General features: G+C 45.8%; 2 protein-coding genes across 2 annotated transcripts; one reads left to right on the plus strand and one right to left on the minus strand.

Moving 5' to 3' along the window:
- The first annotated feature begins 4,300 nt into the window (after window positions 1–4,300).
- Window positions 4,301–67,641, plus strand: LOC142258227 (cholesterol 24-hydroxylase-like). The gene is made up of 15 exons (XM_075330737.1): window positions 4,301–4,554; window positions 7,563–7,640; window positions 21,477–21,558; window positions 23,286–23,356; window positions 23,875–23,961; window positions 25,591–25,729; window positions 26,263–26,373; window positions 30,028–30,184; window positions 30,410–30,472; window positions 30,629–30,701; window positions 57,451–57,535; window positions 57,760–57,870; window positions 58,305–58,393; window positions 61,155–61,224; window positions 65,933–67,641. The coding sequence occupies exons 1-15, from the start codon at window positions 4,418–4,420 to the stop codon at window positions 66,092–66,094; spliced, it is 1,515 nt and encodes a 504-aa protein (XP_075186852.1). The 5' UTR covers window positions 4,301–4,417; the 3' UTR covers window positions 66,095–67,641.
- Window positions 67,642–107,072: 39,431 nt separating this feature from the next.
- Window positions 107,073–129,067, minus strand: LOC142258374 (cholesterol 24-hydroxylase-like). The gene is made up of 15 exons (XM_075330956.1): window positions 128,829–129,067; window positions 125,949–126,026; window positions 125,533–125,614; window positions 122,029–122,099; window positions 119,690–119,776; window positions 117,900–118,038; window positions 117,474–117,584; window positions 116,127–116,283; window positions 115,386–115,448; window positions 114,949–115,021; window positions 112,459–112,543; window positions 112,087–112,197; window positions 109,753–109,841; window positions 108,919–108,985; window positions 107,073–108,804 (listed from the first exon to the last, which is right to left on the minus strand). The coding sequence occupies exons 1-15, from the start codon at window positions 128,963–128,965 to the stop codon at window positions 108,646–108,648; spliced, it is 1,509 nt and encodes a 502-aa protein (XP_075187071.1). The 5' UTR covers window positions 128,966–129,067; the 3' UTR covers window positions 107,073–108,645.
- Between the last annotated feature and the right edge of the window lie 15,112 nt (window positions 129,068–144,179).

A 144,179-nucleotide genomic window follows, 5' to 3' on the forward strand; every position in this document is an offset into this window, starting at 1 on the left:
GAAGTGAGTAAAAACCCTGAAAGACATTCTGCCTGTGTGGAGTTATTCTGCGCCTTGTGGTACTACAAACTTACACAGGGCCCTGGGGCTTGCCTCACTCTCAGGAGGCTATTCCAACTAACTGCACACACCATCAGCCCCAGGCGACCCTCAACCTGCAGTGGCGGTCCCTACTGGCCGCAATACTGAGAGTGGCGTCACGACTACAAAGAAGATCTCCTACCTGTGACCAGATCCAGCTACGTGGAGTCCCTGAAGGTATGCACCGATACAACACCTGTGGGGCTTCACATCTGGCGTCACGAACAGGATAAGGACTAGACCTGTTTAGACAGGTGACCATGTGCCTGGGCGGTCCGCTTGAAAAATTAGAAGCGCCGCCATATTGCCACCATGAAAAGCGCGCTGAAAAACAACAGCAGCCCGCGCTGGAAGAAGTTACCGCCCACGAAGAGGTGTGGCTACCCAGAGATCCCCTGCAGAGTTCTGAGCTTGCCAGCAAAGAGAGTGGAAGCGTCCGGAGACGGCGGAGCAGAAGAGAAGCCAGCAGCTTGCTAGAGAAAATGGCGTCTGAGTGCAGAGACCCAGAGCCAGGCTCCGCTGCCTGGTGGTGTCGGGAGCTCGCCGAGTTCTGTGATCAACTAGAAGCCAGGGTCGGAAGGCTGATCAGAGAGGGACGCGAGGAGTTTCTATGGATGACCGCGGCGGTTCGGGCCTACGAGGAGAGAGCCGCGCACCGAGTGCCAGATCGGGCGGTGACAACTCAGACCCCGATGCTGCCAACGGAGGGTGAGTCGAGTGATGCCCCGGCTAGCGCCAGTGCCCCGACCCCTGCTGCCACGCCCGCGGTCCCTGGAGAGGCGCCCGGCGCGGCGACGCTGAACCAGGCCGCAGCCACGCCAGGTGCGGCCCGCCAAGCCCAGGCCGCCGCAGTGATGCCCTGCTCGGCCCGTCAAGCCCCGGCCGCCGCAGCGATGCCCTGCCCGGCCCGCCAAGCCCCGAACGCTGCAGCGACGCCCGGCCCAGCCTGCACAGAGCCCCCTGCAACAACGACACTGATCCAGGCCGCCGCCATGCCAGGCGCGGCCCGCCAAGACCAGGCCGCCGCCATGCCAGGCGCGGCCCGCCAAGACCAGGCCGCCGCCATGCCAGGCGCGGCCCGCCAAGACCAGGCCGCCGCCATGCCAGGCGCGGCCCGCCAAGACAAGGCTGACGTACCATTTACCCCGGCCTGCAAGGCCAGAGAAGACAAGGCTCCCCAGGTTCAGGAAGTCCCTGCTGGGCAATCCCTGGTAGGTGAGGACTCCGCATACTGGCAGCTGAAAGCCGACCTGGAAGCTAAGTTCCCACGGGAGATGGTGGAGCGGTACATGCTCCCTCCGCACACCCCAAAGAGTATCCCGACAACTCCTGCAGCAACCACGGCAAAGAGTTCCCCACCTGGGCCGGCAAAACGAAGTCCATCCCCAGCACTGCTACCCAAGGAGTGCCAGGAAGAACTAAGGGGGGGAGGAGGCCAGGAGGTTGAGAGGCTGACTCCAGAGCCATACCCAGAGCCCGAGATGCTGCCTTATTCTCGCTGGGATGAGGAAGACCCGATACCCTCGGCTGAGGAAGAACTGCCCAAAAGCCTTACCTGGGAGTTTGTGAGCTGCACCCTACAGAATCCAGCCCGTAAGACACACCGCAACAGAACGCAACTATCCCCTGCACCGTCATCCCCAGAGCAGAGAGAAGTCACCGCCAGAGACCTGCAAGAAAAACGAGCCCTGAGAAGGTCCAAAGCCCAGGCCAGAGGACCCCTTTTCAGAGGAGTAGTGGAGGATTTCAATCTGAGAAGTGGATATGGATTCATTGTAGCCCCTGGTATCAAAGAAGGGATATTTGTCAACAGAAGAGATGTGAGAGCTCATCTGCCTAGAGGACACCCTGGCAGAAATCTAAAGATGGGAGATTCAGTCCAGTTTACTATGCATCAAGGCGAAAGAGGATTGTATGCCCTGGACGTAACACAAAGTCCTAAAGAAAGAGAAGGAAGACAAAGCAGAGAAAAAGAACCTACGGATGAAACGACCACAGACGACGACAAAGAGCAGGAAAGCAACAGGTGCCACCGCCATACAGGCTCAAGCCCTGGTAAAGAGGAGTAAAGTAAAGAAAGAAGTTACCAGTTGAAGTTTTGAAAAGTTTTGGTTTGCAACGTTCTCAAGTTCAAGTAATGTGCCCACAAAAACTATTGTGAGAAAAACCATAAACCTTAAGGCTATGAACTGGCTATAGCCACAAACTCTCGCAGTGTAAATAGTTACACCAGAGGGCACCACCGCCACCAGAGTCAGCCTGTTTAGGGGCTTGGCTCGTCTGCAACCAGGAGGAGCCCGTCCGTATATAGGGCCTTGGCTCACCTGCAACCAGAGAGCACGCCTGTTTATGGGGCCTTGGCTCACCACCACAAAGAGGGTACCTGGTCAGCACCAACTGTGGAGGCCGCCTCTGCATCCTGCCAGAAGAGGCTGAAGGCGCGGATCCACCAGGCCAGGTATACCCTGAAACCACCAGCCCATGTAAGCCGCCTCTACATCCTGCCAGAAGTGGCTGAAGCCGCGGCCAACGTGAAAGGGTTTTGGGTGGGTTAACGGACTTGTGGGTGGAGGGTGGTGATGTATGGTACCTGGTGCTTTTAAAAAGTTTTAACATGTTTTAATGTTTTATGCATTTTAAAATGTTGTCTTGCAGCCCGAGGACGTGCTGGTGATAACTAAGGGGGAATGTGGCGCCCCTGACCTGGTCAGGCACCACTGAGTACTGCACCCATGCTGGGGACAGTACAATACAGGTAATCCAGAAGGCTGACCGGGGTGTGGAACACAGGCGCATAGTGACCAGGTCTCACACATGTACCTTTGAGAGGACCCCTGGGGATCCCAGGAGGGGGCAAAGCCTATACCTCCACTGGAATAGTGGCAGGGGGTCAAAAGCCTCCATCTCCTCTCAAGGGGTGTGGTGGAGAGTCTGGTTGCTAGGTGGCGTAGGCAAGAACAGGAGAGGAGGAGCAGTGAGTCAGTTAGAAGGAGAACTCCAGAGGGCTCAGTGAGGAGCAGACCTGTGGGGTTGATGCTGTCTAACAGCGCCCGCGCAGTGGCTACTGACGGGGGAGAACGGTCAACTAGGAGTGCTACCTGAAAGCCAGCTTCAGCTAGAGAGAAAGCACGGAGTGGGAAGTAAGGAGACTGCTAGAGAGCACCAGGCCCAACCGGGCGGCAGATCCCGAAGCGAAGATAGATCCAGCTTTCTTCTGCTAAACCTGCCGGTGTGGGGCTCTCAAAGCCCACACCACAACACCACAAAAGCCGCAGCCACGTAACCGCAGTGAGGGCCCATAGGTCACAGGAGGCAAGCAGCTGGAGTGGCCTGGTCCGGGGAACAAGCAAACGGCAAACAAAAGGGGGAGAGAGGCTGCAGCATCTTCCCTGGGTGACCCCCATAGGGACTCAAAGTCGGGGTCACCCCAAACCACCAAGGGCTAAGGAAGGCGAGTCAGTAGTCACCCTCATAAAGTCAGCCTGAAGGATACCTGGTTCCCATCTGGTTCATCCCAGCTACGCCCGGGTTACTCACCCTACCACCTGAAGTGAGTAAAAACCCTGAAAGACATTCTGCCTGTGTGGAGTTATTCTGCGCCTTGTGGTACTACAAACTTACACAGGGCCCTGGGGCTTGCCTCACTCTCAGGAGGCTATTCCAACTAACTGCACACACCATCAGCCCCAGGCGACCCTCAACCTGCAGTGGCGGTCCCTACTGGCCGCAATACTGAGAGTGGCGTCACGACTACAAAGAAGATCTCCTACCTGTGACCAGATCCAGCTACGTGGAGTCCCTGAAGGTATGCACCGATACAACACCTGTGGGGCTTCACAAAAACATAAAAGCATATAAAAGGTAAATATTCACTTAGCTCTCCGATGTGGTCTGGGCAAGTGTTCGAAAATTCCAGACATTTTTTACCCTTTTTTTCTGATTTTAGCTTACGACTTCACTGAAAACCAGTGAAAATTTCTAGAATCTTGGTTGGAACTGATACTGTCAGCTCCTCCTTATCTGGGAAGAACAGCCTTGAACATTCTTCAGGTATCAGCTACATAAAGTTTAACCCCTTACATACTCTACAGACGTATTGTTTCCATTGTACATGCTCTTGTCAGAAGCTTAGCAGTGCCCCTAGGATCCCCTTCCGGCACCCAGCTCTTCCATAAACTCTGTTCCTGTATTCATAATACCCCCTTATCCTTCTGGGGGAGGGGTTGTCTTGCTGATAGTTTGCAACCTAGCCATATATAATAGACAACCTCTGTCCTCTTCTGATGCTCAGCGGAGAACAAGTTGCAGCACAACAGAGCAGAACGTTGGGCAGAACATGGGAGCTTTGCTTCTCCTTAGTGGGGCTCTTCTTCTGCTCCTTATAGTAGTTTTTGTAGCATTCCTTCTGTTCTGCGGATACATATACTACACCCACTTGAAGTATGACCACATCCCTGGACCTCCCAGAGAAAGGTAAGTTGTACAACTTTATTGTTATTATTATTATTATTTATTATTATAGCGCCATTTATTCCATGGCGCTTTATAGCATACATTGTGTTTTAATTAGGAATCGAAATATGTCCTGTCGATACAATTGCAGGACTCGTTACAGAAGACATTGCTAATATGTTGGGAAAAGTTTGTTTTATTTTGTAAAAGACCTGAGTCATGAATTATTAAATTATGGACTTTGCTGTGCCTCTCATGCAGATTTTACCCTCTACGATGAATTTCACGTAAAGAATTGATCATTCTAGGCAGGCGTTTTCTGCAATGTAAAAGTACCTATAAAAAAAGTACCTATAACTGTTATCTGCAACGTAAAAGTACCTATAAAAAAGTACCTATAACTGTTTTCTGCAACGTAAAAGTAACTATAAAAAAGTACCTATAACTGGCCAAACTAATAAAGGGCCCTCCTCAAAAATTAGAAAAACCTACAAAACAATAGGAGTGTAACAGCCAAGTAAAATATAAATATTTATTGGAAGAAAATAAATAAATAACAAATAAAAGAATATCAAATAGAACACGGTATATTCATAATGTCATCAAGCACGTAGATCGCAGTTATTTATATTGTGGATCTTCAAAAGAGAAAATGCTGAAAAAAACCCACAATAATTAATTGTAGTGAAAAGACACCAAGTGACTAACTGCAAAAATGCAGCCTATGGTAGTAGAGAATACAGTATAAATAATAAGGAAAAGTGGTCAGGGGGCCAAATCGAAACACAGTCTCAGGAAAGTTCCTGCAAAAGTGCAAAACATGATAGACTGCAAATATGATATTGATAGAAATATGTAAAAAGAGCAAGTGTTAGGGAGATAAAACATGCTAAGGGCAGCAGTAAACACAATTATGCAAAGAATAGCATAAAGGGCATGAGCTATGTGGAAATAGCCAAGAAGTAGTAGAAAATAGTTTTGGTTTTTTTTGTTAAAATCTCATCTTTACTGAACAAAAATATAAATGTTTTTGCTTCCATTTTTCGTTAGCTGAACGCTATGGACACACAAGGCATTTTTTCTCTCAAATATTGTACAGAAATTTGTCTACATCTGTGTTAGTGATCGCTTCTTCTCTGCGGAAATAATCCATCCACCTCACAGGTGTGGTATATAAAGATGCTGATTAGACAGCATGATTATTGCACAGGTGTGCCTTAGGCTGGCTACAATAAAAGGCCACTCTAAAATGTGCAGTTTTACAGTAATGGGAGGGTCACAAAAGCAGTCAGTATCTGGTGTGACTACCATTTGCAAAAACTGGGATTTCATCCATGAAGAGAAGAACACCACTCCAACGTGCCAGACGCCATTGAATGTGAGCCTTTGCCCACTCAAAAGTGTTATGACAACGAACTGCAGTCAGGTGGAGACCCCCGATGAGGATGACGAGCAGCAGATGAGCTTCCCGGAGACGGTTTCTGACAGCTTGTGCAGAATTTCTTTGGTTATGTTTGGTTTGGTTAGGTTATGCCAGCTGTCCGAGTAGCCGGTCTCAGACAATCTTGGAGGTGAAGATACTGGATGATGAGGTCATGGGCTGGTGCAGTTACACGTGGTCTGCGTTTGTGAGGCCGGTTGGATGTTCTGCCAAATTCTCTGACACGCCTTTGGAGACAGTTTATCGTAGATAATCGAACATTAAATTCACAGGCAACAGCTCTGGTGGACATTCCTGCAGTCACCATGCCGATTGTACGCTCCCTCAAAATGTACGACATCTGTACCATTGTGCTGTGCGATAAACTGAAAATTTTAGAGTGGCCTTTTATTGTGGCCAGCCTAAAGGCCCCGTCACACTAAGCAACATCGCTAGCAACATCGCTGCTAACGAACAACTTTTGTGACGTTGCTAGCGATGTTGCTGTGTGTGACATCCAGCAACAACCTGGCCCCTGCTGTGAGGTCGTTGGTTGTTGCTGAATGTCCTGGGCCATTTTTTAGTTGTTGCTGTCCTGCTGTGAAGCACAGATCGCTGTGTGTGACAGCGAGACAGCAACAACTAAATGTGCAGGGAGCAGGAGCTGGCTTCTGCGGAGGCTGGTAACCACGGTAAACATCGGGTAACCAAGAAGCCCTGTCCTTGGTTACCCGATATTTACCTTTGTTACCAGCCTCCGCCGCTCTCACTGTCAGTGCCGGCTCCTGCTCTGTGCACATGTAGCTGCAGGACACATCGGGTTAATTAACCCGATGTGTGCTGTAGCTAGGAGAGCAGGGAGCCAGCGCTAAGCATTGTGCGCTGCTCCCTGCTCTCTGCACATTTAGCTGCAGTACACATCGGGTAATTAACCCGATGTGTGCTGTAACTAGGAGAGCAAGGAGCCAGCGCTCAGTGTGCGCTGCTCCCTGTTCTCTGCACGTGTAGCTCCGTGCGCTGGTAACCAAGCTAAATATCGGGTTGGTTACCCGATATTTACCTTAGTTACCAAGCGCAGCATCTTCCACGTGGCGCTGGGGGCTGGTCACTGGTTGCTGGTGAGCTCACCAGCAACTCGTGTAGCCACGCTCCAGCGATCCCTGCCAGGTCAGGTTGCTGGTGGGATCGCTGGAGCGTCGCAGTGTGACATCTCACCAGCAACCTCCTAGCAACTTACCAGCGATCCCTATCGTTGTTGGGATCGCTGGTAAGTTGCTTAGTGTGACTGGACCTTAAGGCGCACCTGTGTAATAATCATGCTGCCTTATCAGCATCTTGATAGACCGTGTCAATATCTCATGTCTATTTATAGATGCTCAGTGTCGATAAAGGCAATTACTGGGTAGTTTTCTCTCTCTCTCACTCTCTCTCTCTCTCGTCCTGGATTCCGCCCCTGGCAGGTTTCCGGATCGGATCTCGTACTTCAGAGCCAACCCGACAATGATCCACCGGACCCGGATTATAAGCGATCCGCTCAACTCTAATAGTGATATGTCATATTTTACCTGTATTGATATAATATAAATATTTTGTTATATTTGATTTGCAGTTTCTTCATGGGACACGCACCCACATTAATAAAGATGATGAATAATAATGAGATCATTTATGACCCCTTCTTTGAGTGGTATGTATTTTATTGCCAAATTTTTATTCTATGTATCAAATAATTAGCTGAATTAGGATTACCCTTTTGTCAATGACCTTGGTATTGATGAGCCTTTAAAGTTCTCTCTCGTCCCTCCGTTTTCTATCCTACCCTGTCCTGTCCTGTACTAAAAATTACATTGTGTACCCTACTCCCCAAGGAAAGTTTTCATTCACTTATGGAAAACCAATTCCAATTTTTCATGTGAAACTCTTTTTATCTTCATCTCATATCGATCTCTTCTCCAGAACGCAACCCCTTATATAAGACAATGTTAGTCCAAAGTGGTATTAATAATCCTACAGGGCAGGGTGGACAATTTATTTTCCCAAGGGGCCACATGAGAGACTGACTATTTTGGAGTGCCTATCCAAGAGGTGGGAATTAATTTTGCTCAACATTAATATATTAGTTACAGTTAGGTCCAGAAATATTTGGACAGTGACACAAGTTTTGTTATTTTAGCTGTTTACAAAAACATGTTCAGAAATACAATTATATATATAATATGGGCTGAAAGTGCACACTCCCAGCTGCAATATGAGAGTTTTCACATCCAAATCGGAGAAAGGGTTTAGGAATCATAGCTCTGTAATGCATAGCCTCCTCTTTTTCAAGGGACCAAAAGTAATTGGACAAGGGACTCTAAGGGCTGCAATTAACTCTGAAGGCGTCTCCCTCGTTAACCTGTAATCAATGAAGTAGTTAAAAGGTCTGGGGTTGATTACAGGTGTGTGGTTTTGCATTTGGAAGCTGTTGCTGTGACCAGACAACATGCGGTCTAAGGAACTCTCAATTGAGGTGAAGCAGAACATCCTGAGGCTGAAAAAAAAGAAAAAATCCATCAGAGAGATAGCAGACATGCTTGGAGTAGCAAAATCAACAGTCGGGTACATTCTGAGAAAAAAGGAATTGACTGGTGAGCTTGGGAACTCAAAAAGGCCTGGGCGTCCACGGATGACAACAGTGGTGAATGATCGCCGCATACTTTCTTTGGTGAAGAAGAACCCGTTCACAACATCAACTGAAGTCCAGAACACTCTCAGTGAAGTAGGTGTATCTGTCTCTATGTCAACAGTAAAGAGAAGACTCCATCAAAGTAAATACAAAGGGTTCACATCTAGATGCAAACCATTCATCAATTCCAAAAATAGACAGGCCAGAGTTAAATTTGCTGAAAAACACCTGATGAAGCCAGCTCAGTTCTGGAAAAGTATTCTATGGACAGATGAGACCAAGATCAACCTGTACCAGAATGATGGGAAGAAAAAAGTTTGGAGAAGAAAGGGAACGGCACATGATCCAAGGCACACCACATCCTCTGTAAAACATGGTGGAGGCAACGTGATGGCATGGGCATGCATGGCTTTCAATGGCACTGGGTCACTTGTGTTTATTGATGACATAACAGCAGACAAGAGTAGCCGGATGAATTCTGAAGTGTACCGGGATATACTTTCAGCCCAGATTCAGCCAAATGCCGCAAAATTGATCGGACGGCGCTTCATAGTACAGATGGACAATGACCCCAAGCATACAGCCAAAACTACCCAGGAGTTCATGAGTGCAAAAAAGTGGAACATTCTGCAATGGCCAAGTCAATCACCATATCCTAACCCAATTGAGCATGCATTTCACTTGCTCAAATCCAGACTTAAGACGGAAAGACCCACAAACAAGCAAGACCTGAAGGCTGCGGCTGTAAAGGCCTGGCAAAGCATTAAGAAGGAGGAAACCCAGCGTTTGGTGATGTCCATGGGTTCCAGACTTAAGGCAGTGATTGCCTCCAAAGGATTCGCAACAAAATATTGAAAATAACAAATTTTTTTTTGGGTTTGGTTTATTTGTCCAATTACTTTTGACCTCCTAAAATGTGGAGTGTTTGTAAAGAAATGTGTACAATTCCTACAATTTCTATCAGATATTTTTGTTCAAACCTTCAAATTAAACGTTACAATCTGCACTTGAATTCTGTTGTAGAGGTTTCATTTCAAATCCAATGTGATGGCATGCAGAGCCCAACTCGCGAAAATTGTGTCACTGTCCAAATATTTCTGGACCTAACTGTATATTTTTATTTTATATTAATTGGGTCCACTACTCAGATAACCCTTTCTCAGAGTATTCCCCCCCCCCTTTCCCAATAAACTAACGTTTACACTCGTCGCTGTTGCTGTTCCAGTGGTGTCAGCATTCGTACTCCCGGGGTTCATGTCAAGTTGTTATGTCTTGCGACCACTGCATCCAATCAGCGCCGGCTTCACTCTCCCCCTCTTCAGACAAATCGAACATCAAGACGAAGACCTGGGCCACCGGGGGACTACTGCGATCCTCGCATAACACTCGGCTTACGCTGGCAGCACAGCGGGAGCCGAGTGTCATGCGAGTGTCACTGCGACTGAGGTCCGATCATGCGATCGGACCACAGCTGCAGGGGGTGGGCTGGCACTGAGGAGGGGCGGGCTGGCTCTGACGAGGGGAGGGATTTTTCTTCCTCTCTCCTCTGTTGCCGGCTATGGCCATTCTCGCCCTGCACTCATGGTACTCCGGTGTACTGCGAGTGCAGAGCGATATTTCTCTCGCCCCATAGACTTGAATGGGTGCGAGAGAAACAAGGATCACATTCCACTTGCAGCATGCTGCGATTGTTTTCTTAGTCCAATTAGGGCTGAGAAAATAATCGCTCATGGGTGCTGACACACAGGCTAAAATTGCTCCGAGTGGAATGCGATGTTTTATCGCATTCCACTCGCTCCGATTTTCATGCGTCTTAGGCCGAAGTCAGAGCTGCGGCTAGCCGCTAACTTACTCTTGACGTTTGATGTGTCCGAAGGTGGAGAGTGAGGCCCTTTAAAATTTATTGTATAACTTAATATTGAGTAGCACTGTTGACAACCCCCTATATATTGTATGAGCCCACACACAGCCCACTATACACAGTATGAGTACACAGAGCCCCCGATATACAACATGAGCCACCTTTATACAGCATGAACCACCATACAGACCCCTACATGCAGTATATTCCCCCTATGTACATTATGAACCCACCCACAACCCCTCTTTAGACAGCTTGAGTCCCACACAGGACTATGCATACAGTATGTGCCCCCTATATACATTATGAATCCATCCAAAACCCTTCTTTGTACAGCATGAGCCTCACACACTGCTCAGTAGCTTCCGTAGACACAGTATGAGCCCCCACACAATCTCCCTATATATAGTATGAAACTGCAAATAGTCTCATTATACACAGTATGAACCCTCACATAGTCCCAATATATAACATGAGCCCCCAACTAGCCTCCTATGTACAGTATGAGCTTTCACATAGCCCCCATATACAGTATGAGCCCCCATATAGCCTCGTATATACAGCATGACCCCCCACATAGCCCCTAATATACAGTATAAGTTCCCATAGAGCTCCCTATAGACAGTGTGAACCCCCATAGTCACCTATATATAGTATGAACCTCCAAATCGTCTTCACATAACCGCCTATATACAGAATGAGCCTTCACATAGCTCCCTATATACAGTGTGAGCCCCCACATTGCCTCATATATACAGTATGATCCCTCACATAACCTCCTATATACAGTATGAGCACCCACATAGCTCCTTATATAAAGGCAAACATCTCACACTCAAAGTAAAAAAAACACCACATACTTACCTCATTGCCTTTCCCCCGGCGCTCTGCCCTGGTCTCCAGTGCACCAACTCTCCGCACAGCACATGCGATGATGTGACGTCATCACTTTCTGCTGTCTCAGTCACACACGCTGATTGGTGGAAGGAAGAGCCAACGATCCGTCCTGCACCAGTGTATGTATTTGTAACTGCATCCTGAGGGTGTAGATATCGGCGATATCGGGCAGCGGGTGAGGAATGGCTTTCAGCGTTGGTTTTCAACCAGAGGACTGGATGTGGTCTGTGGATCGCACTTTGCCCATGTCTGCTGTATGGCAATTGCCAGCAAAGTAGAATGTCTTTAACTCATTAACAAATTATTAGCAAACAAAAAAAAAAGAAAGAAATGCCAGACAATAATGCAAAAAAAATTCTTTATTAAATTATAAATAAAAAAAACCCAATAATAACTGATAAAAAGTGTTATTGGTGTTGTGATCCTTTTTTATTTATAATTTAATAAAGGATATTTTCTTATATTTTGTCTGGCATTTGTTTCTCCTGTTTCTGCAAGTAGGTATCAAGTTAGAAGAAAAGCCCTTTAACTGCACAGAGAAAAAAAGTATGTCTTTAGGGTAACTAAAGATCAGAGCGGTCCAATAGAGGATCCCCCGATGGACCTGAGCTCCTACAAAATATTTGGCCACAAAGGTCCCCTATTCGGAGGTGACTTTGGAGCCAATCACTTGCCAACAGGATCTTTTTCCTTAAACCTTAAGCCAAGTTTATATACTTAAGCCTGCTTTACACGTTGCAATTGCATGTGCGATCTCGTATGGGATGTGACACGCCCAGGTCGCATATGCGATCTAATGAGATCGCACGTAGGTCGTTTATTTGCTGTCACACGTGCGTTAGTAGTCTTTTTTAAAATTGATCAATATTGTGTGCGATCTTTTCGATCATGTGTTCTGTGACGTATGCATTGTGCACCCTTTTTTTTTGTTTTATATTACAACCTTGATTTGACACAATTACGTTATTTTTTTGTTTAATAAAATTAACCAGAACTATGTGCGTTGTTTTCTTGACTATTAAAGGCTTGCAATGCAAGATTAATCTTCCATCCCACTACAAAACTATCGCACGTGCGTTAATATTTATTTATTTATTTTTCTTGTTGATTTGTCATTCTTGTTTTTCTAACTTGCAAGGTAATGGCTTGATTTTAATAATGTTTAGGATTCATGGCAGTGTTTCAAGGCATTGCCGGAAGCCATTTATGGCCCTGTGCACACTTGGAAAACGGAATGTTGTTAAGAAAATTCCGCAGGGTGTGAAAGATTACCGCACCCGCGGTAAAAAAAACGCGGCAAACCGCACCCAAAAAGTGCATGCGGTTTTGCCGCGTGCGGGTTGGTACATGTGCTTTAATGCATTCAATGCAATAAAGCACATAGAAAAAAAAAAAAAAAAGGTAATTTCCTTCTGAGATAGATAAATAGATAAATAGACAAAGAATAGATAGATAGATCGATATAGATAGAAGAATAGATAGAAGGATAGATACAAGAATAGATAAATAGATATAGATAGAATAGATAGATAGATAGATAGATAGAGTCCCTGCTGTGAGCACACGCTGCATTTCTCCCGAGCGGTAATGTGAGTTCACATTGCCGGCCGTGGGAAATGCCCTGTGATTACCTCTGCAGGCTCAATGCGAGGCTGCATTCATTCAGCGCTGTGTGTCACTCGCTTCTGGATGCAACCATAGCAAGACGTGGATTACCCCGGAGCTGTGGATTACCCCGGAGCTGTAGATTACGCCGGAGCAGTGTTTCGGGGGTGTTAATAAACGGGTGAAAGAGGAGGCTTTTTTGTGTTTTTTTTAAAATAAAGGATTTTTCGGTGTGTGTTTATTCACTTTACTTACGGGTTGATCATGTCAGCTGTCACATAGACGCTGCCATGATCAAGCCCGGACTTAGTGGCGGCGATGCGCCGCCATTAACTCCTTATATTACCTGGATAGCCACCGCATCACGGCATCTGGAAGAGCCGGGGACACTCCGGGACCGCCGCATAATGCATGCGACTGTCCCAGGACAGCTGCGCCTGATATTCTCGGCTGCAGCAGGGGGGGGACATTAACCCTGTCCCTCGTCCTCCCCAGCCTGAGATTACCGGCACGCCGCTGTGTGCTTACCTCGGCTGGAAGGTAAAAATACGGCGGAGCACACGTGTTTTTTTTTCTATATGTTCGTTTGTTTTGTACGTGTATTCTATATGTCTGTGTGTGAGTGTGATGTGTGTGTGTTCTTTATGTCTGTGTCTGTGAAAAGTTGTATTTGCAAAATCGTTTGATGGGTGTCACACGTTACAATTGACTAATATCCTACAACAAAACGTTCAATGCTAGAGAAAGAAACGATGTGTATGCGATCAACGTATTTGCGTTCAATCTTGATCGCACGTAGGTGTCACACGCAAATACGTCACGAACGATGCCGGATGTGCGTCACTTACAACTTGACCCCGACGACGGATTGTATGATTTATTGCAACGTGTAAATCAGACATTATATAGTCCAAGTGACTGAGTCTTCATGCACACAAAGGCTGCAATGCACTTACATAATTAGATTAACTGTGCCATGACACTGACGACTTGCAAGCCGTAGGTCTGCAGGACGGAGAGTGGTGGGGCAAGGAGCTTATGTATATTTCCCTGTGTGCCGCCCCACTCAGATCTGCTCAGATCTGGGATGGTCGTGGCTCGAGGGGTCCGGACCCGGGTTCGGCAAAACACTCTGATCCGTGAAAGGGGATATTTACAGGGGAGAAGTTCGTGATGCCACCTGCGGGTTGCGGTAATGGGAGTACCGCTGCTGCTGGAAGGAGTACCGGGGCAGATGGTGTGGAGCAGCAAGGTGTCAGTCCCTCTGTAGGTAGTTAAGGCCCAGGCCTCTGGGGTTTTGGTGGATTTGGGAAGGCAGGAGCAGGGATCAGGGAGGTCACTGTGGTAGTCATGGTGTTGGATGAGGTTTATAAAGTAGACGCACAGACTGCAGGTAAACCAAAGTCTCTGTGTACCACTGTCAATGCGGGGAGCCCATCCAGGTATCCGCTCCCACCGGCGTCACTTGGTAATCCGGAGCCTGGCTCCGTGCACAATTTGTGGTCTGTTGTGGCCCCTTGGCTTGAAGCTGTTAGGGCCCCGCTCAATATGTGTAGTGTAGCTGTGCTCTTGATGGCTGGCACTTGGGTTTCAGTGGGTTGCTTTGTTTGGAAAACCCTATCCCCCGCGTTGTGCTGATGCCTTCAATCTCTGAGCTCTTAGGGAAGTTCTCTCCCTCCCAGGTTAATTATCAGGATGTTGAATCGGTTCCTTACCTAGGGTCCTGTGCCCCGCCGTGCTCGGTACCGGTCCGGTTATTGGACTTTCTGGTGCTGACAGTCTGCCAAGACTACGTCCGTTACAGCCCTGTCCAACGTCCCTGCAACCGGTTCCCGACTCTTCTGGTCCCGGACCATCGTCTGCGACCCAACCTCGGTCTAGCTCCCCGGGAGCTACCACTCCGGCTCCTCACTCTTTGAGGGCCCTCACTTCACTCACTGTCCATCCCTCCCACCAGTCTGCCTGACCCCTAGGTGGGTGGCCCTATTCCAGCTAGACCAACCCACTGGTGTGTCTGACATGCATGGTGTGAGGTGTGGTTGGGATTTGGAGGTGAACCTGGAACCATAGGGGGTAGGCCCTGCACCCTAGGTAAAGGATGCAGTTCCCTGTAGCACCCTGATATATTCAGGGGCGCTACACCTGCACCACCACAATATCCAATTGTATCGACAACATATTATAGCCAATATAGATTAAAATGGCTCTTGCCAGAGATCCAGGGCACCTGTAACACCTGCCTGGAAGGACAGACTTCAGACTGGCTGTCACAGACAGGCTAGAGGAAAGCCGCTCACAAAGCAGGACCCCAAGAAAGCTGAAACCCTTTAACCTCTATACAGGGATTTGGAATTACACAGGGCCCTGGATATCACTACCTGTGGAAGGCTGCAGTCCAATGAGAGTAGTAGTCAGGTAGGGTCAAACCAGGAAATGCAAAACAGGGACAAAATCAGGCAGGCAAGGACATAATCAGAAAACAAGGCAGAGGTCAAATCCGGATCGGGTAGCGAGGTACAAAAATGGTAGGCAGGAGGGTAGTCAGAGAACAGGCAGGGGTCAAAACACAGGAATCAATATACAGAGCAGGAACCAGAAAGCAGGAATTCTGAACTATCTATGGCAGTAAGCATGAGACAGGAGGGGGAATTAGAAGGGTGTGGTGTCTTCCCATTGGCTGTAGCTGAATGGTGGTAACTTTAGCTGGAAGACACTCACCACCTACAGTCAGCCAGTGGTACTGCAGGTGCCAGGGAAACCCAGCTTAGTGGATGAGCAGAGCCTGCACCCACCAGAGCCACTGGTACCAGCTCCTGTCCTATCACCAGCACAATCCACAGCGGAAACACGGCACCACTTCGTGATCGAAGCAGAAGTCACAGGAGCAGACTCCGGTGGGGACGTGACAGCACCAAGACAGAGGTTTGAGACATGCACTGGAGTAACCCAAGGGGAAAGAGAGGCAGGGAATTAGTCCTTAACCTCTGAACTAATACAAGATGTTCTGCACATTGATAATATGTTATTGGATATCACTAGAGTAACTGCACACAGCAAATATTGATAATGTTGTCAGCAAGGTCACAGCCATTATCAACCTATATGTGAGATAGTATCTAGGTTAGGGTTAAATTTCAAGGATGTCAGAAAAGTGACTTGGAGAACTGAACCCTGCCCTGGCCGCTCCCGTGCTCTGAAATATGGAATGAGGTTAAATGATAAATACTGTGAAATCCTATGGGATTACCCCCAAAATATAAAATTCTGAAGAAAAAAGTTCTAGAACAAAAACAAAAATAAGCCTAAAAAAATAAACACTTGTTATGATTTATTCATTATCCTGCAAAACTATTGGTCATTGGTCATGGTTTGGTAAGGTTTGGGCACATGTGAGTTAAGCCAACCATACACTTTAGGTAGCTGTTGGTTAAATACTCTTTCTCTAATTATTTCCTACCAATCCCCCATATACAGTATATCTGCTTAGGGTTTGAGCCCAGTTTGCATGTGTTCTGAAAGGGGAAAGTCCACCGCCTAACACTTCTTATCTTGCTGCTTATCTACCCTGAGAACAAAATGATAGGTCATGTTTAAATCCAACAGCCCCATCCTTTTTCTCCCTGGACATTTGCTGTCAGGAAAAAGTTGGGAACCCCATAAACCTTAGATGGTTGGTCAATTATGTTAATAGTGCTAGGATCAGATGACATTCACTTAAAATTTATGTCTGCCTAATGTTTGGCCGCCTTCTGTTAGATTGGAGTGAATCAGAGCCTCAATTTACACCTACACACACTGGTTTAGGATCCATCTCGGATGCTGCCTATCTTGGCTCCCAATGACTGAAGGGACAGTTTTAAATGTAGAAGAAAGGGTTAAAAACCCGCGCTGCTGTGAAGAATCCAAAAGACTTGTAAAATTGACCAGTGATTTATTCAACGCATTTTCGAGAGCGTAGTCTGCATCAAAACGATGTACATCTGTGATTTTCCTGGTGACGGTGACTACACTCTCCGAAACGCGTTGAATAAATCACTGGTCAACTTTACAAGTCTTTTGGATTCTTCACGCCAGCGCAGGTTTGAACCCTTTCTTCTATATTTACAACTGATCCTCCACGAGGGCTGCAGCAGCCGTGTTCTACATACTCAATACTGGTTGTGAGTGATCACAACTCCCCAAGGTGAACAGTTCCACGCTATTACCTCAATTCTGTAATAGGATAAGATCCTATCTGCACCATTGTTTTTTTCCAGCACATCACACTACTTTAATGACTGAAGGAAAATACCTATTTGTGGGCATCTGTCTAGGTCCTTCTCCTAATTAATGAGCAAAATAAAAGTAATGCTTGATTTTTTTGCTTTTTTTATGGTCCCTTCCTAAAGCCGACCTTGTAAGTTATCTCAGGCATCAAACTACCACACTGGGAAACAAAGGACAGGATATTTTGAAATTGAACATGCCAGTATCACGCTAGGTACAATGAAGTACCAAGCGAACTGTGAAAGGGAAGGGAAACCCTGTGTCTAGGGCAGTGGCAGAAGGTGACTCCTGACCAAGCCTACCACTGGCCCTGGCTTCTCTCACCACCCTAAATAGGTTTCACACCTGTCCCTGGCTGACCCTGATCTGGGCCCTAGGTAAGGAACGGATGGGATGAGAACTTAGTCAACCCCACTTGCCACTAAAGGACACACAGGGATAACAAATGGGGAAAGTGAATTAACAACTTATCTCCAGATGACTCAGGGAGAGAAACTGGAACAACAAAGTTTCTCCAGATGAATACAAGCCGACTGCTTGCACTGAAGACTTGTTAAGGGTATTAGACCTATCACAAGCACAAAGTAAGGAGGAATGAGGGTATTTAAAAACACAAAGTAAAGTGCTGAAGATTAACAGTTGAAAAGGTGAGGAAATCCGCAGGGTTCTAAAGAGAAAGGGATAAACCCCAAGCAGGAAAAAGGGAAAGTCAGAGAGCAGCTTGTGTAGCCAAATGCTGCGACCTTCTACAGTAAGACACCACCGGACTGTCTGTCATGCGTGACATACCCGTGACAGCCAGATCCTTGTTACAATTAATGTCTGAATTGTTGTGCTTCCAAAATACATACAAGGTCTTGAAATCATCTTGAAATCATAACGTTCATGTAAGTTTAATTAATGTTATATGTAAGAAAACTTTAAAGGGACTGCAAATTGGGAAAGGTTCTCACTTTTTGCAATCCCAACTGGTGGATGTAGCTGTAGTTCTAAGAGGCTGAGGCTGGGTGGGTGATACACCCTCAGGAGGCATTGACTACTTAAGTGCTCTGTTACGCCCAGAGCCCTTAACACCAAATTTGCATATGCAATTGTCGCGGGCGGGGATGACGCCGCCGCTCCTGCGGTCTCGCTAACGCTCGGGTCCGGCGCTGCTGCGGTTGCTGCTGCTGCTCGGTGGATCGAGCGGTGGGCCAGATCCGGGGACTCGAGCAGCGCTCCTCGCCCGTGACTGAAAGGGGGTGGTTTATTTGGGGATTTAGTCCATGGCGCCACCCACGGTTTGTGGTGAAGATAGGCACCACCGCTGCTGGGGACAGGGATCCCGGGAGCGATGGTAAGGAGCAGCTGGGATGTTGTTTTCCCCCTCCGTGGGTAGGGGTCGGTGGTCCCGGGGCCCGATGATGTGACGTGGAGGCAGGATTGGTGAGGTGCAGGGTTGCAGGGACAGCGCGGCGCGGTGCTGGATGGCACGGGTGTGCTCACTCAGCAAGAGATGCACAAAGTCCTCGGTAAACCAAACGGATGGATGGACGGGTCCCGCAGCCGGCTGCAGTGTCCCTCCCCAGACAGGTGATGGCGGCTGTCTTTCCCTGCACCTTGATGTACTTTGTTGACTACTATGGATCCCCAACGGTAGTCCGCTCCCCGGTGTATGGGTGCTGGAGGAGCCCGTTTGCCCGCAGGCGTTGGCCCTTGGGTCTCTAGCCTTAGGCGGTAGCTGTATACCCTCACGGTGCAGACGGTTGCCTTCAATCGGGTCTTTGGCTGTTAGGAAACCCCTGTGGTTCCTGTCACACTCGGATTTGACTGTTTACGGCGACTCCAAGCCTGGTCGGGGTCCAATGGCCCTGCCTGTGTGTGCTGGCTTCACTTCGCTCCCCGGTAGGTACCGGCGGGCCAACGCCCGACCCCGGTCCTACGGTTCCGCGTTGCTTCACCAATCCTGCAGACGGCCACCACCGTCTGCCAACCTTGCTGTTGGTGCCTAGGCCACAAACCCAGACACCCCAGTGTTTACTCCTCACGCTTCAACCTCCTCAACTGAACTGTCTCTTTTCCCGCCTCCAGGCCTTTGAACTCCTCGGTGGGTGGAGCCAACCGCTTGGCTCCGCCCCACCTGGTGTGGACATCAGACCCTGGAGGGAGGCAACAAGGGTTTTGTGTTTGGCTGGTGTCCCTGTCTAGTGGGGATGGGGTGTTTGTGTGTTATCTGTGACGACCTGGCTAGGCCAGGGCGCCACACATTAATTTCTGAAGAATCCAACAACAGATAAGAACATATGAAAGTGTTGATGGAATTAGCTTTCAAAGTCTTGAATGTCCATATATGCAGTTTTGGGGTCATGAGGGTCGTGATGTTACTAACAGAATCATTTGAAGGACTGGCCATCAGTTTTGATGCCCTGTAAAATTCCTATAAGAACATTGTAATGTTTATGGTCCCAAATCCACACATGATGCATTTTTACATTTTATTGTTAGATTTATATACAGTTTAAACCAGACGTTTCCCTTTGCTCTCTATAAAGACACATCTGCAGGTTTTTCCCTCCGCTCTCTATACAGACACATCTGAAAGTTTTTCCCTCCGCTCTCTATACAGACACATCTGAAAGTTTTTCCCTCCGCTCTCTATAAAGATACATCTGCAAGTTTTTCTCACTATCTGACATGAAATCAGAATAAACCTTTCTTGTCTTAGGTCATTTAGGAACCAAAATTATTTATATTTGCCAAATGCCAGAAAAATGAGAGATAGAGAATGGTTTAAGGCATTTTTATTACTTTCTGCGAACTCAAAAGTTTCCCTCTATGTCATTAGTATTTGGTAGCATTGCCCTTACACTGTGTGACTTGGGTGAAACATTTTGGATCTCCTTCCACAAGCTTCTCACCATAGTTGGTAGGTGTTTGTGTCCATTCCTCCTGACACAACTGGTGTAACTGAGCCATGTTTGTAGGTCTCCTTGCTTGCAGCGGCCTTTTCAGCTTTGCCCATAAATTTTCAATAGGATTGAGATCAGGGCTTTGTCATGGCCGCTCCAAAACACTCACTTTGTTATCCTTAAGCCACTTTGTAACCAGTTTGGCAGTAGCTTTAGGTCATTGTCCATTTGGAAGACCCATTTCCGCCAAAGCTTTAAGTTCCTGGCTGATGTCTTGAGATGTTGCTTCAGTTTGGCCACATAATCTTCTTTCCTCATGATACCATCTATTTGGTGAAGTGCACCAGTCCCTCCTGCAGCAAAACAACCCCACAACATGATGCTGCCACCCCCTTTTTTCACAGTTGGGATGGTGTTCTTAGGTTTCAAAGCTTCTCCCTTTTGACTCCAAATGTAACAATGGTCATTATGGCTAAACAGTTCAATTTTAGTTTCGTCAGACCACAGAACATGTCTCCAAAAACTAAGGTCTTTGTTCCTGTGTGCATCTGCAAAGATTAATCTGGCTTTTTTATGTTTCTTTTGGAGTAATGGCTTCTTCCTGGCAGAGTGGCCTTTCAGCCCATATTGATACAGTACTCGTTTTACTGTGGATAATGACACAATCTTACCAGCTTCCGCCAGCATCTTCACAGGGTCTTTTGTTTTTGTTCTTGGGATGATATGCACATGTCTGACCAAAGCACGTTCATCTCTGGTACACAGAACCCGCCTCCTTCCTGAGTGGTATGATGTTTGTACTTGTATATAACTGTTTGTACAGATGAACGAGTTACCTTCAGGTACCTGGAAAGTGCACCCAAGGATGAGCAGACTTGGGCAAGTCCACAATTCTCTTCCTGAGATCTTGACTGATTTATTTTGACTTTCCCATGATGCTACAGAAATACGCAGTGTGTGTTTCAGGTGTGCATTAAAATACATCCACAGGTGTGTCTCTAATTAACTCAGATGCTAGCATTAAACCTATCAGAAGCTTCCAAAGACATGACATTATCATATTGTATAAAGGCATAGTACTCTTAGTGTATGTAAAGTTTTGACTTTGCAGAAAGTAATAAAAATGTCTTACAACATTCTCTCTCTCTCATTATTCTGGTATTTGGTAAATAGAAATAATTTTGTTTCCTAATTGACTTAAAACAGGAAAGGTTTATTCTGATTTAATGTCAGATAGCGAGAAAAACGTGTATGTATCTTTTTTGATAGTGTACGTAAACTTCTGTTTTCAACTGTACATCTACATAAATATACAAGCTTTTTTTAAACTTATTTTTTTAGGATTGAGAAGTATGGTCCAATAATACGCCTTAATGGGATGCACAAGGTGATGGTCTGGGTTATAAGCCCTGAAGGTGTTAAGGTAAGTGACCATTTTTACCTATGCAATAATGTTATACACTGTATGGACCCAATTTTTGTGCCCCCTCTACATCCCACCTTCAGGAACTTTTCTGATCTCCCATTCTTCATCCCTACACATTAATATAGAGTCAGACCCCCTGCAGATATAACATCTTTCACTTTTTTGAAGACCTTTTACAAGATTTTGGAGTTGTCTGTGGGAATTTTTGCCCCTTCATCCAAAGGAGAATTTGTGAGGTTTTAGTGCATCCCAACGGTGCTGGATGAGGTTGAAATCAAGTTCTTCCCCCTCAAACTCCCCCTCCATATCTTTATGGACCTTTTGCCATGAGCACAGTCATGGGGAACAAAAAAGGGCTTTACCCAAACTGTTCTTACAAAGGGGAAATGTCACAGGGTGGCAGGGGATAACAGGGAACAGGGGCCCTAGCTGTCCCTGATAGGAGAGATGTGTCTGATGGTGGCAATATCTGCGCTGTCTTCCTACCCCTGCTCCTGACGAGCCTTGATATTGGACCCCCTCCCTCCCTATCCCAGGGAGAGCCAGGACAGGAACATCTTAACACCAACAGTGATAAACAAACAGGGGAAACCACCTTCTGTCACAGAGCATGGACACAGTTATCAGACAAGTTATAAGGAGGAAAACTAAAGCAGAGAGGGATAACTAGACGACAGGAGGTAATCCACAGCACACCAAGCAACACACAGTAAATCACCAAACTGGAAAATAACTACAAGCGGACCTGTTTAGCAAAAAGCTATAGTCGACACAGGAAGACCAATTCCACCATCTTAAAAAGGTGGGCAGTACCTGTGATAGGTCTCACGTAACATGTGATCCAAAAGGTAACCAGCAGGCTAGCAGAAATTAACTATTGCTATTCCGATCACTAATGAGCACATAGCTGGTTGATGCCTGAGCCTGCTTGTGCCACTCACCAGAGAAAGTATAGTGAGGAGTGTTAGAGTCTGTTGTCTTAACAGGGTCTGAAGCCGCCATGACAGTGCAAATTTAGAGCAAAACACTGTGTGACAGGAAAGCTACAATTATATAAAATGTCTTGTGCTGAAGTGTTAGGATTTTCTTTCACTGAAACTAAGAGGCCGACATCTGATAACAGCCAGGAGCATTATGCTCCTCCACTAAACTGTACAGTGGGCACAATGCAGTCGGGGGTAATGTTCTCATGGCATTAACCAAAAGTCAAGGGTGGTTTTACACAACTCCATCCGACACTCAGCATTGTGTTTGGTGATGTAAGGCTGCATGCTGATGATCGGCCATGAAGCTTACGTTAAGGGCACAGTTTTTGTGGTAATGTCAGTGACCACAGAGGTTTTTGTAGATCTGCATTTATCAAGTCAACAGTGTGTTGGTGACTTTTATCAACTATGCGTCTCAACTTTAGACTCAGATCAGCTGACCTTCTAATGTTCTGCCTCCTATTTGGGCGACAGCCTTTAAAAGTCTATGGCCAGGTTTATGTTTTATACATTTTTTTAACCAAACCTAGCTTTAGATATGGCCTGTGTAAGTGCGTGAAACGAGATGACGATTGCCACCATTAATAACTAAAGGCAACCTAGTGTCCTGAAAACGGCAACTTTTCGAACCCAATTTTGTAAATTAAAACCTTTTCTTTCCTCTCTTGTGAAGCTCTGATGGTACTTATTAGTTGTCTTTTCCATTGTATCCTCATGCTCGATGTATATTTTTTATAGGAATTCTTATTGTCACCAAAATATACCAAAGATGATTTTTATGAGCGTCTGCATTTCATGTTCGGATCGAGGTAACAATTGGTATTTCATAACTATAGAAACATTTAGAATTTTGATTGCTAAAGTTTGTCAAATGGAGGTCATAATGTTGTCCTTAGACCTTGGCTCGAAAAGACCCCACTGTCACATAAGAAGTGCTGTAAGAACCCTAAACAGCCCATCAGGTGGTCTCAGTGAAGATTGGACCGAGGAGGCTCAACTAGATCTCTGGTCACTGAACTGTTATATAAATTCTCACTGTGCAGTCTATGGTGATCCATTGTTGCCCATTTTATGAAAAGTTCTTAGTAGTGCATTGGCCATTTCTGTCCCTGGTGACCCCTTGTGGAAGATTTGGGCCTTATTGGAATAGTCAAGTCCGCTATAATCCTGTGGTCAAGTGCAGAGCCCTCCTTGATTCAGTACTGTTCATTCCTTAATATCCTGAAGGCTAAAGTCCAATTTCTTGTTATGTCATGGTTGACATCCAATCTCAATTTTATTTTTCACATTTTTTTACTTACTCTACTCTGGCATTTAAAACTTTTAGATTTATGGGAAGAGGTTTACTGACAGACACGGATTATAGCCACTGGCACAAACAGAGGAGACTTATGGATCCAGCATTCAGCAAAAGGTAAGTACAGTTGAGGCAGTATTTTGTTTTGGGGGGGTTGGTATGACCTAAAACCAAGTCTTAAGGTCTCCATATACATTAAACTAAAGGCAGCTGAACCTTATGATATTGACTGTGTAGAGCTCCCGGGTGCGAGCTGGGAGTGGACTCACTGTGCCATAGCACACAGAAAACCTAAAAGGGTTTCACTACGGAAACACACCTGGATTTCCCCAGAGCCTCTAATGGTGAAGGTGTTGCATTACAGGTGTGAGACTGGGTGCCACTCAGGAAGACTTATGCTGTGACAGCTGGCCCCAGGGGTACGGACACTGACAATCTCCGATGGTAGAGGCGGCAGCAGCAGCTGGTGACGTAAGATCAGGTGGTGTGAATATTTGCAGCAGCGGCAGCGGAATGGATGGTTGTGGCAGCAGCAGCTGGTATGGATAGTTGCGGCAGCAACGGAGTCATCATGCACTGGATTAAAGACAACTTTAAGTGATACAGCACAATGACAGCAGCAACAGAACTAAGGGATCTGAGAACTAGCAATGTTTGGAACACATCACCCAGGCACCTCCCTTATGGGGAAGGTGCCTTAAATACCTGATGCTTCTTAGCCATGCTGAGAGGCACTAGTACCAGCCCTTTTAAAAAAGGGAGGTGTCCACGCGTGCACCCTACGGGCATTTGCAGTAGCCCTGTGCAGCGTGCACAGGCCACGGCAGACAGCAGTATGGACCGTGGATGGAGCACATACTGCAGGGTGTCTTGGAAGATGAGAGTGCTGGCATTCCAGGAGGGAAATGGGGGCAGGACAGTGCAAAGATGGCGTTACAGACTGGTTCAGTAACAGTCTAATGTGTATGGGGAGCCCCCAGCTCTTCCCCAACAGAGAAATCGGTTGGGTGTTAAATTACAACATGCCTAATTCTTCCTCCCCGATGTCATTTGTCAGGGAAAGTTATAAGCACATTAAATGGTTGCTCAATCCAAACGAAATGGATGGGTTTGGCCAACATTCATCCAAAGTGTATGGAGACCTTAAAAGGGATTTTCTGTTTCTTTCAACAGTGGGAAAGCATCCTTAGAAAAGAAAAAGGTTGACATATTTTCTCCCAGAATCCAGACCCTTGTAGTTGCTACTAGACTGGAAGACAGGATGTAATAACCACCAGCCACTGATTGGCAGCAGAGTTAGGTCACTGGTGATCAGGACATAATTTCTTCCTGTCCAGTGGAGATCGTAGGATCAGCAGTGGTACAGTAGAGATGGATTTTGTCATCTTTAGATTCCAAAAAAAAGCATAAAGGTGATGTGATACCCACAAGTTACCAGACTGCCAAAGCCACGGCTTGGCTGCAGAGTAAGGTCGGGATGACATTGCTTCCAGATTCTGGCGGTAAATGTGGCGTCTTTTTTTTCACTAAGGATGTTTTCCCACTGTTACGCTGTTAAAAAGACCAGAAAACCCTTTAAATTTCCAACCAGTAGTGATATAATCATAACTGTGTCTTCACATAATCCAGGATGCCCAAGATTATAATATAACAGACGACTCCTACCAGCCCACCTAAATAATACTTGTATGTCGAGACTTTAGCACCTGTCCTGTTGAATAATGTATTTTGCCTCTTTACTTCCAGCTATTTGATAGGATCAATGCAGACTTTCAACGAAAAAGCTGAAGAGATGGTGGAAAAACTATCAGAAATGGCTGATTGGAAGCAGCAAATTAAAATGCATGAAATGTTTGGTAAAGTGACGATGGACGTCATTGCTAAGGTAGCTCTGAGTGTTTAATATCAAATATTGTGGATAAACAAGTTTGTTTCAAGTATGTGAGACACATTCAAACTCACCTGTGGCAAGTAACAAGTGTGGGCAATATGAAAATCACTCCTGAAACCAGATAAAAAGGGGAGAAGTTGACTCAATCTTTACATTGTATGTTTGTGTGTGCCACACTAAGCATGGAGAACAGAAAGAGATGACAATGGTCCGCAGACCTGAGAACCAAAGTTGTTGTTCCAATACACACAAAGGAAATAATAATGCGTATAACAAAACATGTATAATCACAATAATTTTATGGGAGAAATACTTCATTTTCTAGAACAATCTCAAGGGTGCCGACACTTTCGGGCATGACTGTATGCATATTTTTATATATATATATATATATATATATATATTAGTCCTTAGATAATAAATTGCCAGTCTGAATGCCTGCCATGGTCACTGTCAGGACTAGAAGTGATGATGCCCCAACCAATCAGTTGCTTAACCATTGTTGTATTCTGTGTTCACATTTGTAGATTGCCTTCGCAATGGATCTCAATTCTATATGGGATGAAAAAGTAAAGTTTCCTCAAATTATCACAAAGATTATGCAAGGAATGCTTGTTGCCCGGGATTTTTTGGCACGGGTTTGTATTACAGCTGGTGCAATATTCTTATTAAATTAATATTAGGCACTATAGGTAGCCACTGCAATCAATTGCTTTTCTAGATATCTAGGGAGAGGACCAAATGGAATTTACAATACTTTGTACTTGACTTTGCTGCCCACACCATCTTTTAATGTATTTCCCTGATGCTGGTCTGCACACCGATTCCCCGGCACAAGACCACTGCAACTAAACAGTGGACACAACAGTGCTGTGGAACATGTTTGGCTGCAGCGGTCATACACTGTGTCTACCAAAAGTGTAAACGGCAAAATTGGTGAGGAACTAGGGCAGTAGTATAGACTTTAAGGTAGCCTATCACTTGATTAATAGTGCCCAAACCATGTGCAGCATGAATTAGAAACCAACAGACATAAGAAGTCTTTTAAGATTGTCAAATGAATACCCCTTATTTATCTTAAATTAGCTCATTGAAGTATGACAAAAAATGCATATAAAACATTTTTATTGGTACAAAAAGTCATTTAAAGCCATTAAGGGGGACATAATCATTACAAGGTGATATGATAAAACCAAGTTCACACAGACACAGGAGGGTGAAAGAAAACCCCCACAGGTCTACACATTACATATCTAAGCATAGTTTCTTAGCACCATGTAATTGCCACATACAGAAAAATAAATAAATAAGTTCCCAGTTAACATAACTAGGGACCTCTTTGTTACCGCGTTAGTAAAGTACTACCCAGCACAACCAGAGAGTCACCACACAGTGGGGCAAAAGCACATAGTGGCATACAGGTACACCAAGCATATACTATGCAGACTGCTTACCAGAAATAGGACGTGTAGACAGGTGGGGGGACAAGTCCCAACACGTGTTTCGCGTGTTGCTTCGTCGGGGGACCGTAATCATGAATTAAAGCTTGGTTGCATGATTGAAGCCAGGTTTTATTTTATTGAGACATTAATACATGTACATATGCAAATCGGTACATTTTACATCGCCATTATCATATTGACCCGCAGAAAAAAACACTATAATTAGGATGAGCCGCTGCAGTTTTACATACCCCCGAACTAGGGGCTCGCTAAACTTCTCGCTAAGGACAGCATAGGTGCAATAGATATTTACACATATATATATATATATATATATATATATATATATATATACATGTATATGTTCACTGATGAGCAAAAGGGTAACAATGTTTTGAACGTTGGATGTTCAGGCTCCATATCTCACCGTCCACAACAGCTTTGAGCGTGAGACGACCTTCATTTTATAGACAATCATCTTGGCTATCTCATACAGAAATTTGACTTGCAACTATTTAGCATATGACTAGTTATGCAGATTCTTGTCATGTCACTGCATTGTTACTATTTTGCTCTTTTCTTTTTGTATACTACACATTACCCAATACTCATATTCCCTAATAGCTCAGTGTGTTATTAGGTTGATTCCCAAGCGAAAAGGTCAAAAGTTTGAATTGAGGAGCAGCCATGAAAAAGATTTCCCAAGAAAAGAGAATTAGCATCATCCAGCTCAGCGATTGTGGTCTCTCAGCCAAAAAAAATGCCAAACTGCATCATGTGAGGTCATGACTAGTGATGGGCGATCCCCCTGATGGTCGGAATCAGGGAGCCTCGCCCGATCTTTTTGTAAAGATCGACATCGGGATCGAGATAACATGATCTTGCGTCCCATTCTCAGGCTTTACAGTTATGTAATGGGGCAGGAGGGGTCTGTAAAATAACGAATATAGTTAATAATAAACATTGTCATTATACTTACATGTCCCGCGACGCGTCCTGCAGACTCTGTCTCCCAGCGCTTCTGCTTCCGGGTCCAATCATTGCTGTGCCCTCCTGGTAACCACATCTGACTAAAAGGACCTTCCATGACATCTTAACCATGTAACCAGTCAGTTGTGAATGTTGTATTACCTCATTGGCTACAGACTGGTCACATGGCTGTGACATCTTGCCGGTCCTGTTATCTGAACATGAATTGTCACTGTCACAGAAGGTCCTTTTAGTCAGTGGTAGTTACCGGGAGGGCACAGCAATGACTGGACCCGGAAGCAGAAGCGGACAGGAGACAGAGTCTGCAGGAGACATCGCAGGAGCTGTAAGTATTATCATAATGTTTTTTAATAATGTGCTTTTTTTTACAGCACCTAGACCTGATCTGTAACACGAGCTTCCCAGGAAAACTCGTGATCAGGATCATGTACACAATCACTATGTGATCGGTACAATCCCCGATCTTTACAGATTGGGATCGCTCATTACTAGTCATGACTGTTAGTAGAATATGAAATTAAGTCTGTCCATCCATTCAAAAGCCAAGAGGTCAACATTCAGGCAAAATATCGGAGTCAACAAGTCGGCTCATCACAAGGTCTATCAGTTCTGGTGACACCCGGCAGTGGAGGCGGCTCGTATGCATCATATTAGTGAGATCACAGACAGCCATGCAAGCACTGAGCGACACACGTTACACAAGTCTGGAATGGTGGTCCAAAAATAGGTGAATAAGCCTCAACTTCAATATCATCATAACAAGTGTCTGCTCGAGCTTACAAAAACGTACGAAAAGTGGAAGGTAAAAGATTGGAAATTGGTGATTTGGAGCAATGAGACGAAAGTCAATAGACGGCTCTGATGGAGCAAATTTGGATCTGGAACAAACAAGGGAAAAAGGGACTAATAAATCGAGAAATCAAAGGAACTGTCAAATTCAGTGGTGGAAGCCTGATGATATGGGGGTGTTTCACAGTCAAAGGCATTGGATACTTGACCACGATGGATGGTGGTCTCAATGCTGAGTTGTTTGTGAGAATCCTGCAAGACAAGTTACTACATTGAGCATTATGGGTATGAAAAGAACGATGCAGTGTTCCAGGAGGACATCGACCCGAAGCATATGGCGATATTGGAGAAGAAACGGTTCAATGACTATGAAGTAGAGGAGCTGGATTGTCCCCACAGTCCCCAGACCCCAACCCAACCAACACTTGTGGGTAGAGGTGAAGAAAAAGCAGTATAAATCCCCAAGTGAGCTGACCAATATGCACCAACACTGGGAACGTGGAGAAGAGACCTGGGAGCAGATTTAGTTTGCGACATACTTGAATCTGATCAAGAGCCCAGAAGGATTCGGGCAGTGCTGAAAGCCAAAGATTGATTTACAAAATACTAACAAAATAATAAAAATGTAAATTTAGATTTTTAGGAGGAAAACAGTAACAATGCAGTGACATGACAAGAATCTGCATAACTAATCATATGCTAAATAGCTGCAAGTCACATTTATGTATGAGATAGCCAAGATGATTGTCTATAGAATGAAGGTCGTCTCACAGTGAGAACTGTAGTGGATGGAGAGATATGGAGCCTGAAAGTCAAAAGGTCAAAATATTGTTACTCTTTTGCATGTTAGTATATCGGAAGAGTTGTTCAAGAGCCAAGAACCACCTGTGGAGAGCTACAGACCTGGAAGTCAAAAATTCACAACATTGTTACCCTATTGCTCGTAAGTGTATGTACTGGTATATAAGTGGCATATAAATATATCATTGTACATAGTGAAGACAGAAGTTTTTATCCCGTGATCACTAACAGATAACATTTGGTCACCGTTGATATCTCTATTTCTCATAGTTTGATCCATTCAAAATAAACTTCATCAGAGAAGTAAAAAATAATCTCCACTATCTGAGAAAACAAGGCAAAGAACGCATACTGCAAAGGATCAAAGCGATTAAAGATGGAGATGAGACACCTAAAGATATCCTCACTCAGATCCTAAAATCTTCAGGTATGGGCCCAAAAGTGCCGACTGTGCTGAACATTAAATCTAAGTATTGCAACTACTGAAGCTGCATGATAGCGGATTATTGGTGTTTCTGTTAGCGGTCGCACTCGTATTGCTTCTCATCTAGAAAAGTCTTGCCTGATGCACAGTCATATAATGTCGGCTTTTATTTTCTTTCTTGGAGACTTTCTCATCCAATATCCTGAATATGGTTTATTGACTTTTCAGAACTGCAGGATAGCTGTACTCTTGAAGATTTAGTAGATAATTTTGTGACGTTCTTCATTGCAGGTTAGTAAATCTGACTTTTAAATTGTTATCTATCTATCTATCTATCTATCTATCTATCTATCTATCGATCTATCTATCTATCTATCTATCTATCTATCTATCTGTCTAACTATCGTATCCAGTTGATGTTGACTCTTAATTTGCAAATGGTTTCAGGACAGGAAACAACAGCCAACCAGCTATCCTTTGCTTTGATGGAATTAGGCAGGTACCCAGAGGTACTAGCAAAGTAAGTCAATTCTTTGACATAGCCATACATTTCTAAGGGAATGCCCAGCTGAAGCTGAGCAATACATACAGTATACAGTCATATGAAAATGTTTGGGCCCCCCTATTAATGTTAACCTTTTTTCTTTATAACAATTTGGGTTTTTGTAACAGCTATTTCAGTTTCATATATCTAATGACTGATGGACTGAGTAATATTTCTGGATTGAAATGAGGTTTATTGTACTAACAGAAAATGTGCAATCCGCATTTAAACAAAATTTGACCGGTGAAAAAGTATGGGCACCCTTATCAATTTCATGATTTGAACACTCCTAACTACTTTTTTATTACCTACTAAAGCACAAAATTGGATTTGTAACCTCATTGAGCTTTGAACTTCATAGGCAGGTGTATCCAATCATAAGAAAAGGTATTTAAGGTGGCCACTTGCAAATTGTTCTCCTATTTAAATCTCCTTTGAAGAGTGGCATCATGGGCTCCTCAAAACAACTCTCAAATGATCTGAAAACAAAGATTATTCAACATAGTTGTTCAGGGGAAGGATACAAAAAGTTGTCTCAGAGATTTAAACTGTCAGTTTCCACTGTGAGGAACATAGTAAGGAAATGGAAGAACACAGGTACAGTTCTTGTTAAGCCCAGAAGTGGCAGGCCAAGAAAAATATCAGAAAGGCAGAGAAGAAGAATGGTGAGAACAGTCAAGGACAATCCACAGACCACCTCCAAAGACCTGCAGCATCATCTTGCTGCAGATGTGCATCGGTCAACAATACAGCACATGTTGCACAAGGAGAAGCTGTATGGGAGAGTGATGTAGAAGCCGTTTCTGCAAGCACGCCACAAACAGAGTCGCCTGAGGTATGCAAAAGCACATTTGGACAAGCCAGTTACATTTTGGAAGAAGGTCCTGTGGACTGATGAAACAAAGATTGAGTTGTTTGGTCATACAAAAAGGCGTTATGCATGGAGGCAAAAAAACACGGCATTCCAAGAAAAGCACTTGCTACCCACAGTAAAATTTGGTATAGGTTCCATCATGCTTTGGGGCTGTGTGGCCAATGCCGGCACCGGGAATCCTATTTAAAGATGAGGGTCGCATGGATTCAACTCAGTATCAGCAGATTCTTGACAATAATGTGCAAGAATCAGTGATGAAGTTGAAGTTACGCAGGGGATGGATATTTCAGCAAGACAATGATCCAAAACACCGCTCCAAATCTACTCAGGCATTCATGCAGAGGAATAATTACAATGTTCTGGAATGGCTATCCCAGTCCCCAGACCTGAATATCATTGAAAATCTGTGGGATGATTTGAAGCGGCTGTCCATGCTCGGCGACCATCAAACTTAACTGAACTGGAATTGTTTTGTAAACAGGAATGGTCAAATATACCTTCATCCAGGATCCAGGAACTCATAAAAAGCTACAGGAAGCGACTAGAGGCTGTGATTTTTGCAAAAGGAGGATCTACAAAATATTAATGTCACTTTTATGTTGAGGTGCCCATACTTTTGCACCGGTCAAATTTTGTTTAAATGCAGATTGCACATTTTCTGTTTGTACAATAAACCTCATTTCAATCCAGAAATATTACTCAGTCCATCAGTTATTAGATATATGAAACTGAAATAGCTGCTGCAATAACCCAAATTGTTATAAAGAAAAAAGGTTAACGTTAATAGGAGTGCCCAAACTTTTTCATATGACTATATGTATGTGTGTATGTGTGTGTGTGTGTGTGTGTGTAGACATATAGACACACACACACACACACGCACACACGCACACACACACACACACATATATATATCTATATATATAATTGCCTTATTCTGTCTGTCTGTCTGTCTGTCTGTCTTGCTCCAAAATTGTGTCCCTACGGTGACACAAAGCGGATTGGCCGCTAGGCTCGCCATGGCCCGGCCCCCCCGCACGGATTGGCCGCTCGCCCAGGCTCCGCCCCCCACACGGATTGGCCTCTCGCCCAGGCTCCGCCCCCCACACGGATTGGCCTCTCGCCCAGGCTCCGCCCCCCACACGGATTGGCCTCTCGCCCCGGCACCCTGCACGTATTGGCAACTCGGCCACGCCCCGCCCCCTCACGCAATGCACGCTCGCTCTGGCCCCGCCCCCCGCACGCATTCCCCGAAGCGACACCACGACTCCCAGGTGAGTACTGTACCCCCGGGAGCCCACATCAGCGTACGCCGCTAACCCAGCCGACACATACCCTCGCATTGCTGGGGTTGCTGCCGTATGCTGGTGTGGGCTCCCGTGCGAGCGGGGGACGGGATACGCTGGTAACCATGGTAGCATAGTTACCAGTGCATCAAGGTCCTGCAGCGGCGGAACATACACACACGCACACACATAACAACACACATACACATCAGATCACACTCACTCTCACACACACCTCACACACACATCACATCGCATCCACACACTCACAACATCCTGGGATATCGCTTGCTTCTCGGCGGCGATACTGTGCAGTGAGCTTCCAGGACTTGCCGGAGGATCACATGGCCAGAAGCATGTGGTATCTCCGAAAGTTGTGAGTGTGAGCGTGTATGTGCAATATCGTCAATGTGTGTGTGTGTGAGTGTATGCGATCGGGTGTGTGTGAGTGTATGCGATCGGGTGTGTGTGTGAGTGTATGCGATCGGATCTGTGAGTGTCGGCAGAGGAGCACGGCGTGCTGGAGGAGGCTGGGAGGAGAGAGGCTGATCCTGGGGAAGGCTGAGAGGGGGAGGCTGATGCTGGGGGAGGCTGGGAGGAGAGAGGCTGATGCTTGGGGAGGCTGATGCTGGGGGAGGCTGGGAGGGTGTAGGCTGATGCTGGGGGAGGTTGATGCTGGGGGAGGCTGGGAGGAGAGAGGCTGATGCTGGGGGAGGCTGGGAGGAGAGAGGCTGATGCTGGGGGAGGCTGATGCTGGGGGAGGCTGGGAGGGGGAGGCTGATGCTGGGGGAGGCTGGGAGGAGGGAGGCTGGGAGGAGAAAGGCTGATCCTGGGGAAGGCTGGGAGGGGGAGGCTGATGCTGGGGGAGGCTGGGAGGAGAGAGGCTGATGCTGGAGGAGGTTGGGAGGAGAGAGGCTGATGCTGGGGGAGGCTGGGAGGAGAGAGGCTGATGCTGGGGGAGGCTGGGAGGCGGAGGCTGATGCTGGGGGAGGCTGGGAGGCGGAGGCTGATGCTAGGGGAGGCTGGGAGGGGGAGGCTGATGCTGGGGGAGGCTGATGCTGGGAGAGGCTGGGAGGAGGGAGGCTGGGAGGGGGGAGGCTGAGAGAAGAGAGGCTGATGCTGGGGGAGGATGAGGCTGGGGTAGGCTGGGAGGAGAGAGGCTGATGCTGGGGACAGAGAGGCTGATGCTGGGGACAGAGAGGAGAGGCTGATGCTGGGAGGAGAGAGGCTGATGCTGAGAGGAGAGAGGCTGATGCTGGGGGCAGAGAGGCTGATGCTGGTGCAGCATGGGGGATGGAGCATGATGGGGGGTGCGCAGCATGGGGGATGGAGCACGATGGGGAGTGCATAGCATGGGGGATGGAGCACATTTGGGAGTGTGCAGCATGGGGGATGGAGCACGATGGGGAATGCGCAGCATGAGGGATGGAGCACGATGGGGAGTGCGCAGCTTGGGGGATGGAGCACGTTTGGGAGTGCGCAGCTTGGGGGATAGAGCACGATGGGGAGTGCGCAGCATGGGGGATGGAGCACGATGGGGAGCGCGCAGCATGGGGGATGGAGCACGATGGGAAGTGCGCAGCATGGGGGATGGAGCACGTTTGGGATTGCGCAGCATGGGGGATGGAGCATGATGGGGAGTGCGCAGCATGGGGGATGGAGCACGATGGGGAGTGCGCAGCATGGCGGATGGAGCACGATGGGGAATGCGCAGCATGGGGGATGGAGCACAATGGGGAGTGCGCAGCATGGGGGATGGAGCACAATGGGGAGTGCGCAGCATGGGAGATGGAGCACGATGGGGAATGCGCAGCATAGGGGATGCAGCACGATGGGGAGTGCGCAGCATGGGGGATGGAGCACGATGGGGAGTGCGCAGCATGGCGGATGGAGCACGATGGGGAATGCGCAGCATGGGGGATGGAGCACAATGGGGAGTGCGCAGCATGGGGGATGGAGCACAATGGGGAGTGCGCAGCATGGGAGATGGAGCACGATGGGGAATGCGCAGCATAGGGGATGGAGCACGATGGGGAGTGCGCAGCATGGGGGATGGAGCACGATGGGAGGTGCACACCTCCCCCCAACACACACACACACACACGCGCACGTGCACTGCACAACACACCACACACACGCTGGGAACCACAAACACCGCCCTACACAGACACCCACACACAGACAACGCTGCACACACACAACACCCAACACACAAACACTGCGGCATACATAAATATACGCACATACCGCACAACACACACATTGCACAAAACATACCTCCCCCAAAACACACACGCACACCCCACACCCACACAAACCGCGCAACACACACACACACACACAACGCTACAGACACACAGCGCTCCACAAACAACGCAACACACGCAACACACATACAACACCACTCTCACCCCCCGCCACACCCAGACAACACCCAGAACATGTACAGCCCCTACACAAACACTTAGTAACTACACACAACAACATCTATATATATATATATATAACAAAAATCATACATGAACTACACAATACGTAAATTCTAGAATACCCGATGCGTAGAATTGGGCCACCTTCTAGTATATATATATATATATATATATATATATATATATATATATATATATACTAGCTGTACTACCCGGCTTCGCCCAGGTTAATAACTGCTGTTAACAAAATAGAATGTATTAACAGAAATGTATTCTGCACACAAAAACCACAAAACAAATAGATAGAAATGTAATTATTAAAAGGCAAAAACTAAGCTAATAGAAGCATTTCACAACATATATTTCAACACCACAGATATTCCACACAGATTTAACATCCTATGACCTCACACATACTCAGAATGTCCTTTGTTGCCTATATTAACCAATCAGAGCTCAGATTAATTAACTGTAGCAAAATAGAAGCTAAGCTGTGATTGGTTGCTATTGGCAGCCTGATAAATCTCCAGGCAACAGAAAGCCCTCCCCCTGACAGTATATATTAGCTCACACATACACATAACAGACAGCTCATGTGACTGACAGCTGCCGTATTTCCTATGTGGTACATTTGTTGTTCTTGTAGTTTGGCTGCTTATTAATCAGATTTTTATTTTTGAAGGATAATACCAGACTTGTGTTTGTTTTAGGGTGATTATGTGGCGAGGTTGGTGTATGTGTGGTGAGATGTGTGCTGAGGGTGGTATATGTGTTCAAGCACGTGGTAGTGTGTGGCGTATTTTGTGTGTGTGTTCATATACCCGAGTGTGGTGAGTATCCCATGTCGGGGCCCCACCTTAGCAACTGTACGGTATATACTCTTTGGCGCCATCGCTCTCATTCTTTAAGTCCCCCTTGTTCAATTTGCTGTCAATTTGCCCCCAACACTTTTCGTTTCACTATTCCCCATTATGTAGATAGGGGCTGTCATGTAAAACTGTTGAAGGGTCTCCATCCCCCTCCTGTCCACTATCAGCCAGAGATCGTCATGACGATTATCTGATCGGCCTGGAAGCTTAAGGTATTTATGACTTTGAGTGATGGTAGAACTGAAGCCAAAAGATTCAGAGAAAGACAATTCTTTGTTATATTGGCGGGAAAACTTCCAAAACAGGTTCAAAGTGCTGTGTTAATGCTAGAAAAATGAAAAACATATTTCCAGAATCCCTGTGGAGTGCTGAGCCCAACGCACCGTCTAGTTCTACTGGGGAATCGCTGGAATCACGAAAATTAGTATTGGCCAGTAAAATTGTACTAGAGGCGTTGTGTTTGGTATCAATGTAAATGAAAAATCGAGATATTAAATATGACGCTAATATCTTTCACCTGTCTGACCCAGGAGCAAAGATATGAAAAACCCTAGAATTATGGAACTTTGTGTACATCAGAGCACAGCCCACAAGTGACTGTAAAATGATGTCACAGAGAAAGGGGGGCTACCTAATGTATAATAGGAACAGCTTCGTTCTGGGGGGCCAGTCAGTATGTGGAGGGCATCATGAAGGGTGATGCTGGCCGATTATAAAATCTTCTTCTCTTGGAGTTCCTTCCACTCCCTAAGCAGACGTCACTTCTATGGCACAAGCTTAGTAAGTTTCACTTTTATACCTTTTATTTTAATGTAACTGTTGTGAGGTAGCGTGGTCGGCTGCGCGGCAGAAGACACGAGATCCAGGCACCAATGGTCACAGCACGCGGTTTATTGTCCAAACAAAACTCCAAAACAGCACACAACACGTGTTCCGGAATATCCTCCTCCAGAACCAACAAACCAGATTCCAGAAATGGCTCACATGTGCTTCTTCGGCAGAAGCTTAGGGAGTTGTATTCACTCCCTCACACTAGGGCCCCACACCCAGGTTCCTGTTTCCTTTTAACCGTCCTTTCAGCCTGCAGGGAAACAGCAATAAACCCTGGAGTGGAGTTGCTTTCTATACATGGAGGGAGCACAACCGGGGTGAGACGTACCGGCCGTCATAGACAACCCCGGTCACAGTCTCACATACCCCCCCCCCAGTTCAAGCGTGCGGGGTTGAACTACCGCCATCAAACACGGGCCGCGGGACAAGGCATCGGCGTTGTCCTGCAACCTTCCGGCCCGGTGTTCAACCGTAAACCAGAAGTTCTGTAGAGAAAGGAACCACCGGGTAACCTGGGCATTCCGTTCCTTGGCGGACCTCATCCAGACCAGCGGAGAGTGATCAGTCACAAAGCGAAACCGCCATCCCAGCAGGTAATAGCGTAGGGACTCCAAGGCCCACTTGATCGCCAGGAACTCCTTCTCCACTACGCTATAATTCCGCTCGGGAGGGGTGAGCTTCCTACTTAAGAAGGTGACGGGGTGTTCCTCCCCCTGAACCACCTGAGACAGCACTGCCCCCCAGGCCGACCTCAGAGGCGTCAGTCTGTACTACGAACTCCTTCCGGGAATCAGGGTTGACAAGAACGGGCTGTCCGCACAGGACCCCCTTCAGGGCCCGGAAGGAGTCCTCGGCCTGCGGAGTCCAGCGCATCATGACGGACTTCTTGCCTTTGAGAAGGTCCGTCAAGGGGGCTGATAGTCCCGCAAAACTTTGAACAAACCTCATGTAGTACCCCACGATACCCAAGAAGGCCCTAACCTGCTTCGTGGTCAGGGGTCTAGGCCACTTCTGGATCGCCTCAACTTTGTTAATTTGGGGCTTAATCACTCCTTGGCCTATTACGTAGCCCAAGTAGCGGGCTTCCGTGAGCCCCAACGCACACTTCTTGGGATTGGCTGTCAATCCGGCTGTTCGGAGCGCGTTCACCACCGCTTGTACCTGTTCCAAGTGGGTCTGCCACTCGGAGCTGTAAATAATTATGTCATCAAGGTACGCTGATGCATACGCCTGGTGGGGTTCCAGCACTAGGTCCATCAACCTCTGGCACGTGGCCGGCGCGCCATGTAACCCAAAAGGCAAGACAACATAGTGGAAGAGACCCTCCGGCGTAACAAAAGCGGTTTTCTCCTTGGCGGACTCCGTCAGTGGCACCTGCCAGTACCCCTTGGTCAGGTCGAGCGTGGTGAAATATCACGCCTGTCCCAGCCTATCAATCAGCTCATCCACCCGGGGCATGGGGTAGAGATCGAACTTGGATATTTCGTTCAATCTCCTAAAGTCGTTGCAGAACCTTAAGGAGCCATCGGGTTTTGGTATTAGGACAATGGGACTAGCCCATTCACTCCGGGATTTTTCGATGACCCCCAGGCGTAGCATTGTCTTCACTTCCTCTGATATGGCTTGTCTTCGAGCCTCCGCCACCCGGTATGGCTTCAGGCGTACTTTCAGGTGAGGCTCGGTGACAATGTCATGTCGTATCAGACTGGTCCTACCAGGCAGTTCAGAGAAGACATCGGGGTTCTGCTGAACCAGCCTTCTGGCCTCTCGCCTCTGTTGCTTGGTGAGGGCTTCTCCAAACCTTACTTCCGGTTCGTCCTCTCCGGAGGTCGCCGGAGCCGGGTTTGAACGACTCGAAGAGGAGAGAGATGGGGGAAAATCAACCATCAGGCTTTCCCGTTCCTGCCAAGATTTTAACAGGTTGACATGGTATATTTGTTCAGGTTTCCGCCTACCGGGCTGCAATACCTTATAGTTGACCGCCCCGATTCTTTCCTTTATCTCGTAGGGGCCTTGCCACTGAGCCAGGAATTTACTCTCTGCCGTGGGGACCAACACCCGATCCCCGGGGGTAAAGGTCCGCATGGTGGCTTGTCTATTGTACCGGCCACTCTGCGCGGCCTGAGCCTCCTGTAAATGCTCCTTCACAATTGGCATGACCGCGCTTATGCGGTTCTGTATTCCCAAAATGTGTTCAATCACACTTTTATGGGGGGTGGACTCCTGCTCCCATGTTTCCTTTGCCAGGTCCAACAATCCCCGGGGATGTCGCCCGTATAACAACTCAAAAGGCAAAAACCCCGTGGATGCCTGTGGCACCTCTCGGATGGCAAACATCAAATAGGGAAGCATCATATCCCAGTCTTTCCCGTCTTTTGAAATCACCCTTTTGAGCATGGTTTTCAGGGTTTTATTGAATCGCTCCACTAAACCGTCCGTTTGAGGATGATACACAGACGTACGCAACTGCTTGATCTGGAGTAGCCGGCATAGCTCTTTGGTCACTTTAGACATGAATGGGGTCCCCTGATCCGTAAGGATCTCCTTGGGCAACCCCACCCGGCAGAACACAGCAAACAACTCCCGAGCTATAAGCTTTGCTGCAGTATGTCTGAGAGGTATCGCTTCTGGATACCGGGTGGCATAATCAACGATCACTAGGATGTGTTGGTGCCCTCGAGCGGACTTTACGAGGGGCCCCACCAGATCCATCCCTATCCGTTCAAAAGGGACTTCTATAATGGGTAACAGTACCAACGGACTGCGAAAGTGGGCCAGGGGTGCGGTAAGCTGACACTCCGGGCAGGTTTCGCAGAACCGTTTTACCTCCCCAAAGACCCCGGGCCAATAGAACCTTTGCAATATTCACTCCTGCGTTTTCTTGGCCCCTAGGTGGCCACTCATCAGGTGTTTATGAGCCCAGTCGAGGACCTGCCGGCGATACGGCTGGGGCACCACCAACTGCTCTACCACCCCGCCCCGTATTTCATCTACCCGGTAGAGCAAGTCCTGCTTAAGAGCGAAATGGGGGTACCTTACCTGGGCACCGGGCACCTGTGCCACCCCGTCAACCACTGTCACCCGACTCCGGGCATGTATTAATGTAGGGTCCTGGAGTTGGGCTGTCCCAAATGTATCCGGGGACACCCCCAACTCCGGGATTGGCTCGACCATCTCAGCCTCTCCTGCCAATACCTCTAGGGGTGACCTATCGGGTTCACATTCTGTCCCTATCATGGGGACCCGTACGGCAGGCGTCCCGGATTCGGGATTGTCGGGCTCAGGCCCCGGACTGTCCATTACCTGAGGGGACTTAGAAGGCCCCTTCCATAGAGTCCAGAAATTTGGCAGATCCCTTCCTAGGATCATGTCATAGGGAAGAGTGTTCATAAGTCCCACCTCATGTTGCACCTGACCGCAGGGTGCTGTGATGGTGACAACCCCCGTGGGATAGTCTCGGCAGTCCCCATGTATGCAAACCACCCCCACTGTACGTCCTGTGGCCTTTACTTCAGCCATTAGGGTTGATCGCACAAGGGTCACTAAGCTTCCGGAATCCAACAAGCCTGTAACCGGACGTCCATTCACCTGTATTAGGCACAAGTGGGGCTCAGTCTCCGGGGAGACAAGGTCCGCGGTACACCTGAGCATACATTGAACCCCGCCGGGTAACCCCACAATCCATGGGCTCCGTGGTGAGTGCACACTGGGCTTCCATATGTCCCACCCGCTGGCACCGCCAACATCTAATAGGGAAGGAAACCCCCTTGACGATTTGTCGTTTAGGGTACATAGTCTTCCGGACCTCAGGGTCGGTGGGCGCGGCCTCAGGCGGGACGGTAGCGGACTCCCGCACCGGTGCCAGCGGTGGGTCCTTGGCCCGAGGCTTGGAGGGGCCGGACCGACGGGCTGCACGCAAAGTCTCAGTGTCCCGTATCAAGTCCTGCGTAGCCACATGCCGCTCCACCAGGCACACTAATTGGTCCAGGGTACTTGGGTCGCCCTGTCCTACCCACCGTTGAATGGTGACGGGTAAAGTGCGCACAAAGCAATCAACCACTACCCTCTCCACCATTTGCGCAGGGCTCAGAGTGTCAGGCTGCAACCACTTCTTTACCAGATGCAACAAGTCATAGGCCTGGGAGCGTACGGGTTTGACTTCCTCATAGAACCACTGATTTACCCGCTGAGCCCGTACATAAGTATTTACCCCCAACCGAGCAAGGATTTCGGCTTTCAGGGTCTCATATTCTATGGCGTCCTTGGTACAGAGGTCCAGGTACGCTTTTTGGGGCTCCCCCGTCAGATAGGGCGACAATACCTCAGCCCACTGGGGAGTCGGCAGCTTCTCCCGCTCGGCCACCCGCTCAAACACAGCCAGGAACGCTTCCACATCATCCCCCGGGGTCATCTTTTGCAACGCATGTCTTACCGCCTTCCGGACGCTGCTGTCGTCACCCGGTCCCGGGGTTGTGGCTGCCGGTCCGGCACGGATCGACTTGGTCAGGAGGACCATCTGTTCTTGGTGCCTTTGTTCCTGCAATTGCAAGGAGTGCTGGTGCTGTTGCTGCTGACGATCCAACGACCGGAGCAGGTGTGCATTGGTCTGTTGTTGCTGTGCATTAGCCTGAGCCAGCTGCTTTAGTATGTCCTCCATGGTGCCGCCGGGTTTGGGCTGTAGTGTAGCCTCTCGAATCCAGGACATGCGCTACTGGGTCACCAGGGATGGATGCTACACCTCACCGGGCTGGACTGCCCGCATTCTCCACCATATGTGAGGTAGCGTGGTCAGCTGCGCGGCAGAAGACACGGGATCCAGGCACCAATGGTCACAGCACGCGGTTTATTGTCCAAACAAAAATCCAAAACAGCACACAACACGTGTTCCGGAATATCCTCCTCCAGAACCAACAAACCAGATTCCAGAAATGGCTCACATGTGCTTCTTCTAAGCAGAAGCTTAGGGAGTTGTATTCACTCCCTCACACTAGGGCCCCACACCCAGGTTCCTGTTTCCTTTTAACCCTCCTTTCAGCCTGCAGGGAAACAGCAATAAACCCTGGAGTGGAGTTGCTTTCTATACATGGAGGGAGCACAACCGGGGCGAGACGTACCGGCCGTCATAGACAACCCCGGTCACAGTCTCACACTGTCTATGCCGTAATGTGTATTGTTCCCTTTTGTAAATTCTTGTATATTCTTTAAACACTGCCTATTTTCGGATTAAATATATAAAAATTTAAGAGTTTCTTTCCTTATGCTTTATATACGAATCCAAAACCCCGAAGGGCCTTATGCTATCTGAAACGGGTCCCCAGCTACCTGTAGAAAGTCTGGGTGGTGGCAGCGTAATTGTATTGCATAGAATTTTTGGAGTGCTATCATTAAGGGTACCGAGGTATATAAATATTCCATTAGCAGGAATCGGGGATATATACATTTACCCTTGCTGTGAGACCTCCAATATTTGGCATTATCAGCTCAGCAGCCCCATCTTATGCATTGTCCTGCAGTACCAAAAGTGGCCTGCAGACAAGGGGGGGCGCTAGAGAGTAGTCGTGTGTGACAAATCAGTGAACAACTGCGGATTTCTGAGTGACTTCCCCGGCTGTTCGTGACAGGGGCAAAATTGATTGGTAAATTGGAATGCGCGGGGTTAAAATTTTGCCTCACAACATAGCACCCGGCGTTGCCCGGGATAGTAACTGTCTCGCTATTTCTCTCCCATTCTCTGTCTGTCTCCCCCTCTGTATATATCTCTCTGTCTCTCTCTCTATCTCTTTGTCTATCTGTCTATGACTGTCTCTGTCTCTTTCTCCGTCTGTCTCAATCTCTTTCCCCGTCTGTCTCAATCTCTTTCCTGTCTGTCTATCTATCTCTCTCCCTGTCTGTCTATCTATCTCTGTCACTTTCCCTGTGTCTCTTTTTCTGTCTGTCTCTTTCCCTCTGTCTCTTTCCCTGTGTCTGTCTCTTTGTCTGTCTCTTTACCTGTCTTTGTCTGTCTCTTACCCTGTCTGTCTCTTTCCCTGTCTGTTTCCCTGTGTCTGTCTCTTTGTCTGTGTCTTTTTACCTGTCTGTGTCTGTCTCTTAACCTGTCTCTCTCTTTCCCTCTCTTTCCCTGTCAGTCTGTCTCTTTGTCTGTGTCTGTCTCTTTGTGTCTGTCTCTTATCCTGTCTATGTCTGTTTCTTTCCCTGGCTGCATTGTGACACGCCAACATTCCATATAAGGGCATGGATGGGCATTCTTCTGAAGTTCTGGCTGCACTGTGGCTCCCAGCTCCATTTGCTTTAATGGAGGCAGGTTTTTTGGCAAATAACTGTAAAGCGCGGGGTTAAAATTTCCCCTCAAAACATAGCCTATGACGCTCCGGGGTCCAGAAGTGTGAGTGTGCAAAATTTTGTGGCTGTAGCTGCGACGGTGTAGATGCCAATCCTGGACATACACACATACACACATACATACACACATTCAGCTTTATATATTAGATATATACATATATATATATATATATATATATATATATATATCCAATCCCGGACATACACACATACATACACACATTCAGCTTTATATATTAGATATATATATATATATATATATATACTAGCTGTACTACCCGGCTTCGCCCGGGTTAATAACTGCTGTTAACAAAATAGAATGTATTAACAATAATGTATTCTGCACACAAAAACCACAAAACAAATAGATATTAAATTGTTGCCTTTATTAACCAATCAGAGCTCAGATTAATTAACTGTAGCAAAATAGAAGCTAAGCTGTGATTGGTTGCTATTGGCAGCCTGATAAATCTCCAGGCAACAGAAAGCCCTCCCCCCTGACAGTATATAATAGCTCACACATACACAAAATAGACAGCTGCCGTATTTCCTATGTGGTACATTTGTTGTTCTTATAGTTTGGCTGCTTATTAATCAGATTTTTATTTTTGAAGGATAATACCAGACTTGTGTGTGTTTTAGGGCAATTATGTGGTGAGGTTGGTGTATGTGTGGTGAAATGTGTGTTGAGGGTGGTATATGTGTTCAAGTACGTGGTAGTGTGTGGCGCATTTTGTGTGTGTGTTCATATCCCCGAGTGTGGTGAGTATCCCATGTTGGGGCCCCACCTTAGCAACTGTACGGTATATACTCTTTGGCGCAATGTAATTATAATGTCTGTCTCCCCCTCTGTATATATCTCTCTGTCTCTCTCTCTCTCTTTGTCTGTCTGTCTCTTTCCCTGTCTATCTATCTGTCACTTTCCCTGTCTGTCTCTTTCTCTCTTTCCCTCTTTCCCTGTCTGTCTCTTTCCCTGTCTGTCTCTTTCCCTGTCTGTCTCTTTCCCTCTTTCCCTCTGTCTCTTTCCCTGTGTCTGTCTCTTTGTCTGTCTCTTTACCTGTCTTTGTCTCTTTCCCTCTCTTTCCCTGTCTGTCTGTTTCCCTGTGTCTGTCTCTGTCTCTTTGTCTGTCTCTTTACCTGTCTCTCTCTTTCCCTCTCTTTCCCTGCCTGTCTCTTTGTCTGTGTATGTCTCTTTGTGTCTGTCTCTTATCCTGTCTATGTCTGTTTCTTACCCTGTCTGTCTCTTTCCCTGGCTGCATTGTGACACGCCAACATTCCATATAAGGGCGTGGCTGTGCATTCTTCTGAAGTTCTGGCTGCACTGTGGCTCCCAGCTCCATTCGCTTTAATGGAGACAGGTTTTTTGGCGAATAACTGTAAAGCGCAAGGTTAAAATTTCCCCTCAAAACATAGCCTATGACGCTCTCGGTGTCCAGACGTGTGAGTGTGCAAAATTTTGTGGCTGTAGCTGCGACGGTACAGATGCCAATCCTGGACATACATACATACACACATTCAGCTTTATATATTACAAAACATAGCCTATGACGCTCCCGGGACCAGAAGTGTGACTGTGCAAACTTTTGAGGCTGTAGCTGCGACGGTGCAGATGTCAATCCCGGACATATACACACACACACACATGCACACATTCAGCCCTGTCTGTCTCTTTCCTCTCAGTCTGTCTCTTTGTCTGTGTCTGTCTCTTTGTGTCTGTCTCTTACCTTGTCTATGTCTGTTTCTTACTCTGTCTATGTCTGCCTCTTTCCCTGTCTGTGTCTGTCTCTTTCCCTGGCTGCATTATGACACGCCAACATTCCATATAAGGGCGTTGCTGCGCATTCTTCTGAAGTTCTTTCTGCACTGTGGCTCCCAGCTCCATTCGCTTTAATGGAGGCAGGTTTTTTGACGAATAACTGTAAAGCGTGGGGTTAAAATTTCCCCTCAGAACATAGCCTATGATGCTCCTGGGACCAGAAGTGTGAGTTTGCAAACTTTTGTGGCTGTAGCTGCGACGGTGCCGATGCCAATCCCGGACATACACTCACACACACATACTTACACACACACACACACACACACACATACACACATTCAGCCTTGTCTGTCTCTTTCCTGTCAGTGTCTTAGTCCGTGTCTGTCTTTTTGTGTCTGTCTCTTATCTTGTTTATGTCTGTTTCTTACTCTGTCTGTGTCTGCCTCTTTCCCTGTCTATGTCTGTCTCTTTCCCTGGCTGCATTGTGACACGCCAACATTCCATATAAGGGCGTGGCTGCGCATTCTTGTGAAGTTTTGGCTGCACTGTGGCTCCCAGCTCCATTTGCTTTAATGGAGGCAGGTTTTTTGGCGAATAACTGTAAAGCGTGGGGTTAAAATTTCCCCTCGAAATATAGCCTATGACGCTCTCGGGGTCCAGACGTGTGAGTATGCAAAATTTTGTGGCTGTAGCTGCGACGGTGAGGATGCCAATCCCGGACATACACACACACATACACACACACACACACACACACACATACACACACACACATTCAGCTTTATATATTAGACTAGCTGTACTACCCGGCTTCGCCCGGGTTAATAACTGCTGTTAACAAAATAGAATGTATTAACAAAAATGTATTCTGCACACAAAAACCACAACACAAATAGATAGAAATGTAATTATTAAATTGTTGCCTATATTAACCAATCAGAGCTCAGATTAATTAACTGTAGCAAAATAGAAGCTAAGCTGTGATTGGTTGCTATTGGCAGCCTGATAAATCTCCAGGCAACAGAAAGCCCTCCCCCTGAAAGTATATATTAGCTCACACATACACATAATAGACAGGTCATGTGACTGACAGCCGCCGTATTTCCTATGTGGTACATTTGTTGTTCTTGTAGTTTGGCTGCTTATTAATCAGATTTTTATTTTTGAAGGATAATACCAGACTTGTGTGTGTTTAGGGCGATTATGTGGCGAGGTTGGTGTATGTGTGGTGAAATGTGTGTTGAGGGTGGTATATGTGTTCAAGTACGTGGTAGTGTGTGGCGCATTTTGTGTGTGTGTTCATATCCCCGAGTGTGGTGAGTATCCCATGTCGGGGCCCCACCTTAGCAACTGTACGGTATATACCCTTTGGCGCCATCGCTCTCATTCTTTAAGTCCCCCTAGTTCACATCTGGCAGCTGTCAATTTGCCCCCAACACTTTTCGTTTCACTTTTTCCCCATTATGTAGATAGGGGCAAAATTGATTGGTAAATTGGAACGCGCGGGGTTAAAATTTCGCCTCACAACATAGCACCCGGCGCTGCCCGGGATAGTAACTGTCTCTTTGTTTCTCTCCCATTCTCTGTTTGTCTCCCCCTCTGTATATATCTCTCTGTCTCTCTCTCTCTTTGTCTGTCTGTCTGTTTCCCTGTCTGTCTCTTTCTTCGTCTGTCGCAATCTCTTTCCCTGTCTATCTATCTCTTTCCCTATCTATCTATGTCTGTCACTTTCCCTGTCTGTCACTTTCCCTCTCTTTCCCTGTCAGTCTGTATCTTTCTCTGTGTCTATCTCTTTGTGTCTGTCTCTTACCTTGTCTATGTCTGTTTCTTACCCTGTCTGTGTCTGTCTCTTTACCTGGCTGCATTGTGACACTCCAACATTCCATATAAGGGCGTGGCTGCACATTCTTCTGAAGTTCTGGCTGCACTGTGGCTCCGAGCTCCATTCGCTTTAATGGAGGCAGGTTTTTTGGCGAATAACTGTAAAGAGCGGGGTTAAAATTTCCCCTCAAAACATAGCCTATGACGCTCTCGGGGTCCAGAAGTGTGAGTGTGCAAAATTTTGTGGCTGTAGCTGCGACGGTGCGGATGTCAATCCCGGACATACACACACACATACACACACACATTCAGCTTTATATATTAGATATATATACACCGTACAGATTGTAGATTCACATTGAAGACATCAAAATTATGAATTAACACATGTGCAATGAAATATTTATCAAAAAAGTGTGAAACAACTGAAAATATGTCTTATATTCTAGGCTCTTCAAAGTAGCCACCTTTTGCTTTGATTACTGCTTTGCACACTCTTGGCATTCTCTTGATGAGCTTCAAGAGGTAGTCACCGGAAATGGTTTTCCAATAGTCTTGAAGGAGTTTTCAGTTGTTTCACACTTTTTTGTTAAATATTTCATTCCACATGTGTTAATTCATAGCTTTGATGCCTTCAATGTGAATCTACAATTTTCATGAGTCATGAAAATAAAGAAAGCTCTTTGAATGAGAAGGTGTGTCCAAACTTTTGATCTGTAGGGTACGTACATATATGTATATATATACATATATATATATATATATATATATATATATATATATACAGATAAATGGGATTCATTATATGTTTAGTTAAATATGTATACTTATATACAGCAGGTGATATAAGTATTGAACATGTCACCAATCTTCTCAGTAAATATATTTCTAAAGGTGCTGTCTTACCAGATTTTGGTAACAACCCGTCCAATTTATACAGGCAAAGAAATCAGACCATAGATGTCCATAAATTTAGTGATGTGAAGTAATGAGAAAATAACACAGGGTTGTTGTTGAACACACATACTGAAATTAATTTCTTTGTACACAAGCCTTTATTGGTGATGAACCAACTAGATGCTTCCTGTATTGAGAAACTAATAGCATGCTTTGCTCAGGTGTGATTTTGGCCCATTCTTCCACACAAACACTCTATAAATCCTGCAGGTCCCGGCTTATTCTATGAACTCTGAGCTATAGTTCCTTCCATAAATTTTCTATTGGATTCAGCTCCGGTGATCGGCTCGGCCATTTTAGCAGCCTTATTTTCTTTGTCTGAAGCCAGTTAAGAGTTTCCTTGACTGTGTGTTTGGGATCATTGTTTTGCTAAAATGTCAACCCCTTTTCATCTTCATCATCCTTGTAGATGGCAGCAGATTTTTATCAAGAATGTCTCAGTACTACCTTTTTGAGAAAATATCCGCTTGCCGTTAAACAGATATTTGAGATAGATATTGGCGATGTTGCAGTGGAAATGTGGTCGGCCATTCTGGAATATGCTCCTACACTACCACTCAGTGAAACCCAAAAGGCTCTCACACTAAGGCTATGTGCGCACGTGTGCGTATTACATGCAGTTACGCTGCGTTCTGCACCGCAGCGTAACTGCATGCGTCTTGTGTCCCCTGCACAGTCTATGGAGATTGTGCAGGAGCCGTGCGCACGTGGCATATTAGAACGCAGCGATTCGGCTGCTGCCCGAAGCGTGCGTTCTAAGAAGTGACATGTCACTTCTTCCGTGCGGTTTGCATGCTGTCTATAGGGAGAGGCAGCATGCAGAGCGCACATTTTTAAAAGCCTTCAGTTGAACCAGCGGATATTATTTTTCACTAAGTGGCAGGATTGCTTTCTAATTACTAATAGATTTCAGCTGGTGTCATGATTTTCCATGGTTTTTCTTAATGTGTTAACCTGTCTTTCTTAATGTGTTCAATATGTTTTTCCCTGTTTTATTTCTCATTATTACACATACAGTATATCACAAAAGTGAGTACATCCTTCAAAATAATATTTTATCATTTTTTGTCATGGGACAACGCTGAAGATCTGACCTTGTGATACAATGTACATTGTCAGTGTGCAGCTTGTATAACAGTGTAAATTTGGCACCGTCTAAATAACTCAATACACAGCCATTAGTGTCTAAACTGCTGGCAACAAAAGTGAGTACTCCCCTAAGTTAAAATGGACAAATTGTGCCCAAAGTATCAACATTTTGTGTGGCCACCATTATTTTCCAGCACTGCCATACCTCTCTTAGGCCTGGAGGTCACTAGAGCGTCACAGGAGCCACTGGATCCTCTTCTATGCTCCATGATGACATCACGAAGCTGGTGGATGTTAGAGACTTTGCGCTCCTCCACTTTCCATTTGAGGAGGCCCCACAGATGCTCAATAGGGTTTAGACATGCTTGGTCAGTCCAGCACCTTTAACCTCAGTTTGTTTGTCAAGGCAGTGGTCATCTTGGTGGTGCATTTGGGGTTGTTATAATGTATGGATACATTTCTGCGTCCCAGTTTCGAAAAAGGCAGGGGATCATGCTCTGCTTCAGTATGTCACAGTACATTTTGGCATTCATGTTTCCCTCAATGATCTGTAGGCCCCCCAACCAGCAGCAGTCCCAGACCATGATCCTCTCACCAGCATGCCTGACTGTAGGCAAGAAACACTTGTCTTTGCCCCCTCACCTGGTTGCCGCCACCCACGCTTGACACCATCTAAACCAAATAAATTTATCTTGGTCTCATCAGACCACAGGACGGTTCCAGTAAACCATGTCCTTACTCTATTTGTCTTCATCAAACTGTTTGTGTTTTTCTTGTGCATCATCTTTAAAAGAGGCTTTCTTCTTGGACAACAGTCATGCAGAGCAATGTAATGCAGTATGCTGCTTATGGTCTGAGCACTGACAGGTGGACCCCCCACCCCCACCCCTGTAACCTCTGTAATGTGCAACATATGGTCTGAGATTCGACAGGTAGACCCCCACCCTGTAACCTCTGCAGCAATGCATGTGCACTCAACTTCTTTGGTCGACCATGGTGAGGCCTGTTCTGAGTGGTTCCTTTCTTGTTAAACCGCTGTATGGTCTTGGCCACTGTGCTGCAGCTCTGTGTCAGGGTGTTGGCAATCTTCTTATAGCCTCGGACATCTTTATGTAAAGCAACTATTGTTTTTTTAAGATCCACAGAGAATTATTTGCCATGAGGAGTCATGTTGAGCTTCCAGTGACCAGTATGAGAGAGTGTGTGAGCGATAACACCAAATGTAACACACCTGCTCCTTGTAACACTGAGTCACATGATGACGGGGAGGGAAACTGGCTAACTGGGCACAATTTGGCTATTTTCACTTAGAAGTGTACTCACTTTTGTTGCCAGCGGGTTAGACATTAATGGCAGTATGCTGAGTTATTTAGAGGGTACCAAATTCACACTGTTATCCAAGCTGCGCACTGACACTGTACATTGTATCACAGGGGCAGATTTTCAGTGCTGTCCGAAGAAAAGATATAATAAAATATATTTAAAAATGTGAGGGATGTACTTACTTTTGTGATGTACTGTAAAGCCTGCTTTACACCATACAATTCAGCAAACGATATCGTATGCGATCGTACCCGCCCCCATCGTATGTGCGGCACATTCAATTTGTTAAACGTGTTGCACAAACGAGTAACCCTCCGTCACACGTACTTACCCGTCCATACGACCTCGATGTGGGCAGCGAACATCCACTTCTTGGAGTGGGAGGGACATTCGGTGTCCCATTGACGTCACGCGGCAGCCGGCCAATAGAAGCGGAGGGGCGAAGATGAGCGGGACGTAAACATCCCACCCACCTCCTTCCTTCCGCATAGCCGGCGGGAGCCGCGGGACGCAGGTAAGCTGCTGTTCCTCGTTCCCGGGGTGTCACACACTGCGATGTGTGTGACACATGAACGTTGAACAACCTGACGTTCAATTTTTAGGAATTGAACGACGTGCATGCGATGAACGTTTTACCGTTCAATCGCAATCGCACGTAGCTGTTACATGCTACAATGTAACTTACGATGCCGGATGTGCGTCACTTACAAAGTGACCCCGCCGACACATCGTAAGATATATTGTAGCGTGTAAAGCGCCCTTAACTAAATGTATAGACATCTATGGTTTGATTTCTTTGCCTGTGTGGATTGGATGGGTTCTTAACGACATCTGGTGAGAAATTAATGTTAATAGTACCTTTGCAAATATATTTAGTTAGAAAATTGGTGACTTATTTTACCTGCTGTATATATTTTAGTTCAGACTGCTATCTTTAAAGCACTGATCAAGTGTTTAGCTTTGTTTTTGGAGATGGAGTAGTGCTTTAAATCTAATGCCCTCACTAAATCTAATGTACTCACCTTCTGGTGGCTTCACCTTTTACTAACGCCACTCCGGTCCTGCGGCGCCATCTTGTGACTGTAACTTCTTACTGGTCAGAAGTCAGATGTTACATTAAGATGGGCAGTGAGCCCCATAGGGGTGAACAGGCCCATGACGATCGGGAGGGTTAGGGTAGGAAAGAGTTAAGTTCTAAGGTTGGAGGTACATAGGGGCTGCCTGATTGGTGGGAGAGTCGGGAAAAGGGATTGGGTGAGGGACAAGATATGGGAGGGTTGGTGTGGTGGGTATAAAGGGGGCTGTGCAGAGGTCACTGCCCCTTTTGACCTACAGACAGTGTGTCCCCCCCTGCGCTGCTGCATCCCTGACTGAATAATGGCGGACTTCGCAGCGCTGCTGGAGCTGGTGCGGGGGGCATCTGAGGCCATCGGTGTGGACGCGCTGCGGGAGCAGCTGGAGGCGGTCTGCGGGGCTGGAGCGGCTATCTCTGCTCCTGCGCCCGGACCTGCACTGCGAGCTCGGCGGGCGCGATCGCCGGAGCGCTACTCCCCCGGCGGGGTGGGGAGTAAACAGATTTAGGAGCACCTTCGGGGACCCTCCAGGGCAGCGGAGCCCACCTCACCTTTCAGACCTCTCCGACCGCCGGGAGTAATCCTCGCCGGAGATCCCGCGGGCCGGGGGTGGGCGGAGCTTCTGTGAGGCCTACTTCCGGTCCGCGGCCTGAACGGCCACGGACCAGAGCAGCGGCAGCCCCCAGTGAGGTGCGGGCTGGGGGTGGTGCCCGGCACCACGGAGCGGACGTGGAGACTCCCTGCAGTCGGCAGGGGAGAGAGCATGGATGGAGGGGCGGCGCGGATCGGAGCGGTAGTCGGAGAGGGCTGGTGGCAGGGTCCTGCAGTCCGCAGGGCCCTTGCTGCGGTCCGTTGTCACAGTACCTCCCAGCAGGGATCAGGCTGGGGGGTGTTCCCGGCATCCGGACGGAGAGGCACGGCCTTCCTGCAGTCGGCAGGGAGGGGGACCACCGGGAGCTACCGTAATGACATGGCAGTGGTGCATTCGATCAATTGATTGTCGGCAAAATCGCCCCCGGTAGTGTGGTACTTGAGACATCTGGTGTTGCGTTGCTTAGAACTCAACATGTGCGTGATGGCGCAGCATGTGCCCGGAGTGCAAAATTAAGTGGCTGATGCGCTCTTTCGGTTTCAGTTCCACAGGTTCAGGCGACTGGTGCCAGGAGCGGACAAGGATGGAGAACTATGCCCGGCATGGCTGTGGGACCTGGCATCGGTGTAGCATTTGAGGGAATCAGGAGACCGGTGGCTGAGGCTACTTGGTGCCGATACCAGGCTGTGTGGCAGGAATGGGAGGAATTGGAGAAGGCGGATTTTATGGAGCTTGGTTAGACAGGCTGGGGGTTTTGTCATTGATTAGCTGGGATTTTTCAGCAGGCCGGTCTGTTTCGGTGATGATTACAAGTTGGCGGTGTTGGCCTTCTTGTTTAAAATGCAAGGGGTTCGGGACGTGACAAAGGATTTTCTGGTGCGGCAGGTGATGAAGGGTTTTCGAAAGGGCGCGCGGTCGCGAGACAGGAGACGGCCAATATCGTTTCCGTTGTTGGTTCGTTTGGTGAGGTGTTTGGGGGATATGCTCGTCCGATTATGAACGAGCCTTGTTTACGGTTGCCTTCGTATTGGCATTTTTTGGGGCTTTCCGCATCAGAGAATTGGGTAGCCCTGCCAGGCATGCAGTAGGCGGGCTGTTATTGGAGGATGTTACGCTTGGAAGGGATGGAGCGAGTGGCGGCTACGGTTTTCAAAGACAGATCAAATAGGTCGGGGACGTCTGGTGATATTGTTTGAATTGCCAGGGCACCACATATGCCCAGTGGTTCAGGTGACAGAGTTCTTGAAGGTGTGGGGTGGCTACCCCGGTGTTTTCCGTAGGCATGTGGATGGATCTGCCTTATCGCGATTCCAGTTTATGGCAGTGCTGAAGACGGCTTTAGTACGGGCGGGGGAGGAGCCAAGGGATTACGGGTCCCACTCCTTTCGGATTGGGGCAGCGACCGAAGCGGCTAGGTGGGGGGCTGAGTGAGGATTGGATCCGGCGGATTGGGAGATGGGAATCCTCCAGGTTTCGTTGGTATATTAGACCACATCTGATTAGGTGATGTTTGGTGACAGGGGGGTACTTTATTGAGTATGGTTTGGTGGGCAGTTTCTTCGTGGACAATTGTTGTTGTATTCAGGGTCTTTATATTTTGTAGGACCATGTCTCGTGTGGATTCTCGGGCATTCCTTTGTGTTTTGGGGAGCTTTGCGGGCGGATGTTCGCCGGGACGGTCGGCAGCTCGGAGCGGCGATGTAGGAAGCCCGTGTGAAATGGCTCGGAATTCGGGGCATGACTTGGAGTAGAGTTCGCCCTGAATTGGCGTATTATAGCCGGATTGACCGGGAACCTGATGTTTTAATGCTACATGTGGGGGGGAATGACCTTGGAGTGAGGACGGCGAGAGAGTTAAAAAGGGATATCAAGTTAGACTTACTTCATTTGTGGAGGGCGTTCCCTGGCATCGTGATTGTGTGGTCCGATATCGTAGCCCGGATGCAGTGGCGTTTTGGGAGGGCGGTGGATCGGATTAACAGGGCCCGGGTAAAATTGAACCGGGCGATTGGCAGGTTTGTAGCGCGGAACGGAGGAGTCCACCGAGCAGTATTTGAGGCGTGATGGGGTCCATCTCACGGATGTCGGTTTGGATTTAGCGGTTTGGAGCGCTGTAACTTTACCCAATACGACGCCGGGACATATACCGGGACCGTCTGGAGTAAGTAGAGCAGTCTGGGCAGGGCTGTCATCCTGAGGGCATTGATCCTACCAAACCATGAGAGGGTACCTCTATGCCATACAGTCAGGTCCCTCTCAAGCTTGGAGAGAAAATTTTGAAAATTAAGCTGGAAAAGTCTGGTTATGTCAGATGGGATAGTGATACCTAGGTAGCCGATACTGCCGTGTGGTGGCCATTTGAAGGGGAAGTTTGGTTTTATAGCATCTACTGTTGCTTGGGAAAGTGATATGTTTAGGGCTTCAGATTTGTCAAAGTTGATTTTAAAATTGGACCATTTGCTAAAACGATTGAGTTCACGCATTAAGGATGGAAGGGAAGTGAGTGGGTTTTGCACGTAAATAAAGGCCCTGTCACACACACAGATAAATCTTTGGCAGATCTGTGGTTGCAGTGAAATCATGGACATATTGTTCCATTTGTACACAGCCACAAACCTGGCACTGATTGTCCACAATTTCACTGCAACCACAGATCTGCCACAGATTTATCTCTGTGTGTGACAGGGCCTTAAGGTGATCGTCCGCGAAGGCGGCGCATTTATATTCTTGAGTGGCAATTTTAATCCCCTGTATGTCGGGGCTAAGCCGGATGGCCGACAACAGATGCTCCATGACTAAGATATAGGCAATGGGGATAGGGGGCATCCCTGTTGAGTCCCGTTATGGATATTAAAGGGTCTCGACAGGGTGCCATTAATTTTAAGACGCGCGGTCGGGGAACAATATAAGGCCAAGATTTTAGATGAGAAGGTTGGACCAAAACCAACATGGGACAGAGTCTGAGAAATTGAATGCCAGGAAATTCTATCGAATGCCTTTTCGGCATCTAACGATAACATCATCATGGGGATTTTTTGGGTGTGGGCATGTTGGACCAGGTCTAGGGTTTTTAGGGTGTTGTCCCTTGCTTCCCTACCAGGAACGAATCCTGCTTGGTCCAAGTGCACCAGGTCTGGCAAAAGGGGATTGAGTCTATTTGCAAGAAGCTTAGCATAAATCTTCAAATCCACATTAAGCAACGATATTGGTCTGAAGCTGCTACATGCGGTAGGGTCTTTACCAGGCTTTCGGAGTAAAGCCACATGAGCTGTCGTGGTGTGGGGAGGGAATGGGGTCTCATCTGATATAGCGTTAAAAGAAAGGAGCATTAGGGGTGCTAACTGTTCCACAAACGTCTTATAAAATTTGGCTGGGAATCCATCCGGACCGGGACTTTTGTTACCGGTTGTATCACGGATTACTGACAGGATGTCCTCAAGTAGAAATGGCTTCTCGAGGTCCTCAATTGTGGACTTATTAAGAGGTTTAAAGGGAGAGGGCATTGTAGGGGGCTCGTGGTCTATCTCAGCCAGTAGATCTTTTTACTTTTTGCCTCCAGAACCAACATGACCATTTCATGTTTATGTGGACATAGTTCGTGCAGGTTTGATATAGTAATATTATTCTGGCTGATAACTATCTAATCTTATTTTTAAAGAGTAAAGCTGGGTTCACACATAGCGACAACGACGTCGCTGTTATGTCACCATTTTCTGTGACGTAACAGCGACCTTGTAAGTCGCTGTTATGATCGCTGCTTAGCTGTCAAACACAGCAGAAGCAGCAGCGATCATAACGACGCTGTGCTACATGTGCAGAGAGCAGGGAGCCGCGCTTAGCGCTGGCTCCCTACACTCCTAGCTCCAGTACACATCGGGTTAATTACCCGATGTGTACTGCAGCCACATTTGCAGAGAGCAGGGAGCCGCGCACACTGCTTAGCGCTGGCTCCCTGGTCTCCTAGCTACAGTATACATCGGGTTAATTACCCGATGTGTACTGCAGCTACATGTGCAGAGAGCAGGGGGCCGCGCACACCGCTTAGCGCTTGCTCCCTGCTCTCCTAGCTACAGTACACATCGGGTTAATTACCCGATGTGTACTGCAGCTACATGTGCACAGAGCAGGAGCCGGCACTGGCAGCGAGAGCGGACGCTGGTAACGAAGGTAAATATTGGGTAACCAGGGAAAGGCCTTCCCTTGGTTATCCGATGTTTACCCTGGTTATAGCTTACCGCAGCTGCAAGACGCCGGCTCCTGCTCCCTGCTCGCTTAATTTCGTCGCTCTCTCGCTGTCACATACAGCGATGTGTGCGTCACAGCGGGAGAGCAACGACCAAAAAATGAAGCTGGACATTCAGCAACGACCGGCGACCTCACAGCAGGGGCCAGGTCGTTGCTGGATGTCACACACAGCGACAGCGATGGGACGTCGCTGCAACGTCACAGAAAATGGTGACGTAGCAGTGACATCGTTGTCGCTGTGTGTGACACCACCTTACCTGTTAACAGAGTAAAAGCCCCCTACACATTATAGTAGGTAATCTGACTCTCAGTGTGACTGGCTGTATATCTAATGTGTATATCTTCACACCATCTGCCAAAGGAGATAAGGACTGGGCTTTGCCATTTCATTGCCCAATCCTTTTGTTCTCTAGGTAGAAAGAAAGACTGAAGTCTGGGCTCTTCAATGTCTTACTATTTTGACAGCTGGGAGAGACTTTCTGCTTCTGATCTGGTAGATAATACTATGTGTGTGGGGGAAGCCATAACTGTGCAGCACAAACACACAGGGGGGATCTGTGTTGCTGATTCATTAATTCTGGGTGTATTTATTTAAGGAATGACATAAAATGTGTTCTTGTGTATTATAGAGCATCATGGAGGAGGTTAGTAATATCAGCTGAGATAAATACTGCTCCAGCATCTACTCAGTTTGTTGTGGCTGTGCCTGTCTGTGTGTATGTAATGAAAGAGTCAGACAAACCCTTTACAAACGACAATGTCCTCCTCCAGAAGATTAACCCTTTATAAGCAGTTTATCTTCCAGAGCTATTAAGAAGCAGCTGCATTCTCCTTGATTAGCTATTACAATCCTTACAACTATTGATTAACGAGCATGCTCGCCACCTGTCCTTACTTGATCGAGTATCGGAGTGCTTGGGTAGGCTCGAGTTTCCCATTGACTTCCATTATACTTGTTCCTCTAGTCGTATCCGAGTGCCCCAATGCTCGATCCAGTAACGAGCAGTGGCAAGGACACTCGCTCATCATTACTTATAACAATCACTTTAGTGACCCAATGGCAAGAAATATAGGCTCCAGGTTATGTTTATGTTGGTTATGCCAAATTAATCCCAATTTTCAAAATTTGTTTTACTTTTACTAAATGATATTCACCTCCCTATGATTAATGTTCACAGCTTGTAATATAATCTTGAGAGGGTGACTTTTTTGATAATTCACATGAATTTTCTGATACTTAGAGTCCAGGCTGAAGTGGATGAAGTTATTGGCTCTAAACGAGACATTGAATATGAAGATCTTAAGAAACTGCAATACTTGACCCAGGTACTTATTAATTATTTCCCTTGTGAGTTTACAATCTACTTTCTTTCCTATACTTTATTCCATACATATTTCTGTACAAGTAATCACTGAGGTTAGTTTTGAGGAGAGGGGTGTGTTATTTTTTCTATACGAGACGATGGTAAATTTAAGGATACATTTTGTAGAAGAGGACATAGCTGCTTGTAAAGGGTTTATATGAGCCACTCACTAAATTACTTCTTTAGGTTTTAAAAGAAACCTTGAGGTTGTATCCAACAGTTCCAGGAACATCAAGGCTTTCAGTAGAGGAAATAGTTATTGACGGAGTAAGGATTCCTGCCGGATCTAATGTAATGGTAAGAAGGAAACATTAGATTGTATTGTTTCTAACTTTTTTGGTCAAAATGGTCTGTTGGTATGTCATAGAGGTAGCTGAGAAAGCTATCTAACTGTTTTTAATTTAAGGGTTTATCCACCTTTTGCTCCTTCCCGTAGGGGCCAATTTCCATTTTTGTGCCCCACTGGGACTGTGCCACATGATACAATTCAGATAGTCCAAATAAAGTGGCAGTTTGTTCTCTGTTCTGTGGTCTTCTGGTGTATGGGCTACCCTTCATTTAGGATATTATTGGCTATAACCTCATAGAATCCCTCAAATATAATTTGTCCTATCCTGACATGTTAGAAATAATACATTTATGGATTTTGCTTTACACTGTAATACTAATAACGTATAATTAGAATAAATGTGGGGGATGGTATCATATAATAAAGTCTCTTTTCTTTGTAGTTTAACACATACATCATGTGCCGGATGGAGAAATATTTTAAGGATCCTTTGCTCTTTGACCCTGATAGATTCCATCCTGATGCTCCTAAGTAAGTGTTGATCTATAATAAAATGTGTATTTTCAGCTTAGCGGGAATGTATCATCAGAAAGTGACCTAATGTATAAAATCTAATTTTTATATCAAACTTATATATGTAACTTATTTATTGTTTTTTTTTTCCTTACCAAAATGTATATAAATGATCCAGAAATCTTCCATTTCTTATTCTGAGTGTTCTAATAGACTGACTCATTCTGCTTTATAGAGATTTTCAGTAGTGAGCTCATTACAATCACCACTATAAACACTATATATTGCAGGATCCACCATTACACTAGTTAAAAGATCAACCACTCACAATAGGTAATATCATAGCTCACCATCTCCCCATACTGTACAATTACTGATAAGGTCACTTTCACACTGCATTCATCTCCCCATTCAGTTGTCCCCTCGGGGCTTGCAAACGTAAAACGGGTGTCGGACCTATGCGCAGACGGGGCCATTGACTATAATGGTGCAGACAGAGTCACCGAGTGCTCTGTCGTGCACCATTTTCGGGAGTATACGCCTCTTGAAGGTAGAGACCCAGATGTAGTAGATTGCACAGTTCCAGTCCATTCTGAGAACTGTACATCTGCACAGGAAATCAACAGTCCACAGGAACAGTCTTTCGCTACAGCCGGATCATCGCTTGCGTCTGGTCAGGGATTTACCTCTGGAATGGGTCACGATCTTCTGTGCTTGACCGTCAGCGCTCAGTCTTCCTCTAGGATGGGACACAGTCTTCTACTGGTGCAGGTCATGGTCTTTGGTGCTTGACTGTTGCACTTAGTCTTCCTCAGCACATTGTTGAGGAGTGCCCCCTGAGATCCTACCATGGTGACAAGAAGGATTTCTATATTGTAAATGATAACGCTATTGCATATATAGAAAATCTTGATATTCAAATTTGATTTTTATCCTGTTGATATTTTTCAATCACTGTCTATTGTCTGGTGTTTATTTTTATATGATGGTAAGATATACGTTCATACGATTAAAATAAGTCTTCCTCTAGGACATGTCACAATTCTTCCTCTCGATTTTCCTCTTAGCTTGAGTCATGGATATTCCTCTCAGTTCAGGTCACCAATCTCTTTCATCTCAGGTCATGAATCTTCCTATCAGATCAGGTCACCAATCTCTCTCAGCTCAGGTCACCAATCCCTTTCATGTTAGGTCATGGATCTTCCTATCAGCTCAGGTCACCATCTTCCATTCAGCGTAGGTCATGGATATGATGTTCTTAGCTTAGGTATAGGTCAGGTCTTCTCTGGGATTTCATCACTGTAGACCCTTCAATGGCGATGGGGGCTGTGAGCCCTCTTTGTGACAACACAACCTGCCTTCCACAGACTGTGGCGCCAACTCCTCCTCTCTGCAGCTCAGCCAAGCTTTTTATATTTAGCAACTGCGTCACAACTGTCACTTGACCCAGCATTTCTTCCAAATCCTTCCCTTGAGGAAACTCACATTTCACTCCTTGGTTCCTGGTTGTTCTTCTTGACCAGCAGATGGTGATGTTCTCCCATAAACACTGCAAGATGTTAGCATAGTGCTGCTTCTGCTGCTCCTACTCCCTTAAGGCTGCTTTACACGAGTCGATATATTGTGCGATGCATCGTTGGGGTCACGGATTTTGTGACGCACTTCCGTCATTCGTAACGACATCTCCTCATGTGACAGCTCCTTGCGAGTCCAACCGATGCCTAATCGTTTGAAATTCGGCCATCATGTACTCATCGTTTAATTCCATAAAATCGTTCAGTTTTGTCTTCATGAACGACACATTGCAAAGTGTGACACCGTGTAATCGGCCATCCTCGTAGTTGTTTGTGACGTCAGTAAACGTTCAGGGCGTATTTGTGGTTTTAAATAATCACGCCTAATCTAATCGGATTGGTTGTAGCAGATGTGTTTTGATTGGTTATTACTGTTATAAAATACGGAGCTGTAGTCATGATGTGTGAACACATTAGAGAGAAGATACAACATATTTTGTAACTACAATAATGGAAAATAAAAATCAGGTAACCCTTTTGTGTTTACAATATTTTCTGTTGGTTATTTCTTTTGGTACATAAAAATTAATGAAAAAAAACCACAAGCAGATCATACAAAACCTTAAAAAAAAAAGAGACACATTGTGAACGGCTAAATGACACAATAAATAAACCATAAAAAAACAAATTTAACCCAACTTTTGAAGATAGATACTCTGAAATCGACATAAACCAGACCACAAACAACAAGCAAGAATGATGCTAAGGACACACGAGGCAACAAAGACAGACGCAGAAGAGAAACTATATATATGGGATCTAACCAATCAACCACATTAGCAGAACTGGATTGAGCAGGTCAGAAGAATTCAGGGCGTGCAACAATCCAGACAACGTCACGGAGGGCTGTATAGTTTGCCTACTTACGCCCATACAAAAGACAGATTGACCAAAGGAAAACATGTGTGAAACCTTTTGGACGTCCGCCATGGCCAATCAATATATCGATGAGCGCTTTGTGGTCGTTTGACAACACTCAACGTGTGACACATGGACAACTACCTATCAGCGATACAAACAAAAAAAAAAAAAAGACTTTGCCAAATAAATCGCACGATGGATCGACTCGTGTAAAGCAGCCTTTAGACTATTATGAATAAATGATTAATAGATGTCATTTTTCTTATGCATTTAAAGTAGATTTACTAGTTTATTATTACGCTGTTGTGCACTGGATATTTCTTCATTTTCTTTTATATTATCAGGCCAAATGCAAACGTTTACTTTCCGTTTTCTCTTGGACCACGAACCTGCATTGGGCAAGCCTTTTCACAGGTGGGTAGATTCTAGAAAATAAATAAATAAAAAAAGAAATAAATTGTTATTGCCAAGAGCAAAAAATATTTCCAGGACTGGTAACATCACTGTTTTTTTAATTTTGTTTTATAAAATTTGGAGCTGAAAGTTTTAAAACTTTTTTTTTGCTTTGTGTAGAAATATATTTTCTATATATTATACTATTCTGTTGTTTCTATATACTAAAAGTGATAACACAAAAGGACCTTGCACCCTGATCTGTTTAGATGTGGAGATAACGGTTTCCGTTATCTCCTTGTAGTGGACTTTGTCCATTACCACATTGAAGCTAAAGGTTAAAGTTAACGACAAACGCTGAGCAAGTAATGGTTACTGTTAAAATTGTCCATTTTCATATATTTTAGGGGAGGCGCAATGTATAAATATTCATTCATAAAGTCATGAGGGTACAGGGTATATTTATACCTATAGTCAGGGGCACAGTGTATATGTATACCTATAATCAGGGGGCACAGTGTATATTTATTCTTGTACTCAGGGGGAACAGTGCATATTTATACCTATAGTCAGAGGCGCAGTGCATATTTATACCTATAGTCAGGGGGCACAGTGTATATTTATTCTTATAGTCAGGGGGCACAGTGTGTATGTATACCTATAGTCAGGGGGCACAATGTATATTTATTCTTATAGTCAGGGGGCACAGTGTGTATGTATATCTATAGTCAGGGGGCACAATGTATATTTATTCTTGTAGTCAGGGGGCACAGTGTATATGTATGCCTATAGTCAGAAGGCACAGTGGTTATGTAAACCTATAGTCAAAGGGCACAGTGTATATTTATTCTTGTAGTCAGGGGGCACAGTGTATATTTATTCTTATAGTCAGGGGGCACAGTGTGTATTTATACCTGTAATCAGGGGGCACAGTGCATATTTATACTAAAGCAAGCATTGTTGACCTTAGGGAGATCAACATATCCACTGCGGAGACACCATCACGTGTTTCTCAACGCAGTGATTCTAGAGCATTGCCCCCTGGGAAGTATGCAAATAAGAAAGCCGCGGAGACACCATCACGTGTTTCTCAACGCTGGCAGGAAACTAGCCAGGTCTTTCACCGGGAAGGAACAACCACGGGAAGGGCAGTCTCCAGTCAAGGAGACCACCTATACCAAACATGGTATCCATCCACAGACAGCCGTTTCGGGGTATTTGCCCCTCATCAGTGTGGAGTAGGAATCTGGCTAGTGGGGGCAATGCCTAGTAAAAGACTACTTAAGCAAGCATTGTTGACCTTAGGGAGATCAACATATCCACTGCGGAGACACCATCACGTGTTTCTCAACGCAGTGATTCTAGAGCATTGCCCCCTGGGAAGTATGCAAATAAGAAAGCCGCGGAGACACCATCACGTGTTTCTCAACGCTGGCAGGAAACTAGCCAGGTCTTTCACCGGGAAGGAACAACCACGGGAAGGGCAGTCTCCAGTCAAGGAGACCACCTATACCAAACATGGTATTCATCCACAGACAGCCGTTTCGGGGTATTTGCCCCTCATCAGTGTGGAGTAGGAATCTGGCTAGTGGGGGCAATGCCTAGTAAAAGACTACTTAAGCAAGCATTGTTGACCTTAGGGAGATCAACATATCCACTGCGGAGACACCATCACGTGTTTCTCAACGCAGTGATTCTAGAGCATTGCCCCCTGGGAAGTATGCAAATAAGATATGTTGATCTCCCTAAGGTCAACAATGCTTGCTTAAGTAGTCTTTTACTAGGCATTGCCCCCACTAGCCAGATTCCTACTCCATACTGATGAGGGGCAAATACCCCGAAACGGCTGTCTGTGGATGGATACCATGTTTGGTATAGGTGGTCTCCTTGACTGGAGACTGCCCTTCCCGTGGTTGTTCCTTCCCGGTGAAAGACCTGGCTAGTTTCCTGCCAGCGTTGAGAAACACGTGATGGTGTCTCCGCGGCTTTCTTATTTGCATACTTCCCAGGGGGCAATGCTCTAGAATCACTGCGTTGAGAAACACGTGATGGTGTCTCCGCAGTGGATATGTTGATCTCCCTAAGGTCAACAATGCTTGCTTAAGTAGTCTTTTACTAGGCATTGCCCCCACTAGCCAGATTCCTACTCCACACTGATGAGGGGCAAATACCCCGAAACGGCTGTCTGTGGATGGATACCATGTTTGGTATAGGTGGTCTCCTTGACTGGAGACTGCCCTTCCCATGGTTGTTCCTTCCCGGTGAAAGACCTGGCTAGTTTCCTGCCAGCGTTGAGAAACACGTGATGGTGTCTCCGCGGCTTTCTTATTTGCATATTTATACTAAAGGCTGCTTTACACGCTGCGACATCGCTAGCATCGGCTAACAATGTCGTGTGTGATAGCACCCACCCCCGTCGGTGGCACGATATGTGGTGATCGCTGCCGTAGCGAACATTATCGCTACGGCAGCGTCACACGCACATACCTGTGCAGCGACGTCGCTGTGACCGGCGAACCGCCTCCTTTCTGAGGGGGCGGTTCGTTCAGAGTCACAGCAATGTCACAGCAGCGTCACTGAACCGCTGCCCAATAGAAAAGAAGGGGAGGAGATGAGCGGCCAGAACATGTCGCCCACCTCCTTCCTTCCTCCTTTTCCAGTGGACGCAGGTAAGGTGAAGTTCCTCGTTCCTGCGGTGTCACACATAGCGATGTGTGCTGCAGCAGGAACGACAAGCAACATCGTTACTGCAGCAGCAACGATAATTGGGAAGAGGGGGGCATGTCACCGATGAGCGATTTTGAACGTTTTTGCGACGATTCAAAATCGCTCATAGGTGTCACATACAACGACATCGCTAAAACGGTCGGATGTGCGTCACAAATTATGTGACCCCAACGAGATCGCTTTAGCGATCTTGTAGCGTGTAAAGCCACCTTTATAGTCAGGGGGCACGGTGTGTATGTATACCTATAGTCAGGGGGCACAGTGTATATTTATTCTTATAGTCAGGGGGCACAGTCTGTATTTATACCTGTAATTAGGGGGCACAGTGTGTATTTATACCTATAGTCAGGGGGCACAGTGCATATTTATACTTATAGTCAGGGGGCACAGTGTATATTTATACCTATATTTAAGGGGCACAGTATATATTTTTACATGGAGTGAAGCGGCACTGTATACACTTACAGTTCATTTATTTACAGTGGAAGCGTGACACCATATGGACACATGCGGTTGTGTATGAAGCACACAACCACATGGTGTCGCGCTAACACTGTAAATAATGAACTGTACTGCATCTGTGCTGGATTCCGATTCCGTCAAAACGACGCAAATGTGAAACCGGCCTAAGCCACACCTGTGATTAAGCCATCATGTAGACCAGGATTTTTCACTGGGGCATCACAGACATGGATACTGATTTCTTTATGAAGTCTCTTACTTCACACTTTGATAGTGTACACAACACACAAACAAGTTCTTTATGGCATATTTAGCTTTAAGTTACAATTTTACTTTAGGCTCCTCCATCCTCCATCGTTCCTGGTACTACGACTGTTGCTTGTCCATCCTCCTCCATACTGTTTGGCACCTTAGCTCAAAAAGATAAAGTCATACAGTCCTCCCTAGCCAAGGTCTTGTCCCATGCATGGGGATCCGTTCCCTATAACGGTGTCAACCTTTGCCAGACTCGCCTCGTCTACCGTATTTTCTGTGTTGACCTGTTAGTCCAGGTCTATGCTAAGTCTCTACTTGGGGACTCGTACTGTTGGAGTCCCTCCACGGACAGGTAAACCTCTGTAGAGTTTGGGCCTGGAGTTTGCAACTGCAGGACGGGGGGGTGACCCAATACTGCAATCTTTCCCAGGCTCTCTATTCCTGACATGAGGGTCAGGTGGAAGATGCCACAAGCACCCAATTACTACGCCCTAAGATTTCTGTCATGCTTGCACACTACTTCTACTCATTATACTACCCACTAGTACAGCTTTCTACAAACTCTCTACTCAACTGACTAAACCAAGGTGGAGTCAGGCTGTTCCCTGCAGCTGACTCCTCCTGTTGTGGGAGTCCCACAAAGATTAACTGTGTTCTGCCTAAAGTTCTCCTGTGACCAGACAAATTTTAGCCTTGACACTAGGAAGCATTACCTAAAACTGGTCACTAGGTGGCCACACTTATACACTATACATGAACACATTACAAACATATTAGATACATGGACACAGTTCACACTACTATAATATAACAGCGATCAGTGTCTTAAGGGCAGGCGCATACTGGCCTAGTCCGTCCTCTTACACATTTATGCATATATTAGGACCCAGTGTATTTTCTTTTCACAGTCAAGGGACGAGAATTTTGTTTTTTATCTTATTCATGTGCCACAGTAGATTTTTTATTTATCTACTTGGGTCATAGAGCAATAATTAGTTTACAAATTCTCTGAGTATGGGGAAAGGTTGAAGCTGTTTCCTTGTATAGAGCTGATACATTGAGACCACTTTGCACACTCTGCATATCTCCTGTTCTGTAGAGATCACTTTTCAGCAGTCATCTCATTATCATCACTGGCAGGAAAAGTAACATCTATAGAAGGACAGCCAAGGATCCGCTGCTATTCACAGTGAATATATGGTCATTGGCTCCTGAAAATACTGATGTGATCAGTAAGGAATGAGCAATCCATTAATCTGATATTTTTTATGTTCTCTCTGGACAGATGGAGGCAAAGGTCGTAATGGTCAAATTCTTGCAGAGATTTGAGTTTGAGTTGGTGGAAGGACAGAGTTTTAAGTGTTTTGATAACGCCACCCTGCGGCCTTTGGACGGTGTGCTCTGCAGAATGAGACCCCGGACAGATCGAAAGCCAGCAAAGAAATAAAGATATCATCTGTCTCCTGAAGAAGAACACCTTGATTAGTCCTCATTCAGTCCAGTGCACAATTTCTGCCCTTTTTTCGGTGCTAGGTCTTGTGCATCAGTGTCAAATATACTATTTTTATATTCAATTTCAATCATCAACCCTTCTAATATATTCTTTAAAGTTAAAGCTTTTCATTTTGGGCTCCAAATCTAAAGGCAAAGCCTTAGGGCTCGTTCATGTCCGGATACTGACACATTATATTCTGGAGGTCCATTTATGTGGATCAAACTTGACCACTAAAGTGACAAAAAAAATGCAGGGGGGGATGTCATTCATGTTGCATTTATATGGAGTCCATTTTTCACTAACTGGTCGCTGGGATAAGCTTGAGAAACCTGAAACCGGATCCTGCTTAGGACAAACAAGAATCAAATTTGACATGTGATTTAAAGGGTTGTCTGAAGAGTGATTGTTCGCACCAGCAGCATAGTTGCACCCCTGACGTGAACGGCATGTTCTCCGGTATGGCAAGCAGAGGCAGCTATACCTCTGCAGCACTGGAGGAGCGCAGTGTCACTAAGGCTGCTTTCACACATCAGTTTTTTTGCATCAGGCTCAATCTGGCTCAAAAATCTATGCAACGGATGCGGCGAAAAAAACGGATCCATTGCATAAGTTTTTCCATGCGGCCCGTCTGCTTTTTGACTGATCTGGTATGATACTGAGCATGCACAGTTCAAAAAACAGCATCCAGCTGCGTTTTTTGCCGCAGGACGCCGCATCCGGCGTCCCTAGGCTTGCATTGTAAAGTGCGCCGCATCACGCCGGAACCAGCGCGATGCGGTTTTTCGCCGCAGACAAAAAACGCTGCAAGCAACGTTCCATGCGGATGTCACATTGGCTAAATATGCCGCATCCGGCAAAAAACAGACGCAACGCAAGGCCATGCAGCACAATCCGGCACTAATGCAAGTCTATGAGGAAAAAACGCATCCGGCGGTAAAAAAAAACGGATGCGTTTTTTTCTGCAAAGCGCCGGATTATGCCTGATTGCAAAAAACTGATGTGGGAAAGCAGCCTAAAATTGGCCAGTTTGTGCCACTCCACCGATCCGGCCAGCAATTGTAAGCACTTCACATGCATGGAGTCCCCTGCTGGGGCAAAAAAAATATACATTTAAAATGAGGTTAAAATATTATCCACCAAATAACACTTTATCCAAAAGGTAAATTTACTTTACAATTTTTACAATTTTGGTTCCTAAGTTCTCAGACAGTTTTCTCCTCTTTCTGTTCTTCATGCTTAGTGTGGCACACACAGACACACAATGTAACGATTGAGTCAACTTCTCCCCTTTTTATCTGATTTCAGGTGTGATTTTCATATTACCCACACCTGTTAGGCCGGTTTCACACATCCGGCTTTTTGCCGTTTTGCCGGATCCGGCGCTCTCCCGTACAGATAATACAGTACAATGACAGCGCTGTAACATCCGGGTCACATACGCCGGTCACATGACAGCATGTGACCGGCTCTTGTTGCGCAGTCATTGTACTGTATTATCTGTACGGGAGAGCGCCGGATCCGGAAAAACGGCAAAAAGCCGGATGTGTGAAACCGGCCTAACTTGCCACAGATGAGTTTGAGCAAGCATCACATGCTTGAAACAAAGTTGTTTACCCACAATTTTGTGAGTGGTGCCCAAAATTTGGTGCAGCCCATCTTTGCTGCTGTTTTGTGTGAATTTCCTGCCAATTTGCCCAGTTTTCTTTGTTTTTTTTGTGTTGTTTCAGTACACACAAAGGTTATAACCATGTATATAATAAAAAGTGTAATTGCAATGACACATATATATATATATATATATATATATATATATATATATACTCCCTAAATGCAAAACTTAACACTGTGGAATAATAGTATTGTGTTATTTATGTTGTATGGTAAAAAATCCCTATAAATTTTAACCCTTAACAACCAATGATGGATTACTTTTCTATTCCGACCCCCAAAGAGCTGTTTTAAAATCTATGAGATTACCCTTGGAGAAGAAGCCTTGAGAGAATTGTGTGATTTGCCTCTGTGGAAATTGTGCCGCTGAAAAAGAATAGGAAAGGAGGATAACATTGGCATAAAAGTAATAAAAGTCACAAATATAGACTCCATTTTTCAGTACTCGTTTGAATGAGGTCTTATCCTGGTATACTTGTAAAATGTTTATATGTAATAGTAGGAAAAAGCAATAATGTATAGTGAAAAGTCGAAATTTCAAATGTTTTTTGTTCTTTCAATTTTTTTAATGTTCTTATTGAGCAAAGTAAGAATGACTGTGACAATTGTACCAATAAAATAAGCTTGTATTAATACAAAAATGTATTCAACCTTGTGGTTGTTGTAATGCTCAAGGGGCGAGCAAGGGGTGAGGGGATCCACTGAACCAAGCATCTCTAACCTGGAGGAGCGTACCTGAACGGCTACTGAGTCTTCAATAAAGCTACCAGTGGTGGAGAGAGGCTAGCGCTGGTAGGTAGTCAACAAGCACAGCCCGAGGGGATCAAGGTACCCACCAGCTGGTGGCACAGGTATGTACACAAACAGAAGGAACAGCAGCAGCCAGTTGTGTAGGTTCAGCCTGGATGGGTGGATGCAGCAGCATTGGCTGGTATCGTAGGTGTGACCAGTATGGATAGTTGCAGCAGTAGTGGCCGGTATCATAGGTGCAGACAGTCTGGATAGTTGCAGCAGTAGCAGTTGGTATCGTAGATGTGATCAATATGGATAATTTCAGCATCAGCGGCTGGCATCGTCAGTGCAGCCTGTCTATATACTTGCAGCAGCAACAGACTCATCATGCACTGGGACACATAAGAATCAGCCATACAGCACAGTAACAGCAGCGGCGGCACAAAGGGACCTAAGAACTAGCAACGTCTAGACCACGTTGTCCAGGCACCTTCCTTAAGGGGAGGGTGCCTTAAATACCTGATGCCAAGGCCAAGACGTAATTCCTAGTTATGAGTGACATACTGTCCTTTACGAGGACACTCTCAGGAGTAGAGTTGAGCGCGGTTCGTGGTTCTCCAGTTCTAGGCTCGAGTGATTTTTGGGCTGTTCGAGATCGAACTAGAACTCAAGCTTTTTGCTAAAAGCTCGATAGTTCTAGATACGTTCGAGAACGGTTCTAGCAGCAAAAAGCAGGGCTTTTTACAGCTACAGTGAGCAGGAGCCATCGCTGGCAGCCTGCCACAAGCTGGTAACCAAGATAAACATCGGGTATCCAAGCAAAGCGCTTTGGTTAGTAACCCGATGTTTATCTTAGTTACGTGCAGGAAGCCCACACTTCCCCGCTCAGCTTGCTCCACCCCCTCCTGCCCGCGGCATGTACACATACATACACATACACAAACACACACACACACACACATCCACCCCCCCCCCACCCCACCCCCCGCCCGCCCGCCCGCCCGCTCGCTCGCTCGCTCGCTCGGCTTACCTGCGGTGATGAAGTCCCGCCATCCCGACCTCAGCGCTGTCACTGTCCTCCATGGCCGCCGCTTGTCACATCACCTATCGCTTCCGACCCGAGACTGACACTGGCGGTGACGTCACGGACCTCTCGCGATACTTGATGTGAAGGCGCCGGTCATTGACCTCAGTGACAGGGGCTGTCAGTGTGCTGGAGATCAGCGCAGGTAATGTACCTCACTGACAGCAGCACTTGTCACCCCCCTGCAGTGACCTGGGCTGACCCATTGATGTTAGCTCAGGTCACTGCACTGCTCTCCCAGCCAATGGGGAACATCCTGCTCTTCATTGACTGGGACAGTGTGCATCGTCATGGCAACCCCTTGGATTACACCAGACCTGGATTTGTTTTTCAATCTAATAAATTGGTTAAAGAGGGAATGTTTTGGGGAGTGTTTTTTCAAATAAAAATGTGTTTGTCGTCTATTTTTTTTTTTATTACTGACTGGGTTGGTGATGTCGGGTATCTGATAGACGCCTGACCTCACCAACCCCAGGGCTTGATGCCAGGTGACATTACACATCTGGTATTAACCCCAAATATTACCCCGTTTGCCACCGCACCAGGGCGCGGGATGAGCTGGGGCGAAGCACCAGGATTGGCGCATCTAATGGATGCGCCACTTCTGGGGCGGCTGCGGCCTGCTATTTTTAGGCTGGGGAGATTCCAATAACCATGGACCTCCCTAGTCTGAGAATATCAGGCCCCAGCTGTCTGCTTTACCTTGGCTGGTGATCCAATTTTGGGGGACCCCTACGTGTTTTTTTTTTTAATTATTTATTTAATTTAAAATAACAGCGTGGGGTGCCCTCAGTTTTGGATTACCAGCCAAGGTGAGGTTGCCAGCTGTGGTCTGCAGGCTGCAGCCGTCTGCTTTACCCTAGCTGGCTACAAAACTAGGGGGAACCCTATGTCATTTTTTTTCATTTTTTTGGCTAAATACAAAGCTAAGCACCCCTTAGTGCCACATGAAAGGTACCAAAGGGTGTTCCACTTTTTCTCCATTTTTTTCTCCACTTTCTCTCCACTTTTTCTCCACTTTTTCTCCATTTTTTTCTCCACTTATTCTCCACTTTTTCTCCTCTTATTCTCCACTTTTTCTCCACTTTTTCTCCACTTTTTCTACTCTTATTCTCCACTTTTTCTCCACTTTTTCTCCACTTTTTCTCCATTTTTTTCTCCACTTTCTCCACTTTTTCTCCACTTTTTTTTCCACTTTTTCTCCTCTTATGCTCCACTTTTTCTCCTCTTAATCTCCACTTTTTCTCCACTTTTTCTCCACTTTTTCCTCCACTTTTTCTCCTCTTATGCTCCACTTTTTCTCCACTTTTTCTCCACTTTTTCTCCACTTTTTCTCCACTTTTTCTCCTCTTAATCTCCACTTTTTCTCCTCTTATGCTCCACTTTTTCTCCACTTTTTCTCCACTTTTTCTCCACGTTTTCTCCACTTTTTTCTCCACTTTTTCTCCTCTTATGCTCCACTTTTTCTCCACTTTTTCTCCACTTTTTCTCCACGTTTTCTCCACGTTTTCTCCACTTTTTTCTCCACTTTTTCTCCTCTTATGCTCCACTTTTTCTCCACTTTTTCTCCACTTTTTCTCCTCTTAATCTCCACTTTTTCTCCACTTTTTCTCCACTTTTTCTCCACTTTTTCTCCACTTTTTTCTCCACTTTTTCTCCACTTTTTCTCCTCTTATGCTCCACTTTTTCTCCACTTTTTCTCCACTTTTTCTCCTCTTATGCTCCACTTTTTCTCCACTTTTTCTCCACTTTTTCTCCTCTTATGCTCCACTTTTTCTCCACTTTTTCTCCACTTTTTTCTCCACTTTTTCTCCTCTTATGCTCCACTTTTTCTCCACTTTTTCTCCACTTTTTCTCCACTTTTTCTCCTCTTATGCTCCACTTTTTCTCCACTTTTTCTCCACTTTTTCTCCATTTATTCTCCACTTTTTCTCCTCTTATTCTCCACTTTTTCTCCACTTTTTCTCCACTTTTTCTCCTCTTATTCTCCACTTTTTCTCCACTTTTTCTCCACTTTTTCTCCATTTTTTTCTCCACTTTCTCCACTTATTCTCCACTTTTATCTCCACTTTTTCTCCTCTTATGCTCCACTTTTTCTCCTCTTAATCTCCACTTTTTCTCCACTTTTTCTCCACTTTTTCTCCACTTTTTTCTCCACTTTTTCTCCTCTTATGCTCCACTTTTTCTCCACTTTTTCTCCACTTTTTCTCCACTTTTTCTCCTCTTAATCTCCACTTTTTCTCCTCTTATGCTCCACTTTTTCTCCACTTTTTCTCCACTTTTTCTCCACGTTTTCTCCACTTTTTTCTCCACTTTTTCTCCTCTTATGCTCCACTTTTTCTCCACTTTTTCTCCACTTTTTCTCCACTTTTTCTCCACGTTTTCTCCACGTTTTCTCCACTTTTTTCTCCACTTTTTCTCCTCTTATGCTCCACTTTTTCTCCACTTTTTCTCCTCTTAATCTCCACTTTTTCTCCACTTTTTCTCCACTTTTTCTCCACTTTTTTCTCCACTTTTTCTCCACTTTTTCTCCTCTTATGCTCCACTTTTTCTCCACTTTTTCTCCACTTTTTCTCCACGTTTTCTCCACATTTTCTCCACTTTTTTCTCCACTTTTTCTCCTCTTATGCTCCACTTTTTCTCCACTTTTTCTCCACTTTTTCTCCACTTTTTCTCCTCTTATGCTCCACTTTTTCTCCACTTTTTCTCCTCTTATGCTCCACTTTTTCTCCACTTTTTCTCCACTTTTTTCTCCACTTTTTCTCCTCTTATGCTCCACTTTTTCTCCACTTTTTCTCCACTTTTTCTCCTCTTATGCTCCACTTTTTCTCCACTTTTTCTCCACTTTTTCTCCATTTTTTTCTCCACTTATTCTCCACTTTTTCTCCTCTTATTCTCCACTTTTTCTCCACTTTTTCTCCACTTTTTCTCCTCTTATTCTCCACTTTTTCTCCACTTTTTCTCCACTTTTTCTCCATTTTTTTCTCCACTTTCTCCACTTTTTCTCCACTTTTTTCTCCACTTTTTCTCCTCTTATGCTCCACTTTTTCTCCTCTTAATCTCCACTTTTTCTCCACTTTTTCTCCACTTTTTCTCCACTTTTTTCTCCACTTTTTCTCCTCTTATGCTCCACTTTTTCTCCACTTTTTTTTCCACTTTTTCTCCACTTTTTCTCCTCTTAATCTCCACTTTTTCTCCTCTTATGCTCCACTTTTTCTCCACTTTTTCTCCACTTTTTCTCCTCTTATGCTCCACTTTTTCTCCACTTTTTCTCCTCTTAATCTCCACTTTTTCTCCTCTTATGCTCCACTTTTTCTCCACTTTTTCTCCACTTTTTCTCCTCTTATGCTCCACTTTTTCTCCACTTTTTCTCCACTTTTTCTCCTCTTATGCTCCACTTTTTCTCCACTTTTTCTCCACTTTTTCTCCACTTTTTTCTCCACTTTTTCTCCTCTTATGCTCCACTTTTTCTCCACTTTTTCTCCACTTTTTCTCCACTTATGCTCCACTTTTTCTCCACTTTTTCTCCACTTTTTCTCCTCTTAATCTCCACTTTTTCTCCACTTTTTCTCCACTTTTTCTCCACTTTTTCTCCACTTTTTCTCCACTTTTTTCTCCACTTTTTCTCCACTTTTTCTCCTCTTATGTTCCACTTATTCTCCACTTTTTCTCCACTTTTTCTCTACTTTTTCTATGGTCGGTCTACCCATTAGCTCTGCCATGCATAGTGTAGCTCTACACCTACTGCACATGTTACTTTATGATTGACATCTCTTTCGTACCAGAGCTGTCTAAGTCTACTCTGACCCCATATTTGTCATTACTATATTGTCCTTGTACTGTATTATGACATTTGTATCATGTGTTTCATTTCTTGCTGTGTTGCAATTTTTTTGCTGCATCCCAATTGTACCTCTACATTGTTCGAGTTTATGTTATTGTTCTCTCACTCTTATGTGATACTGATTATTGTCATTTTTCATGATTACATGCAGATAAGTCCAATCTGACGAAGGCTCAGGCCGAAACGTCATTTGTAACTTGTTTTGGACAAAAACATATATGCTTATGAAAAAAAAAATTTCTTAATACGGACCAATAAAGAGTGATTTTGCATTACTATCCGTTGTGACTTACTGACTTAGTCTGGGAGATATAGAGTGCCGAGGTTACTCACTAATTTTATCTATTATTACCTCTGAGCACCTATATACCAGTGAGCAGAGCTTCCTCTACAGTAGTTCTCCTGATTAGGCATGCCCTTACCTCATGAGCAGGGCATTGCAGCTTTGGTAGCAACCATTACGACATGGACTCTGCTGCTGTGGACCCGGGGAGAGTGAGTGCAGATTCATTGCACCCACACTCCTCACATGAAGGGTCCGCACTCCTAGAAAATGGGGGATACGTTCCCTGAGTGTCTCCCCCCCATATTCTAGACGGTCCAGAGTCGTCGTGGGACCCCTTTATTTTTTTTCTTACAATAAATTGGTGAAAGAGGAAATGTTTTGGGGACTGTTTTTTCAAATAAATTTCTTTTGTCGATTTTTTGTTTTTGTTAGTACTGACAGTTTATGATGTTGGGTATCTAATAGACGCCATGACATCACAAACTGCTGGGCTTGATCTCAGGTGACTTTACAGCTAGTATCAACCCGATTTATTACCCCGTTTGCCACTGCACCAGGGCACGGGATGAGCTGGGGTGAAGCGCCAGGATTGGCGCATCTAGTGGATGCGCCACGTCTGGGGTGCCTGCGGCCTGCTATTTTTAGGCTGTGAAGGCCCAATAACTATGGACCTTCCCACCCTGAGAATACCAGACCACAGCTGTCCGCTTTACCTTGGCTGGTGATCCAATTTGGGGGGTCCCCTACTTTTATTGTGTAATTATTAATATTTATAAAATAATTATAAAAAAGAGCCTGAGGGGACCTCCACATTGGATCCCCAACCACGGTAAAGCTGCCAGCTGTGGTTTTCAGGCTACAGCTGTCTGCTTTACCCTAGCTGGCTATCAAAAATGGGGGGACCCAACGTAATTTTTTTTTTTTAACTATTTTTTAAATAGAAAAAATTAATGGGCTTCCCTGTATTTTGATTGCCAACCAAGGTAACGGCAGGCAGATGGGGGTGGCAACCCATAGCTGTCTGCTTTATCTGCGCTGAGAATCAAAAATACCGCGGAGCGCTACGTCATTTTTTTAAAGATTTATTTTTACAGCACTGTGATGTCCAGCAATCAAAATACAGGGAAGCCCATTTTATTTTTAGTTATTTAAATAAATAATTAAAAAAAATATATGTTAGCTCCCACTGCATTTTTTGTATTGCTAGCTAAGGGTAATCCAAGCAGCTACTGGCTGCTAACCCCCACTGCTTGGTGTTACCTTCACTGGCAATGGAAAATCCAGGGAACCATTTTTTTTTTTTTGCCAAAAAGCTACAAAAAAAGGACGTGAGCTTCGCCATATTTTTGTATGCTAGCCAGGTATAGCAGGCAGGTGCTGGAAGAGTTGGATACAGCGCCAGAAGATGGCGCTTCTATGAAAATGCCATTTTCTGAGGTGGCTGCAGACTGCAATTCGCAGCAGTGGGGCCCAGAAAGCTCAGGCCAACCGGTGGTGCGGATTCCAATCCCAGCTGCCTAGTTGTACCTGGCTGGACACAAAAATGGGGCAAAGCCTACGTCATTTGTTTTCTAATTATTTCATGAAATTCATGAAATAATAAAAAAAGGGCTTCCCTTTATTTTTGGTTCCCAGCCGGGTACAAATAGGCAACTGGGGGTTGGGGGCAGCCGTACCTGCCTGCTGTACCTGGCTAGCATACAAAAATATGGCGAAGCCACATAATTTTTTCAGGGGGCAAAAAACTTCTGCATACAGTCCTGGATGGAGTATGCTGAGCCTTGTAGTTCTGCAGCTGCTGTCTGTCTGTATGGAGAAGAGTAGACAGCAGCTGCAGAACTACAAGGCTCAGCATACTCCATCCAGGACTGTATGCAGAAGTTTTTTGCCCACCAAAAAAATGACGTGGGCTTCGCCATATTTTTGTATGCTAGCCAGGTACAGCTGGCAGCCACGGGCTGCCTCCAACCCCCAGTTGCCTATTTGTACCCGGCTGGGAACCAAAAATATAGGGAAGCTCGTTTTTTTTAATTATTTCACTTATTTCATGAAATAATTAAAAAACAAATGACGTGGGCTTCGCCCTATTTTTGTGTCCAGCCGGGTACAACTAGACAGCTGGGGATTGGAATCTGCAGCACAGGTTAGCCCGAGGTTTGTGGGTGCCTCTGCTGCGGATTTCAGTCCGCAGCCGTCCCAGAAAATGGCGCTCTCATAGAAGCGCCATCATCTGGCGCTGTATCCAACTCTTCCAACAGCCCTGGAGCCGGGTGGCTTGTTGGGTAATCATGAGTTAATACTGGCTTTGTTTTACCAGCCAGTATTAAGCCAGAGATTCTTAATGTCAGGCACGTTTGACCCGGCCATTAAGAATCTCCAATAAAGGGTTAAAAAAAGACACCACACAGAGAAAAAATACTTTAATAGAAATAAATACACAGACACATTAGAGACTCCATCTTTATTACCCCTGTCAGCCCTCCACGATCCTGCTCTTCTGTCTTCTTTCTTTCTAGTGTAGTAGTAGTGACGATTGTAGTGAGGGGCATCACTTGGGGCTGGGGAACCTCCATCCTAACTACAATGCTCACTACAATCGGGAAGCAGCGTGCAGCCTTCACTCCGTGAGTGATCACTGCTGGCTGCTAGCGGTAACGCTGACAGACGCGTTACCATAGCAACGGTGCTCCCGGAGCCGCGGTTAGCGGTGACGTCACCGCTAACTGCGTTGCTATGGCAACGGTGATCTCCGTTAATGACCGGCTGTGTCAGCCGGTCCCTAACGGAACGGGGAGTCGACCGTGTGCTAGAGCATGTCGCCGGTACACGGCGATACACATATGTGCACCGTGTACCGGAGAGATGCACTCGCAGGTCCTACATGACGTGTCATAGTCATGTGACCAGTCTGTAGCCAATGAGATAATAGCCACGTGACTGGTCACATGGCTATTTTGACGTCACGATAGGTCCTGCTTCTCTGCTGGCAGTGCAGGTCACCGGGAGGATTCAGCGATCATCGGATGGAATAGCGGCAGGAGACAGAGTGCAGAAGGGATCGCGAGGACCGGTAAGTGTTATGGCAATGTTTATTAACTGTTTGTGTACATTTATAATGCATTTTTATGTGTTTGTGATTGCCTCCCATTATAGCCTATACGTTCGAGTTCGGTTCGTCGAACGTTCGACGAACCGAACTCGAACGGGACCCCCGTTCGGCGAACCGGCCTCGAGCCGAACCGGGACCGGTTCGCTCATCTCTACTCAGGAGACCAGTGTGGCATGTGCATGCCCTGGGAGACAGCAGCAGGGACTGGGAACAGAGCAGCGCGACCAGGAAGATGAGAGTGCCAGTATCCCCGCCGGGAAAGAGGGGCATGACAGTGCGGGGATGCCATTAAGGGCGTTACAGTTGTTATTGAGTACCTTGAGTACTCTTAAAGTGGCCTTATGAATAAAGAGTTAAAATGAAAATTGGTGGCTGACGGCTCAACAGCTTTACTCACCAAGAGGCAATAAACTTGAAGGTTGCAGAGTCCTACATGAGACAACAGTTAACTTGAACTGGAGGTAGACAATTTAGTGTCAACAATGGTGGGCTGACAGCTGAGACACTTTACTGACACTTGTCACAGCTTGCTGGCAATCTATTCTGTAGCTCCTCCACTTTGGCAAAGTCATTTTGGCAGCATAACACACACTTATGATGCATGTGAAAGCCTGTCTCTTAGACATCTTATTTGGAAGCAATGCCCCTCAATAACTTGTCTGATAATTTGTGCAGTGTTACTATGTATTACTCTTTCCTGCTCAAGCATCCGTCACTTGGCCATCTCTAGTGTCACTTCTTCACACTTAGGCATTATCTTTTAGACTCCTTCTGGTATGGCTATCCCCTTGCCCTGTTGATAGCATATCTTTGCTATTTCTGTGGATGCACAGGTGGGCTGTGATTACGGCTCAAAATGAAAGCTTTGTATGGGTTCCTCCTCACTAATACTTGGGGTAGTGCACTTTTATCGTGAGTGGTACTAACCCCCACTTGCTAACTAGCTGTAGTGCAGATGTTAGGCTGCTTTCACACCTCCGGTTTTAGCAGAGCTGGCCAATCCGGCCCTAAAACCTATGCAACGGATGTGGCGACAAAACTGCATCCTTTGCATAAGTTTTTTACATGCGGCCCGTCCGTTTTTTGCCGCTTGCGGCAAACTACTAAGCATGCACAGTGGAAACAAATGCATGCGGCGGCCGGATGTGGTTTTTGCTGCAGGACGCCGCATGCGGTGTCCATAGGCATGCATTGCAAATCGCGCCGCATTGGCCGGATGCGGCGCAATGAGGGTTTTTTTTCCGGACAAACAAATGTGCCAGGCAACGTTCCATCCGGCTGCCGCATCGGCTAAATCTGCCGCATGCGGCAAAAAACGGACGGAATGCAAGCCCATGCGGCAAAATCCGGCACTAATGTAAGTCTATGCAAAAAAAAACGGTTGCGTTTTTTCTGCAAAGCGCCGGATTGTGCCGCACAGGAAAAACCGGGTGTGTGAAAGCCGCGCTGCACATTTCTCCTCCTTCTGTCTTTCTGCACATGCCTGACCTCTAGTGGCCAAAAACAACAATCTTTTTTGCTGACTCCACTGCAACAGTAACCCCTAGCAAGCAATAACAGATTTCTTAAATCTTTCCTATTATACCCAAATGTCTCCTTTTATGATTACTAGAAGAGCACAGGTACGGAAAATCACATTCTCCAAGATTTGGATAATAGAAATATAGCTGGTAGTTGTTGATAATGCTATACTATATATTTAATGTACATAGATAAGCATACAAAAGACAGGACATGTATTCTTCTGCAACTATTTTTATTGCTTCCTTGTATCGAAACTAAAACATAAAGCACAGAATACTCTGAAAAATTCTAATTAGAAATCTCCTACTGTTTTTTGAATGCTCCGATGTCAATATGTGCTTTTCCTTGGTAACAGACTACAAACTATAAGGATATAGTCACACTTTCAGGGGGGGAGTTTTTCATTTTGTAAAGGAAAAGCTAAGAGAGGATAATAAGGAAAACATCTATGTAAAAGAAAGACAAAAACTTCTCCTTCTTGAATATAATTCTGGTGTTCATCTTGTACCCCATAATCTGTGGCTTTATAGGGAGTCCTGCCGAGATCCCGCTGAAGAACATAGATTGCCTGCTTGTATTCCTGATGATTATTCTTTAGTCACTGTCTCAAATCTGACCATGCTGAAGATTGCAAATTGCCCAAGGATCTTCCTGGCTTAGTTGGCCACATTTCTGGGGACACGTAAAACTCGCCTCTGTCCGTTTAACGCCTACACATCTCAGTAACGCCCTGGACTTCTCAGTTCAGGTCAGGTTTTATATAAACTCCACCCATTCTGCCACGGAGTCCTGAGAAATCCGGGAGAGTTGGCACCTAAGTTCTGGTGATAGTTCTTGAGCCTCTAGATTCAGTTACATTGTTGGGGATCTTGGTTTGTTCCATGCACCTCAAACGTACCCTGGATGTGAAACCCCTGTGAATCTGACTCCAGGCTTGTACATGAACTTGAATCCCTGTATCCTGAGGATGCGCTGTTACGAATCGGCGCCGCCGTAGCCGCAAGCAGCCTGCTGCGGTTCCAGGTGCGCCCAGGCGCCGGCCGCCGTTTTTGTCCGTGCCTCAGGTCATTCAGCTGGCTGCTTCTTCCTCCACGACTAAGTGTGGAGAGGCGGCTAGTGAACACGCGTGTGTCGATTTACTCCAGCCAGAGCCTAAGTCCAGTGTTTCGCCTAGTGAGCATGCTCAGCCTGATAGTGCCATTCCTGAAGCTAAGTCTTCAGTTCAGGCTACTGAGCATGCTCCTACACTTAGTGCGAAAAGCCTCTTTGCACAGGTACTTGGACTTCGTGCCTTGTGTAACTCCTGTGTTGTGCCTACTGAGTATGCTCAGGCAGATAGTCTGATTTCTGAGACTGTTGTTCAGGCTACTGAGCATGCTCAGGCACTTAGTGCATCAGAGGCTAGGTCCGGTAAGGACCTCACTGGGCATGTCTGTGAGGTGGCAGGCCCTGATAGGCCGGCAGGCATCAGATGTCCTGATGATGTGCCCACTCCGGACTGGCTCGCAGAGGCCTGCTCCTATGACCTGGCACCCCACCATTGGTCGTCAGACGATGACTGGTGAGGTGTTTGGGGCGTGGCGGCCATGAGATCATCAGTGATGTGGCGATTGCCGATAGGCCGCTGGTGATGTCACTGATGACGTGGCACTCTGATATTGGCCCCTGGAGATGCCATTGTGGTCCACCTTGGGTTTGGGGGCGGACCTAGGTTATAAAAGTGGCTGGAGACAACATGGAGGTGTGCAGTCTTCACTTATGCCATTGCTTTGTGCACACCTCCATACACTGAGTCTCTTTGCATAACCACTAGATTGGAAGCAGTAGGCAGGGTTAGGCATTCGGTGCTTGTCACGCCAAGACACCCGTGGCTCAGCACGGTAGGGTCAGGCGCCGGGCTTCCACCTCCTACTGTCCAGTTCTGCTAGTGCAGCCCAGTGGAGTCAACTGGGCTGCAGCTGCTGCGCCACCTGTTCTCTTCATAATGGCTTCCCTGTCGATGCTACCGGTGTGACCACCTGGCCTGACGTGTCCTGTACACACGTGGCCAGTTGAGAGCCCCCGGTGTCCAGAAACGCTAATCAGGGGACCGCTCGGTCTGACGTGTAGTACACACGTGGCCGACAGGGCGCTTTTGCGGCGGTCTTCCGGTCGACGCTACCTGGTCACCACCCGGCCTGACGTGTTCTCTGCACACGTGGTCGGTGTAGCACCACAGGTACACCGAAATGCTAGCTGGGTTGTCGTCCGGTCTGACGTATTCATTCACACGTGACCGGTTCCCAGGTCTCCTGTGTTATTTCAGAGCCACCCAGCTCTGTATTCTCCGCCTAACCTTTGGGTTCCCAGCAGCTCCTTTGTCATCTGGAGCACGGTGGACCCCGACTGGCGATTGGGATATATACCACCTTATCCTAATCTGCCAGTCGCCCCGTAACATGCGCCTGTTCCAACTCCACTGCTTGACTCATAACGCAGCTGCCTACACCATGTCCAATATCCTATAACCTCGGAGCTGTGCTTGTATCTAGTGTCCCGCTTCTGTGTATCCAATAAACTCTGATATTCCCCGACTGCATACTCACCTCTGCTATTCCTATGCTACGTCTTGGTGTTGCCTCCAGTAAGGGTATACTTCCGAAAATGGTGCACGACAGAGCACACGGTGACTCCGGCTACACCATTATAGTCAATGGCCCCGTCAGCACATATGTCTGAAACCCGTTTTGCAGGGGGGTTCGGACGGAAACCCTGATGGGACCACTGAACGGAGATCGGATGTGAATGGGGCCTTATATATAGAGGCCACACGATACGGTCTCATCACTTCTGCCAACAGATGACTTTCTGCATCCTCAGGGGTATATAAGGACAGCTTTCTGCAGGTTTTCACTGACACCCCCTGTCTGCACAGGGAGGCACGGGGAATGAGCAACAGGGAGCCACGCAACCTCCGGCCTGACACCACACTCACTCACAATCCTGCCGGCTAAGAGACCCTTTTCACTAGCCCCAGTGAAGCACAGCCCTGCTAGCCCGGTAGTACTGACACCAGTTCCTTGTTATATATAAGTCTGGTCTGTTAACAGGATTATATCGGGCCAGAAACCAGCGCAGGTAGCATGTAATATTAGACCGAGAACACCGACGTGGGAATTCATGCATTTAGATGGAAATACAACCCAGGATTATCCCCTTCACCCCCTGGCGATTTTTCATTTTCATTATTTTTCCCTTTCTTCCAAGAGCCATAACTTTTTTATTTTTCTGTCAATATTGCCATATGAAAGCTTCTTTTTTGTGGGATGAGTTGTACTTTTGAATGAAACCGTTAGTTTTACCATATAGTGTACTGGAAAACGGGAAAAAAAAATCGGAAAAATTGCAAAAAAAGTGCAATTGCACAATGGTTTTGAGGGTCTTTTATTTATCACATTCACTATATGGTAAAATTGACATGTCAGTATGATGCCTCACGTCGGTACAAGTTCGTAAATACCAAACATTTATACTTTTATCTAAGGGGTGGGAAAAAAATGCAGAAGTTTATACAAAAAACAATAGTGCTTTTGTTGCCATTTTCCTAGACCCGTAGCGTTCTCCGATGGTGGAGATGAACAGCGTGATCCCCACCACGTTGCTTTCAACTGCGCTATCAAATATTAACAGCGTGATCTAAGTGGTTAGCAGGCACAAGTGGATCTCTGATCCTGTTAGCTGCACATGTCTGCTAATAGGATCAGCAGACATGGGCAGGGATTACTACGGGCTCACCTCCGGAGCCTACGGTAACCAGGAGAGGCGACTTTGGACATACAGTACATATACGTCCAAGGTTGTGAATAACAATATATAAACAATGAATTTACAGGTATGCAAATAATGATAGTAGTACAAATGTATATGCAGACACATAAATCAGTTACCAGTTTCCATGGATACTAGTCCTTGGGTGCTGGGAGCCACATGGAGGTGATATGGAGCCAGAGGATTTCTTGGTTATTCCCAACACGTGACGTGACATGACCTCCTTGACAGTGAATGATAGAGAAATATGGTTGGGTACCTTTTAAACACTTGGTCAGTCGCTCCCTCCCGCCCCTGGCTGTCCCTGATTCCCCTGCTGTTGTTCCTGGTCTGTATGATTCGAAAAAGCTATGATGGGTCATAACTCCCTACTGGGAGGTGCAAGGGAGATGGTTCTGGTGGTGCTGTCGGACCCGGCTGGTTCCTGTTTATGTTTGGAGACCAAACATGGTCTCCCTACCTAGATTCTGCTAGCTGTTCTCCGTATCTCCCCACCCCAGGGTGCTAAGACCTTCTGTGGTGCCCCTTCAGTCGCCACAGAGTATTGCAGCTCATTTAAGCTGCGGTATTCACCTCGGGTAAGGAGGGGGTTAATCACCGGTGTTCCACATTCACACTCTACATACAGCACAGGAGCCTTCTCTCTGGAGAGCTAGACTAGGGTAGGCAGGGGGGTGGCCAACACAGAGCTTGGGACTGCCCCGGTCACTCGGAAGACCACCTGGAGGGTAGGTCCACTTAGGGTAGAAATAGGAGCAAACTCACACAATCACTAGTCAGTCTACCCGGGACATCAGTTCTGGGACACCACCAGCAGCGGTGGTACTCCATCTTACCACACACCGTGGGTGGCGTCACGAAGAATCTACAACAAATCTCCCGCACATATTACACCACTTTTTATTTGAGTGTCCGCATGACCCCCGGGTTCGGAGACCCTTCGAGCCACTGCGGATCTGGACCCGAGCAGCCCAGCTGCTGGTACGGGGGTGGCACAGATCTGTTTTATCTCAAGTTAAACTGATGTAATGAAGTTACAGTTGCATCAGGTGTGCGTGAGACGAATGTGCGCTCTTATGAGAAATCTATTATGGGTGCTTGTATCTATCTATCTATCTTTATACAGTATTTATCTTTTTATCTACCCGTTATTATTATTATTATTATTACTTACGTCCTACTGAAGGCCGGGTCCATAATCCTCCTTTGTTTGTGCCATTCTTCATAATTTCGATTACTGAATAAACCTTTTCCCATAAATCTAAAACATAGAAGAGAACGGACTTGTATATACTCACTTTTAGGTTGCGTTCACACATAGTGGCCGTTCTGCTTCAAGGCAACTGCTGACAACAGCATTGGTGCTGCGCAGATTCGGTCTTTTGATTTGCTCCCAACACAATTACTTAAACGGTTCCGATTTCCACTCATTAAAAACACGGTTCTTGCCAATTTGTAGGCATTCTTGTATTGAAAATGAGGCATAAATATGGCAAAAGTTACAGGATCAACTGGCTTGGCCCCTAGTTTTCAAATCCACAAAATAGCGGTCAACCTGTCTCTACGGTACATGTAGAAGTGTATTTTTACTGACAGGGAGGGCATGCATACCACAATGTCTAACTGCCTGAAGTTTCCTTTGTAATCCCTAATAATGACATCTGGGAAAGCGGGTGAATGCGAATACCCCCAGAGAAGACTCTGAAGAAACGGCCAGTTGGTCTGCAGGCAGAGATTTCACATGCTGCGCTCCAACAGCAACAAATGTGAATATCTCTGCAATGGAGCGATGCAGAGCAAAGCGGAAAAGAGCAGAAGAATCAGGGGACCTCCAGGATTTTTATATATATATATATATATATATATATACACCGTAACTCAGTTTATGTGAACAAGTAACAGGTCCTGTGTGAGATTTTTAGATTTTATGTTACCGAATACCACTCATTCCATCTTACTTATATATGTGTTATTTATTTGGCTCATGTATACCCTGATGTTACGGCATATTTTTGCACCTATTATGCCACTAAGTATCTGTTCTTTTCCTAGCCTTTATTTGTAAATTTATCACAATAGAGTTATCTATACAGTGAAGGAGATAATTATTTGATCCATTGCTGCTTTTGTAAGTTGCCCACTGACAAAGACGTGAACAGTCTATAGTTTTAAGGGTAGGTTCATTTTACCAGTGAGAGAGAGAATATCCAAAATAAAATGCAGAAAATCACATTGTATTAATTAAACTTATTTGTATTTTGCAGAGATAAATAAGTATTTGATCCCTCTGGCAAAGAAGATTTAATACTTGGTGGCAAAACCCTTGGCAGCACAGCAAAAGTAGTCGTTTTTTGTAGTTGATGATGAGGCTTGCGCACACGTCAGGAGGAATTTTGCTCCACTCCTCTTTGCAGATCATCTCTAAATCATTAAGATTTTGAGGCTGTCGCTTGGAAACTCAGAGCTTCAGCTTATTATGAACATGTAGCTCTGTGCAATATTTTTTGTTCAATTTTCCAGAAAACAAATTAAAAAAACAAACAAAAATAGCAACTACGGCATATAAGGGGGCTGAATGTAATACACCGAGGGTGATGGGGAAAGATGAGAAACCTGAATTCAATAATTAAGACATGAGGGCCAATACTTTTCTCCATAGTGTATGTTTTACTTACCGCACTCCAGACTATATAGGCGATCGTAATACCAGTCCCTTAGATATTTTGGAGACATTAAAACTTCCTACAATATGTAAATGTGCAGTATCAGTAGAGAATACAAGATCTCACTCAACATAATAAATCTTGTGCATTATCCACCATGTTCTTCCACCAATGTCCCTCAACCATGTTTTTATGGCACAGTCATGGGGAATAGAAATGGGCCTTCCCCATATGGTTCCCACAGAGCTAAAGCTACCATTGTCTTGAGCTGGAGGATTAAGATTTCCCTTCACTGGACTAAGAGGCCAAAGACAAGCTCTAAAAAACATCATGACAGCATTATCCCACCCCCAACAACTCTGCCATGCTGTTGTGATGGATGTAAGACATTGTCTTACTGAAATATGCAAGGTCTACCCTGAAATAGACGTTGTCTGAATGGAGCACTTTTTGTTCTAAAATCTCTGGCAATGATTTCTGGAAGCATTCTTGAACCCATGTCTTGATTTGCCTGAAGGCCGATAGATCATGAGCATCCAATATTGGTCATAGTGCACATGGATATCTACAGAATCTCTGTATTTTTTATGATACTATGTACTCTATATGGTGTTATAGTAAAGGTTCACATTCCGGTACATTTTTTCTGAAATTGTGCCACAATTTGTTGACACATTTGGTGAACCTCTGACTATCTTTGCTTCTGAGAGACTCTGCCTCTCTAGCATGCTCTTTTTTTATGCACCGTCATGTGACTTAGTTGAAAATTATACATATACACAAGTTCATTATAGTCTCTTATATGGACAAACCTCTCAATTTGATTTATAAAGCAGAAATATATTTAGATTGTGAGTTTCTTACCTTTACTGATTCTGGACTCACTGTCAAAATTGTTACATTGTGTAAAGCATTGAGCCTTATAACTGGGCCGTATGTTTCAACCCTGGAAGTGCAAAAAAAATAATAATTTAGCGTTTTATAACAGGTCTGTCACCAGGTCCAGGTCTCGTACCTGATAATTAGTGATAAGCGAGCACTGCCAATCTCGGATGCTCGTTACCCGTAACAATCAGTTGGTGCTTGGATGGGCTCAGCTGGAGAAACGAGTGTAATGAAAGTCAATGGGGGACTTGAGCAGTCTTCTGGGAAATCTTCCAGAAAAAATGCTCGAATCCCCTATTGACTTCCATTATACTCAGTACTCAAGTCGCGCCCATCTGAGTTAAACTGCTTGTTACAAGTACCAAGCACCCGTGCATGGTAGTGCCCGCTCATCACTAGTTACAAGTATCGAGCACCTGAGCATGGTAGTGCCCTCTCATCACTAGTTACGAGTACAGAGCACCCGAGCATGGTAGTGCCCACTCATCACTAGTTACGAGTACTGAGCACCCGAGCATGGTAGTGCTCACTCATCACTAGTTACGAGTACTGAGCACCCGAGCATAGTAGTGCCCGCTCATCACTAGTTACCAGTACTGAGCACCCGAGCATGGTAGTGCCTGCACATCACTAGTTACGAGTACAGAACACCCGAGCATGGTAGTGCCCGCTCATCACTAGTTACGAGTACTGAGCACCTGAGCATAGTAGTGCCTGCACATCACTAGTTACCAGTACTGAACACCCGAGCATGGTAGTGCTCACTCATCACTAGTTACGAGTACTGAGCACCTAAGCATAGTAGTGCCCGCTCATCACTAGTTACCAGTACTGAGCACCCGAGCATGGTAGTGCCCGCTCATCAGTACTCTTTTTCTTACATCACATCCAATCCCCCTTTGCTAAAGTGATTATTGCAAAGATTTAGAATAATAAATGGTTTGTCCAAAAATCTTCAGGAGGTTCATAGGAAGTGGTGTCTGTTCTGTTGTTGTGTAGGGGACATACAGCATATACATATTGCTACAGTGTCACAGAGAGGTTTTAATATAACACTTGTCTTACGAGTACTGAGCACCTGAGCATAGTAGTGCCCGCTCATCACTAGTTACAAGTACTAAGCACCAGAGCATAGTAGTGCCCGCTCATCACTAGTTACGAGTACCGAGCACCCGAGCATAGTAGTGCCCGCTCATCACTAGTTACGAGTACCGAGCACCCGAGCATAGCAGTGCCCGCTCATCACTAGTTACGAGTACTGATCACCTGAGCATGGTAGTGCCCGCTCATCACTAGTTACGAGTACTGAGCATTCGAGCATGGTAGCGCCCGCTCATCACTAGTTACGAGTACTAAGCACCAGAGCATGGTAGTGCTCACTCATCACTGCTGATAATCATTGGCTCATGGATGGGCCCTTTAATGCATATGGTGGGTGACAAATTCATCACAATTTAATGTATTTGAGAGCCTGATTGTAGAGTATTTCTTGCTGTGCTACATTAAGAGGCATGTTAATAGGTGCATGAGAATAAGTTCGGCACATGTTACTGCAGGGCACCTTTCATCAGGAATGGCGTGCAAAATGCCAGCCTTGGTGGATTGAAGCCACAGAATTTATTTGGTCACAAATCTGGTTTCCACCATTTTTGCAAACTAAACACACCAAGATAAAGCATCCATTCACTATCACCAGTCCTCACCCCCAGAAAAGAATTCTACACTTACCAGTCCAAAAGCAAGTCATACACCAGTTCGTTTGTCTTCATTACATTCAACATTTTGCGGGAAAGTCCAAAGAAAAAGCTACAAATACAAAGTAGTCATGTTATATGAACCAAAAACTGCAGCATATATAGGTCTGCTTTTCAGCAATTAAAGGGAACCTGTCATATCAGATAATGCTATTAACCTGCAGATCTGACAACTAAGATTCTTGTCTCCGCTGTATTGCTCAGTCCCTAGACCCTTGTCTGAACAATCTCAGCACCCGAATCCTTATATCCTATGAATACTGTAGAGTTCTACTGCTTAGTAACATTTTATATGTAGCAATAGTGTAATACTTGATTTATATTCTGTTAACTGTTACATTGTTTTTGGATTTGTGTTTGCACTGCATCCGCAGCCTTCGTGCACCTCCATATTCACTGGATACTTTAGGTAGTGCCGACCACGCTACTTCTTTTGTTTAAATACAGAATGCACTTAATTGATCATTTTTCGTTGTTGAATTTTTGATCCAGTCGATCAATGCTCAGGATCAGGATGGAAAAACATGTTCTTTAGGATAGTTTGGTTCATGCATTATGGATGTATCTATTACCCTTCCATTTCCCTCGGTTGAACATGATGAGTGTGTCTTTATTTTCAACCGTAGTATATAACTATGAATGAATTCCTACATGATATTCTTCCTAGTATATACCCTGTATGGAGGCTGCATTGTTACATGGTGACGATGTTTTAGTTACAATGATTCAGGATACAGTTTCGGTGTTCGGTTATTTCTTCTTTCCAATGGACAATACGGATTTGGTAATTAGAATGAAAACTGAAGATGTTCATCTATCCAGCATAAAACAATTCTTGCATTCATTAAAATGAATTTCTGCAAATATTTTGCGTATTGCCCAATGGTTTCCAATGATTTATAAAGATGCTCCTCTGCTGGAAATGCCTCAAAAATCTCTAAAAAGCCCAAATCAGGGTAGATTCTCTCATCATCCAGTGCAGGAGGACTCCATGACCCTGTCTTTTTTTCTCTCTTCTCTTTGTAACGTCACTTCTAAAAAGAAAAACCTTATCTGCTTCGTGACACGAGACTGAGGCTCTTTGGACTCTTTCCATATCAGCGCTCAGGTGCACGGCTGTATCATAGAAATGCACATAAGAAAAGGGTAACCCCGGCACACTACAACTCCCAGAAAAAAGGCAAAATGCAAAAAAATTATATGCAATATTTTTATTAACACAATAGTTCCTTGAATGCTTTTTTTCAGAAAAAATGAATGTGGTCCAACAAACTGGACGTTTCGGCAACAGGCCTTCGTCAACATGGACTATTATCGTGCACAATCAAATGTATGCGAATATTCAATAGAGGACTAGGAGTTATGGAAATGAGTAGAGTCTCATATGTTTATCACTGTGTCAATTTGCATACCCATAATTGGAACGGTATATACGTCAAGGGTACTAAATGCTAGTACATCGATTCTATACTGTGTGTAGCCTTAGAATGGTGCTACAGAATAAGACCTATATGTATGGTGCCAAAAAGGAAAGAAGCAGCATGTATCTGGTCACATGACACAGGGAAATAACCATAAGCTGGTACTTGAATTGAATCCTATCTCCACCTGCTACAAAGCAGTGAAGCAAGAGACTTGTAGTAGCTGATGCACAATCTTGCATGTGCTGTGTCAGTGTAGTTGTTCTATGTCCTCAGGCAGTAGGGGAAAATGAAGCCGGTAGAACCGGAAGTGCAATTGCCCGGACCAAACCGCTGCTGGACGTGTGCAGGTGACTTGTTACAGAACACACGTCCAGCAGCGGTTTGGTCCGGGCAATTGCACTTCCGGTTCTACCGGCTTCATTTTCCCCTACTGCCTGAGGACATAGAACAACTACACTGAGACAGGACATGCAAGATTGTGCATCAGCTACTACAAGTCTCTTGCTTCACTGCTTTGTAGCAGGTGGAGATAGGATTCAATTCAAGTACCAGCTTATGGTTATTTCCCTGTGTCATGTGACCAGATACATGCTGCTTCTTTCCTTTTTGGCACCATACATATAGGTCTTATTCTGTAGCACCATTCTAAGGCTACACACAGTATAGAATCGATGTACTAGCATTTAATACCCTTGACGTATATACCGTTCCAATTATGGGTATGCAAATTGACACAGTGATAAACATATGAGACTCTACTCATTTCCATAACTCCTAGTCCTCTATTGAATATTCGCATACATTTGATTGTGCACGATAATAGTCCATGTTGACGAAGGCCTGTGGCCGAAACGTCCAGTTTGTTGGACCACATTCATTTTTTCTGAAAAAAAGCATTCAAGGAACTATTGTGTTAATAAAAATATTGCATACAATTTTTTTGCATTTTGCCTTTTTTCTGGGAGTTGTAGTGTGCCGGGGTTACCCTTTTCTTATGTGCTAATTTTTACCCTAGAGCACCTACTTTATCGGTGACGCGGAGCTTCTCTCCCTGTATCATAGAAATGCCACCGGGTTCACATTTAACACATTAGATGCTGTCATGCAGCCAACTTTAAAGGGGTATTCCAACCTCCATAAATTATCACGTAGAGTAGTTATGAATGTGTTGCATCCACAGGTTACATCTTGTATTGGACTAGATTTACTTTCCACGATGCTGAAGGGGTTAAGGATTTTTTTACTCCTGGCTGAGATTACTCTTAGCCTTAATCTGTGAGGCTAGGTATGGCGAAGTACCAAGTGAGTGTCGAACGGAGAGAAGGGAAGGGGACCCTTGCGTCTAGGGAAGGGGGAGATGGTGACCCCTGACCAAACCTACTACTGGTTTCTGGGGTTCCTCACCACCCTAGATAGGTTCCGCACCTATGCACCGAGATAGATACTTGACCATGGGTAGCCCTAGTGCTGGACCCTAAATAGGGAACGGGTGGGATAAGCTGTTTGTCAACCCCACTAAACACAAAAGGAAGACACACAGGAGTAAAAATGCATGAACTATTTATCCACAGATGATGCAGGCAGACGTTCAGCAAAGCTTCAGCAATGATACCACAGATGAGTACAATCCATCTGCTTGCAACCAGAGCTTGTATGAACTGAATAATATCACCAGCACCAGTCCAGGGAAGATAGAAGTATTTAAGCACAAGGGGAATACTGATCAGCATCTGGACAGCAGTTTAGCAACCCTGGTTCCTAAAGGGGAATAAATGAAAATTCAACAGGAAAGCTACATAGTACAATGAATACTAACAGCAGGAACAACAGAAAGTCAGGAAGCGTTCTGCAGCCAAACGCTGTGACCTTCTACTTCCAGAAACCACTTGACTATCTGTCATCCATGACACACCCGTGACATAAAGCTGTAGGATTTTGTCATCATGCCCTTCTGCTATATATACCCACTCCTGGCTTCTTTTTATGCCAGTGATAGATATTCTATATACTGATGTTACCATGGTAATGTAGTGGCTGGGAATTAGGGCTCCTAAACTGGCCCTCAGGCTTGGGGGGTCCCTTATCCCAGAGATACACCTAAAGGTGGTGAGGTCTGGACCGCCAGCCTTGCCCTGACTCCTGATCCGCCCTGGTCTACTACCCCCTCTCCCTCAACCCAGGAGAAGGTGAGGACTGGAATGGTAAAGCCCCACACAAAAGGACAGACGGAGAAACCAAAACACAAACTAAACAACAATCACTCACAGAGGTATAGACAAAACATGCTCAGGAGGAAATAAAGAAAAGGAAGGAAATACTCAAATGACAAGGGTATTTCCTCAACACACCAGGATAGCATACAGCAGTACTCCAAAGCTGGACCACTATGCACATGTCCTGCTGGCCAACACTCTAGTCATGGTAAGTTCAGGGTCAGTGAGGGCCTAGGCACATGATGGCGAACAGGGGGAAGGACTCGTCTAGAGATGTTAGGGAGTGCAAGGATCAGTCACAGGTGAGTGCGAGGTGATGACCCCTCTTCCTATCACCAGAGCCTTCCTTTATATATTCTCTAGTTTTCCATTTGTGTTTTGCCACACACCAGGCATTCCCTCATCCTGTAACTGCTAGCCTTTGGAAAACTGATAACTCTTAGTTGGGTGTAGGTCGGGACCACCACTAATTGCTCAAACAAGACTCCCTCTCATCTCTTACTACATGATGGTGGCAAACAGTAAACATGTAGTTGGCGGCTCACACTAACTATCAGAGCTGAGCACAGCGCTCAGATATCCTCTTATCTTTACTACTATATACGGTACTTACAATGGATCTCACCAAAATCTGATCCAAAAATGCTGCAAAAGGTTATTTTTCTGCTACATTTTGTCTACCAAAGAAATTCAGATATGATACAGAAATTTCTGCACCAAATACTAAACGTGTGCACATACCCTTACAGTAAATGATGCAGGAAATCCAAATTTCATTAATGTATCTATACTATCATGATTTTTTTTAGATACAACACAAAGGTGACAGGGTCATTCATAAGATTCAGTGGTGTTGAGAAAAAGGAGAAGTGAATATAAACATAAATTGTTTACCCGAGAATCACATTGGATTTTTGGATCTGGGCACACGCTAATCGCCTGGATTTGATGCGTGCATGTTGAGGAGAGCCGGTAATCGGCGGTGTTGCTGGTTGCCCCTGGTGTGATGGTGCTTTGTGTGTGGTTGCTATATTGGATCATTACTGCAGGGGTGTTTGGGGTTGTCGTGTCCCTCTGGCTGAACTCTACCAATTGTCAGGATGGTGTTGGGGCTGTGGTGGTCTTCTGTCGTTGCATGGTGGGTTCACTGCGGTTGCTTTTCATGTGCTTTGGTGGATGGCCTGTTTTACCCACATATCTTGATGAGCAGGCTGTCGGTCAGGGTCCCATGTGGCCGCAATGGGTGGCAGTATGTTCACTAAGAGGATGGAGGTTGCTATTGGGGTATCTAATGTTACATGTATTCACATCATGCTGGGCGGGTTGTTGGTTGGGTATAAGGTAATATATGTGTATTAGGGTATAAGGTAATATAGGTGTATTAGGGGTATAAGGTAATACTGTATATGTGTATTAGGGTATAAGTTAATATATATGTATCAGGGTAAAAGGTAATATATATGTATCAGGGTATAAGGTAATATATATGTATCAGGGTATAAGGTAATATAGGTGTATTAGGGTATAAGGTAATACTGTATATGTGTATTAGGGTATAAGTTAATATATGTGTATTAGGGTATTATGTAATATAGGTGTATTCGGGTATAAGGTAATACTGTATATGTGTATTAGGGTATAAGGTAATACAGTATATATGTATCAGGGTATAAGATACCGTAATATATATGTATCAGGGTATAAGGTAATATATACACTATGTATGAGGTCATAAGGTAATATACAGTATGTATATCAGGACGTCAAAGAGGGGGGAGCCAGCACTGCCTGAGAATGGTATGCAAAAAAAAGTTTTTTTAGTGTAAATTCACAATTATTCCAACTGTACTATAATGCAAATTGAGATTTTTAGCAAATGATTCAGCAATAATTTGAGCCGCCCCTGCCAACGTCAAGGCAAATCTCTATAGGGGGGTCCTACTCTATATTTATATTTTCAATGTGCCATACGGCTAACTAATTAAATTAAAAGCAGAACCACATTAAAGCAAACATATACCTGATACATGTCAGAACCACTCCCATGCTGCAAAGACAGGCTAAACTGCGAATAGAGGCAGTCTACGTCCCAGCACGTGCAGCTGTGTGCCGCACACACTGGGACAATGTCAAGACTAGTGTGTCGCCCAGGGATAGGGGGGTCCTCAGATCCGGGCCAAGGGGTCACTTCTGCAGGTATCCCGGTGGCGTGACCCGGTCTGTGATCCCAGGCTCCACAATAAAAGGGGGATTAGGTAGGGGGAATTGTCTGTGACGCCACCCATGGGTTGCGGTGATAAGCTGGTGGCACCGCCGCTGCCTCTGGGGACCGTGCCCGGGACTGATGGTGTGGGGCAGCAAGGTGGGATCCCCTCCACGGGTAGGGGAGTTGTAGTCCCGGGGCACAATTGGGAGTGGTGGTTTGGGGAGTGACGGGTGCAGTCCTCGGCTTGGACCGGGTGGTGCAGGAGTACTCACAGTATAAACAATAACTGACACGAGTCCAGAAATTAACCAAGTTGCTGGTAACTGGTGCCCACGGCCGGCTGCTGTGAGGACGGGTCCCACACCCGTGTGTGTAATTCGGGTGTTTTTCTCCTGCCTGGTGTCTGTGTCTGCTCCGTACACAGGTCCGGACTGGGTCCTGACAGTCGGCACCGGGGGGCCACTACCCTCTCCTGGTCCACTTCGGGTCCCACAAGCGGCTGGCCTATTCCTGAGGCCCTCACTACCACTTCTCCTAGCTCCCACAGGAGCTGTTTACAGACTTCTCTCCTCCTGCAGACTGACTACAGCACAAACTCTGCTCTGCTCTTTCTAAGGTCCTCTTTCCCCCCCACGTTTTCCTGGGGAGGGGGTGAGTGGGGCCTGATTGGCTAGTGTGTGTTTGTGTGGGATGCTCCCCAAGGGAGTGTGAGATCTGCACCAAAAACATGGGTGCAGACCTCTGTGACACCCTGGTTTTGCCAGGGCGGCACACTAGCCCTCACAGTGCCCACCCAGCAGTCATGAATGAAGGCGGAACAGGCCCAAGCATATGCTGCTTAAATAACAATGCCTGTGGAAAGGGCGTGGTAGCTGTGTGTGAACAGACACCAAATTATATACATGTACTATAGATAGAAACAGAAGGAATATGCAAACCAAAGTCAGGCGTGCACGGCATGGCGGGGGTCAGCCACCAAACCAAAGTACGGTACGTCAAAGAGGGGGAGAGCCAGCACTGCCTGAGAATGGTATGCAAAAAAAATTTTTTCGTGTAAATTCACAATTATTCCAACTGTACTATAATGCAAATTGAGATTTTTAGCAAATGATTGATCATTAATTTGAGCCGCCCCTGCCAACGTCAAGGCAAATCTCTATAGGGGGGTCCTACTCTATATTTATATTTTCAATGTGCCATACGGCTAACTAATTCAATTAAAAGCAGAACCATATTAAAGCATATTAAAAGGTTGATCATTTTTTTGCTAAAAATCTCATTTTTGTATTTATATTGTATTGTATTTTTGTAGTACACTTGGAATTATTTGTGAAGTTACACTTTTAATTTTTCGCACGCCATTTTTTAAGCAGTGCTGGCTCCCACCTTCTGATGTATATTGCTTTGGTGGCTGACCCCCACCATGCCGTGCACGCCTGGTTTGCAGATTCCTTCTGTTTCTACCAAAATTATATATTGGTGGCTGTTCACACTTCACCACCTCCCCCTTGTCCACAGGCTTTGTAATTAGGCACACCATTTACTTGGGCCTGTTCCGGCTTTAATCATGGACCCTGGTCTGGCACTGTGAGGGTTAGTTCTGCCATTGTCCTGGTGTGTGTGGCGTTCGCTGCACATGCTGGTACCTGGGCTACCATTATTCGCGGTTGCCTCTCCTTGCAAACATGGAAGCGGTTTCTGAAATGTTACAGGTAGATGTGTTACTTTAATATAGTTCTACTTTTAATGAATTTTTGAGGCCGCATGGCACAATGGAAATATTAAATATAGCATAGGACCCCCCCTATTGAGATTTGCCGTGACGTGGCAGGGGTGGCTCAAAAGGTTGATCAATTTTTTTCTAAAAATCTAATTTTTGTATTGTAGTACAGTTGGAATTATTTGTGAATTTACACTTTTAATTTTTCGCATGCCATTTTTCAAGCAGTGCTGGCTCCCCTCTTTCTGATGTATGTGTATCAGGGTATAAGGTAATATATGATTATTAGGGTATAAAGTAATATAGTTTATTAGGGTATAAAGTAATATAGGTGTATTAGGGTATAAGTTAATATATGTAAATGAGGGTATAAGGTATTATATGATTATTAGGGTATAAAGTAATATAGGTGTATTAGGGTATAAAGTAATATAGGTGTATTAGGGTATAAGTTAATATATGTAAATGAGGGTATAAGGTATTATATGATTATTAGGGTATAAGGTAATATATGATTATTAGGGTATAAGGTAATTTATGAGTATTAGGGTATAAGGTAATTTATGAGTATTAGGGTATAAGGTAATTTGTGATTATTAGGGTATACGGTAATATATGAGTATTAGGGTATAAGGTAATATATGATTATTAGGGTATAGGGTAATATATAAGTATTAGGGTATAAGGTAATGTGTATTAGGGTATAAGGTAATATATGAGTATTAGGGTATAAGGTAATATATGATTATTAGGATATAGGGTAATATATGTGTATTAGGGTATAAGGTAATGTGTATTAGGATAGAAGGTAATATATGTGAATCAGGGTATAAGATATGTTGCCCGGCAACTGGCTGCATGGCCTGTGACAGTGGCCTGTTAGGATTAGCCTTTGGGGGGAGGAGCTGGTGCTGAGGGAGACACAGACTCCATCTTGTAATAGGGCTGCTGTCTGAGGTGCGAGGCACTACCAGAAATATCTCATTAACTCCTGAACGTCTGGAGCCAACGCCTCGTATTTGGTGCCAGGGTGAGCATCCATTTTTCCTCCAAAGGGGGATACAGATGTGGAGTTCGGCTATGGGAAGAAGTAACAAGCCTGTTAATAACCGCAGACCTAAGCCAGGGGGGTCGGAGTATAAAGGACAGACTTCAACGGAGATAGATCAGCTGTGAACCAAAAGTGAGGTGCCAGGGTGTAACAATATGGCCTCGCCCATGACTACTTCCCTCTAGCACCTCACCCCTTGTATATCCAGTATATATGTGAAGCCCCGCAGGTGTTGTGTCGGTGCATTACCTTCAGGGACTCCACGTGGATGGAACAGTCTGGTCACAGGTAAGATGTCTTCTTAGGATTGTCGTGACGCTACTCTCGGTATTGCGGTCAGTGGGGACCGCCACTGCAGATTGAGGGGTGCCTGGGGCTGATGGTGGGTGTGTGGCGCCCCTGAGGCTTCCGTCGCCACAGGTCATTGCACCCCATCCAGCGGTGTGATGCCCATTCTGGGTGAGGAAGGGAGTGAACACCGGTCCCCTGGTAAATCCACACTACACCCATTGCTAGGAACACACTGGGACCAGGGATAGTGGCAGTTACCCTCCCATGCTGCATGCTGGGAGGGGCCGTAAGACCCATCTCTGCTCCTATAGGGTAGATCAGAGCAACTGGGGAGGTGGGAGGAGCCAAATGAGAGCAGACAAAGAAAAGAAGGTCAAGTTTAGCCAGTCGAAGAGAGGGAAGGGAAGGAGAAGGAGGCCTGCAGGAGGCAGGCAAGGAGGAGAAGTGAAAGGAAAGAGAGCTCCAAGTCAGTCAGGAGCTGAAAAGAAGAAAGAGACGCTTCCTGAGGAAGATCCTGGGACTCAGAGGATCCAGGTGCCACCAAGCAGAGAACAGAAGGGGTCCCAGGGCCACGGGTAGCTGTAGAGCTGCGGTGGCCTGTTCCACAGGAACATCGGTGGAGGGATCAAGCTGCAACAGGGGACGGTCCCTAGAAACCGGAGGAGTGCAAAATCATCTCCAAACAGTAAAAACCGAGGCCCAGGGAAAGTTGTAGACTCCCCGGGCCACAGCCCACAGCAGCACCTCTGGAAAAGGGGTAATCAGCCGACAGGTGACCCCCCCAGCCTGGAGGCTGTTGTGGAGGCCAAGCCAGGTTTACCCTATAAAAGGCAAGGCTTAGGAAGACAGCAGAAGGCAGAGACACTTAAGAGAAGGGCACCGGGTTTTGCTCCAAGAATCACCCAGAAACGGCGGAGGTCCCTGACAGTGGTCCCAGCAGTCCAAGGGCCCTGCGGGCCCAGACAAGAATTGTGAGTAAAGAACTTGAACTGCACCCTTGGAGTGGTCTCTGTTATTTTTGCTGCTTAGACTTCCACTACACCATAGACTCTCACGAGCACCAACAGTGCCCCGGGCATTGCTCCACCTGTGGGGAGCAGTATTATCATTGCTGCCACTTCATCACCCCGGAGGCCTTACACAGCAGCGGCGGCTTAATAGCCGCATACCACAGGTGGCGTCACGAACACAAACTTTATTCATCAAGCCACATATTCTACTGACACCCACCAGGGCCATGGAGCCGGGCCCAGCCACCACTGACTACCACCGGACTAGTCCGGCCCGGCACCGGGTGTCCCATAGCCCTGGGGTGGGCGAGTCAGGTGCAGTCAATTGTAGTGGCCTCCCGAGAGTGAGGCAAGCCCCAGGACCCTGTGTAGGTGTGTGGAACCACAAGGCGCAGAATGACTCAGGCACAGTCCAACAGTCTTTCAGGGATTTTACTCACTGATGGTGGCTAGGGTGAGTAACCCGGGTGTAGCTGGGATGAACCAGGCTGGAACCAGGCGTCCTTCAGGCTGACTTGTGAGGATGGCTACTGACTCACCTTCTCTAGCCCTTCTGTTGTTTGTGATGACCCCGACTTGCAGTCCCTACGGGGGTCACCTAGGGAAGTTGCTGCTCCCCTCGTTTTGGCCCGTTTGCTTGTAGCCTGGACCAGGTCACTCTGGCTGCTGGCCTCCTGTGAACTATGGGCCCGCTCTTTGCTACGTGGCTGCGGACTCTGTGGTGTTGTCTTGAGGGTCTGAAATGCCCCCTCAGGCAGGTTTGGCAGAAGAAAGATGAATCTATCTCTGCACCAGGACCTGTTACCCTTTGTGGGCCTGGTACCTCCCTGGCAGTCCCCTTACTCTGCCACCCGTTTGCTCTCTCTTTAGCCTTGGGTGGATTTCGGGTGGCACTACCAGGTGACCGATCTCCCCCGTCGGTAGTCACTGCGCGGACGCTGTTAGACTGCAACAGCTCCAGGGTCTGCTCCTCACGTCTGCTCTCCCTGAGCTGCACACTAAACTGGCTCACTCATGGGTCCTGCACGTCTGCTCTGTCTGAGCTCCACTTCCAGACTCCTCACTCCTCAACTCCCTACTTCAAACTCTTGTTCCTCCTTCTTCCTCTTTCCCCACTGTGCCTGCCTACGCCACCTAGCAACCAGGCTCTCCACCACACCCCTTGAGTGGACATGGAGGCCACGCCCCCTCCTGGAAGCTCTCAGGAGTCCTCCCAAAGGTACATGTGTAAGGGTATGTGCGCACATTGCGTACTAGCCCAGCACCTAAAAGGTGCGCTTCAGAGCGCAGCTGAAAAGCTTCGTTCTGAAGCGCATGGTGCCGGCGAGAACGTGCGCTCTGCCTGCAGCTCCTGCCATAGACAGAGCAGGGGCTGCTGGCAAAGCGCACGGAAGAAGTGACATGTCACTTCTTTTTGCGCAGCGCTTCGGCAGTAGCCGAAGCGCTGCGCTCTGAGACGCCACGTGCGCACGGCCCCTGCACAATCTCCATAGACTGTGCAGGGGACGCAGGACGCATGCAGTTACGCTGCTCTGCAAAGCGCAGCGTAACTGCATGAATTTACGCAACGTGCGCACATAGCCTTAGACCTGACTACTATGCGCCTGTGTAGTCACACCTCGGTCAGCCTTCTGGATTATCTGTATTGTACTGCCCCCAGCATGGGTGCAGTACTCAGTGGTGCCTGACCAGGTCAGGGGCGCCACATATAAACACAATACAACTAAATGGAGTTACTGAGTGTATATAGTATATGTGACTGGAATGTGTGTATCTAATATTGCTCATGTAGGTAAGTAGCCAAATAGGGATAGTATGTATTTTTATACTAGCAAATAACATAGGTGTAAAAAAATAAGGCCACAATAGCCAATGTACAAGTGGCACGAGCCCAGTGATGCTGCGCTGGTGCTCACTGCAGGTGTCAGTAACAAAGGCCCAAACGACCAGATCCCAGGAAGGAGAGTTATCCCCAGCCCACCGACACGTGTTTCGCTGTCCGTGAGCCTGTGCGCCCCGTTAGCAGCTTCATCAAGGACAAAGAAAAGGCATAAGTGCTTCACTGAAGCATGTCTATTTAAATGGCCCGCCCTGCACTATTTCCGTCTACGTCATCCCATGAATTGACGCATGCGCAGTTGCCCGCCACGATACCGCAGGTGAGAGATCCGTTAAACCAACACGGCGCATGCGCGAGAGCGGAGACGCATCATTCCGATCCCGCGCACGCGCCGGCGTCACCAAGACGGCACCCCGCCGGCAATGACACGGCGGCCAACAGCGCATGCGTGCAAAAGGGTGACGCACACGGCAAGCATAGATGGCAATAACAAGTAAGAATAGACCAGCGCTGCTATTACGGAAGTTATATACTGTATAGTAGTTAGATATACTGTCAAAGGAAAGCATGCCACATTACATATATAGCATCAGTTAATCTCTACTAGTCTGCTTGCTAGTCTCCTTTGATCACATTTTGTGGAGGAGCCAATTACATCTGCTGTTCCCCTCCTTCTATGGCAGATAAAGTTTATCTTCGTTTGGATCACACCTTACCAGACCAGCTATCTGGTGATTGTGGTACTTGTTGCTGATAGCGGTTGTGGAGTTAACCCTTGTTGCATTTTGAAGCTACCTTCCTGCTCTTGCTTTTCTCCTAAGTCTCTCATTGTCTATTCCTGTGTGTGCAGTATGTCAGAGTTTTGGTTTCCCTTGTCTATTGGTGTTTCCTTCCTTCCCTGGTGGGAGGGGGGAATCAGATTAGATCTCGTCAAGAGCATAGCCAGGCAAAGAACTCAGGCATCTCCACCATCAGGAGGTTAGGGATAGACTAGGGTCCCCTAGCGTGAGGAACCGCATAGGAGCCCATGTCCCTCGTTATCCTACATTGTGACAGCCACATCGCGGAGGGATCACAGTGATCACTTTTGGGTAGAAAGAAAATTGGCGACTGACGGATTAACGGCTTTACTCACCAAAAGGCAATAAACTTGATGGATGCAGAGTCCTACATGAGACAACAGTTGACTTGAAGTGGAGGTAGACAATTTGGTGTAAACAATGGGGGGCTGGCAGCTGAGACACTTTGCTAGCAGGTTGTGACAAGTGTCAGTAATCTGATCTCCAGCTCCTGCTTAACTATGGCAAAGTCTTTTCGTCAGCGTAAACTTATGATGCCTGTCAGAACCCTCCTCTTAGTCATCTTATTTGGAAGCAATGCCCCTCAGTAAGGGTAAGTTCACACAGTGCATTTTTCGCGGCGGTTTTGCGCGTTATTCTAATGCGTTTTTGGCCTCAAAACTGCATGATTTTGATTCCCCAGCAAAGTCTATGAGTTTTCATTTTTGCTGTCCGCACACAACTTTTTTTTTAAGCTGCGTTTTTGAGCTTTAAAAAAAAAAAATGGACATGTCAATTCTTTCCTGCGTTTTTCTGCGTTTTCCCCCCATGCAATGCATTGGAAAAACGCAGAAAAACGAACAGATCAAAAACGCAGCAAAACGCAACCAAAATCGCACCAAATTGCGGTAAAAACGCATGCGTTTTTGTCGCTTTTTTTGCCGCGGGTGCGTTTTGTGCGTTTTTAGCGGCCAAAAACGCACAAAAATGCAGCGTCAAAAAAACGCAGCGTGTGCACATAGCCTAAGTTGTCTGACAATTTCTGCAGAGAGTTAGTAGTATGTATTACTCTTTCATGCTCGAGCATCCATCTCTTAGCCATCTCCAGAGTCACTTCTTCACACTTAGCAGTAGTAGAATAAGAAAAAGCATGGAGGCGCTACGTGTGAATCAGTTTACATAATGGTATTGTGACCCCTCCATGGAAAGGCTCATATGTAGCAGTTGTGCTAATCAGGCACAACTCTGGAAATCCACTTTCACTGCTGCCTAATCGCTGCTCCACAAAGGAAGACGAGTAATTCCAAAACTAATTCAATAAATAAACAAAAACGTGAAAATACAGGCGCTGGCAATATTATGGAAAAGTGAAAGTGTTGCATGTGATTTTAATATACACTTTATTTTTCATAATATTGTCAGCGCCTGTGCTTTTCGCTTTATTTTAGATTTCTTTGCACTTAGGGATTAGCTTTTTAAGCTGGGTTCACACATAGCGACAGCGACGTCACTGTTACGTCACCATTTTCTGTGACGCAACAGCGACCTTGTAAGTCGCTGTTATGATCGCTGCTTAGCTGTCAAACACAGCAGACGCAGCAGCGATCATAACGACACGCGTCTCTGTGCTACATGTGCAGAGAGCAGGGAGCCGCGCACACTGCTTAGCGCTGGCTCCCTGCACTCCTAGCTACAGTACACATCGGGTTAATTACCCGATGTTTACTGCAGCTACATGTGCAGAGAGCAGGGAGCCGCGCACACTGCTTAGCACTGGCTCCCTGCACTCCTAGCTACAGTACACATCGGGTTAATTACCCAATGTGTATTGCAGCTACATGTGCAGAGAGCAGGGAGCCGCGCACACTGCTTAGCGCTGGCTCCTTGCTCTCCTAGCTACAGTACACATCGGGTTAATTACCCGATGTGTACTGCAGCTACATGTGCAGAAAGCAGGGATCCGGCACTGGCAGCGAGGGCGGACGCTGGTAACAAAGGTAAATATCGGGTAACAAGGGAAAAGTCTTCCCTTGGTTACTCGATGTTTACTGTGGTTACAGCTTACCGCAGCTGCAAGACGCCGGCTCCTGCTCCCTGCTCGCTTCATTTCGTCGCTCTCTCGCTGTCACACACAGCGATGTGTGCTTCACAGCGGGAGAGCAACGACCAAAAAATGAAGCTGGACATTCAGCAACGACAGGCGACCTCACAGCAGGGGCCAGCTCGTTGCTGGATGTCACACACAGCGACAGTGACGGGACGCCGCTGCAACGTCACAAAAAATGGTGACGTACAGATCATGGCACGTGACAACAATAGTCCATTGAGTTGCATGGCTGTAGTCGAAGCTCCCGTGTAGCCCTGCCGTGAAACACAGTACAGGCCTCTGTGATTGCTATGATACATCATACACTGTAAACTATTAGCAACCAGTGGCTGAGTAGACCCAACGACAGATAAAAAGGAGTCAGATTATCCCTTTTACACAAGGGGTAGCAGTAGGATTAGTTTAGAGGGCTAATCTGGCCATGTTTGGCAGATAGTGATCGCTCCTGACTCCCCCATACATGGGAGCACTCAGCTCGGCCAAGGGTTCGTGTGGTTTCAATGGGGAAAGAGGCATACACCGCTGCCAGACACCTTTTCTAAGAAAAAAAAGGATCAGGCATTGAAATACCAATTGCCCAGTCCTTTTCTCCCTCGATGTCATCTGTGGAGGGAGAGCATGGTCACCAAAGGTCCAGAAATTCCAGGACAGATCATAAAAGTTGGGCACTTTTTTCCCTGCCCGGACAAAAAATGATTTTTTTTAATCTGAAGAAACTTATACAGGTTATTATATCTGTAATTATCATCATTTTACAGTTTACAGTGAATGCAGCTGATGGCTTCATATCCGAACTACGGGCTGTAGACATGAATCACTTAGAATCATAATGATTTATTATGGTTTTCCAATGTGTCCATAAAACATATCTGTCCGTTATTTTTTGTTAAGTCGTCCAGGAAAAAAAAAGCAAGTTGGCAATCCTGTGGGAGAGTTGGGAGGATCCCCGTACAAATCAGATGGTCGTTCGGTCCTGCCCAAGCCGTCGGGTTCGGTCATCTTTCATCTAGACTTTATAGTGCTGGTGTTAGGTCCGGGTGATGGTGGATCCTCTGGGCCGTGCACCAGACTCCCCCAGTGAGGCAACCTGGAGCTAACCCCTATACAGGGACTGTCCGGTCACCCCACCAGAGGGCCTAGGTACACGGTAGCCGAAGTACTAGCGGGACCGGGATAGCGTCCCTCAGGGAACGGGTAGAACGGAGTCTTTAGAACCACAGAGTTCTTGGAGACAATTAAGGGAGTCCGGTACGGGTGCTGGTTAGGAAGCTCAGACGGGATCCGGGTTAGCTGGATGTGACGGGGAGGCAGCCAGGTGAAGCCGGGGATCACAGACATGCACAGGCAGATGTAACGGTGGTGGGATTCCCCGCTGACGGACACCGGAGGACCTCTAGGCAAACCCGGATTCAGGAGCCGGTTACGGAGGCAGAGCAGACTCTACGAAAGAGACAGAGTTAGCACAGGCAAGGCACATGGGGACCTCGACTCCTAGCTTGCAGAACTTGACGAACAGGCGACGCCCTCCAGGCAGGGAGCTCCTAATATACCTGACCCTGACTGATGTAATATCCTGTTTAGGGAGTGCAGGGCCTTTAAGAGGAAGTCAGTGACCGCGCGCGCGCCCTAATGCACATGCGTGACGCCCGGGTGCCGGAGGCCAGAGCAGGGAGCGGTGCCGAGGAGGACGTGTGGCTGGAGGCAGGAGACCCGGGGACAGGAGCGGTGAGTGAGAAACGACGTCGGGACCCGGGGAGCGTGACAGCTGGTTGCACGTTAGGTAAGAAACTGGCCAATGACTCCAAAACTCTAGAGGGGGAAGGTGAACTCTTTTGCTCACTTGTGTAATAGGCATAAAAGGGGGCAGAATACTGAGAAAAATAGGGGCTGGGTTAGATAGAGGAAACTACGAAGGGGAGCATTTATTTATTATTACAGAAAATGGTGACGTAGCAGCGCCGTCGTTGTCGTCGTCGCTGTGTGTGACACCACCCTTAGACTCCTTCTTATGTGGCTATCTCCTTGCCCTGTTGTCAGCTTATCTTTGCTATATCTATGGATGCACTCTAAACTAGGAGGGCTAATGACAACAGCTCAAACTGAAAGCTTTGTATGGGCTCCGAGTCCTCCTCACTAATAGTTGGGGTAGTGCACTTTTATCGTGCGCGGTACTCATCCCCACTTGTTAGCTAGCTGTAGTGCAGATGTTTCTCTGCTGCTGCACATTTCTCCTCCTGTCTTTCTGCACATGCCTGACCTCTAGTGGCCAAAAACAAGAATCTTTTTGCTGTTTCCACTGGAACAATAACCCCTATCAAGCAATAAAGGATTTCTTAATTCTTACTATACCCAAATTGCTCCCTGTATTATTACTAGAAGAGCACAGGTACAGAAAAATCAAATCTCCAAGATTATGATAATGCTATGCTACAGTAAGGAAAATAAGTATTTGGTACACTGCCAATTTTGCAAGTTTTTCCACCTGCAAAGAATGGAGAGTTCTGTAATTTTTATCATAAGTAGACTTCAACTGTGCCAGACAAAATAAAAAAAAAATACAGAAAATTCCATTGTATGATTTTTAAATAATTTTAATTTTATTATATGAAATAAGTATTTGAACACCTACCAATCAGCAAGAATTCTGGCTGTCACAGACCTGTTATTTTTTCTCCTACTCTGCACTCATTACCTGTTTGAACTCGTTACCCCTATAAAAGACAGCTGTCCACCCATGCAGTCAATCAGATTCCAACCTCTCCACAATGGCCAAGACCAAAGAGCTGTCTAAGGACACCAGGGACAAGATTATAGACCTGCACAAGGCTGAAATGGGCTGCAGGACAATAGGCAAGCAGCTTGGTGAGAAGGGAACAACTGTTGGCGCAATTATTAAAAAAATAGAAGAAACACAAGATAACTGTCAATCTTACTCTGTCTATATGGAAAATAGATAAAGCCGGTCCTTTGAGCGCTAATAGATCTATTATCTCAGGTTTTGTTTGTGAATAATTATGCTTTATTTGTAACAATTAGATTAAAATAAAGCTCTTGTTATCACAACGCGTTTCAGCAAGATAAACTTGCCATCATCAGGTGTAGCAAGAGCCGATATACATCAAATTTATAGATACAACAGCCTCTTTGATGGGGCTTATGGGTGTGTCTAAGGTTCAAAACAGTTTTAACCCTTTTAGTATCAAATAAAAGGGTGTTTTTATAGTGACTCTATAGCGGCTCTTGCTACACCTGATGATGGCAAGTTTATCTTGCTGAAACGCGTTGTGATAACAAGAGCTTTATTTTAATCTAATTGTTACAAATAAAGCATAATTATTCACAAAGAAAACCTGAGATAATAGATCTATTAGCGCTCAAAGGATCGGCTTTATCTATTTTCCATATACCTTCACTCCCTTAAGGGATTCCGGCATAGAGCTGCTGAAAGCAATAGATCTTAATCCTCCCAAATAACCCTTGAGGGAAGACAAACGGCCGCAATTAGTTCCAGGATCTTATGAGTCGGGGAACTAGGAACCAGGAGCGGTCATCTCCCCAGGTTCACCCAGCCTAACATCGGATAACGCCAGCCGAGACAACCCACCATCCTCCAGAGGAATTATATGAATATCACCGAGGTTGTGCGAGGGCGCACAACATAATCAGGTGAGCAGTTTTCAATACGCTGTAACAAACACTGTCCCACGGGTGCTTCTCATATGCGCTATCTTTATTTTCAGTGAGAATCTTACTCTGTCTGGGGCTTCATGCAAGATCTTGCCTCGCGGGGTAAGGATGATTCAGAGAAAAGTCAGGAATCAGCCCAGACCCACATGGGAAAACGTAGTAAATGACCTAAAGAGAACTGGAGCCACAGTCTCAAAGATTACCGTTAGTAACACACTATGCCATCATGGGTTAAATTCCTCCAAGGCACGCAAGGTCCCCCTGCTCACACCAAGACATGTCCAGGCTCATTTGAAGTTCGACAATGACGATCTGGATTATCCAAAGGAGGCATGGGAGTAGGTCATGTGGTCAGATGAGACCAAAAAAAAATAACTTTTTGGTATCAGCTCCACTCGCTGTGTTTGGGGGAAGAAGAAGGATGAATACAACCTCAAGAATACCATCCCAACCGTGAAGCATGGAGGTGGACACATAATATTTTGTGGGTGCTTTTTTGCATTGTATTGAAGGGGGGATGGATGGGGGTCATGTATCGCAATATATTGGCTAACTACCTACATCCCTCAGTAAGAGCATTGAAAATGGATCGTGGCTGGGTCTTCCAACATGACAATGACCCGAAACACACAGCAAGGGAAACTAAGGAAAGGCTCCGTAAGAGGCAGTTCAAGGTCTTGGAGTGGCCTAGCCAGTCTCCGGAACTGAACCCAATAGAAAATCTTTGGAGGAGCTGAAACTCAATGTTGCCCAGTGATAGCCCCAAAATCTGAAAGATCTGGAGAAGATCTGTATAGAGGAGTGACCTGAAAGACCTGGAGAAGATCTGTATGGAGGAGTGACCTGACAGATGTGGAGAAGATCTTTATGGAGGAGTGACCTGAAAGATCTGGAGAAGATCTGTATGGAGGAGTGACCTGAAAGATCTGCAGAAGATCTGTATGGAGGAGTGACCTGAAAGATCTGGAGAAAATCTGTATGGAGGAGCCGCCAAAATCCCTGCTGCAGTGTGTGCAAACCTGGTCAAGAACCACAGGAAACATATGACCTTTGAAACAAAGTTTTTTACCAAATATTAAGTTCTTTTTTCTATTGTATGAAATACTTATTTCATGCAATAAAATGCAAATTAATCATTTAAAAAAATCATAGAATGTGATTTTCTGGATTTTTCATTCTGTCTGTCACAATTGAAGTTTCCTGCGATAAAAATTACAGAACTCTCCATTCTTTGTAGGTGGGAAAACTTGTAAAATCGGCAGCGGATCAAATAATTTTCCCCACTGTGTATATTTAATGTAAATAGATAAGCATGAAATAAACAGGACATGTATTTTTTTGTAAATATTTTTATTGCTTCAATTTATCTAAAATAAAACAAAAAGCAAAGAATACTCTGTAAATCCGGATTAGAAATTTCCTACTGTTTTGTGTATGCTCCCAATGTGTGCTTTTCCTTGGTAACAGACTACAAACTATAAGGGTGTATTCACACTTTCAGGGTTTTTTTTTAAATTTTGTAAAGGAAAAACTATTAGAGAATAATAAGGAAAACATCCATGTAAAAGAAAGACTAAAACGTCTCCTTCTTGAACCCTGAATCTAATCCTGGTGTTTATCTTGTACCCAGTAATCTGTGGCTTTATGGAGAGGCCTGCCAAGATCCTGCTGAAGAACATAGATTGCCTGCTTATATTTTTGGTGATTATTCTTCTAAAACCTGACCATGCTGAAGATTGCAAATTGACCAAGGATCTTCCTGGCTTAGTTGGCAACATTTCTCGGGACATTTAAAACCTGGCTCTTCTGTCCGTTTAACGCCTACACATCTCGGTAACGCCCTGGGCTTCACAGTTTAGGTCAGGTTTTACATAAACCCCACCCATTCCGTCAAGGAGTCCTTGGAAATCTGGGAGAGTTGGCAACTATGTTCTGATGATCTTGAGCCCCTAGATTCATTTACATTGTTGGGGATCTTGGCTTGTTCCATGCACCCCAAATGTCCCTGGATGTGGAACCATCTGTTCCAACTCCGCTGCTTGTTTCATAATAACGCTGCCTACACCATCTCAAATATCCTATAACCCCGGAACTGTGCTTGTATCCAGTGCCAGCTTCTATGTATGAAATAAACTCTTATATTCCTTAACTGCATAATCACCTCTGCTATTACTATGCAATTTCATCTCAGCTGTGTTCCTGTGTTCCATCTCCTGAGCGTTGCATCCATCTCAATCCAGAGACTGCACCAAAACCCTAAAATTTGTATTTGAGGCTTCATCCTGTTTCTATATGTGATTATTGACTATTACGGTTTTGGACTCTGCATTCTTTTTTTCCTAACACAGGATAACACCTCTTGTTATTCCACTCCCCTTCAGTAGCCTAGCCTATGTAATCGTTTTGAACCGTAACATGATCCCTGGAGTTTAATTTTTCAAAGATACTTACATCTATTCTCTTCTTATATTTTGTAGGCTTTCAAAAAGTAGTGAAAAGATAGAAGGAAATATGACTGCAAAATCTGACTACACAAGGATTTTTTGTAGTCTGTAACCATGGATACTTATAGGTCTTTAAATAAGCTGCATACACCAAACTGTAGGTTATCCAAGAAGGTTTGCAAAAATGCATCTAAAAATTGGTGGCAATGGCAGGCATGTCCCTTGTATGGCTAGGACTACACATCGACTAACTCAACTGTGATGGGACTTTTATGGGGAAGTTATAAAAGTGACATTTTAAGTTCATGACAAGAATGTTGCGTCAGTTGATCCTTTTTCCCCATAACCTCAGCCTAATGTACAAGTATAGTCAGCTTATTTTGCTTTTCCTGATTTGATCCTGGGTCGCAGCCTGCAGATAACCCCATCCATGGGTCGCAGGGTGCCGCTGTCCATAACCCTAAGGTTCTGTCCCTCCACCAGCTCAAACTGAAACCTCTGCAGGAGCTTGGCCATGACCACCTTGGCTTCCATCTGTAAAGAAGGAGAACAGACATAATTACTCATTTATGATTTATACCTCCTAATTTTTTCTCAGATCTGTCACTGTTGGCGCCATTATCTCTACTAAAGGCATCCAAAACTCACCTGTGAAAAGACTTGACCAATGCAAGAACGTGGTCCCAAGGAGAATGGGAAGTATGAAAAATATGGCCTGTGTGTGGAAAGAAAAATGAGTTAAAAGCAAGGTAATGTTAAAGATATAGTCCTTGATTCCTCTGGTGACCAATGTAGTCACCCACCATTTGCAGCTTGAACCTTGTTATCCAGACTTTAAAGGGGTTCTGTCACATTGACAGACAGTCTCATGATGTTCGGGTGTAGCATGTCGCGGTGTGTGGCTGTACAAACTGCTCCCCGATATTCTCTGCTTGGGGTTAATCCTTCTCCCTTTAGTACCCTGCGGAGTTCCTCACCTTTTAACTGTTAATCATCAGTACTTCCTTTTGTGTGGTTAAATACTCTCATTCCCCTGGATCTGTGCTGGTGATAGACTTAAAACCTACACAAGCTCTGGATGAAACATTGTTGTTCTTTGCTGTACCTCTCCCTGAATCATCTGGAGATAAGTTGTTCTTGTGCTTTCCCCCCTATGTGTGCTCCCTATGTTTTCTTTATTGCTTAGTGGGGTTGACTAAGTGCTCATACTACCTGTTCCTTACCTAGGGCCCAGTTCTAGGGTCATCCTAGGTCAGGTATACTGCTTGGCGCATAGGTGTGGAACCTATCTAGAGTGGTGAGGTAGAGGCAAGCCAGGGGCCATCAGTAGGCTTGGTCAGGGGTCACCATCTCCCCCTTCCCTAGATACAGGGTTTTCCTTTCCTCTCCCTTTCGCCGTTTGCTTGGTGCTTCCCTGTACCCAGTGTGACAGCCCTTAAAAAAACATTAATGAGTATATCTAAAAGAAATAAAAGTATTTACTTGGGAGCGTCTGGGTGGAATCTGTCTGGATTGAATACGAGAGGGTCTGGATAAAAACGCTCCATCCTTCCCATGATGTATGAATTGAACTGAAGGAAAATGGAATAAAATAGATCATTAAAATAATCATAAAAAACATACAGTAAACAGTTTATATATAAATATGCACAAATCTATAACATTAGCAACTATTCCATGGTACTGGAAAAACTAAAGCAAAAACTCCTAAAACTTACAATTTTATTAGTATAAATTTAAAAGGGGGGGGAGGGAGTAATTCCCAACACCTACAGTATGTTTCAATACATACAAAAGTCAAATTCCAAATGAAAAAATGCAAGGGGGGCTAACCCTCATATCGCCCTATTCTCGCCCCTTCCTTGCCACGGAGGGTTGGCACCCTATAACCTGCGCAGTTGGCGCCCCCGCTCAACGATGACTATCCCTTCAGGCCCTGATACGACCCTAATAGGTCTAAACGTGACAGTACTAGCAAGGATTAAATAATCCAAAAAAAGAACCAACAGTCAAATCTAATATAGATGATAAAGATAAACTACAACCAATGTGATTAAATTGGGAAGGTATTAAGGTTTAAGAACCCCAAAAAAATAACTACTCAGTTTTTTCAAGTAGTTTCAAAAGGAAAACCACTTGACGTGTTTCCCCTCATTTATCTGAGGTTCCTCAGGAGTGGATTAAGGTGTTAGTTCAAAAAGACACAAATGGCACAGTATTAGATGCTGGTAGTCCTATATCACACTGGGAATCAAACAATGTTTAAACCTCTCCAATTCTACCACATATTAGATAATGTTCAAACGGTCATGAGAGCGCCTAAATGTCTCAAACATCCAATGCCCAAACAGTTATTAAGGCATTAAAGAGTTAACAGCAATTTATACATATCAGATTGGAGGTAGATTCAATCACAATGGTAACCACCACTAAAGATATAGAGCATTGGCTACTTATCTTAACCCCAGTGTTTTTTTCAGATGAAGGACATTCATAAGAGGACTCCCTAGATGAAAAACGGATCCATATTCTCCAATGCAGCCATCACCTAGTTCCTCATATCATCACCCTTCAGCCTAGATGCGGCCAAATGGTAGATCTGTAGGTGTCACAAGGGCAAAGGAAACGCCCCCGTATGATCCACATGTTTATAAAGAGGTATAATGACTAATCTCACCTGAAGCCAACTTGATTAACCCCTCGAAGCCTTCCCGTCTGTGTACCATGCGTTCCAGCGTGACAAACACGCCAGCACAAATCACTTCCGTGCTTTCAGCTCACTAAAGTCATGTGATCGGGAAACCCCCGATGACGTTATTCCGGGCATGCGCAAATCATGCGTCTCAGCCTGGAACGCACCTGGGAAAGTGCCGATGCAGGCAGATACTTCACACATCCTGCTATCAGAGCCTCCCTACCGAGCATGCGCAAAAAGCACATATTGAATATTAACTAAGCGGCATATTTGATAAGGAAGTTCCCTTCCACTAATGAATAAGTATAGTATTTATATAGTAAAGTAAATAGAGCCTAAGGCATTAAGTTCAGGCAAGAAAATATATCCAGAAAAAAACAAAAGAATTAGTGAAATCCGTAAATCCCATTAATAATAACCACAATAACTAAGGATAACACCCCAAATAAAGGTAAATAAATCAAACCAAATCCTTTACGAAACAATGGGTATGACAGGAAACAGATTTTGAGAATCATACAGGGCAGTGGGGTTGACGCAAAAGGGACAAAAACGTAAAATAAAGGGACCTAAAGAAAGCAACCGAAATGCAGCTGAAGAAAATGTCCCACCAAGAACCGTAATGAGGTCCACTTGGAGTTTAGTATTTTAAGTCCTCTAAACATTTGCTAGTGGGAGCCAACATGGAAACAGGATATATTGGATATTATGTGCACAGTCACAACTTATTTTAATTGCTCCAATCCATCTACAATGACGGCGTAGCATGGTCGCACATGATGGCTGCTGTTCCATGGGGCTATTCCTCTCAAGGCTTCCATTCAATCCCAATTGCAGTGGGAATGAACAGGGGATTGGGCCCCCAATATTAACGATTGGTGGGAATCCTGTGAGTAAGTGATAAATGGGATTCGTAGAAACACATCAGTAATTATAGGGTTTTCTTGGATGTTAATATTGATAGACTTTCCTTAGGCAATAATATTTCATCAGTGAGGGACAATTATTATCACAAGGAATATTATTTCGAGGCCCCTTATTTATTTGCTTAGACACAGTGTCGTCCATAGAGTTGTGGCAGTGCCTGATTGTGCATGCTTATACTGAACCATGGACCATACCATCAAGGTTACTTTTGGTGGGATCTTATATCCATCAATGACATAGTCTTCCTCTAATGCTCTTGAGGTACCCGGTGCAGTAGGGTATAGTCGCAAAGTCTCTTTCAGAATCTAGAAGATATAACGAGAAGTCATTTATCGGAATAGGATTGATGGGGAGGAACAGCGGGGTAGACATCTCTACGATCCCCTATAGTGATATATTATAAAGACCTCCTCAATTTGATGAATCCTAAGTAGTGTATAATGGGCGCCATCACACGTAACCCAAAACCATGACACCAAAGCCTAACATCATGTCATGAGCATCAATGTTCCTAAAAATACATGGACACACATAAACCACATAAACCTCCTTGTATGTAGAAGTACCTGGTTTAGATATTGCAGCTTCCCAAGATCGTCAAACTCAATGTCTCGTCTCTCACCAATGACTTCATCTACTTCCGCCTGGACCCTGAAAAGTTAACATATATTATTACAATTATAAATCATAGAAAAAAAAACATTTATCAAGAAAAACCTTTGTGTCCTCAGCAATTAGGCTAATATGAAGTAATAATCATCAAATTTAGTATTAGCCGGCCCTTTAAGGCATTGCTAAATGGCCATGGAATAAGGTTCCAGTCTTATAACAGTCCGACTTCTGTTTAAGTTTTGCTAGAGAATAATATGTTAGGCTCAAAAGAGTCCACGTTACTCTTACATACACCACAGGGCCTCCTTCCCACTAAAATCAAGCAAACAGTGATCTTCCGAGATACAATTGCAGCGTGGCAAGAAAAACGGAGGAAGTTAAAACTATCATGGCGAATTTCCAAGCATTTGCGATTATGGGGGAACCCCACCTCCACGGCTTTGAGGGAAAACAGCTTGTTACAGGAGTGGAGGGAAAAAGGGATACTAAAAGTGGCACATTTGCTTCATAAGGAAGAAAACAGATGGATGAGGCAACAGGAGATAGTAGATGAATTTGGGCTGAGGGCACACCAGGCGCTACAATACGGGCAAATAAAGGGTTTGGTAATGTCCCTACTGGTGCGGGTCGAGGAAGAAACGCGTAATAATGCCATGGACGACTTTCTTCTTCCCATGGAAGAAAAACCAACCATAACAGCATTATATAGACGGTTCAAAGGGATTTTTTTTCCAGAAAGAGCCAGATCAAATTTTTAAAAGTTGGGTGCAGCAATTGGGACAGGTATGGAGATAGGACAACAAATTTTAGATGGATGGAGAACCTTGAGGAAAAGTGTACTGAGCGAGGTGTGGAGGGATACGCAGTTCCGAATTATGCACAGGGCAATCATAGCATTCAACATCCCGGCGTCAGCTGCAATGAGGGAACGCAAAATACACTGCCCAAAATGTAAGCTCAGAGATGCAGATCTTTTCCATGGTCTTTGGGACTGCCCAACAGAGAGCTTTATGGGAAAACATAAGAAATATGGAGGAGAGGTTGTGGAAGAAAAACATACCTCTGAGTCCACTGAGATACCTATTCCACTGTGAGTCAGGCGAGGGTGAGAAATCTATGGAGGGAGGGGGGCTAGTCTGATTTTGTTTCACTCTATATGCCTAATGGTTAAATGATTAATCCTAAAGCACTGGCTAGATGACCGGCTACCTGAATTTGGCGAGATTATAGGGCAGCTTAAAGCCTTACTCAATCTAGACTGGTGGGAGGCAGAACGAAGTAAGGAGCAAGGAATTAAAACATTTATCAAAATGGAGGGCATTTTTGCTGCGCTATCACACTGAAACAGAAATAATTAACTACATGACACCATTTAGATCAACGACATGGTATTTACTGCAGGACATAAATGGCTCGTTGGGAAAGTTGAAAGTACCCATAGAGAAGGAAGAAGAACCTATGTTGTTAGACATAAAGAATGGGAGTTGGTATTTCCGGGGTGGAGTGGACCACCTCTATAAAGTCAGAAAAGAAGCTAGTTGCGTGGGTTGCGGGGAGGGCTAGGGAAGTTGAAGGTTCTTGATTTATGGTTTAAAGAGAGATAACACAAAAGAACACAATGTTATTATAACCCAATTGTGATTAATGTCTATCTCATGTTTATGTTATGATATGTAAAAAAAAAATAAAAATTATTGGTTAAAAAAAAAAAAAAAGAGTCCACGTTAGGGGTGTACATGGGTAGTGAGGTGCGCCTTGTTCCTCCGCTCTTCCTCGGTCACACTCTTCACATCACATCTGTGCTTAGCTGGTCCTGGACACTCTTCACATTCAGGCCTCTCTTTGTGACGCGTCCTCATCCTCACCCTCATGCGTTAACACTTCACCTTGTTGGCAATCGCACTTATGCAGCACAACCCCCTCACAGTCATGTGCGGCAATCTCTTCTCTGCACATAGGAGCAATTAATTCTTATGACTTTCAACTAACCCCTTCATCCCTTTTGGCCTCTAAGTGGCCTCCAATTTACAAGCGCAGCCTATATACTTCAATTTGGACCCTTCCTGCTCAGCTGATGTCTGTGTCTGACACCAAGAGGACATCAAGAATTAAGCCCAGAATGGGAAACATATATATCAGAATGAGGGACATATATACCAGGATGGGGAACATATTTACCAGGATGGGGGACATATATACGTGGAAAGGTCCAAGGATGGGGGACATTAGTACATAATGAAGGGGGAGAGGAGGGCAACACTTATGACTCTACAGGATTTAGAGCTCTACGAGGGCCCATATATCTGACCAATATGCGGATAGACCAGCTCCACATTTTTAATTAAAACACACTCATAAATACAATGCAATGTATACATAAAAGTGCCCAGCGCCATTAATTCCACTCTGTAATATTTGTGCGCCAGTTGTAAGGCATCACTCACTTTTCTAGTATATCTGGGTTCCGTGCCAGTTCCAACACGGTAAATGATAACTGATTGGCCGTCGTTTCGTGTCCTAAGACAAAACCACAATAACCCAAATTAGAATTTCCATTAAGCTAACATCTCCAATATATGACTTTACGTCATATACTTTTACAACAATTTGTCTTCTAATTCTCCACTATGCATAAAATGTAAAATGTAGTAAAAAACCTCCCACCATTTTGAGTCCACAGCTCCTATGCAGAGCTATGTGTTATGGGATTGAAGGCTACAAATCCTGTGTAGTCTGATCCTACAACCATGTGTTACACTACTCCGGCTTTTATGCCTGTGGGTTACTCAAAGGAATGGGAAGATCTAGTGGAGTAACACATGATGTAGGATCACCTACCTTACCATTCACTGGCAGCTTATAATAAAAGTTTTATACCAACCTGCTATGAAGAATGTAATAAAGTTGTCCATTAAATCTTCTGTATCACAACAACCGTCCACAGCTGTGAAGAAAGGACATTGCGTTACTAATCACTGTGATCTATGGATGAAGGAACTCCATTGTCTGCAGCGCCCCCTCAGGAGATATGAAGCATTACAGAATTCCAATAAAACTGACCATGTAATGCATTGCCAGGACAGGTCCTCCAGAATAAAGGAAGCTCGTTGTAGGTCTCCATGCGTCTTTTCTTAAAGTTTTAAATGGAGAAACCCCTTCCTCCCTTTTATTAACTTTTAAATTCCCAAACAAAATGTTTGCTAAATCTGACAATATGTTTAAAGGGGTTGTCCGCTATTGGAAAACCTCTTAATAATGGGTCCAGGGAGGGGAAAAATAAATGTTAAGAAAAAAAGATATTTACCTCCCGGAGCGGCGCTGCTCTTCTGTGCCCATTGATGTGCACCCGTCTACTGGCATCAACACCATTGGTCAATGTGGTGTGACAGTATTTCTTCCACTCGGAAGAAGGAAGTGCCACCCCACAAGATAGGAGCACGGATTTGGAGTTATTTTTTTATTTTTATTTTATTTAGTTTAGACTCATTTCCTAACTTAGGACTAAGCGGCAATCATAGAGCTAAGGAGTGTTGCCGAGAAAAAAGCCAACATGTAAACCTGGAAAAAATTACTGAGGATCTTAGATGCATATACGCCTCCTTCTATCTTATAGGAAGTATACCTGCTCCTTTGAGTATCTGTGACAGTATATCCATGGGAATCTCATCTCCATCCTGCATTGCCTTTTTTCGCCTCTCAATGCATTCCTTCCCTGTCTTCCGGAGCAGCTTGACGCCTTCCTGGACTTCTTTTACGAAGGCTCGCTTTGTCCATGATAACTAGTAGTAAATAACGTATATTAATTCTGTGAAAAATTAGCTTAAGTTTTAATTAACAAGAAGAAGGGTTACTAAAATTTGCTCCTCAGGTAATAGTCTGATCACAGGGAGCCCCGGCAATCAGAGTAAGATGTGGTTGAACCTATCAATAAGTGTTTAATTCCCCTGCAGCACCTCCGCAGGAGAAACAAGGCATTACATTACATTAATATTGGTGTCTGTGTAATGCAGCGACATGCAGGGTCCTCCAAGAAGGAAGAGGCGCCGTATGTAGCCTCTCCCTGCTTTAAGGTCACACAAAAGGATAGACAAAATGACATTAGTGAACCATCAATGGTGAATAACAAGTAAAACCCTACAATGGTAGCAGTGGCTTTAAAGAACTTGTTAAAGTCTCTTGTTTGTATAAGTGTCCTTTCTGCCTGTGGCTTCCAGTACCTCTGCTACTGGTCTCCTGTCTGCTTACGGCGTTGAGTAACTTAGCTGACCACCTCCTGTTTGCCTGTAGTCTCAAGTAACTCTGCTACCGGTATTCTGTCTACATACGACCTCCCGTACCTCTGCTATCGGTCTAGCCTCCAATCTGTCTGCGCCTTCCAGGACCTTTGCTACCGGTCTCCTGTCTGACTGTAGTTTCCAGTCCCTCTTCTACTGGTCTCCTGTCTACCTGCAGCTTTCAGTACTTTTGCCATCTGTTTACCATGTGCTTCACCTGCCAACTGCACTAATACCCATGGCCTGTATGCCTCACATGTACAATGGATTTGGAGGATTCCCCTCATCTAGTGTGCCTAACATTCAGCACGCCCATTTAAAATAAATGCACACTTGACAACCACTCTATTCAGTTGGGGCTTTTCAGAGCTCCGATCTCGGGGTCGGTTGGAGTCCCAGCTTTCAGACCCCCAGGTACAACCCCTTTAAAGGAATAATCCAAATGATTCAAATAAATTGTGCCATATCTTGTACAGGAACTGAGGGGTGAAGCATGACAAAGAACTTTGTTTTTTGGTGCTTTTTGAATCCCTATACATATCAGTTTGGGTTGACGTCTTCCCTTCTCTATATTAGAGCAGCATTATATTCCAGAATACCGCCCCTTATTGGTTACAATATATGAAGGATTGCAAATCAGTTTTCATATCTAACAGGAATAAGTCAATATAGAGAATAACCTAAAAAATATATACCCTGATAAAAGGATCGAACATCTCTACCAGCGCCTTCAGCACCAACGATATGGCCCGTGGAAATGGCGTGTCATCATTCTCCAAGGTGTTCAACTCCATCCCAAAGGCAACCTAGTCAAGAAAAAGAGTCATTATATTCCATACCATCCAAAAGTTACTTGAAGCTCCGGGGCCACATTGCAAAATTTGTATCAGCCTCTCGCTTATTATGATCCATGTATAATACTGGTGATTCAATATGGTAGAGGAACAATCATCTCCTTTAGGCAAGGGGACCAGAGTATGACTTACAGTTTGGCAGTTTTGGTACAGTTTATTTTTTGTTTTGCCATAGTGCCTTCCTTATCGGCATAACCATAATGAGAGTAGCCATGGGGTCTGGAAGCTGAGGTTGTAGGAGTGAAATCATCTATTTATTTTAATTACCTTCGAAATCACATCCAAGGTCGTTCTGCTCAACAGCGTGTGCATTGCAACATGGCTTTTACCATCTGCTTTTTCCTCCACTTTTTCCATCATCAGTTCTGCTTTCTCATTAAAAGTTCCCATTAATCCCATCAAGTATCTGGAAAAGTAAAACAATGTAAACTTCCAATTATGACTAAACCTAAACATTATTTTATCAAGTATAATAACTTCACCTTCAACTGTTTAGTGTTATAATAAATTTAGTGTAATACAAATTTGGTTTATTAGCAAAATTGACAAACTTTCTGCTGTTTGCAATAAACCGATGAAACCAGAACACAACTGATATAACAAGTTGTTTCTCCAAATTCACCAAGACATGCCACTTTTACTGACTCTTGCAGTCTCACAATATTTGGCCCTCTCCATGACAAGTATTTTTAGTACTAAGTAGAGCCCCCTGGCTGTTATGACCTGCTGCAAACGTGATGAATAGCCAGACATCAGCTTCTCTCAGCGTTCCTAAGGAATCTTAGCTTAAACCTTATTGCAGCCTCAGAGGAAGTTAAATAACTCTAGAGCATCAACAAGCCCCCACCATGCTTCTCTGTAGACATCACAGAGCCCCCACCATGCTTCACTGTATCCATCACCGAGCCCCCAAATGCTTCCCTGTAGGCATCACAGAGCCAATGCCATGCTTCACTATAGACATCACCAACCCACCACTATTTTTCAGTATAAACATCACCAAGCCATCAATATGATTCACTGTAGGTATCATTGAGCCCCCGCCATTTTTCACTGTACACTTCCCTGAGCCCTCTCCATGTTTCACTGTAGGCATCATTGAGCCATCTACATTCTTCAATGTAAGCATCACCAAGCCCTCACCCTACTTCATTGTAGACATCACTGAGCCACCGCCATTCTGCTTTGTAGTCATCATTGAAATACTACTATGCTTCACTGTAGGTATCACTGAGCTACCATCATCCTTCACTGTAGATATCATCAAATCATCACCATGCTTTACTGTAGCCATCACAGAGGCCTCTTCATCTTTCACTGTAGACATCACATAACCACCTCCATCTCTCATTGTCGGCAGTGCCATGCAGCACTGTAGGCATTGCCAAACTACTGTCATTCTTCACTGTAAGCATCACCACATTATCGCCATTCTGCACTGTAGGCATTACTGAGATACCTCCATGTTGCACTGTAGGCGGTGTGTTCTTTTCAGCTTATGCTTCCTTCTCCAGACATGGCACTGGTTTTAAAAGTTCTAGTTTTGTTTTATCACTCCATAGAACAGAATCCTCAAACTTCTGTGGCTTATTTATTTGAGTTTTGGAATATTAGAGTCGACTTTTCATGTGCTTTTGAGTCAGTATAGATGACATCTTTGAGTTCAGGCATGGAGACCTGCCCCCTCAGGTGTCAGTGATTGACAGATTCCTCTTTCTGCCTCGTTCAGGTAGTGTAGTCAGTGTTTCTATGCAAACTATATTTACAGCTGTATCTCTAAGAACAGTTAGTGTATTTGTATTTTTTTCCATGCTTGTGCAAGATAATGATTTCTCCTCTTAACTTTTTGGACCACTCTTGACATAACCATATTTCTAAATACAATAATATGTGACAGTATTTGATCTGTTTTATATCAAGTTCACCTGATGTAATGAAGAATCTGTCAGCAGGTTTTAACACCTAATCTGAGATCTATCACACACCGTACCTATCTGTCTATATACATACAGTATTCATCTTTTTATCTACATGTTATTAATGTTAGTATTACTTACGTTCTACTGAAGGCCGGGTCCATAATCCTCCTTTGTTTGTGCCATTGTTCATGATTCCGATTACTCAATAAACCTTTTCCCATAAATCTAAAACATAGAAAAGAATGGACTGAAAGGCTGCGTTTACACATAGTGGCCGTGCTGCTTCAAGGCAACTACTGATAACAGCATTGGTGCTGAGCAGCTTCGGTCTTTTGACTTACTCCCTACCCAATCACTTAAAAGGTTCAGATTTTCCACTGATTAAAAACACGGTTCTTGTCATTTTGCAGGCATTCTTGTGTTGGAAATGAGGCATAAACAAGGCTTTGTTGGTAAGTATACAACAGCAAAACGTACAGGATCAACTGGCTTGGCACCTAGTATTCAAATACCTAAAGTAGTGGTCAACCCGTCTCTATGGTATGCATGCCCTCCTTGTCAGTAAAAAGACGTTTCTACTTGCACCCTAATGTATAACTGCTTGAAGTTTCCTTTATAATTCATAATAATGGCATCTGGGAGGGAGGGCTGAATGTGCATACCCCCAGAGAGACTCTGAAGAAACACCCAGTTGGTCTGCAGGCAGAGATTTCACATGCTGCGCTCCAACAGCAACAATTGTGAATATCTCTGGAATGGAGCGACGCAGAGCAAAGCAGAAAAGAGCGGCAGAATCAGAGAAGCTACAGCATTTATATAAGGTATTTAACTCAATTTATTTGAGCAAGTAACAGGTTCTGTGTGAGATTTTTTTATTTTCTTATGTTACTGAATAATACTCATTCCATCTTAGTATATACAAGTGCATCTCAATAAATTAGAATATCATCAAAGTTTAATTTATTTAAATAATTCAATACAAAAAGGGAAACGCATATATTAAATAGAGTCATTACACACAGAGGGATCTATTTCTATATATTATATAGAGTCATTACACACAGGGGGATCTATTCTAAGTGTATATTTCTGTTAATGTTAGTGATTATGGCTTACAGCCAATGAAAACCCAAAAGTCATTATCTCAGAAAATTAGAATATTATATAAGACCAACTGAAAAAATTGTTTTAAACTTAGAAATGTTGGCACCTACTGAAAAGTCTGTACAGCAAATGCCTCAATGCTTGGTCTGGGCTCCTTTTGCATGAATTACTGCATCAATGTGATGTGGCATGGAGGGGGATCAGCCTGTGGCACTGCTGAGGTGTTATGGAAGCCCAGGTTTCTTTGATAGCAGCCTTCACCTCGTCTGCATTGTTGGCTCTGGTGTCTCTCATAGATGCTCTATGGGGTTTAGGTCAGGCGGGTTTGCTGGACATTCAAGCACTGTGATGCTGTGGTTAGTAAACCAGGTATTGGCACTTTTGGCAGTATAAATTAGTATACCAGTCCTGCTAGAAGATGAAATTTCCATCTCCTAGAAGCTAATCGGCAGAGGGAAGCATGAAGTGCTGTCAAATTTCCGGGTAGACGGCTGCACTGACTTTGGTCTTAATGAAACACAGTGGAGCTACACCAGCAGATGACATGGCTCCTCAAACCATCACTGATTGTGATAACTTCACACTAGACCTCAGCAGCTTGGATTGTGGACTCTCCACTCTTCCTCCAGACTCTGGAACCGCAATTTCCAAATGAAATGCAAAACTTATTTCATCTGAAAACAACACCTTGGACACTGAGCAACAGTCCATTTCTTTTTCTCCTTGGCCCAAGTAAGATGCTCCGGGAATTGTCTATTAGTGGCTTGACACAAGTAATGCGACAGTTCTGGATACGTCTGTGTGTGGTGGCTCTTGAAGCACTGACTCCAGCAGCAGTCCACTCATTGTGAATCTCCCCCAAATTTTTGAATGGCCTTTTCTTAACAATCCCATCAAGGCTGCGGTTATCCCGGTTGCTTGTGCACCTTTTTCTACCACACTTTTTCCTTCCACTTAACCTTCCATTAATATGCTTGGATACAGTATTCTGTCAAAAGCCAGCTTCTTTAACAATGACAATGTCACACTGCTCTAGTGGGGGCAATGAGATTTACTGGGAAAACAGTAACTGGATACAGTTAGCAGACAACCCACTAGAGGGCGCAAACACAACAGAATAGTCAGCAGGCCGAGTCAGTACCAGGATGTCAGAGAGAAAACAGGAGGACGAGGCAAGACGTGGTCAGGTGCTAGCCGAAGGTCGGTAACCAGGAAGTCCAGGAAGGAGGGAGAAGCGGAGCCGAAGTCAAGTACAAAGCATACAGGGGGTTGAATGTAATACACCGAGGGTGATGGAGCAAGATGAGAAACTTGAATTCAATAATTAAGACACGAGGGCCAATACTTTTCTCCATAGTGTATGTTTTACTTACCGCACTCCAAACAGACTAAATAGTTTTTCATAATACCAGTCCCTTAGATATTTTGGAGACAGCAAAACCTCCTATAATATATAAATGTACAGTATCAGTAGCGAATACAATATATCACTCAACACAATAAATCTTGTGCATTATCCATCCTATTCTTTTTGATGGCAGCAACACATCTCAAAAGAGTTGAGCCCAGCCGTGTCTAATGTGTCTGAAGTACTAGGCCAGGCCGGCACTTGTACGGCTGTACACATGTAAAGTACAGTGCCGGTAGCAGACATCCAGGAGGCCCGAAACTGCTACTAGGAGACACCCCCGGGCCAGCCCGCCCCTGGTGACCATCATTGTGGAGCAGCTTCTATTTGTCTGAGAAGTGAAGAGACAATTGCTGGAATTTTAGGGGAAGATTATTGTCTCATTCTAGTCTGATGTAGGATTTTTGTTGCTCCACAGTCTGGAGTCTTGCCAAATTTTTAATTTCATAATGCACCAAATGTTTTTGATTGGTGAAAAGTCTGGACTGCAGGTGGCCGGTTCATCACCCTAACTCTTTTTCTGCAGAGCCGTGCTGTTGTGAGGGATGCAGTATGTGGTTTAGCATTGTCTTACTGAAATAGGAAAGGTCTGCCCTGAAATAGACATTGTCTGAATGGAGCATGTGTTGTTCTAATATCTCTGTATAATGCTCAGCATTGATGGCGCCTTTTACGTGTAAGCTGCCCATGTCTTAAGCAGTAACGCCCCCATATAATCAAAGCTGATAACAAGCTGGATGGTCCTTCTCCTCCTGAGTATGGGTGACATGGAGTCCGTGGTTTCCATAAAAACTTTTACATCTGACCACAGAAAATGTTTCCATTTTGCCTCAGTACATTATAAATGAGCTTTGGTCCTGAGATGAAGGCAGCATTTCTGTATTCTCTTTGCATTATAGAGCTGTACCATGCATTTGCAGATTGCACAGTGTTCACCAGCAATGATTTCTGGAAGCACTCCTCCTGAGCCCATGTAGTGATTTGCCTGAGGGCCCATAGATCAGAAGCATTCGATATTGATCAATGGCATTAGTGCACATGGATTTGTACAGAATCTCTGTATTTTTTAACCCCTTCACCCCTCGGGGATTTCCTGTTTTTGTTTTTTCCTCCCCTTCTTCCAAGAGCCATAACTTTTTTATTTTTCAATCAATATAGCCATATGAGGGCTTGTTTTTTGCATGACGAGTTGCACTTTTGAATAAACCCATCAGTTTTACCATATTGTGTACTGGAAAACAGGAAACAATTCCACGTGCGGTGAAATTTCAAAAAAAGTGCAATTGCACAATTGTTTTTTTTTATTTACCATGTTCACTATAGATATTCACTACGAGTTCGTAGATACCAAGTTTGTATAATTTTACTTTTATTTAAGTGGTGAAAAAAAATTCAGACGTTTGTAAAAAAAAACCAAAACATAACGCTGTTGACGCCATGCTCCAAGACCAACAGTGTTCTCATTTTAGTCTTGATCTGGTGTTTTTAAAGGGAACCTGTCATCAGAAATTTCGCCCAAAAGCTAAAAGATTCCCCCTCTGCAGCTCCTGGGCTGCATTCTAGGAAGATCCCTGTTATTATTGTGCCCCCTGTGAGACCAAAATAAAGCCTTTATAAAGTTCTACCTTTTTGTATGCAGCTTCTGTAAATTCGTCCCGGGGGCGGGCTCTCTGCCGTCCGTTATTCTGCCCCCTGGTGTTGTATGCCGCCCCCATCGCTCCTTTCCATATCTGATGCACCGCCCACTGCTCCAGCCATCCCCGCGCATGCCCAGTGCCAGTCTCACAGGACTGAGCAGTGTGACTGCTGGTGACGTGTGCGCAGGCAAGTGATTATGGACGGGACTGTGACTGTTATCAGCAAGTACCCGGCCATAATCTCTTGAGCGCGCAAACCTCTCCAGCGGTCAGACACACTGTGCTCAGGGTAGTGCTAGACTGTATGGGCTGCTTTCAGGGATGACGTCCCTTTGTCATGTGATAGTATTTTGAACACGCCCCTATCACATGACAAAGGGACGTCATCCCTGGAAGCAGCCCATACAGTCTAGCATCTACACTGAGCACAGTGTGACCGCTGGAGAGGTTTGCGCGCTCAAGAGATTATGGCCGGGTACTTGCTGATAACAGTCACAGTCCCGCCCATAATCACTTGCCTGCGCACACGTCACCAGCGGTCACATTGCTCAGTCCTGTGAGACTGGCACTGGGCATGCGCGGGGATGGCTGGAGCAGTGGGCGGTGCATCAGATATGGAAAGGAGCGATGGGGGCGGCATACAACACCAGGGGGCAGAATAACGGACGGCAGAGAGCCCGCCCCCGGGACGAATTTACAGAAGCTGCATACAAAAAGGTAGAACTTTATAAAGGCTTTATTTTGGTCTCACATGGGGCACAATAATAACAGGAATCTTCCTAGAATGCAGCCCAGGAGCTGCAGAGGGGGAAGCTTTTAGCTTTTGGGCGAAATTTCTGATGACAGGTTCCCTTTAATTATACAATTTTTGCGTAGATGTGATGTTTTGATTGCCTGTTATTGAATTTTAATGCAATGTTGCGGCAACCAAAAAAATGTAATTTGGCCGTTTCAGATTAGTTGATTTTATATTTTAATCAGGCAGTTCTGAATGCAGCGATATGAAATAAGTGGGGTTTTTTTGTTTTGTTTTTTTAATGTTTTATTCTCAATGGGGCAAAAGGAGGGTGATTTGAACTTTTGGGGTTTTTTTAATTTTTGTTTATATTTTTTTTAAACTTGTTTTTGTTTTTATTTTACATTTTTATTCATTTTACTAGTCCCCCTAGGGGAATTTATGACTGCACAGCCCGATCACTTCTCCTGATCAGAGCGATGCTTCAGAAATACTGATCTCCTGTGAATGCCAGCACTCTGGCGGCATTCAGAGGAAACACGTCATGGCAGTGACAGGGGGCCATCATCTGAACCCACGCTGCCATCCAACCCATTAGCGCCCCATGATCGCATCACTGGGCCGCTGATAGCAGTGGGGAATGGTGCAATCCCTGCTGGAGCACTTTAGATTGCACTGTCAGAGTTTGAAAGCACAATATAATGGGTTAACAGGTGCAGGTGGATCTCCGATCCACCCACGCCTGTTAGCTTCACATCTCTGCTGATCAGATCAGCAGACATGCGCAGGGATGACTACGGGCTCATCATGGCAGCCTGTGCTAACGTCCTAGGTCGTGAAGGAATTAATAATACTATGTACTGTAGCTGGTGGGATAGTCAAACTTTTGGCAATACCATGGTGTCTCTGAAATTTTGCCACAATTTGTAGACATATTTGTTCACAGATTGGTGAACCTCTGACCATATTTGCTTCTGAGAAACTCTGCCTCTCTAACATGCTCTTTTCATACACCATCAAGCGGCTTAGTGTATGTGGACAAACCTCTCAATTTGATTTATAATGCAAAAATATATTTAGATTGTGAGTTTCTTACCTTTACTGATTCTGGACTCACTGTCAAAATTGTTACATTGTGGAAAGAATTGAGTCTTACAACTGGGCCGTATGTTTCAACCCTGGAAGTGCAAAAAAAATGAACGTTTTATAGCAGATCTGACAGCAGGTAATCATTGGCTGATGGGCCCCCTAGATGCATATGGTAGGTGACCAATTCATCACAATTTACGCTGTAAAAGTGGTAAAAATTATGACAGAAATGTACTCGAGTGCCTGATTGTAGTTGATTTCTTGCTGTGCTGGACAGCAGCTGAAAGATGCACTTAGTACATTAAGAGACACGTTAATAGGCGCATGCAGATGAATTTGGCACATGTTACTGCAGTGCACCTTTCATCAAGAATGGCGTGCAAAATGCCAGCCTTGGCGGCTTGGAGTCACAAAGTCACTTACCAGCCCAAAAGCAAGTCATGCACCAGTTGGTTCTTCTTCATTACATTCAACATTTTGAGTGAATGTCCAAAGAAAAAGCTGCAAATACAAAGTAATCATGTTATATTTATATGATGCAAAAACTGTATATAGGTCTGTTTTTACACAAAGAAAACTTGTCATATTGAATAATGCTATTAATCTGCAGATCTGACATCTACGGCTCATTTCGCTGGCCTTCTGTCTTGAAGTGTGTCACGGTTGACGGACAGCCCTGTGGTGTCCGGCTGCAGAAGGTCGCTGTGTTTGGCACAAACTGCTCCTTAATATTCCATTCTTTCTTCCTTGGTGTGGATGGAGTTCTATGTATCTTCCCTGTTAGAATTAACTCTTTCCCTTTTGGACCCTGCAGATATCTTGGCAGTTCAGCTGCATATCGTTAGCCTTACTCCCTGTGTCTATATATACCTGCATTTACTTTTGGCTTGTTGCCAGTAATATAGTTTATTTTTATGCTGTCCAGATTGCAAGCAGTCGTCTTCAAATCTCCTGTCATAACACGTTGTATGTTGGTGTAAGTCTCCCAAAGTCATCTTGCAGATAAATTGTCTTTTTGCATTCCCTTTTTTGTTTTCCCTGTGTGCTCTTTAGGTCTTAGTGGAGTTGACTAGTGCTCATCCCGTCTGGTCACTACCTAGGGCCTATTTCCGAGTCAGCCAGGGCCTAGGTATCCTGATCAATGTATAGGTGCGGAACCTATCTAGGAACATGAGGGGAGGGAGGGGCCAGTGGTAGGTTTTACAAGTGGTCACCATCTTTCCTAGAGACAGGGTTTCCCTCTCCCACCCTTCACCAATCGTCTGGTATTCCCCCATATCTAGTGTGACACCTTCACTAGTCTGGGTGAGTTTAAGGCATGCAGGAGCACGTGATCGGAGTGCGGGGGGATGGAGCTGTATAGAGACGTTAGGGAATGCAGTGATCAGCCTTAGGTGAGTGTTAGGAGGTGACTCCGCTCCCCTCTCCCCAGTGCCAGGACCCTCCGTTATATTGTACCCCTGGTGTTCACTCTGTGTTATGCAACTTTCCGGATGAATTCTTGGACCTGGACCTGACAGGTGCAGTTACATCATGACACTGAGACTGTACAAGCTTTCTCCACTGTCCACGTTGTGGTAAATCATACACAACCCTCTCCTGCTGCATCTAACACTGAGAAAAGGAAGGCCATCAGGACCATGAACACATACACCACTCGCCAGGTGTATTATTGGACCTGGCGCTGCAGGTGCAGTCACATTGTGACAGATTGTGTCTTTTTTTCAACCGTAGTATGTAACTAACATATGAATGAATTCCTACATGATCTTCTTCCTAGTACATACACTGTACGGAGGCTGTATTACATGGAGACGATGTTTTAGTTACAATGATACAGGATGCAGTGTCGGTGTTCGGTTATTTTTTCTTTCCCATGGACAATACGGAATTGGTTATTAGTGTGAAATCCGAAGATGTTCATCTATCCAGCATAAAACAATTCTTGCATTTGTTAAAATTAATTTCTGTAAGTATTTTGCGTATTGCCCAATGGTTTCTAATGACTTGTAAAGAGGCTCCTCTGCTGCAAATGCCTCAAAACCCCCTAAAAAGCCAAAGTCAGGGTAGATTCTCTCATCGTCCAGTGCAGGAGGACTCCATGACCCTGTCTTCATTTCCTTCTTTTCTATATAACGTCACTTCTAAAGTAAACCTTCTTATCGGCTTCATAACACGAGACTGAGGCTCTTTGGACTCTTTCCATATCAGCGCTCAGGCACACGGCTGTATCATAGAAATGACGCCGGGTTTACATTTAACACATTAGATGCTGTCATGCAGCCAACTTTAAAGGGGTATTCCAACCTCCATAAATTAGCACCAATACTGTGAAATTGTGTTAGTTGGGCGTGGGACCACCACTGATTGCTCACACAAGTCTCCTGTCTTCTCTGACCACGCGATGGTGGCAAAGAAGAGTTAAATGTAGTTGACTAAGAGATCCATGTGCAGCGCTCAGACATCCTCTTATCTTTACTACCATAAACTTAGAATGGATGACACCAGACTGATATTGGGTCAGTGTGATCCATACTGAATTACCAATTATCACCTCTTGGTGGAGTCTGCCATTCTTCTTTACATTTTCAATTACATATCAAGTTAAAGTTTGTCACAGATGTAACAAATTGTTCAGATCGGTAATGGGGCGTCCAGTGTCCCTCAGCACAACGATAACTTTACAACAATGTTTTTGTGGACTCTGCTGGAAAAAAATTGTGCCACACTCGATTAAGGTGCAAGAATTTTGAGAACGAGCATCCTGAGAATGTTTATTCCCCATAATCGACGCTCGTTCTTGATACTCGTGCAGTTTAAAAATGCTTGTTCGTGGGCTGAAATGATCTTGTTATTTGCAAATGGTTCTCGCCAGCACATTGTCCTATTACTGATCATTCAGAGGGCATCTGAAGAGCGATCTGCCTGTATCAAGCTGCACTCTTGTATTTTAGGGGGGTTTCTGTCCTCTACAGGGTCTCATAATTGTACTCATCTTCTATAACCTCCCACCAGTGGGCCTCACTTCTACAAGTCTTATTCATTCCGGCAGCTTAGAGGGGCCTCATAACTGGGGGAGTGCAGAAGTTCTCCTACCCTCGGCTGGATTTCTATCATTACCTAAGCAACTGCATAAACAGTAGAATAATGAGTCATACGATAAACCAAGTGACATAGTCTGTGTTACTCATATTTTGGGCTACCGCAGATCTAGAGATCTTCTATGGTAGAGTATATCCATAAGTACCGTCCTGATACAGCCTTTACGGCAGCTGACGGACGCTGTGTAGAAAGATTCCTTACCTGTCTCTGGGCGGCCCAGGGATGTGATCATACTTTAAATGTGTGTAATGGATATATCCACAGAACAGAAGGAAACCGATGACAGCCGCTGCCAGGAACAGCAGGAGAATCCAGGAAAGGAGGCCCCAGAGCTCCATAGTCGCTGATCAGACGGCACTGTACTCTGGATCTGAGCTCTCAGGCTGACTATTGTGTAATGTTATGCAGTTAGGCTGGCCTGGAGGCTGCACACAGGATTGTGGGCTGTCACTTTTGACAGCAGAAATGGGAGTTGTCTGTGCAGATAATGGCACGTGACAATAGTCCATTGACCTGTATGGCTGTAGTGGCCCTGCCCTGCAACACAGTACAGGCCTCTATGATTACAATGTCGCTTCATACACTGTAAACTATTATCAACGAGGTGCTGTCCAGACCCAACGACAGATAAAAGGAGTCGGATTATCGCCTTTACACAAGGGGTAGCAGTAGAGTTAGGCTGGGTTCATCTGTGCTGTAATGATCCGTTTGTAACAGATCCGACAAAGTACTAATAACGGATTGTCCGAACGGATCACTTTTTTTAACAAATCTGTTAACGGATCCTTTATCATTATAGTCAATGGAACTGATAACGGATACAATATGTTATATAAATAGATATTTAAATAGAATTTTCAAGTTATTATTACTTTTTCAAAAAATATTTTTTTATTTCTGCTATCAAGCTATCACTCTCTCTCTCTATCTATCTAACATTTGTGGGCAATGGATCCAATAAAGCATAATGGGGGTCTATAGGCAACGGATCAGTTAATTGATAGGTGAACAGATGCTTTATAGCGGATCTGCTGCCCATAGACTCCTATTATGCTTTAACGGATCCATTAGCCATCCATATTTGGATCCGCACAAGAAATGTTCTGCTCCCAGGACTTTTAGTCCGTCCAAAAAAACGGATGGCCGACGGATTGGCACCTAACGGATGACAAGTTTTGATCGATCTGTTAACAGATCCCTTTTTGCATTTTTGAAAGGGTGCAAAAACAGAAATTAATACAGGTTTAGAGGGCTAATCTGGCTACATATGGCTAAACATTTCTTCAGCAGATACTGATTTCTCCTGACTCCCCACCTACACATGAGCACTCAGCTTGGCCAAGGGTTTGTGTGTTTTCAGCAGGGAGAGAGGAGCAACCGTCGTGCACCTCCATATTCATTGGATACTTTAGGTAGTGTCGGCTAATCGTTCCTTCGTCTGACATCTATCTAATGGGTATGGGGGCTTATATGAAATGAAAGGTATTTATCAGTAGAGTTTCTGAGAATAAAAGGGAGATCAATATTTGATCATTTTTCTTTGCTGAATTGTTGATCGACACTCGGGATCAGGGCAGAAAAACATGTTCTTTAGGGCAGTTTGTATCATGCATTATGGATGCATTTATAGCCCTTCCATTTCCCTACAGCCTGATGTTGTCTATGTGCACATCATTTTTTTTACATGCCCCTTTATAGTCTTCACCTCAGTGTTTTCCATAAAATGGCGTCAGAGATGGTAGTACACACACATGCACAGTCTCCGGAACCATTTTAATGAAGACATAATTACTGTGGCAATGCGCATGTGTGGCGCCCCTGAAGCTTCCGTCGCCACAGAGACATTGCACCTCAGCCAGAGGTGTGATGTCCCATCCTGGGTAAGGAAAGGAGTAAACGCCGATCCACAGGAAAATCTGCACTACACCCATTGTTAGGTACACACCGGGACCGGGGATAGTGGCAGCTACCCTCCCATACTGCATGTGGGAGGGGCCGCAAGACCCATCCCTTCTCCCATAGGGTGGGAGCTTAGCAACTGGGTGGGTGGGAGGAGCCAGCCGAGAGAAGAGTAGTTACAGGAAGGTCAAGTCAGAGAGTTTCAGTTTACCTCAGGGAGGAGGGGAGAGAGGAGGTCTGCAGGAGGCAGAGAAGTGAGAGTTTGCAGATAGAGTTTGAAGTGAGAGCTGAGAAGAGTAAGAAGAGTAGTGCTCTAGTCAGTCAGGAGCAAGAAGGAGAAAGTGACGCTTCCTGGTGAAGACCCTGGGGCCCAGCTAGGTCCAGGTGACACCAAGCAGAACAGAGGGGATTCCAGGGCCACAGACAGCTTTCAGGCTAGTGGCCTGCTCCACAGAACAACCAGGTGGAGGGATCAAGTTGCACACAGGGGACGGTCCCTAGAAACTGGAGGAAGAGAAGTCAATTCCAAAGGTAAAAACTGAGGCCCAGGGTAGTTGCAAGCACCCCGGGCCACAGCCCACAGCAGAACCTCTGGAAAGGGGGTAGAACACCCACTAGGAAAGCCCCTGGCCCGGAGGCTGTAGTGGAGGCCAAGCCAGGTTCATCCAGTAAAGGCAAGGCTTAGAAGTCAGCTGAAGAAAGGAACACAATAGAGGGGTGCACCAGCTTTCGCCCCAGAGCTACCCAGGATTGGCGGAGGTCCCTGACAGTGGGTTCCAGCAGCCCAACGGCACCAGTGTGCACCAGCCGGAACTGTGAGTAAAGACCTTGAAACTGCATCCCCTGGTGTTGTCTCCGTTATTTCACTGCATAGACTTCCATCACTACATCGACACTTACAAGCACCAACTGTTGCCCCGGGGCACCGCTCCACCTGTGGGGAGCAGGACCATCCAAGCTGCCATTCCATCAGCCCCGGAGGCCCCATACAGCAGCGGTGGCTTAATAGCCGCAAACCACAGGTGGCGTCACGAATAATATAAACTTTAATCACCCCCAACACTGAAGCCATATTAATTGACTCCCGCCAGGGTCACAAAGTCGGCGCCCGCCACCACTAACGACCCCCGGCCTGGCACCGGGTGTCCCATAGCCCTGGGGTGGGCGAGTCACATGCAATGCCAACAACAGCAATGGCAGCATGGTGCAATATTCATATAAAGAAAAGGGGTCAAGCCAGGAGGACACCGGAGTAGGACTTTACAGTGAGGATCCAACCCACAAAGGCCTGCCCAGATGCAAACGTCCATCAAAGTGCAGGGCATTTCTGCAATTTTGATTAAAGATATTTCATCAACCAAGCAGGGAATCTTTCTACAACAGGTATGGATTCAGCATCCTAGTGTCTGTATGGCACTGCCTTTACTTCATATAGCAAAATCCTGGTGGTTGGTTCTCTAGGGAATCTGTCATCAGGTTTTTAATCTGAGAGCAGCGTAATATAGGAGCAGTGATCCTGATTCCAGCGATGTGTCACTTACTGGGCTGCTTAGTGTAGTTTTGATAAAATCACTGTAAATCAGCAGGAGATTATCATTGCAAGACTACTTCACATGCTCTCAGGTAGTCCAGCATATTCATGAGCTCTGTAGCCGAGAAAACATTGATTTTATCAAAATGACAGCAAACAGCTCAGTAAGTGACACATCACTGGAATCAGTAAGTGACACATACATCACTGGGTCTCTGTCTCTACATTATGCTGCTCTCAGATGGGGAGCAAAAACCTGGCAACAGATTCCCTTTAATCTATCAAGCATAAAACAATTCTTGCATTTATTAAAATGAATTTCTGTAAATATTTTGCGTATTGCACAATGGTTTCTAATGATTTAAAAAGAGGTTCCTCTGCTGGAAATGTGACGCCCTGGACTAGCCAGGTAGCCACATACATAACAACATACACCCCCCCACCCTAGACAGTTACAACAGTCAGACAAAAACTCTTGTTGCCTCCCTCCAGGGCCTGATGTCCACACCAGGTGGGGCGGAGCCAGGCGGTTGGCCCCACCCACCGGGGAGTTCACAGGCCTGGAGGCGGGAAACAGACAGATCAGTTTAGGAGGTGAAAGTGAGAGGAGTAAAATGTCTGCGTGTGCCTGGGTAGGAGCCCAGGCACTGACAACAAGGTTGGCAGACGGTGGTGGCCGTCTGCAGGAGTTAGCGGATCTCTGCGGAACTGTAGGACCGGGGTTTGGCGGTGACCCACCGGTACCGAACCGGGGAGCGGAGTGAAGCTAAGCACATAGGCAGGGCCATCGGACCCCGACCAGGCTTGGAGCCGCCGACAATAGTCAAATCCGAGTGTGACAGGAACCCCAGGGGTTTCCCAACAACCAAGACCCGACAGAAGGCAACAGTCCACACCCTGAGGATATACAGCCACCGCCACAGGCTAGAGATCCAAGGGCCAGCGCCTGCGGGCAAAACGGGCTCCTACGGTACCTATATGCCAGGGAGCGGACTACCGGTGGGCAACCACAGGAGTCAGAACATTCTAACAGGGCAGGGAAAGACGGCCACCATCAGCCGTCCGGGGAGAGCACAACAACACTGCAGCCGGCTGCGGGACCCGTCCATCCGGCCGTTTTGGTTTACCAGAGACTCTGTCATTGATTGTCTGAGTGAGTACACCAGTGCCGTCCGGCACCGCGCCGCGCTGTTCCTGCAACCCTGCACCCCAGCCATCCAGCCTCCCCATTACACCACCAGGCCCCGGGATCACCAACCCCCCTACACACGGAGGGGACAACATCCTAGCTGCTAGCTGCTCCCTACCATCTCTCCCGGGATCCCCGTTACCAGCAGCGGTGGTGCCATCATCACCACGTCCCGTGGGTGGCGTCACGAACTCTCTCCCCAAACAAACCATCCCTTTTCACTCACGGGTGAGGAGCGCTGCTCGAGTCCCCAGGTCCGGCCCACCGCTCGAACTACCGAGCAGCAGCAGCAGAAGCCCCGGACCTGAGCGTGGCGAGCGCGTCCCCTCCGCCCGCGACAACTTGGCATCACGAACAGGATAGAACCGATCTACCTACCGGTAGAAGTGCGCCTTGCAGTCCCCGCCGGCGGCGTCCGGTCGAAAAATTTGAAGCGCCGCCATCTTTGGCGCGAAGGTTTCCCGCTTGAGCGTCTTCCCCAAGCACGGAAGGCGCGAAAGCGAAGTCCCGCCCCCAAAGAGGAAGTGCTAAAGAGAACCAAGGGGGGGCGGGTGAAGGCTTGCCTAATGTAGCTGAGGGCATAAAAAGCAGGGACGCCAGGAATCTGCAATATATCCGGTTTCTGGAAGCCGCAAGCAGCATGTCTGTCCCGTCCGGTGATGCCGAAATTCCCGAGCCCACGCCAGGAACGGCAGCGTGGGTGGAAGTCCGGACCGCACAAATGTGCTGCCGCCTGCAGACCCAGGTCCGGTTCTTGATGGAGCACTGGGTGGCCGAGATGGAGGAACTGGCGGCGGCCGTGCGGAGATGCGAGGTGGAGGCAGCGTTGGAGGAGCAAAGAAGCAACCCACGCCCCTGTGTCAGAGAAGGACCGGCCGCTGCGGCTGAGGGGCCCAGTCTGCATCCGCTCACCCTCCTGTCTCCCCCGCCATCCGTACCGGTTGCTGTTGCCCCTCCACTCGGTCCGCTACCCCCAACATTGGTAGCGAAATCTAACCTGTCCGCCTTAGAGGACCGGCCTGTTGGCGTTAACCGGAGACGGCCCGCACTGACTCCACTGCCGTGGAAGGTCCCTTCGGAGGTGCCTGTCCATGAAGCGAAGCTGTCGGCCCCGGAAGTGGCCGCACCCATAGATGACCCGGCCCCGGCAGTCCGCCCCGCCGTGGAAGAACCGGCCGCTGCGTGCCCGAAGGCCCAACCGGTGAGGCCATCTGTCCCTGAACTCCCTGCCTCGGCTGAGGCTGCGCCGGGTCGTCGCTGCAGGGCAGCACCTCAGGCCACGTCACCGCCAGACCCCCCAAAGAGCGTGCTGGTTGTAGCCGGCATGGGGGCAATCCAGCGGGGCCCGACCCGAGCGCAGGGGTATGCCAACGCCCCGTACTGGGACAAACAGTTGAACCCGTTGGGCCAGGAGATAGCCGCCAGGGAGCGGGAGAGAGCCGACGTGGTGGCCCGTACCATATGGGAGAAGGACCACCTACGGCACGCCACCTTCCGGGTGCGGGGCCCGATCTACGAGGGCCAAGTCAGGAAGTTTGACCCGCGAAGGGGGTTCGGCTTTATCTATGAACCGGGCCTGGAGGCCGAAGTGTTTGTGGCTCGCAGCGACGTGAACTCGCATCTCCCTACGGGCCACCCAGGTCGCAATCTGTTGCCAGGAGACCTGGTGACCTACACCCGACATTGCGGGGAGAGGGGCTGGTATGCCCTAGACGTGAAACAGAGGGAAAGCCGCGGTGAGCAGATGCGGCCCCAGCCCCCTCCCCCACCGTGCCGTCCGGATGTCGAGCTGGAGGAAGTCCTTGATGAGTGTGACCTCAAGTAAAGGCAGCGGCCCTCCGTTGCAGCCAAGTTGTCCCCGTTGGGACCCTCAGCACTTTGTTTTTCCGTTGAATGAATGACTACTAATCAAACCGAAGTTTCACCTGATTGCCGTCCGTTTAAGACAAGTTGTCCCTGTTGGGACCATCAGTGTGTTTTACTGCCCACATGAGTAACTGCTCATGAACATGGCCGAGAACAAGCAGGCCACCCACGAACTTGTGGGTTTGTAAATAATTTGTGGGCCGGTTTTCCGTTCCGTACCGCCTCCGGAGAGGCAGATTGGAGGAAAGGCCCGCAGCAGAGGAGGTTGGGGCCCGGCCACCACCTGGACCGGTGGCCATCCTCCGGGGGTCAGGGGTCCCCCTGGACGTGGGGTCCCCTGAAGTGACAGCCGGGTGCGAGACACCGTACCCGTTCCCGCTCGGGTAACCTGGACCAGGACTGGGGTAAAGGGGTGCTGCCTGCTTCTTAGGGGCAGCACCAAGGTTTAGGTTATTTGGGTGGGAGAGCGGATGACCACGAACCCGTCCGTTTTAATAAAAATGTTTACCGTTTGAAACGTTAAAGTACCGTGCCTCCCGTAAGGGAAGATTTCTAAATATGCTTATGTTGAATGTTTAAATGTTAATTTATATTTTGCAGAAACAAAACTAAAACCGGTGATGGACGGGCAGCCCGCTGACGGTCTGCATTTTACCAAGGGGGAGTGTGACGCCCTGGACTAGCCAGGTTGTCACATACATAACAACATACACCCCCCCACCCTAGACAGTTACAACAGTCAGACAAAAACCCTTGTTGCCTCCCTCCAGGGCCTGATGTCCACACCAGGTGAGGCGGAGCCAGGCGGTTGGCCCCACCCACCGAGGAGTTCACAGGCCAGGAGGCGGGAAAACAGACAGATCAGTTTAGGAGGTGAAAGTGAGAGGAGTAAAACGTCTGCGTGTGCCTGGGTAGGAGCCCAGGCACTGACAGCAAGGATGGCAGACGGTGGTGGCCGTCTGCAGGAGTTAGCGGATCTCTGCGGAACCGTAGAACCAGGGTTGGGCGGTGGCCCACCGGTACCGAACCGGGGAGCGAGTGAAGCTAAGCACATAGGCAGGGCCATCGGACCCCGACCAGGCTTGGAGCCGCCGACAATAGTCAAATCCGAGTGTGACAGGAACCCCAGGGGTTTCCCAACAACCAAGACCCGACAGAAGGCCTGGGGTGGGCGAGTCACATGCAATGCCAACAACAGCAATGGCAGCATGGTGCAATATTCATATAAAGAAAAGGGGTCAAGCCAGGAGGACACCGGAGTAGGACTTTACAGTGAGGATCCGACCCACAAAGGCCTGCCCAGATGCAAACGTCCATCAAAGTGCAGGGCATTTCTGCAATTTTGATTAAAGATATTTCATCAACCAAGCAGGGAATCTTTCTACAACAGGTATGGATTCAGCATCCTAGTGTCTGTATGGCACTGCCTTTACTTCATATAGCAAAATCCTGGTGGTTGGTTCTCTAGGGAATCTGTCATCAGGTTTTTAATCTGAGAGCAGCGTAATATAGGAGCAGTGATCCTGATTCCAGCGATGTGTCACTTACTGGGCTGCTTAGTGTAGTTTTGATAAAATCACTGTAAATCAGCAGATTATCATTACAAGACTACTTCACATGCTCTCAGGTAGTCCAGCATATTCATGAGCTCTGTAGCCGAGAAAACATTGATTTTATCAAAATGACAGCAAACAGCTCAGTAAGTGACACATCACTGGAATCAGTAAGTGACACATACATCACTGGGTCTCTGTCTCTACATTATGCTGCTCTCAGATGGGGAGCAAAAACCTGGCAACAGATTCCCTTTAATCTATCAAGCATAAAACAATTCTTGCATTTATTAAAATGAATTTCTGTAAATATTTTGCATATTGCACAATGGTTTCTAATGATTTAAAAAGAGGTTCCTCTGCTGGAAATGTGACGCCCTGGACTAGCCAGGTAGCCACATACATAACAACATACACCCTCCCACCCTAGACAGTTACAACAGTCAGACAAAAACTCTTGTTGCCTCCCTCCAGGGCCTGATGTCCACACCAGGTGGGGAGGAGCCAGGCGGTTGGCCCCACCCACCGGGGAGTTCACAGGCCTGGAGGTGGGAAAACAGACAGATCAGTTTAGGAGGTGAAAGTGAGAGGAGTAAAACGTCTGCGTGTGCCTGGGTCGGAGCCCAGGCACTGACAACAAGGTTGGCAGATGGTGGTGGCCGTCTGCAGGAGTTAGCGGATCTCTGCGGAACTGTAGGACCGGGGTTTGGCGGTGACCCACCGGTACCGAACCGGGGAGCGGAGTGAAGCTAAGCACATAGGCAGGGCCATCGGACCCCGACCAGGCTTGGAGCCGCCGACAATAGTCAAATCCGAGTGTGACAGGAACCCCAGGGGTTTCCCAACAACCAAGACCCGACAGAAGGCAACAGTCCACACCCTGAGGATATACAGCCACCGCCACAGGCTAGAGATCCAAGGGCCAGAGCCTGCGGGCAAAACGGGCTCCTATGGTACCTATACGCCAGGGAGCGGACTACCGGTGGGCAACCACAGGAGTCAGAACATTCTAACAGGGCAGGGAAAGACGGCCACCATCAGCCGTCCGGGGAGAGCACAAACACTGCAGCCGGCTGCGGAACCCGTCCATCCAGCCGTTTTGGTTTACCAGAGACTCTGTCATTGATTGTCTGAGTGAGTACACCAGTGCCGTCCGGCACCGCGCCGCGCTGTTCCTGCAACCCTGCACCCCAGCCATCCAGCCTCCCCATTACACCACCGGGCCCCCGGATCACCAACCCCCCTACACACGGAGGGGACAACACTCACGGGTGAGGAGCGCTGCTCGAGTCCCTGGGTCCGGCCCACCGCTCGAGCCACCGAGCAGCAGCAGCAGAAGCCCCGGACCCGAGCGTGGCGAGCCCGTCCCCTCCGCCCGTGACAGAAATGCCTCAAAAATCCCCTAATATGACAAATCAGGGTAGATTCTCTCATCGTCCAGTGGAGGAGGACTCCATGACCTTTTATTTGTTTCTCTCTTTTTCTTTATAACGTTACTTCTGAAAAAAAAAACAACTTCTTATCGGCTTCATGAGACGAGACTGAAGCTCTTTGGACTCTTTCCATAGCAGCGCTCAGGTGCACGGCTGTATCATAGAAATGCATTTAACACATTAGATGCTGTCATGCAGCCAACTTTAAAGGGGTATTCCAACCTCCATAAATTATCACCAAGACTTTGAAAAGGTGATAAATGTTAGTTGTGTATAGTGTACAGTACAGATTAAAAGTTTGGACACACCTTCTCATTCAAAGAGTTTTTTTTATTTTCATGACTCTAAAAATTGTAGAATCACATTGAAGACATCAAAACTATGAATTGAAACATTCTCTTTGACGGACGCGTATACCACCAGCTCAGGGGCACCGCGATGGGGAGCCCCTGTGCCCCCACGTATGCTAACTTGCTCCTGGGCTGGTGGGAGGAGACATGCGTGTTCGGCGAGAATGGTCCACCGGGTTGCGACAATATCACATTTTGGTCAAGATATATCGACGACGTTTTTGTGATATGGAAAGGTGATGTACAGAGTTTCGAGGACTTCGTCGCATGTCTTAACGATAACGCTATTGGCTTGTCTTTTACAAGTGAGAGTAATATTAATCAACTCCCGTTTCTGGATGTTCTTATCTCCAGAGATGAAATTGGTGGCATCAGCACGAAAACCTACAGAAAACCAACCGCCACGAACTCGCTCTTACGGTGGGAGAGTGACCATCCCGTCCCTCTAAAACGTGGTATCCCAAAAGGCCTGTACCTTAGGTTAAGACGTAACTGCTCCACGGATAGAGATTTTAGGGAACAATCAGCAGATCTGCGGAGAAGGTTCAGAGAGAGAGGGTACCCTGACAGTATCCTGAGGAAGGCCTACCAGGAGGCAAGTAGAAGGGATAGGACGAGCCTATTGATTCCTTCCCTCCAAAAAACAGATGAAGCACAGTTTCGCTTCATTACCACCTTTAGCAATGGGTCCCACACCTTATTCAAAATTCTGAAAAAACATTGGTCTATCCTACAAATGGACTCTGACATTGGTGATCTGGTTGGCGATTTTCCCCACTGTACTTATCGTCGGAATAGGTCTTTGCAAGATAGACTCGTACACAGCCATTTTGATCCACCAAAAACCACTACTTGGCTCACCTCAAAAATCATGGGGTCTTTCAGATGTAGCGGTTGTGTGGCTTGCCCCGTAATACTTACTGGAAAGAATTTTGCAAGCACCAACCTGAAGAAGACCTTCACTATTAGATCATTCATTAACTGTCGCACTATCAGAGTGATCTATAAAGCTACATGCTCTTGCTCTATTGAGTACGTGGGGAAAACTAAACGCGAACTGAGACGCAGAGTGGGGGAACATCTACGAGATATTGTAAACAAAAAGGACACCCCCCTCTCAAGACATATTAATTCCATCCATGGGGGAAACACGAAAGGCCTGACCTTTATCGGCATAGAATCCATCACACCTCCCGCCCGAGGCGGGAATTGGGATAAGCGCCTTTTGCAGAGGGAGGCCTACTGGATTTTCACTCTAAAAACTCAGGCCCCTATGGGTCTGAATGAATCACTCACTTATGGGTGTTTCTTGTGATAGGGCAAGATAGGGTGACATAGGGGAAGACAACGACGAGTGGGGGCGCCATGACGTGACGGAAGGGTGCCAACCTCCGCGGTCAGGCAGGGCAAGGTAGGGCGCATGGAGGGATAGCTGGGAAGAGATGACTTCGAACCCCCCCCCCCCAACCCCCCTCCACCCCCTTCTTTCTATCGACTATCAGATCCCCTTACTCGATGTTCCATTTTCGGATAGACCATTTACATTTGTAAATACATGATATGTGCTCCGAAATCTCTGGATGCCTTCTTTTGGCACCAACCCGTGTCAGATCCTGCCAAAAAATACCAAAAAATACTAATAAAATATCCTGTTCTTTTGATAAGAACAGTCGGTCAGACGGTAAAATTCCGTCCTTCTAACATTAATCCTGACCATGATGTGAGACTTATGGATCCCTTTTTTATGGGGTTCTATCGTGCCTTAGTAATCATCTCCTTATTGACAACACTGCATATATAAACAATATACATATACCTATCATCAATTTAAGGAACCTGTTTGCTAGAGCAAGATGGGCCGGCGGAGAATGAGTGATAGGCAGCGTTTTTATGTGTGCTAATACATGTCGGTCATCTGACCGGTTGGGACGCTCTCTTCTTCTTTGCACGTCACGCAGTAGAGAACTGCTGATTGGTCGCATTGTGATGAGTGATGGGCTGATGGATGTGGCGGTCACGTGCTTCCTTGTCCGATCACGTGGCCGCGTGGTGCGCTCCTAACTGCCCCCCATATGAGGACGTCTTTTGCAAGGCGAATGTACGACCAGTTATGTGATAATGATGCATTGTCGTTTGCCGGTCACCTAATGGCATGGAATGTCCCTTCTATATTATATCCTATTAAGCTACGCCACCATGTATGGTGTGGCATATAGGGTCACGTGACGATGACGCACTAACACATGATCGTTGGAGACGCCCCTCTCCTCCCTGTACGTCATGCGGTAGTAATCGGTAATTGGCCGCATTGTGATGAATAACAGGTTGGGGGTGTGGCGATAACACGCGTCCGTGTTTTGGTCATGTGACCACTGGGTCTTTACCTCTACCTGCGTACTATATGAGGATATGTTCTGTCTGGGTGACCTAGCGTTGATCCCGCTGTTGATTTATTCATACGCCCGCAGAACACCATTCGCTCACATGATTATGGATAATCTTTGATGAAGGGAATGATGACGTGTTGTTTTGTTTTGGTCACATGACCGGGTGAAACGCCCCCACCCCTTTATGTGAATGTGAGCATTATGCAAGCACTATAGAGCTAGCTCCACCCTTTTCAATTAAGGTTTAACATAGACGTCATGTTATCTAAAGCTCACCTGACTCACAGGTGTGGCATGATTGATGCAGTGGGCGGCACAAGGCACTTTATAAGTCTCACACCTCCAAGCTATCACTTGGTTTCTCATTTCTTAGCTCAACATGCCTCTGACAACACAGCCTCCCTATCCCCTGATGAATCGCTTTTGAGGAAACGCGTCGGGAAGGAGGACGTTGAGTTTGTTACCTTAGGGGTACTGTGTGGTGCGTTAGTGAGTCGCCCCCCCGTATATTGTAAGGTAACATATGGTTTCATTGGTGAATAGTGGGATAGACTGTGAGCATAAGTCCCACTACCACCAATGATTGCACTATTTTGCACTTTTTGAGCACCAGTTTTACAAAAACAATTGTTTTTCCTTCCTGATTATACCCCAGTGTTTTCTGTGATCTGTGGATAATCTTTGCATTTGCACGTAGCCACTTTAAAAAGAGTGTTAATCTAAGGGCAAGAGTACAATTTTGGGAGGATCACGGTTTTTTGCACAATGTCACTTTAATCATTTGGATGTATATATCTGAACCGGGAGGACCGTGAGGGAATTGGATATAACTCCTGTTGATATATTGTATGCATCCAATCTGTACTTTGTGTGTTTTTACCTTGTGGTATCACCTGATTGGTCCTATAATTTTAATAGAGAAATTAATAAAGGTTAAATTTTAAATACCAGTGCTATACACAACATGTAGAATGAAATACTTGAAGTGTGAAACTACTGAAAATATGTCTTATATTCTAGGTTCTTCAAAGTAGCCACCTTTTGCTTTGATTACTGCTTTGCACACTCTTGGTATTCTCTTGATGAGCGTCAAGAGGTAGTCATCGGAAATGGTTTTCCAACAGTCTTGAAGGAGTTCCCAGAGATGCTTAGCACTTGTTGGCCCTTTTGCCTTCGCTCTGCGGTCCAGATCACCCCAAACCATCTCGATTGGGTTCAGGTCTGGTGACTGTGGAGGCCAGGTCATCTGGCGTAGCACCCCATCACTCTCCTTCTTAGTCAAATAGCCCTTACACAGCCTGGAGGTGTGTTTGGGGTCATTGTCCTGTTGAAAAATAAATGATGGTCCAACTAAACGCAAACCGGATGGAATAGCACGCCGCTGCAAGATGCTGTGGTAGCCATGATGGTTCAGTATGCCTTCAATTTTGAATAAATCCCCAACAGTGTCACCAGCAAAGCACCCCCACACCATCACACCTCCTCCTCCATGCTTCACGGTGGGAACCAGCCATGTAGAGTCCATCCATTCACCTTTTCTACAAAGACACGGTGGTTGGATCCAAAGATCTCAAATTTGGACTCATCAGACCAAAGCACAGATTTCCACTGGTCTAATGTCCATTTCTTTTGTTCTTTAGCCCAAACAAGTCTCTTCTGCTTGTTGCCTGTCCTTAGCAGTGGTTTCCTAGCAGCTATTTTACCATGAAGGCCTGCTGCACAAAGTCTCCTCTTAACAGTTGTTCTAGAGATGAGAAGGTATGTCCAAACTTTTGGTCTGTACTGTATATACTAAAATATGCTAAAAATGGATGACACCAGTCTGATATTGGGCCAAAAAACTGAGCTGTAGCAAATATTCAGTAAACATGCAACATTACAAGCATGTGAATGGCAGCCTCAAGACAAGAAAAAAAAACAAAGAGAAAAATTGTATGAAAGATACCCTGATTATAAATAAATAAATTGCAAGTGCTTAATAACAGGGTACTTAGTATATACATTTTTGCAAACAGGTAAGAAGCTGTCCCACCTCGTCAAGGTGTACCCGTCTGGGACAGTCCCTAGCCAACTAACGTTAAAAACATTCTATATATTTGACTTGTGTCATGTCAAAACTCCAATGTGAATGGTAACAAGTGGTCAGCTCGGTCCCAGACTAAATAAACAGCGTAGTGGGAAGCAAATTAATTGCCCAGTCTCAGTATAAGGAGGGCTACACCCCTATCTTGCACCTCTATCTGTCCTAGGGTCTGGTCCCCGCCTTGTGCTGAGTCCTGTGAGCCTTGGTTCCAGACTTCCACAGGTGCCCCACGGTTCCTGGAGTATTACACTTCCACAGGTAACCCACAGTTCCTGGAGTATTACACTTCCACATGTAACCCACAGTTCCTGGAGTATTACAATTTCACAGGTAACCCACAGTTCCTGGAGTCCCAGTTCCTTACTCCACAGTCCTCGTCTCCTTTACAGCGTCCCGTTCTCACTTCAGGTGGACTCGTTACACCTTTCTTTCTTTACTACACTCTCAACTCTCTACTCCCCCCCCCCTCCTCGACTTCCACACACTCTTCTTCTCTCCTTGACTTCGTCATATTTCCCTTCCTCCCGCCAACTCTCCAACCAACCACTGGCCCCTTCCCTCGCTGGGTCTCTCCATACAGATTGGGTGGCAACTAGCCAATGAGTGCCCATCTCTTTTACCTGTTGCTAGGCAGTCTCCTAGTCTGGAATTGGGGTAATGTATGTGGCCTGAGGGTGCTGGTGTGTTGACTGGCACGGATATTCCGGGGTCTGGGTTTCCATAGGTTACATTTGGTGGCACCTGGTACCTCAGGGATGCTACATATAAAAGGGGGCAGAATACTAAAGAAAAATAGGGTTGTATAGAGGAAACTAGGAAGAGGAGAGTATATATACTGTATATATTATTTATATTTTTTTTATTTTTTTTTTATGAAACCCACTTACAAAAATCCCAAACTTAAAGAAAGAGTCCAGCAATGCAGAGATGCACAATACTTAAGACTGTGTGCACATGTTGCGTTTTTGTTCTGTTTTTGTTTTATGGTTTATTATTCACATGTGATACAATTTTGTATTCATCAATAGGAACACAGTTGCTTTACACGGAATCTGTCAGTAGGATCGACCCTCCTAAGCCGTCTATATGTAGGTCATAGGAAATTGAATAAAATATGTAAACATATAGATCTAGGAAGCAGACTGTCAGTCGTTATACGTCTCACATTGGTAACACCTCCTTTCATTTAAAATAATCTCAGGAGGCGGATTCTCTGGGAGATCTCTGTCTATCCCATAGATCTTAAAAGCTCATTTACATA

The sequence above is a fragment of the Anomaloglossus baeobatrachus genome, chromosome 12 (genome assembly GCF_048569485.1).
Source record: "Anomaloglossus baeobatrachus isolate aAnoBae1 chromosome 12, aAnoBae1.hap1, whole genome shotgun sequence".
NCBI lineage: Eukaryota > Metazoa > Chordata > Amphibia > Anura > Aromobatidae > Anomaloglossus > Anomaloglossus baeobatrachus.

What these genes read in the sequence shown, in the direction of transcription:
- LOC142258227 (XM_075330737.1), top strand. Translation starts at nt 4,418, where the DNA reads ATGGGAGCTTTGCTTCTCCTTAGTGGGGCTCTTCTTCTGCTCCTTATA. An exon ending in GATCCAGCATTCAGCAAAAG is followed by an intron (nt 23,962 to 25,590) that starts GTAAGTACAGTT and finishes CTTTACTTCCAG; the next exon opens with CTATTTGATAGGATCAATGC. An exon ending in AACTGCAATACTTGACCCAG is followed by an intron (nt 57,536 to 57,759) that starts GTACTTATTAAT and finishes TTACTTCTTTAG; the next exon opens with GTTTTAAAAGAAACCTTGAG.
- LOC142258374 (XM_075330956.1), bottom strand. Translation starts at nt 128,965, where the DNA reads ATGGAGCTCTGGGGCCTCCTTTCCTGGATTCTCCTGCTGTTCCTGGCA. An exon ending in TGAGTCCAGAATCAGTAAAG is followed by an intron (nt 122,100 to 125,532) that starts GTAAGAAACTCA and finishes TATATATTATAG; the next exon opens with GAGGTTTTGCTGTCTCCAAA. An exon ending in TTGGTCAAGTCTTTTCACAG is followed by an intron (nt 108,805 to 108,918) that starts GTGAGTTTTGGA and finishes CCTTCTTTACAG; the next exon opens with ATGGAAGCCAAGGTGGTCAT.